This window comes from Ranitomeya imitator, chromosome 5 (assembly GCF_032444005.1).
Source record: "Ranitomeya imitator isolate aRanImi1 chromosome 5, aRanImi1.pri, whole genome shotgun sequence".
NCBI classification, from domain to species: Eukaryota; Metazoa; Chordata; class Amphibia; order Anura; family Dendrobatidae; genus Ranitomeya; species Ranitomeya imitator.
The window spans coordinates 321,763,640-321,907,818 of NC_091286.1; the positions used below are offsets into that span (position 1 = coordinate 321,763,640).

A 144,179-nucleotide genomic window follows, 5' to 3' on the forward strand; every position below is an offset into this window, starting at 1 on the left:
ATTGAGCTGTTGTGGGAGCAACTTGAACGTATGGTATGCAAAAGATGCCCATCAAGCCAAACAAACTTGAGGGAGGTTCTTATTGAAGCATGGGGTGAAATTTATCCAGATTACCTCCGCAAATTAACTGCTAGAATGCCAAAGGTCTGCAATGCTGTAACTGCTGCAAAGGGAGCATTCTTTGACGAAAGCAAAGTTTGAAGGAGAAAATTATTATTTCAAATAAAAATCCTTTTTTTCAATTCATTTGGCAACTCATTTGATTAATAATAGTATGAATTTTCATGGAAAACACAAAATTGTCTGGGTGACCCTAAACTTTTGAATGGTAGTGTATATACTGTATATATCAGGATGAGAGACATATATGCCAGGATGGAGAATGTACAAGTGCTTCTCACTAAATTAAAATATCATCAAAAAGTTAATTTATTTCAGTTCTTCAATACTAAAAGTGAAACTCATATTATATAGAGTCATTACACACAGAGTGATCTATTTCAAGTGTTTATTTCTGTTAATGCTAGTGATTATGGCTTACAGCCAATGAAAACCCATAAGTCATTATCTCAGTAAATTAGAATAATTAGCAAAAAACATCTGCAAAGGCATCTTAAGCATTTAAAAAGGTCCCTTAGTCTCTTTCAGTAGGTTCCACATTCATGGGGAGTCGGGATAACAGCAGCCTTAAAAGGATTGTTGAGAAAAGGCCATTCAAAAATTTGGGTGAGATTCACAAAGAGTGGATTGCTTTAAGAGCCACCACACACACACGTATCCAGAACATGGATTACAAGTGTCGCATTCGTTGTGTCAAGCTATTCATGACCAATAGACAACGCCAGAAGTGTCTTACCTGGGCCAAGGAGAAAAAGAACTGGACTGTTGCTCAGTGGTCCAATGTGTTGTTTTCAGATGAAAGAGCAGGCCGGAGCGAGCCGTCCCCTCCCCCCAGACGGCGTACGTGCAGGCCGTCATGACAGGGGTTTTGGAGAGGGAGGATAGAAGGGGTGGGAACATATTTAGGGGAGGGGGATAGTATGCATTAGGGGGGGTTTATAGGGCTAGGTAGGGGGTGGGGTTGGCCAGTTCCCGCTCTGGAGGCCAATAGTGAGTTCCCGCCCGCCCGCCCTGTTTTTCTTTCCGTTTTCTCTTTGAAATGTTTTTGGGGCTAAGTTGCTCCGGGTCATGGTGGCTGGTAGCGGTGGGAGGGGTCCTTGGAGTTGGTACTAAATTGGCCTGGGGGATCCGTCGGGATACGGATTCTTCAGTTGGTGTAAAGTTGGTTTCGGGTCTGGTGGTTTGGGGGGATCTTGGCAACGGTGGGCCGGATTCCCAGATGTTAGGTGGACAATGGTAGCCCTTCGGGGTATTTTGGTGCTCCCGAGCCAGGTGGTTGCGGCTGGGAGTAAATTATGGTCTGGTTTTTCTGTCCACTCTATATATTATGTTTTACCACCAGTTTGGAGCTTCAAGGACCTCCCCACGTTACTTTACCGTTAATGTTTGTATGTTTATAATAAAGGGCCACTGTGGCCAATTATTATCCAAGTTTTGAATCCTGTCTTTATTGGGGTTTATTTGGGTACTTGGGAGGGGGCCTGAAGATGGGAGGATCCGACGGAGCTATCGAACAATACCAATGTCAAGTAAATTTTGCATTTCATTTGGAAATCAAGGTCCCAAAGCCTGGAGGAACAGTGGAGAGGCACAAAGTCCAAGCTGCTTGAGGTCTAGTGTGAAGTTTCCACAATCAGTGATGGTTTGGGGAGCCATGTAATTTGCTGGTGTAGGTCCACTGTGTTTTATCAAGACCAAAGTCAGAACAGCCGTCTACCAGGAAATTTTAGAGCACTTCATGCTTCCCTCTTTTTACAAGCTTTTTGGAGATGGAAATTTCATTCTCCAGCAGGACGTGGCACCTGTCCACACTGCCAAAAGTACCAATACCTGGTTTAAAAACAATAGTATCACTGTGCTTTATTTGGCAAACAAACTTGCCTGACCTTAACCCCATAGAGAATCTATGGGATATTGTCAAGAGGAAGATGAGATTCACCAGACCCAACAATGCAGATGAGCTGAAGGTTGCTATCAATGCAGCCTGGGCTTCCATAACACCTCAGCAGTGCCACAGGCTGATCACCTCCATGCCACGCCGCATTGATGCAGTAATTGATGTAAAAGGAGCCCCAACCATGTATTGTGTGCATTTACTGAATATACAGTACTTATCAGTAGGCCAACATTTCGGATTTTAAAATCATTTTTCAAGCTGGTGTTATAAAGTATTCTAATTTACTGAGATAATGACTTTTGGGTTTTCATTGGCTGTAAGTCATAATCATCAACATAAACAGAAATAAATACTTGAAATAGATAACTCAGTTAGTGATGACTTTATGTAATATATGAGCTTAACGTTTTGCATTGAAGAACTGCAATAAATTAACTATTTGATGATATTCTAATTTAGTAAGAAGCCCTCATATATTTATACTAGATGGTGGCCCGATTCTAACGCATCGGGTATTCTAGAATATGCATGTCCACCTAGTATATTGCCCAGCGACATAGTATATTGCCCAGCCACGTAGTATATTGCCCAGTGACATAGGATATTGCCCAGCCACGTAGTATATTGCCCAGTGACGTAGTATATTGCCCAGCCACGTAGTATATTGCCCAGTCACATAGTATATTGCCCAGCGACATAGTATATTACCCAGCCTCGTAGTATATTGCCCAGTGACGTAGTATATTACCCAGCCACGTAGTATATTGCCCAGTCACGTAGTATATTGCCCAGCGACATAGTATATTGCCCAGCGACATAGTATATTACCCAACCTCGTAGTATATTGCCCAGTCACGTAGTATATTGCCCAGCCATGTAGTATATTGCCCAGTCACGTAGTATATTGCCCAGCCACGTAGTATATTGCAGTCACATAGTATATTGCCCAGCGACGTATATTGCCCAGCCACGTAGTATATTGCCCAGCTACGTAGTATATTGCCCAGTCACGTAGTATATTGCTCAGCCACGTAGTATATTGCCCAGCCACGTAGTATATTGCCCAGTCACGTAGTATATTGCCCAGCGATGTAGTATATTGCCCAGCCACGTAGTATATTGCCCAGTGACATAGTATATTGCCCAGCCACGTAGTATATTGCCCAGTGACGTAGTATATTGCCCAGCCACGTAGTATATTGCCCAGTCACATAGTATATTGCCCAATGACATAGTATATTACCCAGCCTCGTAGTATATTGCCCAGTGACGTAGTATATTGCCCAGCCACATAGTATATTGCCCAGTCACGTAGTATATTGCCCAGCGACATAGTATATTACCCAGCCTCGTAGTATATTGCCCAGTCACGTAGTATATTGCCCAGCCACGTAGTATATTGCCCAGTCACGTAGTATATTGTCCAGCCATGTAGTATATTGCACAGTCACATAGTATATTGCCCAGCGACGTAGTATATTGCCCAGCCACGTAGTATATTGCCCAGCTACGTAGTATATTGCCCAGTCACGTAGTATATTGCTCAGCCACGTAGTATATTGCCCAGCCACGTAGTATATTGCCCAGTCACGTAGTATATTGCCCAGCGACGTAGTATATTGCCCAGCCACGTAGTATATTGCCCAGTCACCTAGTATATTGCCCAGCTACGTAGTATATTACCCAGTCACGTAGTATATTGCCCAGCCACGTAGTATATTGCCCAGCCACGTAGTATATTGCCCAGTCACGTATTTCCCAGCCACATAGTATATAGCAGAGCCACGTAGTACAGTATATTGCCCAGTCACGTAGTATATTGCCCAGCTACATAGTATATAGCAGAGCCACGTAGTATATTGCCCAGCCACGTAGTATATTGCCCAGCGACGGAGTATATTGTCCAGCCACATAGTATATTGCCCAGCCACGTAGTATATTGCCCAGCCACGTAGTATATTGCCCAGTCACATAGTATATAGCAGAGCCACGTAGTATATTGTCCAGCCACATAGTATATTGCCCAGCCACGTAGTATATTGCCCAGCCATGTAGTATATTGCCCAGTCACATAGTATATAGCAGAGCCACGTAGTATATTGCCCAGTCACGTAGTATATTGCCCAGCACAGAGCCACGTAGTATAATGACTTAAAAAAAAAAAAACATATACTCACCTTCCAAAGGGCCGTTGGAAGTCCTGCTATACTTACCATCCGCCGCCTTTCCCGCTCCTCGCCACGCTCCCGGGACCGCTCCATTGCAAGCGGCAGCTTCCGGTCCCAGGGCTGGTGTGAGCAGGACCTAAGATGACGTCGCGGTCACATGACCGTGACGTCACGGCAGGTCCTTGTCACACACCAGCCCTGGGACGGGACTGTAATCTGCCGCTTGCAATGGAGCAGTCCCGGGAGCGTGGCGAGGAGCGTAAAGGCGGCGGAGGGTGAGTATAGCAGGTTTTTTTGTTTTTTTTATTATTTGTAACATGACATATTTTTACTATTGATGCTGCATAGGCAGCATCAATAGTAAATAGTTGGGGACACACAGGGTTAATAGCGGTAACGGAGTGCGTTACACCGCGGGCCGTTACCGCTGCCATTAACCCTGTGTGAGCGGTGAGTGGAGGGGATTACGGAGCGGGCGCCGGGCATTGAGTGCAGGGGAGGAGGGGAGGGACTAATCGGACTGTGGCCGTCGCTGATTGGTCGCGGCAGCCATGACAGGCAGCTGCCGAGACCAATCAGCGAATGAATAACCGTGACAGAAGGACAGACAGGCAGACGGAAGTGACCCTTAGACAATTATATAGTAGATATATGGATGGGAAGGGCCAGTCCACATCTTGCACTGGGACCCATCAGACTAGGTCCAGGAGAAAGGCAACTGCTGTATCACAAAGCTGGGTCCAAGAGGTCAGTGAAAACCCTCATTGCAGTACACAAAAATAAAGTCTGAGGTGGGTGCCCCCTATTAATTTCAGTAGAGTGAATCCCTGTGATGCTGTCAGTCTATACTTTGTATGGGCAGACAGCCTCCTGCCCAGTCAAGCATATTAGGCTATGTGCCCTTGATCAGGAAGTAGCAGGGCTTTGGATGCAGTGTATTTTTGCTGTTTCTAAAACTCTGCATTCTAATCACGCAGATAAATCTGTATGTGTTCACCAAACATTACGGATTTACTGCATCTAATACATTTCCATTGTGGAAATTTCTAGTGTACTTTCAGTGTATGGTAGTGTATTGCATTATGGCACCCGTTCGGTAGCCCCGTCGAGGCTTACATCTCAACCCCCTGCAAAACGGGATATATTCTATGGCCCCATCGGCACATGCATCCTAATTCCGTTTTGTGGGGGTTCAGATGTAAGCCTCAACGGGAACACCGAATGGGTGCCGGAACGCAATGTGAGAGTGCCCTTACAAATAACAAAGAGGTTTACTCACCAGGCCTTACTTCAGTGCTGGCTCTCCGCTGCTGCTCCCAGTGATTGTTTATAGTATAACTCCCAACTGTCCCGGATCCAGCGGGGTAGTCCTGATTTTGACAGTCTGCCCCGCGGTCATGGGCGGGACCTTAGTTTTCACGCATTGCAATGTGAGCCTCATCCTCATCCCTCCACCCGCAGAGCAGCACACCACATATATGGCTGCTCTGTGCGCACAGGACCTGTGATGAGGTCACTGGAGGGGAGGATTGAAGGGGTCACATGATCGGGGCCTCCATGTTTGCATACAGGACTCTGCTGATTGTCATGGTGCTGGATGAGGGTAAGCTTATATGTGGGGTCAGGAGGGGTTTACAGTGTGGATGTAGCAGAGCCGTGTGTGTACGAGGTTTATGGAGCGGAGCCGTGTGTGTACGGAGCGGAGCCATGTGTGTACAAGATGTACGGAGCAGAGCCGCGTGTGTACGAGGTGTACGGAGCGGAGCTGCGTGTGTACGAAGTGTGCGGAGTGCATGTGTATGAGGTGTATGGAGCAGAGCCACGTGTGCAAGTGTATGGAGCGGAGTCGTGTGTGTGTATGAGGTGTACGGAGCGGAGCCGCATGTGTTCGAGGTGTACGGAGCGCAGCCGCATGTGTACGAAGTGTACGGAGCGCAGCCGCGTGTGTAAGAGGTGTACAAAGTGGAGCAGCATGTGTACAAGGTGTACGGAGCGGAGGCGTTTGTGCAAGGTGTACGGAGCAGAGTTGTGTGTGTGTTCAAAGTGTACGAAGCGGAGCCACGTGTGTACGAGGTGTACGGAGCAGAGCCACGTGTGTACAAGGTGTATGGAGCGCAAACGCGTGTGTACGAGGTGTATGAAGGGAAGCCGTGTGTGCAAGGTGTATGGAGCGGAGTCGTGTGTGTGTACGAAGCGGAGCCACGTGTGTACGAGGTGTATGGAGCGGACGCTAGCTGTGTCGGATCGGAGCAGATATTGCTCCTCACTCTAACATTGACTGGCACAGGAGACACGGAGAGGTCTTTATCAGTGGCGTACAAGAGCTGCAGCAACGTGAGCAATCAGGGGCGCGGCTGGATGACATCATTCAGGGCCACGGGAGTGGAGGCTGCTGCGAGGGAGCGCGGTGAGAGGTGTGTGTGGTGATGGAGAAGGCAATGATGGGGGTGTGAGAGCAATGATGGGGGTGGGGTAAATATGTGTGGCCATTATACTGTACGCAGTATCATGTGGGGCCATTATACTGTACCCAGCATCATGTGGGGTCGTTATACAATATGGAGCATCATGTGGAGCCATTATACAGTACCCAGCATCATGTGGGGCCATTATACAGTATGCAGCATCATGTGGGCCCATTATACTGTATGGAGCATCATGTGAGGTCATTATACTGTACCCAGCATCATGTGGGGCCATTATACTGTACAAATCATCATGTGAGGTAATTCTACAGTATGCAGCATCATGTGGGCCCATTATACTGTATGGAGCATCACGTGGGGCCAATATACTGTACATAACATCATGTGGGACCATTATACTGTACGCAGCATCATGTGGGCCCATTATACTGTATGGAGCATCACGTGGGGCCAGTATACTGTGCGCAGCATCATGTGGGGCCATTATACTGTACGCAGCTTCATGTGGGGCCATTATATAGTATTGAGCATCATGTGTGGCCATTATACAGTATGGAGCATCATGTGTTGCCATTATACAGTATGGCGCATCATGTGTGGCCATTATACTAATATATCATCATGTGTGGCCATTATACAGTATGGAGCACTATGTGTAACCATTATACAGTATAGAGCATAATGGATGGCCATTATACAGTATGGAGCACTATGTGGCCATTATACACTAAGGAGCATCTGTGTGGCCTCTGCTCCCTATCTAACCTCTCTAACTCACCTCTTCCTCTTTCTGACCACAATCTACTCACATTCTCTATCCCTCTCCACTCCTTGTGTACAATCCCCACCCCATAAACTTGCACACCCTCGCATAAATCTTAAACACCTTGATCTACACTCACTCTCCGAATCCCTCCTCCCTCTCACAGACATAAGTTTCCTACACAATGTGGATGATGCTGCCGCTCTATATAATACCACAATAGCTGTAGCTTTTCTCTTGCCCCTTTCACACATACCAAAGCTTGCAAAATCAACAGAAAGCCCTGGTACATCAGCCTGACCAAAGAACTGAGGCGAGCTTCCAGGGCTGCTGAGCAGAGATGGAAAAGATCCCACTCCAACAGGCACTTCATCGCATTCAAACAGTCCCTCACTACTTTCAAGACCACACTCGCCACAGCAAAACAAACCTACTTCTCATCTCTCATATTTTCCCTGTCTCACAATCTTAAACAGTTATTCAACACCTTCAATTCTCTCCTCCATCCCCCAGCACCTCCTCCCTCCCCACTTATCTCAGCTGAAGATTTTGCCTAATTTTTCAAGCAGAAGATTGAGAACATCAGAGACAGTTTTAGTGGACAACCCCCAGAGCCCTTCCTCCCAACTACCCAGCCCTCTACCTCCAAAATCAACTTCTCCACCATTACAGAAGATCGACTGTCCACTCTACTCTCAAGATCGCATCTCACCACCTGTGCACTTGACCCGATCCCTTCCCACTTCATCCCAAACCTCGCCACAGTCTTCATCCCAACCCTAACCCATCTCTTCAACCTATCACTAACAACTGGTGTTTTCCCCTCAAGCTTTAACCATGCCTCAATCACACATATCCTCAAAAAGCCCTCTCTTCACCTATCCTCTGTATCTAGCTATCACCCTATATCACTTCTCCCCTATGCCTCAAAACTACTAGAACAACACGTCCATCTTGAACTGTCCTTCCATCTATCTTCCTGCTCCCTCTTTGACCACTTACAATCAGGCTTCCGGTCACACCACTCCACTGAAACTGCCCTAACTAAGATCACCAATGACCTATTAATCGCCAAGAGCAAGCGACACTACTCTATCCTCCTCCTGGACTTGTCCTCTGCCTTTGACACAGTGGACCATTCCCTGTTGCTGTGGACCCTCTCATCCCTTGCATCACAGACTTCACCCTATCCTGGATCTCATCATACATAACTGACCGGACATTCGGCGTCTCCCACTCACACACCACTGCCTCACCTCGCCCCTATCTGTCAGAGTCCCGCAAGGTTCAGTTATAGGGCCCCTGCTCTTCTCCATTTACACTTTTGGCCTGGGACAGCTCATAGAATCTCACAGTTTTCAGTATCATCTCTATACTGATGACACACAGATCTACATCTCTGGACCAGATATCACCACCCTACTAAACAGAATCCCTCAATGTCTTTCCGCTATTTCATCCTTCTTCTCCGCTAGATTTCTAAAACTTAACATGGACAAAACAGAATTCATCGTCTTTCCCCCATCTCACGCGACCCCCCCAATGAACCTATCCATTACAGTAAACGGCTGCCTACTCTCCCCAGTCCCACAAGCTCGCTGCCTCGGGGTAATCCTTGACACTGATCTCTCCTTCAAACCACATATCCAAGCCCTTTCCACTTCCTGCCGCCTTCAGCTCAAAAATATTTCACGGATCCGTACATTCCTAAACCAAGAATCGGCAAAAAGCCTAGTCCATGCCCTCATCATCTCCCGCCTTGACTACTGTAACCTCCGGCTCTGTGGCCTCCCCTCTAACATTTTCGCACCCTTCCAATCTATTCTAAACTCAGCTGCCCGACTAATCCACGTGTCAACCCGCTATTCCCCGGCATCTCCCCTCTGTCAATCCCTTCACTGGCTCCCCATTACCCAGAGACCCCAGTACAAAAGCCTAACCATGACATACAAAGCCATCCACAACCTGTCTCCTCCATACATCTGTGACCTCGTCTCCCAGTACTTTCCTGCATGCAACCTTCGATCCTCACAAGATCTCCTTCTCTACTCCCCTCTTATCTCCTCTTCCCACAATTCCATACAAGATTTCTCTTGCACATCACCCCTACTCTGGAACTCTCTACCACAACATATCAGACTCTCACCTACCATCAAAACCTTCAAAAAGAACCTGAAGACCCACCTCTTCAGACAAGCCTACAACCTGCAGTAACCACCGATCGACCAAATTACTGCACGACCAACTTTATCCTCACCTACTGTATCCTCACCCATCCCTTGTAGATTGTGAGCCCTCGCGGACAGGGTCCTCTGTCCTCCTGTACCAGTTGTGACTTGTATTGTTCAAGATTATTGTACTTGTTTTTATTATGTATACCCCTCCTCACATGTAAAGCGCCATGGAATAAATGGCGCTATAATAATAAATAATAATAATAATAATTATAAAGTATGGATCACTGTGTGTGGTCATTATACAGTATGGAGCATCATGTGTGGCCATTATACAGTATGGAGCATCATGTGTGGCCATTATACAGTATTGAGCATCATGTGTGGCCATTATAAAGTATGGAGCACTGTGTCTCCATTATACAGTATGGAGCACTATGTGTGGCCATTATACAGTATGGAGCATCATGTGTTGCCATTATACAGTATGGAGCACTGTGTGGCCATTATACAGTATGGAGCACTATGTGTGGCCATTATACAGTATGTAGCATCATGTGTGGCCATTATACAGCATGGAGCGCTATGTGTGGCCATTATACAGCATGGAGCATCATGTAGGGCTATTATACAGTATGGAGCATCATGTGTAGCCATTATACAGTATGGAGCACTGTGTGGCCATTGTACAGTATGGAGCACTGTGTGGCCATATTTTTTTGTTTCTAATTATTGTTTATGAAACCGTATGATCAGCAGTGCTAAATGGGTGTGGTTGGGGCGTGGGTATGGGTGTGACTAGTTGTGAAATGGGTGTGGTCAGAGGCATGGCCTAAAATTTGCCATTTTCCCTTTGTCCCTCTTTCCTTTCTTCAAAAGTTGGGAGGTATGTTATAGTCTGCAGCCGTGATGTCATTATCTTACCTCATATCATGATGGAATTGAATGTGAAAGCACCCTAACACTTAGGATAAAAAAAGATTGAGGCCACATTCACAGGTTCAATGGCCCTGCTTTTGAATTTGGTTATATGCCATGAACCCAGAGTGTCCCTCATAGCATTACAGGAATGACTATCACCAATAGATCACTCTATAGCCACCGTCACATGTTCAGCATTTGGTCAGCATCTTACTTCACTGTTTGTAAGCCGAAATCAGGAGTGAAACAATCAGAGGAAAGCTGTAATAGAAACACATGCACAATTTCTGCATATTTCACATACTCCTGGTTTTACTGAGATAAAATACTGTGTAATGGGGGTGTTGGACCCACTGTGCCGTAGTCCGAGGAGATCCTGGAGGGGCGTGACTAGGCGAGCACCTGACTTTTCACTAGAGCCCCTAATGGTGAGGTTAAGCTTGGCTCCCGATGAACAATAGTTGCTACCCCAGGACAGACCTCGGGAGCACAGCAACTGACTCCCAAGGGACATGAAGCTAGACCGGCCTAGGAAGAGGGTATAGCTGATACAGGCTGGAACAAAGGGAGCATGGATGGTGATGGGTATGGATGGTATACAGATAGGCACAAGCAGGTGCACTCTGATATGGCTGGTACAGCTGATTTACAGATGAGCACTGGCAGATGCAGATTGGACTTGCTTGTATACAGATGAGCACTAGCGGGTGTGGAGTGGGCCAGCTGATATAAAACTGAGCTCTGGCAGGTGTGGATTGGACCAGCTGGTGTAGAGATGAGCACTGGCAGGTGCAAGTAGGACCGGCTGGTACTGTATACAGATGAGCACTGGCAGGTGCAGAGTGGACCGGCTGATATACAGATGAGCAGTAGCAGGTGCAGAGTGGACAAGCTGGTTTACAGATGAGCACTGGCAGGTGCAGCGTGGACCGGCTGATATACAGATGAGCGCTAGCAGGTGCAGAGTGGACTGGCTGATATACAGATGACCACTGACAGGTGCAGCGTGGACCGGCTGATATACAGATGAGCACTAGCAGGTGCAGAGTGGACTGCCTAATATAAAAATGAGCACTGACAGGTGTGGAGTGGACCAGCTGGTATACAGATGAGCACTGGCAGCTGCAGGTAAAACCGGCTGGTATACAGATTAGCACTGGCAGGTGCAGAGGGGACCGGCTGATATACAAATTAGCACAAGCAGGTGAAGAGTGGACCGCCTAAAATAAAAATGAGCACTGGCAGGTGTGGAGTGGACCAGCTGGTATACAGATAAGCACTGGCAGATGCAGGTAGAACCGTCTACTATACAGATAAGCACTGGCAGGTGCAGAGTGGAGTGGCTGATATAAGATGAGCACTAGCATCTTACTTTTTGTAAACCAAAATCAGAAGTGGAACAATCAGAGGAAAACTATAATAGAAACACATGAACCATTTCTGCATATTTCACCCACTCTTGGTTTTACTAAGGTAAAATACTGTGTAGCGGCGATGTTGGACCCACTGTGCCGTGGTTCGAGGAGAGCCTGGAGGAGCGTGATTAGGTGAGCACCTGAATTTTCACTAGAGCCCCTGAGAGTGAGGTTAGGCTTGGCTCCCGATGAACACTAGTTGCTATTCCAGGACAGACCTCAGGCGCATGGCAACTGAATTCCAAGGGACAGGAAGCTGGAACGGCCCAGTAAGAGAGTACAGCTGATACAGGCAGGAACATGGGGCTACGGATGCTGATGGGTATGGCTGGTATACAGATAGGCACAAGCAGGTGCCCACTGGTATGGCTGATATACAGATGAGCACTGACAGGTGTAGATTGGACCTGTTTGTATACAGATGAGCACTGGCAGGTGCAGGTAAGACAGACTGGTATACAGATGAGCACAGGCAGGTGCAGATAGGACCGGCTAGTATACAGATGAGCACTGGCAGGTGCAGAGTGGACCAGCTGGTATACAGATGAGCACTGGCAGGTGCAGAGTGGACCAGCTGATATACAGATGAGCACTAGCAGGTGCAGAGTGGACAAGCTGGTTTACAGATTACCACTGGCAAGTGCAGAGTGGACCGGCTGATATACAGATGAGCAGTAGCAGGTGCAGAGTGGACCGCCTAATATAAAAATGAGCTCTGACAGGTGTGGACTGGACCAGCTGCTATACAGATGAGCACTGGCAGGTGCAGAGTGGACCTGGTGATATACAGATAAGCACTAGCAGGTGCAGAGTGGACAAGCTGGTTTACAGATGAGCACTGGCAGGTGCAGAGTGGACCGGCTGATATACAGATGAGCACTAGCAGGTGCAGAGTGGACCGCCTAATATAAAAAGCGCTGACAGATGTGGAGTGTACCAGCTGGTATACAGATAAGCACTAGCAGGTGCAGAGTGGACCGCCTAATATAAAAATCAGCACTGGCAGGTGCAGTGTGGATCGGCTGGTTTACAGATGAGCGCTAGCAGGTGCAGAGGGGATAAGCTGGTATACAGATGAGCCCTAGCAGGTGTGGAGTGGGCTGGCGGATATATAAATGAGCACTAGCAGGTGTGGAGTGCACCAGCTGGTATACAGATGAGCACTGGCAGGTGCAGGTAGGATCGGCTGGTATACAGATGAGCACTGGCAGGTGCAGAGTGGACAGGCTGAAATACAGATGAGCACTAGCAGGTGCAGGTGCAGAGCGCCTACTATAAAAATGAGAACTGGCAGGTGTTGAGTGCACCGGCTGGTATACAGGTGAGCACTGACAGATGCAGGTAGAACCATCTGGTATTCAGATGAGCATTGGCAGGTGCAGAGTGGATCATCTAATATACAGATGAGCACTAGCAGGTGCAGAGTGGACAAGCTAGTATACAGATGGGCACTAGCAGGTGCAGTGGACCAGCTGGTATACATATGAGCACTGATGAGCAAGTGCAGGCTGGAACTGCTGAAATATAGGTAGGCAAGCAAGTAGACTGACTGGCAGGTACTGGGAACCTGACAACTAGCCAGATTGCTAAGGACAAACTAACCGTGTTGCTCAGGTACCTCCATACTGGAGGAGGTGCCTTAAATATAATGTGTCCACCGGCAATTGGCTGGGGACACTTTAGGATGGTGAGTATGGCCCCTTTAAAAGGGAGGAGCGTGCACGCCCTAAGCACAGTGCCCGGGGATCTGTGTACCTTTCGCGTACCCCGGGCACTCTCTAACATGGAAGGAAGAAGTGCTGGACGGGGGCTGTTACAGTGAGTGAGCCGCTGTCCCTGCCAGGGAGGTGCTGACCAAATACTGAAGTGTGAATGTGGTCTAACAGAAAAATCCTTTACTGCCTGCCAAAGGCACACATCTGTGTAAAAGAAAAAAATTACTCCGATGTTGATCCTGAAAAGTATGATGAGTGTCATGCTAGTAGAATGCCTTTTTCTCAGCTAGGATCATATTTTTAATAACCAGCTAAGGTTAGGCAGGCAGCTGTGAGCTGGAATTAATAGTCTGGGAAGGGGCCAATAGCCATGGAGCTTCCCAGCCTATTATTATTATTATTTATTGTTATAGCGCCATTTGTTCCATGGCGCTTTACATGTGAGGAGGGGTATAGATAATAAACACAAGTACAATAATCTTGAACAATACAAGTCATAACTGGTACAGGAGGAGAGAGGACCCTCCCCACGAAGGCTCACAATCTACAAGGGATAGGTGAGGATACAGTAGGCGAGGGTAGAGCTGGTCATGCAGTGGTTTGGTCGATCGGTGGTTACTGCAGGTTGTAGGCTTGCCGGAAGAGGTGGGTCTTCAGGTTCTTTTTGAAGGTTTCGATGGTAGGCGAGAGTCTGATGTGTTGTGGTAGAGGGTTCCAGAGTAGGGGTGATACACGAGAGAAATCTTGTATACGATTGTGGGAAGAGGAGATAAGAGGGGAGTAGAGAAGGAGGTCTTGTGAGGATCGGAGGTTGCGTGTAGGTAAGTACCGGGAGACGAGGTCGCAGATGTATGGAGGAGACAGGTTGTGGATGGCTTTGTATGTCATGGTTAGGGTTTTGTAGTGATATCAGCTCACAGCTGTCTGCTTAGCCTTTACTGGTTATTAAAAAGGGGGACCCCAAAAAAATGACATGGGGTCCCCTTACTTTTAATAACAAGCAAAGGCTAAGCAGACAGCTGCAGGCTGGGTAATAAATAGGTAAAATAAGGAATTTGTAGAAGACTGCTTTTTACAAATAAAGAACTTGTGTGTGTGTGTGTGCTTTTCTTCCTTTTGACTACGGGGTTAGTAATGGTAGTGTTTGATAGAAACCTCCCAATTACAAACCCTTGGGCTTGATGTCAGCGGACAATACACATCTGACATCAACACCAAAACTTTTGCCCTGATCTCCAAACACACCAGGGCAATCGGGAAGAGCTGAAGCTAAGCACCAGAATTGGTGCATCTAATGGATGCATCATTTTTAGAGTGCCTGGTCATTTTAGGCTAGGCTGGGAAGGGGCCAATATCCATAGACCTTCCTAGATTATTAATATCAGCCTGCAGATGTCTGCTTAACCTTTGTTGGTTATTGAAAATAGTGGGGACCCAACATCATTCTTTTTTTTTAGGTCAAAGGGAACCTGTCACCTCGTTTTTAGGTATTAAACTGGTCCCAGTGTGTTGTTAGTGATGCAATGTTCATCACTAATATGTTTTTGTCAAAGAAAAGCTCCAAGTATTAGGATATATCATTATAAGATTCCCTCACACACCTTTTCTTTCAGTCATACGGGGGCTGACTTTATCTTTTCAGTCAAGGATCATTCAGTGTACTTTTGAAATTAGGCACGCCCACAGCATTGCATTTGATTGCTGTGACTGGCCCGAAGTCATGACAACCATGTATCAAATCCCGCTCCCCGGGCATGTGCATTGATTCATGTCATATGTGCGCATGCGCTGGAATGCAGAGTGAAGGGGGACACAGTAACACGCATAGTGGGTGTGCTCACACATCATATGGCCACTGACTCAGAGCGGCTCCGGCGCATGCGCCCATCTGACATGAAGCTGGGGCTATACACCCAGAATCAGTACGCATGCCTGGGGAGCGGATGGGCAGCGTGCACGCGAGGGATTTGATGCGTGGTTGCTGTGACTCAGGGTCAGTTACAGCTATCAAATGCAATGCTGTGGGCGTGCTTATGATAAAGTCTCAAATTTGCATACCGAGACTTCCGGGGCACAGAGGTTACAGTAAAAAACCGGCGCATGCTCAATGATGTATTGTGTGCTTTGCCCACTGTTGGGCAATACATACTGTGCATGCGCTAGCGGCAAATGCACTGCGCAAAAAATGAGTGCGATCTGTGCTATTCACAGATCGAGTTACGTCTGACACGCCGAGGAGCGGGGGAAGAGACAGTGATTAGGCCACGCCCATCGGACCGGACCGGGGTGATTGACAGCAGAAAACGATGAGATTACTACGGTATTTTCTCTGCAAAGGTGGGGAATCAGGGGATAATAAAGGCACTCTTGTAAAGCAGAGCTCAGGCCCTATTGAACGATATTTTTTATCTCATATCGCAAAAACAGGGTGACAGGTTCCCTTTAAAAATAAGGGAGATCCCATGCCATTTTTTTCATTTTGTTTTTTTATTAATTAGATAAATATATGTACAGTAAACTACACACACAAAGCACTGATTATGTATCTCACTGACATATTTCTATCTATTATATCTATATATCTATTCTATCTATTCTATTGTGACAGTCCAGGCTGTGAATTTACTGTTCTTGGCTGATGAAATGTAGGGTTTCCTTTCAGATGTGTGGTTAAAAATCGGATACAAAATCGGTACACGCATGGTCCGTGATTTTTTTTAGCGCACCCTTTGAGTTGCATTGACGAGTCTCGTCCAATATAGGAGGCCACTAGCAGCATGCTGCTGCAATTTTTTTAAATTCAGATTCAAGATGAGAACAGCACAAAATCATTGAATAACATTAGTCAGAGTGCAGTTCGATTTTTTTATCGGATTGCACTCGTCCGATTTATACGCCTATGAGAACGAGTCCTAAGGAAATCTGTCAGAATGATTTCATCCCGAAATTATTTATACATGCATGTAGCTCTTTCAAAGACAAGTGCAACAATAACTTTACATGACCAGTCTGTTTCTATTTTACTTATTAACCAGCATTTGAATCGATATGCAAATGAGGCTGAAGATCTATAGTAGACGTGAAGCCTGTCACTCCAGCTCTATTACCTGCCTCCTCCAGATTGACTGATAGCTTCTTTACCTGAAGTCCTGCAGCATAGAGGCTGTCAGTCAAGCAGAAGGAGGCCATGCTGGGCCGGGAATAGAGCTGGAGTGACAGAGGCTTCAGATCTTCAGACTCATTTGCATATCAATTTAATCGCTGATTTCTCAGTAACAATGAAACAGACTGGCCATATAAAGGTATTGCAGGACTTGTCTTTAAAAGCGTTACATGTATAGTACAGACCAAAAGTTTGGACACACCTTCTCATTTAAACATTTTTCTGTATTTTCATGACTATGAAAATTGTACATTTACAATGAAGGCATCAAAACTAATAATTAACACATGTGGAATGATATACTTAACAAAAAAGTGTGAAACAACTGAAATTATGTCTTATATTCTAGGTTCTTCAAAGTAGCCACCTTTTGCTTTTGTGACTGCTTTGCACACTCTTGGCATTCTCTTGATGAGCTTCAAGAGGTAGTCACCAGGAATGGTTTTCACTTCACAGGTGTGCCCTGTCATGTTTAATAAGTGGGATTTCTTGCCTTACAAATGGGGTTGGGACCATCAGTTGTGTTGAGCAGAAGTCTGGTGGATACACAGCTGATAGTCCTACTGAATTCACTGTTAGAATTTGTATTATGGCAAAAAAAAAGCAGTTAAGTAAAGAAAAACGAGTGGCCATCATTACTTTAAGAAATGAAGGTCAGTCAGTCCGAAAAATTGGTAAAACTTTGAAAGTGTCCCCAAGTGCAGTGGCAAAAACCATCAAGCGCTACAAAGAAACTGGCTCACATGAGGACCGCCCCAGGAAAGGAAGACCAAGAGTCACCTCTGCTTCTGAGGATAAGTTTATCCGAGTCACCAGCCTCAGAAATCGCAGGTTAACAGCAGCTCAGATTAGAGACAGGTCAATGCCACACAGAGTTCTAGCAGCAGACACATCTCTACAACTATTAAAGGGAACCTGTCACCCCCAAAATCGACGGTCAGCTAAGCCCACCGGCATCAGGGGCTTATCGACAGCATTCTGGAATGCTGTAGATAAGCCCCCGATGTATCCTAAAAGATGAGAAAAAGAGGTTATATTATACTCACCTGGGCAGGCGGTCCGATCCGATGGGCATTGCGGTCCGGTCCTGGGCCTCCCATCTTCATAGAATGACGTCTTCTTCTGGTCTTCACGCTGCAGCTCTGTCGCAGGCGTACTTTGTCTGCCCTGTTGAGGGCAGAGGAAAGTACTGCAGTGCGCAGGTGCCGGGAAAGGTCAGAGAGGCCCGGCGCCTGCGCACTTTGCTCTGCCCTCAATAGGGCACACAAAGTACGCCTGCGCTGGAGCCGCAGCGTGAAGACCAGAAGAGGGGGTCATTTGATGAAGATAGGAGGCGCCGGACCGGACCGCAACACCCATCGGACCGGACCGGGACCGCCCAGAATGCTGTAGATAAGCTCCTGATGCCGGTGGGCTTACCTCACCCTCGATTTTGGGGGTGACAGGTTCCCTTTAAGAGGAGACTTTGTGCAGCAGGCCTTCATGGTAAAATAGCTGCTAGGAAACCACTGCTAAGGACAGGGAACAAGCAGAAGAGACTTGTTTGGCCTAAAGAACACAAGGAATGGACATTAGACCAGTGGAAATCTGTGCTTTGGTCTGATGAGTCCAAATTTGAGATCTTTGGTTCCAATCACCGTGTCTTTGTGCGATGTAGAAAAGGTGAACTGATGGACTCTACATGCCTGGTTCCCACCGTGAAGCATGGAGGATGAGGTGTGATGGTGTGCGGGTGCTTTGCTGGTGACACTGTTGGGGATTTATTCAAAATTGAAGGCATACTGAACCAGCATGGCTACCACAGCATCTTGCAGCTGCATGCTATTCCATCCGGTTTGCGTTTAGTTGGACCATCATTTAGTTTTCAACAGGACATTGACCCCAAACACACCTCCAGGCTGTGTAAGGGCTATTTGACCAAGAAGGAGAGTGATGGGGTGCTATGCCAGATGACCTGGCCTCCACAGTCACCAGACCTGAACCCAATCGAGATGGTTTGGGGTGAGCTGGACCGCAGAGTGAAGGCAAAAGGGCCAACAAGTACTAAGCATCTCTGGGAGCTCCTTCAAGATTGTCGGAAGACCATTCCCGGTGACTACCTCTTGAAGCTCATCAAGAGAATGCCAAGAGTGTGCAAAGCAGTCATCAAAGCAAAAGGTGGCTACTTTGAAGAACCTAGAATATAAGACATAATTTCCGTTGTTTCACACTTTTCTGTTAAGTATATAATTCCACATGTGTTAATTTATAGTTTTGATGCCTTCAGTGTGAATATACAATTTTCATAGTCATGAAAACAGAGAAAAATCTTTAAATGAGAAGGTGTGTCCAAACTTTTGGTCTGTACTGTATATAGGGTGAATAGCTACTGACAGAATAGCTAAACTGTGACCATGTCAGAAGTGTCCAGTTCTTGCTCTTGTGTTATTCCCACTGCACCATTAAGTATTCAGTTTCTTTCTTTTTTAAATGAAGCTATATGGTTCCTGAGTAGTGTTGAGCATTCCGATACCGCAAGTATCGGGTATCGGCCGATACTTGCGGTATCGGAATTCCGATACCGAGATCCGATACTTTTGTGGTATCGGGTATCGGATACATAGAGATGTGTAAAATAAAGAATTAAAATAAAAAATATTGATATATTCACCTCTCCGGCGGCCCCTGGACTCAGCGCGGGTAACCGGCAGGCTTCGTTGTTCAAAATCAGCGCTTTTAGGACCTGAGAATCACGTCCCGGCTTCTGATTGGTCGCGGGCCGCCCATGTGACCGCCACGCGACCAATCACAAGCCGCGACGTCACCGCAAGCTATTAACGCGCTCATTTTTAAAAATGAGCGCGTTAATGACTTTCAAAGACGTAGCGGCTTGTGATTGGTCGCGTGGCCGCGACCAATCACAAGCCGCGACGTCACCGCAAGCTATTAACGCGCTCATTTTTAAAAATGAGCGCGTTAATGGCTTTCAAAGACGTCGCGGCTTGTGATTGGTCGCGTGGCGGTCACATGGGCGGCCCGCGACCAATCAGAAGCCGGGACGTGATTCTCAGGTCCTAAAAGCGCTGATTTTGAACAAAGAAGCCTGCCGGTTACCCGCGCTGAGTTCAGGGGCCGCCGGAGAGGTAAATATATCAATATTTTTTATTTTAATTCTTTATTTTACACCTCCCTATGGATCCCAGGGCCTGAAGGAGAGTTTCCTCTCCTTCAGACCCTGGGAACCATGAGGATACCTTCCGATACTTGATGTCCCATTGACTTGTATTGGTATCGGATATCGGTATCGGCGATATCCGATATTTTTCGGGTATCGGCCGATACTATCCGATACCGATACTTTCAAGTATCGGACGGTATCGCTCAACACTATTCCTGAGATGTGGCCTTTTTCTTCGGTGCTAATATTCATGGTCTTCAATGTCGTCCACAGGATTTTATTGGGTTGTGTCTTTAGCAGTGGTGGAACTTGAAGCTTATGGACCCCAAAGCAAAATCTCCAATTGGGCCCCCAACTGAAACACGTCTTTAGTAGTAAAAGTCTTTTCATATGGGGCAAAATTCTTTTGGGGCCCCTCGTGTCCAGGGCCACGGTGCGCTTGTAACCCTGGCACCTAGTTACACCCTTGGTCTTTAGGCTGATCTGTATTATCACCCTGCGAATCATGCCCTGTGTAAAGACCATAAAAATTCGATCTAACTATAAAAGCCCATATCTTTTAAAATCTGAATAATATGAGAGCATCGGGAATAAAAATAAATTCAAAACCTGGCAACTTGAGTCCTGGTGACGGTGACGGGACATTTTTAATGGGGGATGCTACACAATAGCAGATTTAATCAGCCCCATTAATAAACAAAAAATAAACACATTGTTCTCCAGATATCACATAACAATACATTTGGTCTCATTCATTATCATATTCTCCTGCAGCATAAAGCTATGATGTCATTGTGGACGCGATGAAAGCGATCCGGGAATAACGGCAAAGCTGCTTTTCTTGTCATTTTCTAAACATTATATGGTAAACTAATCAGCGCCATTTACGTGACAGCTCGGGCCGCACACGTGGCTGTCATAGGGGTTAATAATCGACAAACCTCCCCCCCCCCCTAAACTGTCCCAGCTGTGAAGGGTTAATCTAGCGGCTTCCGGCCGCACTGTCTGACCCTAGGTGACAAACATGGCCGCGCTGCTAGCTGTTTACATGACGAGTCATGTGACCACGGGTTGTTCTTGGCACGCCATCTTTACTTTGGGCAAAGTCTGGGTTTTTAACTGAAGATAACTGTTCGCCATAAACTACCGCTAGGACAGATACTAGCTAAGTCAGAAAGACGTATCACAGATGTAAAGCCGTGGTCACCAGTTATCCCAAGCATCCCCAGCCCAATAAGCGCCCACAATAAACATGGCGGCCGTACTGTAGCGAGAGACTCCCACCTTGTGGAAACAAGTCTCTGGTGCTCCCCTGCTAACAATGGCGCGGTTATGTGTAGTGGCGGCGTTGCTCTTCTGCTTGTCTGTTGTCACACAGGCAGACAGGTTATTAGGTGCTCGGAAAAAAGTGGATGTTGACTCTCCAGCAGTGCAGCAAGCTCTGGATTTCGCCCTGTACGAGTACAACAAAGCCAGCAATGACCGGTACCAGGCCCGGGTAGTGAAGGTCCGCAACGCGGAGCAGCAGGTCAGTGCGGACCGGGCAGTGCATGGATGCACTCTATGTGTTAAATCATGTGTATCTATGCAGTGTATATGTGAGGTATGTGTGTAGTGTATGTGTGTAGTGTATATGAGATGTGTGTAGTGTATATGTGAGGTATGTAGTATATAGGTGAGGTATGTATGTGTGTAGTATATAGGTGAGGTATGTATGTAGTATATAGGTGAGGTATGTATGTATTGTATATGTGAGGTATGTAGTATATAGGTGAGGTATGTATGTGTGTAGTATATAGGTGAGGTATGTGTGTAGTGTATAGGTGAGGTATGTATGTAGTATATAGGTGAGGTATGTATGTATTGTATATGTGTGTGTAGTATATAGGTGAGGTATGTGTGTAGTATATAGGTGAGGTATGTATGTATTGTATATGTGAGGTATGTAGTATATAGGTGAGGTATGTATGTGTGTAGTATATAGGTGAGGTATGTGTGTAGTGTATAGGTGAGGTATGTATGTAGTATATAGGTGAGGTATGTATGTATTGTATATGTGTGTGTAGTATATAGGTGAGGTATGTGTGTAGTATATAGGTGAGGTATGTATGTGTGTAGTATATAGGTGAGGTATGTATGTAGTATATAGGTGAGGTATGTGTGTAGTGTATGTGTGTAGTGTATATGAGATGTGTGTAGTGTATATGTGAGGTATGTAGTATATAGGTGAGGTATGTATGTGTGTAGTATATAGGTGAGGTATGTGTGTAGTATATAGGTGAGGTATGTATGTATTGTATATGTGTGTGTGTAGTATATAGGTGAGGTATGTGTGTAGTATATAGGTGAGGTATGTGTGTAGTGTATGTGTGTAGTGTATATGAGATGTGTGTAGTGTATATGTGAGGTATGTAGTATATAGGTGAGGTATGTGTGTAGTATATAGGTGAGGTATGTATGTAGTGTATATGTGAGGTATGTAGTATATAGGTGAGGTATGTGTGTAGTATATAGGTGAGGTATGTGTGTAGTGTATATGTGAGGTATGTAGTATATAGGTGAGGTATGTATGTGTGTAGTATATAGGTGAGGTATGTATGTAGTATATAGGTGAGGTATGTATGTATTGTATATGTGAGGTATGTAGTATATAGGTGAGGTATGTATGTGTGTAGTATATAGGTGAGGTATGTATGTATTGTATATGTGTGTGTGTAGTATATAGGTGAGGTATGTGTGTAGTATATAGGTGAGGTATGTGTGTAGTGTATGTGTGTAGTGTATATGAGATGTGTGTAGTGTATATGTGAGGTATGTAGTATATAGGTGAGGTATGTGTGTAGTATATAGGTGAGGTATGTATGTAGTGTATATGTGAGGTATGTAGTATATAGGTGAGGTATGTGTGTAGTGTATATGTGAGGTATGTAGTATATAGGTGAGGTATGTGTGTAGTATATAGGTGAGGTATGTGTGTAGTGTATATGTGAGGTATGTAGTATATAGGTGAGGTATGTATGTGTGTAGTATATAGGTGAGGTATGTATGTAGTATATAGGTGAGGTATGTATGTATTGTATATGTGAGGTATGTAGTATATAGGTGAGGTATGTATGTGTGTAGTATATAGGTGAGGTATGTGTGTAGTGTATAGGTGAGGTATGTATGTAGTATATAGGTGAGGTATGTATGTATTGTATATGTGTGTGTGTAGTATATAGGTGAGGTATGTGTGTAGTATATAGGTGAGGTATGTATGTGTGTAGTATATAGGTGAGGTATGTATGTAGTATATAGGTGAGGTATGTGTGTAGTGTATGTGTGTAGTGTATATGAGATGTGTGTAGTGTATATGTGAGGTATGTAGTATATAGGTGAGGTATGTATGTGTGTAGTATATAGGTGAGGTATGTGTGTAGTATATAGGTGAGGTATGTATGTAGTATATAGGTGAGGTATGTATGTATTGTATATGTGTGTGTGTAGTATATAGGTGAGGTATGTGTGTAGTATATAGGTGAGGTATGTGTGTAGTGTATGTGTGTAGTGTATATGAGATGTGTGTAGTGTATATGTGAGGTATGTAGTATATAGGTGAGGTATGTGTGTAGTATATAGGTGAGGTATGTATGTAGTGTATATGTGAGGTATGTAGTATATAGGTGAGGTATGTGTGTAGTATATAGGTGAGGTATGTGTGTAGTATATAGGTGAGGTATGTATGTAGTGTATATGTGAGGTATGTGTGTAGTATATAGGTGAGGTATGTATGTAGTGTATATGTGAGGTATGTAGTATATAGGTGAGGTATGTGTGTAGTATATAGGTGAGGTATGTATGTAGTGTATATGTGAGGTATGTAGTATATAGGTGAGGTATGTATGTAGTGTATATGTGAGGTATGTAGTATATAGGTGAGGTATGTATGTAGTGTATATGTGAGGTATGTGTGTAGTATATAGGTGAGGTATGTGTGTAGTATATAGGTGAGGTATGTGTGTAGTATATAGGTGAGGGAGGTATGTAGTATATAGGTGAGGTATGTGTGTAGTATATAGGTGAGGGAGGTATGTAGTATATAGGTGAGGTATGTATGTGTAGTATATAGGTGAGGTATGTGTGTAGTGTATATGTGAGGTATGTAGTATATAGGTGAGGTATGTGTGTAGTATATAGGTGAGGTATGTATGTAGTGTATATGTGAGGTATGTAGTATATAGGTGAGGTATGTAGTATATAGGTGAGGTATGTATGTGTGTAGTGTATATGTGAGGTATGTAGTATATAGGTGAGGTATGTATGTGTGTAGTATATAGGTGAGGTATGTATGTAGTGTATATGTGAGGTATGTAGTATATAGGTGAGGTATGTGTGTAGTATATAGGTGAGGTATGTATGTAGTGTATATGTGAGGTATGTAGTATATAGGTGAGGTATGTATGTGTGTAGTATATAGGTGAGGTATGTATGTAGTGTATATGTGAGGTATGTAGTATATAGGTGAGGTATGTGTGTAGTATATAGGTGAGGTATGTATGTAGTGTATATGTGAGGTATGTAGTGTATATGTGAGGTATGTAGTATATAGGTGAGGTATGTATGTAGTGTATATGTGAGGTATGTAGTATATAGGTGAGGTATGTATGTGTGTAGTGTATATGTGAGGTATGTAGTATATAGGTGAGGTATGTATGTGTGTAGTATATAGGTGAGGTATGTATGTGTGTAGTATATAGGTGAGGTATGTGTGTAGTATATAGGTGAGGTATGTGTGTAGTGTATAGGTGAGGTATGTGTGTAGTGTATAGGTGAGGTATGTATGTAGTGTATATGTGAGGTATGTGTGTAGTATATAGGTGAGGGAGGTATGTAGTATATAGGTGAGGTATGTATGTGTGTAGTATATAGGTGAGGTATGTGTGTAGTGTATATGTGAGGTATGTAGTATATAGGTGAGGTATGTGTGTAGTATATAGGTGAGGTATGTATGTAGTGTATATGTGAGGTATGTAGTATATAGGTGAGGTATGTATGTAGTGTATATGTGAGGTATGTAGTATGTAGGTGAGGTATGTATGTGTGTAGTGTATATGTGAGGTATGTAGTATATAGGTGAGGTATGTGTGTAGTATATAGGTGAGGTATGTATGTAGTGTATCTGTGAGGTATGTAGTATATAGGTGAGGTATGTATGTGTGTAGTATATAGATGAGGTATGTATGTAGTGTATATGTGAGGTATGTAGTATATAGGTGAGGTATGTGTGTAGTATATAGGTGAGGTATGTATGTAGTGTATATGTGAGGTATGTAGTATATAGGTGAGGTATGTATGTAGTGTATATGTGAGGTATGTAGTATGTAGGTGAGGTATGTATGTGTGTAGTATATAGGTGAGGTATGTGTGTAGTGTATATGTGAGGTATGTAGTATATAGGTGAGGTATGTATGTGTGTAGTATATAGGTGAGGTATGTGTGTAGTATATAGGTGAGGTATGTGTGTAGTGTATATGTGAGGTATGTAGTATATAGGTGAGGTATGTGTGTAGTATATAGGTGAGGTATGTGTGTAGTATATAGGTGAGGTATGTGTGTAGTATATAGGTGAGGTATGTATGTAGTGTATATGTGAGGTATGTAGTATATAGGTGAGGTATGTATGTGTGTAGTATATAGGTGAGGTATGTAGTATATAGGTGAGGTATGTATGTGTGTAGTGTATATGTGAGGTATGTAGTATATAGGTGAGGTATGTATGTGTGTAGTGTATATGTGAGGTATGTATGTAGTGTATATGTGAGGTATGTAGTATATAGGTGAGGTATGTGTGTAGTATATAGGTGAGGTATGTATGTAGTGTATATGTGAGGTATGTAGTATATAGGTGAGGTATGTATGTGTGTAGTGTATATAGGTGAGGTGTGTGTAGTGTATATGTGAGGTATGTAGTATATAGGTGAGGTATGTGTGTAGTATATAGGTGAGGTATGTATGTAGTGTATATGTGAGGTATGTAGTATATAGGTGAGGTATGTATGTGTGTAGTATATAGGTGAGGTATGTGTGTAGTATATAGGTGAGGTATGTGTGTAGTGTATATGTGAGGTATGTAGTATATAGGTGAGGTATGTATGTGTAGTATATAGGTGAGGTATGTGTGTAGTATATAGGTGAGGTATGTATGTGTGTAGTATATAGGTGAGGTATGTAGTATATAGGTGAGGTATGTATGTGTGTAGTGTATATGTGAGGTATGTAGTATATAGGTGAGGTATGTATGTGTGTAGTATATAGGTGAGGTATGTATGTAGTGTATATGTGAGGTATGTAGTATATAGGTGAGGTATGTGTGTAGTGTATATGTGAGGTATGTAGTATATAGGTGAGGTATGTATGTGTGTAGTATATAGGTGAGGTATGTGTGTAGTATATAGGTGAGGTATGTATGTAGTGTATATGTGAGGTATGTAGTATATAGGTGAGGTATGTATGTGTGTATTATATAGGTGAGGTATGTGTGTAGTATATAGGTGAGGTATGTATGTAGTGTATATGTGAGGTATGTAGTATATAGGTGAGGTATGTATGTGTGTAGTATATAGGTGAGGTATGTGTGTAGTATATAGGTGAGGTATGTATGTAGTGTATATGTGAGGTATGTAGTATATAGGTGAGGTATGTGTGTGTGTAGTATATAGGTGAGGTATGTATGTGTGTAGTATATAGGTGAGGTATGTATGTAGTGTATATGTGAGGTATGTAGTATATAGGTGAGGTATGTGTGTAGTATATAGGTGAGGTATGTATGTAGTGTATATGTGAGGTATGTAGTATATAGGTGAGGTATGTGTGTAGTGTATATGTGAGGTATGTAGTATATAGGTGAGGTATGTGTGTAGTATATAGGTGAGGTATGTATGTAGTGTATATGTGAGGTATGTAGTATATAGGTGAGGTATGTGTGTAGTATATAGGTGAGGTATGTATGTATTGTATATGTGAGGTATGTAGTATAGGTGAGGTATGTATGTAGTGTATATGTGAGGTATGTAGTATATAGGTGAGGTATGTATGTGTGTAGTATATAGGTGAGGTATGTGTGTAGTGTATATGTGAGGTATGTAGTATATAGGTGAGGTATGTGTGTAGTATATAGGTGAGGTATGTGTGTAGTATATAGGTGAGGTATGTATGTAGTGTATATGTGAGGTATGTAGTATATAGGTGAGGTATGTATGTGTGTAGTATATAGGTGAGGTATGTATGTGTGTAGTATATAGGTGAGGTATGTATGTGTGTAGTATATAGGTGAGGTATGTGTGTAGTATATAGGTGAGGTATGTATGTGTGTAGTATATAGGTGAGGTATGTATGTGTGTAGTATATAGGTGAGGTATGTATGTAGTGTATATGTGAGGTATGTAGTATATAGGTGAGGTATGTAGATTCAAGATTCAAAGAAGCTTTATTGGCAGGACCAAATACACATCAGTTTTGCCAAAGCAAGTGTATAGAGGCAATAGGGATAGGGACTGTGGGGATGTTGGGTAGGAGCTGTAGGGGAGGTGGATGGGGCAGATCTAGGGTGGGGGCTATAATCCATGGCATAGGGGAGGTGGATGGGGCAGGTCCATTGTGGGGGCTATAGTCCATGGCATAGGGGAGGTGGATGGGGCAGGTCCAGGTTGGGGGCTATAGTCCATGGCATCATAGTTCTCTTTCTCGCAGTCTATGACATTCGCTCACATACCGCGCTGCTATCTCCACTGCTCTCTCTTCTTCTCCCAGCAGGATATATGTTTTCTCTTCCTCCTTCATGGTGATGAAGTCTGGGAAGAGATGTGAGAGTCTCCTGAAGTGAGTGTCCCTCACTGCTGAGTATTTGGAGCAGTGTAGCAGGAAGTGGGTTTCGTCCTCTATGGCCTCCTGGTCACAGTGTTGGCACAGTCTTTCCTCCCTGGGCTTGTAGCTCTGCCTGTGTCGGCCACATTCGATGGCCAGACTGTGGGCGCTGAGTCTATATCGGCTCAGGATCTGGCGGTCTCTGGGGTCCGGGAGTTTCTCCAGATATGGGGCCAGTCTGTAGTCTCTCTGTAGGCTCCGGTACATGGTCAGTTTCTGTGAGCTGATGATATCATTCTTCCAGTCACTGACATACCTCTCCTGGCCTTCATCTGCCATCTTCCTAATTCCTGCTTTTGTCAGGTTGTTGTGATTGGTGTTCTGCTCCGGTTGGGTTTGGCTGGGCTGTTCCGGGGGTTCTGGTTTTTCTGTTTCACCTTCATGTATCAGGGCTTTATGGTGATGGGAGCTTGGATTGCTCCTATGCAGGTGAGCCCGGAATGACAGCGCCCTCTTTAGAACTGTTAGGTGTAGAGGGAATCTGCCCAGCTCGGCCCGACAAGCACTGTTGGAGGTGCTCCGATGGACCTGGAGAAGGTGCTTGCAGAATTCCAGGTGGAATATTTCTGTTGGACTGGAATCCCACTTTGACCAGTCTGGGTAGGTGTGAGGACCCCAGACTTCGCTGCCATACAGGAGGATTGGGGCGATGATGGAGTCGAAGATTTTTAGCCAGACCCTCACTGGTGGCTTCAGATGGTAGAGTTTCCTTCGGATGGCATAGAAGGTTTTGCAGGCCTTGTCTTTCAGGGTCTCTATGGCTTGTTTGAAGTTCCCTGACCGGTGAATCTCTAGGCCCAGGTAGGTATATTTGTCCGTTCCTGTGAGGTCGCAGTTGTTGAGGATAAATGATGGGTGTTGGTCTGATCTTCTCTTTCTCCTCTGGAACACATAGTAACATAGTAACATAGTTAGTAAGGCCGAAAAAAGACATTTGTCCATCCAGTTCAGCCTATATTCCATCATAATAAATACCCAGATCTACGTCCTTCTACAGAACCTAATAATTGTATGATACAATATTGTTCTGCTCCAGGAAGACATCCAGGCCTCTCTTGAACCCCTCGACTGAGTTCGCCATCACCACCTCCTCAGGCAAGCAATTCCAGATTCTCACTGCCCTAACAGTAAAGAATCCTCTTCTATGTTGGTGGAAAAACCTTCTCTCCTCCAGACGCAAAGAATGCCCCCTTGTGCCCGTCACCTTCCTTGGTATAAACAGATCCTCAGCGAGATATTTGTATTGTCCCCTTATATACTTATACATGGTTATTAGATCGCCCCTCAGTCGTCTTTTTTCTAGACTAAATAATCCTAATTTCGCTAATCTATCTGGGTATTGTAGTTCTCCCATCCCCTTTATTAATTTTGTTGCCCTCCTTTGTACTCTCTCTAGTTCCATTATATCCTTCCTGAGCACCGGTGCCCAAAACTGGACACAGTACTCCATGTGCGGTCTAACTAGGGATTTGTACAGAGGCAGTATAATGCTCTCATCATGTGTATCCAGACCTCTTTTAATGCACCCCATGATCCTGTTTGCCTTGGCAGCTGCTGCCTGGCACTGGCTGCTCCAGGTAAGTTTATCATTAACTAGGATCCCCAAGTCCTTCTCCCTGTCAGATTTACCCAGTGGTTTCCCGTTCAGTGTGTAATGGTGATATTGATTCCCTTTTCCCATGTGTATAACCTTACATTTATCATTGTTAAACCTCATCTGCCACCTTTCAGCCCAAGTTTCCAACTTATCCAGATCCATCTGTAGCAGAATACTATCTTCTCTTGTATTAACTGCTTTACATAGTTTTGTATCATCTGCAAATATCGATATTTTACTGTGTAAACCTTCTACCAGATCATTAATGAATATGTTGAAGAGAACAGGTCCCAATACTGACCCCTGCGGTACCCCACTGGTCACAGCGACCCAGTTAGAGACTATACCATTTATAACCACCCTCTGCTTTCTATCACTAAGCCAGTTACTAACCCATTTACACACATTTTCCCCCAGACCAAGCATTCTCATTTTGTGTACCAACCTCTTGTGCGGCACGGTATCAAACGCTTTGGAAAAATCGAGATATACCACGTCCAATGACTCACCGTGGTCCAGCCTATGGCTTACCTCTTCATAAAAACTGATTAGATTGGTTTGACAGGAGCGATTTCTCATAAACCCATGCTGATATGGAGTTAAACAGTTATTCTCATTGAGATAATCCAGAATAACATCCCTCAGAAACCCTTCAAATATTTTACCAACAATAGAGGTTAGACTTACTGGCCTATAATTTCCAGGTTCACTTTTAGAGCCCTTTTTGAATATTGGCACCACATTTGCTATGCGCCAGTCCTGCGGAACAGACCCTGTCGCTATAGAGTCACTAAAAATAAGAAATAATGGTTTATCTATTACATTACTTAGTTCTCTTAGTACTCGTGGGTGTATGCCATCCGGACCCGGAGATTTATCTATTTTAATCTTATTTAGCCGGTTTCGCACCTCTTCTTGGGTTAGATTGGTGACCCTTAATATAGGGTTTTCATTGTTTCTTGGGATTTCACCTAGCATTTCATTTTCCACCGTGAATACCGTGGAGAAGAAGGTGTTTAATATGTTAGCTTTTTCCTCGTCATCTACAACCATTCTTTCCTCACTATTTTTTAAGGGGCCTACATTTTCAGTTTTTATTCTTTTACTATTGATATAGTTGAAGAACAGTTTGGGATTAGTTTTACTCTCCTTAGCAATGTGCTTCTCTGTTTCCTTTTTGGCAGCTTTAATTAGTTTTTTAGATAAAGTATTTTTCTCCCTATAGTTTTTTAGAGCTTCAATGGTGCCATCCTGCTTTAGTAGTGCAAATGCTTTCTTTTTACTGTTAATTGCCTGTCTTACTTCTTTGTTTAGCCACATTGGGTTTTTCCTATTTCTAGTCCTTTTATTCCCACAAGGTATAAACCGCTTACACTGCCTATTTAGGATGTTCTTAAACATTTCCCATTTATTATCTGTATTCTCATTTCTGAGGATATTGTCCCAGTCTACCAGATTAAGGGCATCTCTAAGCTGTTCAAACTTTGCCTTCCTAAAGTTCAATGTTTTTGTGACTCCCTGACAAGTCCCCCTAGTGAAAGACAGGTGAAACTGCACAATATTGTGGTCGCTATTTCCTAAATGCCCAACCACCTGCAGATTTGTTATTCTGTCAGGTCTATTAGATAGTATTAGGTCTAAAAGTGCTGCTCCTCTGGTTGGATTCTGCACCAATTGTGAAAGATAATTTTTCTTGGTTATTAGCAGAAACCTGTTGCCTTTATGGGTTTCACAGGTTTCTGTTTCCCAGTTAATATCCGGGTAGTTAAAGTCCCCCATAACCAGGACCTCATTATGGGTTGCAGCTTCATCTATCTGCTTTAGAAGTAGACTTTCCATGCTTTCTGTTATATTTGGGGGTTTGTAACAGACCCCAATGAGAATTTTGTTACCATTTTTCCCTCCATGAATTTCAACCCATATGGACTCGACATCCTCATTCCCTTCGCTAATATCCTCCCTTAAAGTGGACTTTAGACAAGACTTTACATAGAGACAAACCCCTCCTCCTCTCCGATTTTTACGATCCTTTCTAAACAGACTGTAACCCTGTAAGTTAACTGCCCAGTCATAGCTTTCATCTAACCATGTCTCGGTTATTCCCACTATGTCAAAGTTACCTGTAGATATTTCTGCTTCTAGTTCTTCCATCTTGTTTGTCAGGCTTCTGGCGTTTGCGAGCATGCAGTTTAGAGGATTTTGTTTTGTTCCAATCTCCTCACTGTGGATTGTTTTAGAAATGTTCTTACCTCCCTTCTGAGTATGTTTTCCTGGGTCGTCTTTGTTCGAGTCTAATGTTTTTCTTCCCGTCCCCTCTTCTTCTAGTTTAACGCCCTCCTGATGAGTGTAGCGAGTCTTCTGGCGAATGTGTGTTTCCCAGGTTTGTTGAGGTGTAGTCCGTCTCTGGCGAGGAGTCCATCATACCAGTAATTCACACCGTGGTCCAGGAATCCAAATCCTTGTTGTCTGCACCATCGTCTTAGCCAGTTGTTTGCATCAAGGATCCTGTTCCATCTCCTGGTGCCATGCCCGTCTACTGGAAGGATAGAAGAAAAAACTACCTGTGCATCCAGTTCCTTTACTTTCTTCCCCAACTCTTCAAAGTCCTTGCAGATTGTCGGTAGGTCCTTCCTTGCCGTGTCATTGGTGCCAACATGTATCAGAAGAAATGGGTGGACGTCCTTGGAGCTGAAGAGCTTTGGTATCCTATCGGTCACATCCTTGATCATCGCACCTGGAAGGCAGCATACTTCTCTTGCAGTTATGTCCGGTCTGCAGATGGCTGCTTCGGTGCCTCTCAGTAGTGAGTCTCCCACCACCACCACTCTTCGTTGCTTCTTGGCTGTACTTTTTGCTGTCACTTGTTGCTGTGTGCCCTTTTCTTTTTTGCTTGCTGGTATTGCTTCATTCTTAGGTGTGCCATCTTCATCCTCTACAAAGATTTGATATCGGTTCTTCAGTTGTGTGGTTGGTGATTTCTCCATGGTCTTCTTGCTTCTTTTGGTCACATGCTTCCACTCATCTGCTTTTGGAGGTTCTCTGACACTTTTTGCACCTTCTGTGACCAGTAGAGATGCTTCTGTTCTGTCTAGAAAGTCTTCATTCTCTTTGATGAGTTTCAAAGTTGCTATTCTTTCTTCCAGACCCCGCACCTTTTCTTCTAAAAGGGCCACTAGTCTACACTTCTGACAGGTGAAATTGGATTCTTCTTCTGGTCGATCTGTGAACATGTAGCACATGCTGCAGCTCACCATGTAGGTTGTCACATCTGCCATGTTGCTCCTAGATCCTGCTGACTTGCTGTGTGTTTTCCTTCTTGTGTAATCTACTCAGCCAAGCTCTCTTGCAATAATGTCCTACAGGCAAAAATTTGGCGCGCGGTTTTCTTTAGTGTTGATGGTGTTGGTTTTCTTTAGGTTGACCGGTAGGGCCCAGGTGGAGCTGAATTTCTCTAGGATTTTCAGGTTGTCCTGGAGGCCTTTCTCGGTTGGTGACAGCAGCAGCAGGTCATCTGCATACAGCAGGAATTTCACCTGGGCGTCGTGGAGGGTGAGACCTGGTGCTGAGGAGGATTCCAGGGCGGTAGCCAGCTCGTTGATGTAGATGTTGAAGAGCGTTGGGCTTAGGCTACAGCCTTGTCTTACTCCACGGCTCTGCTGGAAAAAAGCCGTTCTTTTGCCGCTCACACTCACGCTGCAGCTGTTCTCGGTGTAGGAGCTTTTGATGACATCGTAGGTCTTTCCTCCTATTCCACTCTCCAGCAGTTTCAGGAATAAGCCCGGGTGCCACACTGAATCAAAGGCCTTTTTAAAGTCCACAAAGCAGGCGTATATCTTCCCATTCTTTGTATTGTAGACGTGTCTCTGAATGAGGCTGTGCAGAGTATAGATGTGGTCAGTGGTGCGGTGGTTCGGCATGAACCCTGCTTGGCTCTTGCTGAGGACGTTGTGCTCGGTGAGGAAGGTGAGGATCCTCTTGTTCAGGATACTGTTGAACAGTTTTCCCAGGTTGCTGCTGACGCATATGCCTCTGTAGTTGGCTGGGTCATACCTGTCCCCACTCTTGTGGATGGGTGTGATGAGGCCTTGGTTCCAGGTACGAGGGAAGTAGCCGGCACTCAGTACAGTATTGAAGAGTTTAACCATTGCAGCCTGTATTTCTGGTGGGCTGTACTTCAGCATTTCTGGTAGGATTCCATCCAGGCCACCGGCTTTTCTACATCTTATGGAGGAGAGTCTCTCGGTTACTTCCTGTAGTGTTATAGGTGTATCCACCGGGTTTTGGAAGTTTTTGATTTTTTCCTCCATTGCTTTTAGTTTCGCCATTATGTTTTCCTGTTCTTGGCTTAGTCCTTCCTTTGGAATGTCTTTATAGAGGTCTCTGAAGTATTGGAGCCAGAGGTTGCCATTTTGGATATGGTTGTTGTTTTTCTTGTCTTTGGTGCCCATGTGGTTCCATAGATCCCAGAAGGAGTTGTCTTGGAGGGCGTCTTGGAGTTGATTGAGCTTGGTAGAGATGTAACTCTGCTTCTTCCTCCTGAGGATGGTTTTGTACTGCTTTTGTATGGAGTCATAGGCTTCCCTCAGACCCAGGTGGTTGGGGTCTCTGTGTTTCTTGTTGGAGGCTGTTCTCAGGGTCTTCCGTACAGCTTTACATTCTCTGTCAAACCAGCCATTGACCTGTGTTTCTTTTGGTCTCTTGTAGTCGACTTTTTTAAGGTCGGACAGTCTGGCCATTGCGTAGAATATATTGTTGAGGTCCTTTGCTGCTTGGCTCACTCCCTCTGGGTTTGGCATGTACTCAAGGTTGTAGAAGTGGTGGAGCATCTGCTGTATTTCAGGTCTGCTGGAAGCTTCTTTATATCTTAGTGCCGACATTTTGGACCATTTATAGGATGGAGGCCGGGTGAAGAGGCCGCTCTGCTGTGGCTTCTGAGTGGATGGTTTCTCTGTAGATTTCATGTACAGAAGAAGTTGGCTGTGGTCTGACAGGTGCGTTTGTGGGGTGACTATGAAGGCGCTGACATCTGCCAGGTTCAGGTCTGTAATGGCGTAATCAACTACACTCCTCCCTACATGGGAGTTTAGTGTATACCTTCCTAAGGAGTCACCCTTGCTTCGTCCATTAAGGATATGAAGTCCTAAACTTTTACATACGTTCAGGAGCTTTCTGCCACTTTTGTTGACTGTACTGTCATAGCTGTTTCTCTCAGTGTGTACAGGGTCTTGGCCGTCATTCTCTGCTCCAAGTATGTAGATGTTTCCATCCGTGGTCAGGAAGTCTCTCTCTCTCCCTGTTCTTGCATTGAGGTCTCCAAAGATGAGAACTTTGCCCAGGGCCTGATAATGGGCGGCTTCTCTTTGTAAGATCTCGAAGCAGTCTGGATTGAAGTAGGGGGACTCTGGCGGTGGTATATAGGTGGCACAGAGGTGGACATCAGACTGACAGGTGAGGATGGAGCTGCTGATTCTGATCCATATGTGGCTGTCTCCTTTCTTCACCGGTTTGATGTACTGGTGGAGCTCCTCTTTATACCAGATCGCTACTCCTCCTGAGCCCCGGCCCTGTTTGATGTTTTTATTTTTCTGGGCATGGACCAAGAATTCCTTGTATCCAATAGGCACCAGGGATTCGTTTTCGGCTCTGGTCTATGTTTCCAGGAGGATCTGAATGTCTATATTTTTCATACTTTGTATAAAATCAGGGTCCTTTGTTTTAGATCCAAAGGTTGAGGTGTTGAGACCCTGGATATTCCAGCTGCTGATTGTAAGTGAAGACATTCTTCTGTGTGGTTTGTGTGTATATACCTTGTAATGAGTATGGCTGTGTGGGACAAACTGGATTTCTGACCGTTTTATAGCGGTGCTTGGTTCCATCCAATCACATTATTATTCTGCGCAGTTCATTGAGCAGGTTTATTATCTCATCCCTATCTCTGCTCTGCATGTATCTGTGTGGGCTTGGTGGTCTCCTCGGTGGAGGTCTCCACCTCCGATGGTCTGACACTGGGTGAAGAGCTTTGTTTCCAGCTTCAGGAGGTAGCCTTGGGGTTTTCTGCTTTATCGTTCTCGGGGGTCTTTCAGTGTGATTATGGCCACTGTTGAATCCAGGCCCGGGGTCTCTGTTTAGCACGATGTCCTTCAGCTCTTTGGCCAGGAGGCTGACCCCTTGTTTGTTGAGGTGTTTATCATCGTGCAGGTGACTGTTGTTTATGGAGAGGTGTTGTGCCAGGGTCACGTTTGGCACAGTCTTGATCTTTTCAGTCAGTTCTGCATTGATGGCTTGGGTGGTTTGCCTGGGTATGTCCTTTCTTGGAAGCAGCGATGACAGAATGATTTTACTGTCCGGGAATTTTAGGTTTGTCATCTTTGCCAGGTTGATCAGTTGTTCTGCGATCTGCTGGTCTGGCCGATTGTTTGTACCCGTGTGTATAATAATGTGCTTTGGGTTGGTAAACCGTGGTCTACTGATGACCTCTGTCACCTGTTCAATACTTGCACAGCGGATTGTACGGACCTGTTTTCCTGGGAATAGCCGCTGTGTATTTAGGTACTTCCCATTTGAGTCCATTATTAGGACAATATCGGGACTTTGCGATGTCTTGGGTGGGCTACGGTGCTGCTGATGGGGGTCTGTGATGCTGGCTTTGCTGGTGGCTGGTTCTCTTCTCTCATCCATCTCTGTGGTTTCAGGATTTGAGTCCATTATTAGGACAGTATCAGGACTTTGCGATGTCTTGGGTGGGCTAAGGTGCTGCTGATGGGGGTCTGTGGTGCTGGCTTTGCTGGTGGCTGGTTCTGTTCTCTCTTCCATCTCTCTGGTTTCAGGATTTGAGTCCATTATTAGGACAGTATCAGGACTTTGTGATGTTTTGGGTGGGCTACGGTGCTGCTGATGGGGTTCAGTGCTGGCCATATTGTCTGCTCTCTGGCTTGTTTTCGTTGCCCCCTGCTGGTTCAGATGACCAGGGCTATGGGCTTTTAATTCTCTAATCTCCTTTCGGAGTTGATCATTGTCTTTTTTCAGCTCCCCCATTTCCTGTAGTGCTGCCTTGTATTTACATTTCATTTCACATATTTCCTCCCTTATTTTCTGTGTGGCTGTGTCATTTGCTGCTTGGTAATTTGCATTGCTTTGTGAGTTTGTTTCACATTCAAATTTCAGTTGGACTTAGGGTACCGTCACACAGTGAAATTTTGATCGCTACGACGGCACGATTCGTGACGTTCGAGCGATATATCTGTGACGTTCGAGCGATATCGCAATGTCTGACACGCTCCTGCGATCAGGGACCCCGCTGAGAATCGTACGTCGTAGCAGATCGTTTGAAACTTTCTTTCGTCGTCTAGTGTCCCGCTGTGGCGGCATGATTGCATGGTGTAACATATATCGTATACGATGTGCGCATAGTAACCAACGGCTTCTACATCGCACATACGTCATGAAATTATCGCTCCAGCGTCGTAGATTGCAAAGTGTGACAGCAGTCTACGACGCTGGAGCGATATTGTTACGACGCTGGAGCGTCACGGATCGTACCGTCGTAGCGATGAAAATTGCACTGTGTGACGGTACCCCAAGTCTCTTTCTAGTTGAGATAAGAAGTCTCTGATGTTATCAGGCGAGAGGTGTGAAGTGTCGGGGGTTAGGCAGCTCTGTCTGGGAATCCCTATGTGAGCATTAGAGGTAGCTGCTGGGGCTTGTAGTCCTTTATAGGTTTGTGCCTGCTCTTTGATATCAGAGAAACAATTTTCAAATTGCTGCAGAATCTCCTCCGTCCCCTGCGCCATGACTGTGCCATTTTTGTATAGGAGTATGGTGAGCGCATTGGTGTCCTCATCTGCTTGGCTGGTAATTTTGATCTGCTGGACACCTTTATCGTTGGATTTAGTTACATGTTTATATCGTTTGCACAGCGCAGTGTGCCAAGCTGAGGGTTGGTCTGTATAGAATAATACATTGGTTTTTCTTCTTTTTTTTGTGAAATCTGCATAAAGAGTCTCTGGATTCTTTCTAACGTAGTCCATCTTGGATTTATTGCCCCCCTGTGTTATCTCCAGATCTGGCCCACAGCATTCCTGTGTCTCTGGCTCTGGGCTTTGTTCATTTACTTGTACTAAATTTGTGTTTTCCATTTTGTAGTTATATGTTAATTATAATCCTTGTTTCTAAGAAGATTAATTTGTAGCAAGTCTATAGGTTGTGTTGTAGTTAAAGGGAACCTGTCACCCCGAAAATCGCGGGTGAGGTAATCCCACCGGCATCAGGGGCTTATCTGCAGCATTCTATAATGCTGTAGATAAGCCCCCGATGTTACCTGAAAAAGGAGAAAAAGACGTTAGATTATACTCACCCAGGGGCGGTCCCGCTGCTGGTCTGGTCAGATGGGCGTCTCCGGTCCGCTGCGGCGCCTCCTATCTTCTTTCCATGACGTCCTCTTCTGATCTTCGGCCACGGCTCCGGCGCAGGCGTACTTTGCTCTGCCCTGTTGAGGGCAGACAAAGTACTGCAGTGCGCAGGCGCCGAGCCTCTGACCTTTCCGGCGCCTGCGCACTGCTGTACTATCCTCTGCCCTCAACAGGGCAGAGCAAAGTACGCCTGCGCCGGAGCCGTGGCTGAAGATCAGAAGAGGACGTCATGGAAAGAAGATGGGAGGCGACGCAGCGGACCGGAGACGCCCATCTGACCAGACCAGCAGCGGGACCGCCCCTGGGTGAGTATAATCTAACGTCTTTTTCTCCTTTTTCAGGTAACATCGGGGGCTTATCTACAGCATTATAGAATGCTGCAGATAAGCCCCTGATGCCGGTGGGATTACCTCACCCCCGATTTTCGGGGTGACAGGTTCCCTTTAAAGAATTCTCCTACCTTCTATAGGTCCAGGTATCAGGATGTCAGATGTATGATGTCGGCTGCTTCCAGTCTGTATCCTCCAGGAGATTCTTGTTTTGTCATTTAAATCCTCCAATTCTTCCTTTTTTCATAAAATGTAAAGTCCAGTTCAGTCCAGATCACTTTTATGTTCCACGGAGTTGAGTTTTTCCAGGTTTTGTCTTACAGTTGACTCATTACAAGGTATAAAGTGATGGAAATTCAGGAGCTCATGCTCAGTGCTTCTTACTCCTAGGAATGGTACACTCTCTATCTATGTATGTGTGTAGTATATAGGTGAGGTATGTATGTGTGTAGTATATAGGTGAGGTATGTATGTGGTGAGGTATGTGTGTAGTATATAGGTGAGGTATGTATGTAGTGTATATGTGAGGTATGTAGTATATAGGTGAGGTATGTGTGTAGTGTATATGTGAGGTATGTAGTATATAGGTGAGGTATGTGTGTAGTATATAGGTGAGGTATGTATGTAGTGTATATGTGAGGTATGTAGTATATAGGTGAGGTATGTATGTGTGTAGTATATAGGTGAGGTATGTGTGTAGTGTATATGTGAGGTATGTAGTATATAGGTGAGGTATGTGTGTAGTATATAGGTGAGGTATGTGTGTAGTATATAGGTGAGGTATGTATGTAGTGTATATGTGAGGTATGTAGTATATAGGTGAGGTATGTATGTGTGTAGTATATAGGTGAGGTATGTGTGTAGTATATAGGTGAGGTATGTATGTATGTATTGTATATGTGAGGTATGTAGTATAGGTGAGGTATGTATGTAGTGTATATGTGAGGTATGTAGTATATAGGTGAGGTATGTATGTGTGTAGTATATAGGTGAGGTATGTGTGTAGTGTATATGTGAGGTATGTAGTATATAGGTGAGGTATGTGTGTAGTATATAGGTGAGGTATGTGTGTAGTATATAGGTGAGGTATGTATGTAGTGTATATGTGAGGTATGTAGTATATAGGTGAGGTATGTATGTGTGTAGTATATAGGTGAGGTATGTGTGTAGTATATAGGTGAGGTATGTATGTATTGTATATGTGAGGTATGTAGTATAGGTGAGGTATATATGTGTGTAGTATATAGGTGAGGTATGTGTGTAGTGTATATGTGAGGTATGTAGTATATAGGTGAGGTATGTATGTGTGTAGTATATAGGTGAGGTATGTGTGTAGTGTATATGTGAGGTATGTAGTATATAGGTGAGGTATGTGTGTAGTATATAGGTGAGGTATGTGTGTAGTATATAGGTGAGGTATGTGTGTAGTATATAGGTGAGGTATGTATGTGTGTAGTATATAGGTGAGGTATGTAGTATATAGGTATCCCCCCACAGCTCCTACCCAACATCCCCTCAGTCCCTATCCCTATTGCCTCTATACACTTGCTTTGGCAAAACTGATGTGTATTTGGTCCTGCCAATAAAGCTTCTTTGAATCTTGAATCTTGAATCTTTGAATCTTTGTATATAGGTGAGGTATGTATGTGTGTAGTGTATATGTGAGGTATGTAGTATATAGGTGAGGTATGTATGTGTGTAGTGTATATGTGAGGTATGTATGTAGTGTATATGTGAGGTATGTAGTATATAGGTGAGGTATGTGTGTAGTATATAGGTGAGGTATGTATGTAGTGTATATGTGAGGTATGTAGTATATAGGTGAGGTATGTGTGTAGTATATAGGTGAGGTATGTATGTAGTGTATATGTGAGGTATGTAGTATATAGGTGAGGTATGTATGTGTGTAGTGTATATAGGTGAGGTGTGTGTAGTGTATATGTGAGGTATGTAGTATATAGGTGAGGTATGTATGTGTGTAGTATATAGGTGAGGTATGTGTGTAGTATATAGGTGAGGTATGTGTGTAGTGTATATGTGAGGTATGTAGTATATAGGTGAGGTATGTATGTGTAGTATATAGGTGAGGTATGTGTGTAGTATATAGGTGAGGTATGTGTGTAGTATATAGGTGAGGTATGTATGTGTGTAGTATATAGGTGAGGTATGTATGTGTGTAGTGTATATGTGAGGTATGTAGTATATAGGTGAGGTATGTATGTGTGTAGTGTATATGTGAGGTATGTAGTATATAGGTGAGGTATGTATGTGTGTAGTATATAGGTGAGGTATGTGTGTAGTATATAGGTGAGGTATGTATGTAGTGTATATGTGAGGTATGTAGTATATAGGTGAGGTATGTGTGTAGTGTATATGTGAGGTATGTATGTAGTGTATATGTGAGGTATGTAGTATATAGGTGAGGTATGTATGTGTGTAGTATATAGGTGAGGTATGTGTGTAGTATATAGGTGAGGTATGTATGTAGTGTATATGTGAGGTATGTAGTATATAGGTGAGGTATGTGTGTAGTATATAGGTGAGGTATGTATGTAGTGTATATGTGAGGTATGTAGTATATAGGTGAGGTATGTATGTGTGTATTATATAGGTGAGGTATGTGTGTAGTATATAGGTGAGGTATGTATGTAGTGTATATGTGAGGTATGTAGTATATAGGTGAGGTATGTATGTGTGTAGTATATAGGTGAGGTATGTGTGTAGTATATAGGTGAGGTATGTATGTAGTGTATATGTGAGGTATGTAGTATATAGGTGAGGTATGTATGTGTGTAGTATATAGGTGAGGTATGTATGTGTGTAGTATATAGGTGAGGTATGTGTGTAGTATATAAGTGAGGTATGTATGTAGTGTATATGTGAGGTATGTAGTATATAGGTGAGGTATGTATGTGTGTAGTATATAGGTGAGGTATGTATGTGTGTAGTATATAGGTGAGGTATGTATGTAGTGTATATGTGAGGTATGTAGTATATAGGTGAGGTATGTGTGTAGTATATAGGTGAGGTATGTATGTAGTGTATATGTGAGGTATGTAGTATATAGGTGAGGTATGTGTGTAGTGTATATGTGAGGTATGTAGTATATAGGTGAGGTATGTGTGTAGTATATAGGTGAGGTATGTATGTAGTGTATATGTGAGGTATGTAGTATATAGGTGAGGTATGTATGTGTGTAGTATATAGGTGAGGTATGTGTGTAGTATATAGGTGAGGTATGTATGTATTGTATATGTGAGGTATGTAGTATAGGTGAGGTATGTATGTAGTGTATATGTGAGGTATGTAGTATATAGGTGAGGTATGTATGTGTGTAGTATATAGGTGAGGTATGTGTGTAGTGTATATGTGAGGTATGTAGTATATAGGTGAGGTATGTATGTGTGTAGTATATAGGTGAGGTATGTGTAGTATGTAGTTGAGGTATGTATGTAGTGTATATGTGAGGTATGTAGTATATAGGTGAGGTATGTATGTGTGTAGTATATAGGTGAGGTATGTGCATACCTCCCAACTTTTGAAGCTGGGAAAGGGGGACAAGCGACAAGGCAAATTTTAGGCCACGCCTCTGACCACACTCATTCACTAGTCACACCCATATCCACGTCCCAACCACACCCATTTAGCACTGCTGATAACACTGTTCATAAAGAATAATTATAAACAAAAAAATATGGTCACACAGTGCTCCATACTGTATAATGACCGCACATGATGCTCCATACTGTATAATGACCGCACATGATGCTCCATACTGTATAATGACCGCACACGATGCTCCATACTGTATATTGGCCACACACGATGCTCCATACTGTATATTGGCCGCACATGATGCTCCATACTGTATAATGGCCGCACACGATGCTCCATACTGTATAATGGCCGCACAAGATGCTCCATACTGTATAATGGCCACACATGATGCTCCATACTGTATAATGGCCACACATGATGCTCTATACTGTATAATGACTTCACTTGATGCTCCATACTGTATAATGGCCGCACATGATGCTCCATACTGTATAATGGCCACACATGATGCTCTATACTGTATAGTGACCGCACATGTTGCTCAATACTGTATAATGACTGCACGTGATGCTCCATACTGTATAATGGCTCCACGTGATGCTCCATACTGTATAATGGCTCCACATGATGCTCCATACTGAATAATAATTGCAAGTGATGCTCCATACTGTATAATGACTGCACATGATGCTCCATACTGTATAATGGCCGCACATGATGCTCCATACTGTATAATGGCCCAACATGATGCTCCATACTGTATAATGGCCCCACATGATGCTCCATACTGTATAATGACTGCACACGATGCTCCATACTGTATGACTGCACAAGATGCTCCATACTGTATAATGACTGCACACGATGCTCCATACTGTATAATAACCGCACATGATGCTCCATACTGTATATTGGCCGCACATGATACTTCGTACCGTATAATGGCCACACATAGCTACTCCTACAGATGCGGCTGCGTTCCGTACACTTTGCACTCGGCTCCGCTCCGTACACACAGCTCCACTCCATACATCTCATACACACGGCTCCGCTCCGTACACCTCGTACACACACGGCTCTGCTCCATACACCTCGTACACACACGGCTCCTGTTGTGAATTCTGCTCTTGGGCTCCCTCCGGTGGTTGTAAGTGGCACTTTTGTGAGTTCTGCTCTTGGGCTCCCTCCGGTGGTTTTAAGTGGAATGGCTGCTCCTTGGATTTAGCAGTCTGCAGCTGCTTCCACTGATTGTCTTTCTGCTCGGCTATTTATACCTGGCTCTTCCCTTCAGCCAGTGCCACTTGTCAATGGTTCCTGGTTGGATTCACATCTCTCTTGGATTTCCCTGATATCCTGTCCAGTTCAGCAAAGATAAGTCCTTTCTTTGCTCTTTTCTGTCCACATGTTGTGGACTTATTCGTTCTGTGCATTCTATGTTTTGTCCAGCTTGGATTAATTCAGTTAAGCTGGAAGCTCTGGGAAGCAGATTTACCCTCCACACCTTTAGTCAGGTGTGGAGATTTTTGTAGTTTTTTATACTGACCGCACAGTATTCCGTCCTGTCCTATCTATCTAGCTAGACTGGCCTCCTGTGCTACATCCTGGTTTCATTCTACATATGTCTTTTCCCTCTCCACTCACAGTCATTACTTGTGGGGGGCTATCTATCCTTTGGGGATTTTCTCTGAGGCAAGATAGTTTTCCTGTTTCTATCTTTAGGGGTAGTTAGTTTTCAGGCTGTGACGAGGTGCCTAGGGAGTGACAGGAGCATCCCACGGCTACTTCTAGTGTTGTGTTGAGCTTAGGGACTGCGGTCAGTACAGGTACCACCTCCTTCAGAGCTCGTCCCATGTTGCTCCTAAACCACCAGTTCATAACAGGCTCCGCTCCGTACACCTCGTATAAACACGGCTCCTCTCCATACACCTCATACACACACGGCTCCGCTCCATACACATTGCACACGCTGCTCCGCTCTGTATACCTTGCACACACACGGCTCCGCTGCGTACACCTCATACACATACAGCTCCTCTCCATACACCTCGTACACACACGGCTCCGCTCTATACACATTGCACACGCTGCTCCGCTCCATATACCTTGTACACGCATGGCTCTGCTCCGCACACCTCGTACACACGTGGCTCCGCTCCGTACACCTCGTACACACATAACTCTGCTCCATACACCTTTCACACTCTGCTCTGATCCGCACACCTCTTACACACATGGCTCCGCTTCGTACACCTTTCACACGCGGCTGTGCTCCGTACACATGGCTCCATACACCTCTTACACAAGACTCCGCTCCGTACACCTTTTACATGCTGCTCCGCTCCGTACACCTCGTACACACACGGCTGCGCTCCGTACACCTCATGCACACGGCTCCGTACACCTCTTACACACACACGGCTCCGCTCCGTACACCTCGTACACACACGGCTGCGCTCCGTACACCTCATGCACACGGCTCCGTACACCTCTTACACACACGGCTCCGCTCCGTACACGTCTTACACACACGACTCCGCTCCGTACAACTCGTACACCCACGGCTGTGCTCTGTACACCTCATGCACACAGCTCCGTACATCTCTTACACACATGGCTCCGCTCCGTACACATCTTATACACACGACTCATCTCTATACACCTTTAACACGCTGCTCTGATCCATACACCTCGTACACACACGGCTCTGCTACATCCACACTCTAAACACCTCCTGGCCTCACACATACACTTACCATCCTCTGGCGCCATGGCAACCAGCAGAGTCCTGTACACGGAGGTCCTCCTGATCTATCATGTGATCCCTGACTCCTCCGATCCTGTGACCTCATCACAGGTCCTGTTCGCACAGAGCAGCCATTGCGTGGTGTGTTGCTCTGCGGTAGCAGCCTGTGCAGGGACTCAGGGAGCTCTCAGCTGACCGGGTGATATCACATACCTCCCAACCAGTGCGGGACAATTAATGCCCCGCTCGGGATCGCGGGGCTGACTGTCAAAATCAGGACAGTCCCGCTGGATCCGGGACGGTTGGGAGGTATGGGTATGTGTGTAGTGTATAGGTGAAGTATGTGTGTAGTGTATAGGTGAGGTATGTGTGTAGTGTAAATGAGATGTGTGTAGTGTATAGGTGATGTATGTGTGTAGTGTATAGGTGAGGTATTTGTGTAGTGTATAGGTGAGGTACAGGTCCTTCTCAAAAAATTAGCATATAGTGTTAAATTTCATTATTTACCATAATGTAATGATTACAATTAAACTTTCATATATTATAGATTCATTATCCACCAACTGAAATTTGTCACGTCTTTTATTGTTTTAATACTGATTATTTTGGCATACAACTCCTGATAACCCAAAAAACCTGTCTCAATAAATTAGCATATTTCACCCATCCAATCAAATAAAAGTGTTTTTTAATAACAAACAAAAAAACCATCAAATAATAATGTTCAGTTATGCACTCAATACTTGGTCGGGAATCCTTTGGCAGAAATGACTGCTTCAATGCGGCGTGGCATGGAGGCAATCAGCTTGTGACACTGCTGAGATGTTATGGAGGCCCAGGATGCTTCAATAGCGGCCTTAAGCTCATCCAGAGTGTTGGGTCTTGCGTCTCTCAACTTTCTCTTCACAATATCCCACAGATTCTCTATGGGGTTCAGGTCAGGAGAGTTGGCAGGCCAATTGAGCACAGTAATACCATGGTCAGTAAACCATTTACCAGTGGTTTTGGCACTGTGAGCAGGTGCCAGGTCGTGCTGAAAAATGAAATCTTCATCTCCATAAAGCATTTCAGCCTATGGAAGCATGAAGTGCTCCAAAATCTCCTGATAGCTAGCTGCATTGACCCTGCCCTTGATGAAACACAGTGGACCAACACCAGCAGCTGACATGGCACCCCACACCATCACTGACTGTGGGTACTTGACACTGGACTTCAGGCATTTTGGCATTTCCTTCTCCCCAGTCTTCCTCCAGACTCTGGCACCTTGATTTCCGAATGACATGCAAAATTTGCTTTCATCAGAAAAAAGTACTTGGGGCCACTTAGCAACAGTCCAGTGCTGCTTCTCTGTAGCCCATTTCGGCACCTGTAGCCCATTTCCTGCACACGCCTGTGCACGGTGGCTCTGGATGTTTCCACACCAGACTCAGTCCACTGCTTCCTCAGGTTCCCCAAGGTCTGGAATCGGTCCTTCTCCACAATCTTCCTCAGGGTCCGGTCTCCTCTTCTCGTTGTACAGCGTTTTCTGCCACATTGTTTCCTTCCAACAGACTTACCATTGAGGTGCCTTGATACAGCACTCTGGGAACAGCCTATTTGTTGAGAAATTTCTTTCTAGGTCTTACCCTCTTGCTTGAGGGTGTCAATGATGGCCTTCTTGACATCTGTCAGGTCGCTAGTCTTACCCATGATGGGGGTTTTGAGTAATGAACCAGGCAGGGAGTTTATAAAAGCCTCAGGTATCTTTTGCATGTGTTTAGAGTTAATTAGTTGATTCAGAAGATTAGGGTAATAGGTCGTTTAGAGAACCTTTTCTTGATATGCTAATTTATTGAGACAGGTTTTTTGGGTTATCAGGAGTTGTATGCCAAAATCATCAGTATTAAAACAATAAAAGACCTGACAAATTTCAGTTGGTGGATAATGAATCTATAATATATGAAAGTTTAATTGTAATCATTACATTATGGTAAATAATGAAATTTAACACTATATGCTAATTTTTTGAGAAGGACCTGTATGTGTGTAGTGTATAGGTGAGGTATGTGTGTAGTGTATAGGAGAGGTATGTGTATAGTGTATAGGTGAGGTATGTGTGTAGTGTATAGGTGAGGTATGTGTGTAGTGTATAGGTGAGGTATGTGTGTAGTGTATAGGAGAGGTATGTGTGTAGTGTATAGGAGAGGTATGTGTGTAGTGTATAGGTGAGGTATGTGTGTAGTGTATAGGTGAGGTATGTGTAGTGTATAGGTGAGGTATGTGTAGTGTATATGAGATGTGTGTAGTATATAGATGTGGTATGTGTGTAGTGTATAGGTGAGGTATTTGTGTAGTGTATAGGTGAGGTATGTGTGTAGTGTATAGGTGAGGTATGTGTGTAGTGTATAGGAGAGGTATGTGTGTAGTGTATAGGTGAGGTATGTGTGTAGTGTATGTGAAGTATGTGTGTAGTGTATAGGTGAGGTATGTGTAGTGTATATGAGATATGTGTAGTATATAGATGTGGTATGTGTGTAGTGTATAGGTGAGGTATTTGTGTAGTGTATAGGTGAGGTATGTGTGTAGTGTATAGGTGAGGTATTTGTGTAGTGTAGGTAAGGTACAGTTAAGTCCATATATATATTTGGACAGAGACAACATTTTTCTAATTTTGGTTATAGACATTATCACAATGAATGTTAAACAAAACAATTCAGATGCATTTGAAGTTCAGACTTTCAGCTTTCATTTGAGGGTATCCACATTAAAATTGGATGAAGGGTTTAGGAGTTTCAGCTCCTTAACATGTGCCACCCTGTTTTTAAAGGGACCAAAAGTAATTGGACAGATTAAATAATTTTAAATAAAATGTTCATTTCTAGTACTTGGTTGAAAACCCTTTGTTGGCAATGACTGCCTGAAGTTTTGAACTCATGGACATCACCAGACGCTGTGTTTCCTCCTTTTTGATGCTCTGCCAGGCCTTCACTGCGGTGGTTTTCAGTTGCTGTTTGTTTGTGGGCCTTTCTGTCTGAAGTTTAGTCTTTAACAAGTGAAATGCATGCTCAATTGGGTTGAGATCAGGTGACTGACTTGGCCATTCAAGAATATTCCACTTCTTTGCTTTAATAAACTTCTGGGTTGCTTTGGCTTTATGTTTTGGGTCATTGTCCATCTGTAGTATGAAACCACGACCAATCAGTTTGGCTGCATTTGGCCGGATCTGAGTGCACAGTATGTCTCTGAATACCTCAGAATTCATTCGGCTGCTTCTGTCCTGTGTCACATCATCAATAAACACTAGTGACCCAGTGTCACTGGCTGCCATGCATGCCCAAGCCATCACACTGCCTCCGCGTGTTTTACCGATGATGTGGTATGCTATGGATCATGAGCTGTACCACGCCTTCACCATACTTTTCTCTTTCCATCATTCTGGTCGAGGTTGATCTTGGTTTCATCTGTCCAAAGAATGTTCTTCCAGAACTGTGCTGGCTTTTTTAGATGTTTTTTAGCAAAGTCTAGTCTAGCCTTTATATTCTTGATGCTTATGAGTGGCTTGCACCGTGCAGTGAACCCTCTGTATTTACTTTCATGCAGTCTTCTCTTTATGGTAGATTTGGATTTTGATACGCCTACCTCCTGGAGAGTGTTGGTCACTTGGTTGGCTGTTGTGAAGGGGTTTCTCTTCACCATGGAGATTATTCTGCGATCATCCACCACTGTTGTCTTCCGTGGGCGCCCAGGTCTTTTTGCATTGATGAGTTCACCTGTGCTTTCTTTCTTTCTCAGGATGTACCAAATTGTAGATTTTGACACTCCTAATATTGTAGCAATTTCTCGGATGGTTTTTTTTTTGTTTTCGTAGCTTAAGGATGGCTTGTTTCACCTTCATGGAGAGCTCCTTTGACCACATGTTTACTTCACAGCAAAACCTTCCAAATGCAAGCACTAGGGTTGAGCGAAACGGATCGTTCATTTTCAAAAGTCGCCGACTTTTGGAACAGTCGGGTTTCATGAAACCCGACCCGATCCCTGTGTGGGGTCAGCCATGCGGTACGCGACTTTCGCGCCAAAGTCGCGTTTCAATGACGCGAAAAGCGCCATTTCTCAGCCAATGAAGGTGGACGCAGAGTGTGGGCAGCGTGATGACACAGGTCCTTGTCCCCACCATCTTACAGAAGGGCATTGCAGTGATTGGCTTGCTGTCTGCAGCGTCACAGGGACTATAAAGGGGCATTCCCGCCGACCTCCATCTTACTGCTGCTGATCTGAGCATAGGGAGAGGTTGCTGCCGCTTCGTCAGAAGCAGGGATAGCGTTAGGCAGGGTCCATTAACCCCCAAACCGCTTGTGCTGTAGCGATTTCCACTGTCCAACACCACCTTTTGTTTGCAGGGACAGTGGAAGCTACATTTTTTTTCCTCAGCGCTGTAGCTCATTGGGCTGCCCTAGAAGGCTTCCTGATAGCTGCATTGCTGTGTGTACGCCGCTGTGCAAACCAACTGCTTTTTTCAAAGCACAAATCCTGTTGTTCCTTCCTTTCTGCACAGCTATCTTTTTTGTTTGTCCACACTTTTGATTTAATTTGCGCAGCAGTCCACTCCTTGTTATTGCTGCCTGCCATACCTGGCTGAGATTACTGCAGGGAGATAGTAATTGTAGGACAGTCCCTGTTTTTTTTTTTTTTTTTTTTAATTCTCCCTGAAAAAAAAAATCAATAGTGGGAGATTAATATTGGCCTTTGTGCTTGTGTGCCAGTCCTGTGTGCCATCTCTCTCAAATAGTGGGCCACAGAAAGCTTAGTGTCTGTTTTTGGTTTTTAAATTCTCCCTTAAAAAAAATAAACAGTGCGAGATTAATATTGGCCTTTGTGCTTGTGTGCCAGTCCTGTGTGTGCCATCTCTCTCAAATAGTGGGTCACAGAAAGCCTAGTGTCTGTTTTTGGTTTTTAAATTCTCCCTGAAAAAAAATAAATAAACAGTGGGAGATTAATATTGGCATTTGTGCTTGAGTGACAGTCCTGCGTGTGTGGCATCTCTCTCATTTGGTGCCACAGAAAACCGAGTGTGTAACATTGTGCCTGATTTTCCTTGCAGTCTCACCCACCTATAAAGGGATATCTAAATCCTACAGAAGTTTGAGTTCACCTTGTAAGTTGTTTTACAGTAACAAATACCGTTACTTTGGTTACGTTTTAAAACAATGAGGAAGTCTGGTGGAAGAGGTCGTGGCTGTGGGCTTTTATTGCCAGCTGGTAATGATGGTAGTGGTGGTGGAGCATCAGGTGGTCGTGGGAAAAACAATATAGCACCTAAGTCTCGAGCTGTGGAGCCAGGTTCGTCATCTGGCTACACAAGGCCTCGAACGCTCCCTTTTCTGGGAGTAGGAAAACCGCTTTTAAAGCCGGAGCAGCAAGAGCAAGTTTTGGCTTACCTTGCTGACTCAGCCTCTAGCTCTTTTGCCTCCTCTTCTGAAACTGGTAAATGTAAAAGCAGCGCGTCGTTAGTGGATGTTCACGGTCAGGGACAAGTCGCTTCCTTGTCCTCTTTTGCAAAAACAACAACAGAGAAGGATGTGACAGGCGACACAACGGGTTACTCCATAGAGCTCTTTACACATACCGTCCCTGGCTTAGAAAGTGAAACAGTTAACAGGCCATGCCCATTACAAGTTGAATCGGACATGGAGTGCACTGATGCACAGCCACAGCCAGATTACTATGCTGTTCCTTTGACTCAGACCACAACATTGCCCTCGCAGTGTACTGATCCAGAATCAGACCCTGATGAGACTGTGGTGCCCCATCACGAACGCTATACCACCGACTTACACAGTGATACAGACGAAGTTGCACACGAGATAGAAGAGGAGGTTATAGATGACCCAGTTGTTGACCCTGATTGGCAGCCATTGGGGGAACAGGTTGCAGGCGGCAGTAGTTCTGAAGCGGAGGAGGAGGGGCCGCAGCAGGCATCAACATCGCAACAGGTTCCATCTGCCGGGCCCGTATCTGGCCCAAAACGCGTGGCAAAGCCAAAACCTGTTGGAGGACAGCGTGGCCATCCGGTTAAAGCTCAGTCTGCAATGCCTGAAAAGGTATCCGATGCTAGAAAGAGTGCAGTCTGGCATTTTTTTAAACAACATCCAATTGATCAGCGCAAAGTCATCTGTCAAAAATGTTCAACTACCTTAAGCAGAGGTCAGAATCTGAAAAGTCTAAATACAAGTTGCATGCATAGACATTTAACCACAATGCATTTGCAATCCTGGACTAACTACCAAACGTCCCTTAAGGTTGTAGCACCCTCGGCCAATGAAGCTAGTCAGCAACGCAACATCCCTTCCGTCACTGTAAGGCCACCATTTTCCGCACCACCTGCAGTATCTGTGCAGGTTTCGTTGCCAGGCCAAAGCAGTCAGGGTCAGGGAATCACCAGTTTCGTAGTAGGAAACACTGCATCTAGGGCACCGGCGGCAACAATACCGTCTCCAACCGTCTCTCAGTCTGCCATGTCCACCGGCACCCCCGCTAGTTCCACGATCTCCAGCTCTCCAGTCCAGCTCACCCTACATGAGACTCTCGTTAGAAAAAGGAAGTACTTAGCCTCGCATCCGCGTACACAGGGTTTGAATGCCCACATAGCTAGACTAATCTCGTTAGAGATGATGCCCTACCGGTTAGTTGAAAGCGAAGCTTTCAAAGCCCTGATGGACTACGCTGTACCACGCTACGAGCTACCCAGTCGACACTTCTTTTCCAGAAAAGCCATCCCAGCCCTCCACCAGCATGTTAAAGAGCGCATCGTCCATGCACTCAGGCAATCTGTGAGTACAAAGGTGCACCTGACAACAGATGCATGGACCAGTAGGCATGGCCAGGGACGTTACGTGTCCATCACGGCACACTGGGTGAATGTGGTGGATGCAGGGTCCACAGGGGACAGCAATTTTGGGACAGTTCTGCCTAGCCCACGGTCTAGGAAACAGTTGGCTGTAGCCGTTCGCACCCCCTCCTCCTCCTCCTCCTCCTGCAGAAGCGAGAGCTCGTCCACAGACCGCAGTCGCACAACCACTCCATCCGCAGCTGCCACTGTTGCACACCAGGTGTCCCATTATGGGGCAGCTACTGCCAAGCGTCAGCAGGCTGTATTGGCTATGAAGTGTTTGGGCGACAACAGACACACCGCGGAAGTTCTGTCCGAGTTCTTGCAGAAAGAAACGCAGTCGTGGCTGGGCACTGTAGATCTTGAGGCAGGCAAGGTAGTGAGTGATAACGGAAGGAATTTCATGGCTGCCATCTCCCTTTCCCAACTGAAACACATTCCTTGCCTGGCTCACACCTTAAACCTGGTGGTGCAGTGCTTCCTGAAAAGTTATCCGGGGTTTTCCGACCTGCTCCTCAAAGTGCGCGGACTTTGCTCGCATATCCGCCGTTCGCCCGTACACTCCAGCCGTATGCAGACCTATCAGCGGTCTTTGAACCTTCCCCAGCATCGCCTAATCATAGAAGTTGCAACAAGGTGGAACTCAACACTGCACATGCTTCAGAGACTGTGTGAACAGAGGCGGGCTGTTATGTTTTTGTGGGAGGATACACATACACGGGCAGGCAGTAGGATGGCAGACATGGAGTTGTCAGGTGTGCAGTGGTCGAAGATACAAAACATGTGTCAAGTCCTTCAGTGTTTTGAGGAATGCACACGGCTGGTTAGTGCAGACAACGCCATAATAAGCATGAGCATCCCCCTAATGTGTCTGCTGATGCAAAGTTTGACGCACATAAAGGAGCAGGCGTCTGCAGCAGAGGAAGAGGAAAGCCTTGATGACAGTCAGCCATTGTCTGGTCAGGGCAGTGTACAGGACGAGGTAGCGGGCGAACAGGAGGACGAGGAGGATGATGGGGATGATTATTTTTGTAATGAGGAGGCTTCTCCGGGGCCAATAGCAACTGGTGGCGTTGCAAGGCCGGGGTCAGGTTTTTTTAGGGAGACAAGTGACTTAGATGTGCCTGAAACTGCCCCTCAACCCAGCACCACCGCAGATTTGACAACTGGAACTTTGGCCCACATGGCGGATTATGCCTTACGTATCCTCAAAAGGGACACACGTATTTGTAAAATGATGGCCGATGACGATTACTGGTTGGCCTGCCTCCTTGATCCTCGCTATAAAGGCAAATTGCAAAATATTATGCCACATGAAAACCTGGAACAAATATTAGCAACCAAACAATCAACTCTTGTTGACCGTTTGATTCAGGCATTCCAAGCACACAGCACCGGTGATCGTTATCACACGAGCTGCAGGGGGCAGCAGACCAGAGGTGTTAGAGGGGCAGAAATCAGAAGTGGCGTTGGACAGAGGGGTTTTCTGACCAGGTTGTGGAGTGATTTTGCTATGACCGCAGACAGGACAGGTACTGCAGCATCAATTCAAAGTGACAGGAGACAACATTTGTCCAGTATGGTTACTAACTATTTTTCATCCCTTATCGATGTTCTCCCTCAACCGTCATTCCCATTTGATTACTGGGCATCCAAATTAGACATCTGGCCAGAATTAGCAGAATATGCATTGCAGGAGCTTGCTTGCCCGGCAGCTAGTGTCCTATCAGAAAGAGTATTCAGTGCTGCAGGTTCAATATTAACCAAAAAAAGGACTTGTCTGGCTACCCAAAATGTTGATGATCTAACCTTCATTAACCCCTTCCCGACCTTTGAGGCATACGCTGCGTCATGAAAGTCGGTGCCATTCCGACCCATGACGCAGCGAATGCGTCATGGCGGAATCGCGTTACTGCAGATCGGGTGAAAGGGTTAACTGTAATTTCACTCAGCCTGCAGGGACAGGAGGAGTTGTACTTTAGCCAAGGAGGGGTGGCTTCACCCCCCCCGTGGCTACGATCACTCTGATTGGCTGTTGAAAGTGAAACTGCCAATCAGAGCGATTTGTAATATTCCACCTAAAAAACTGGTGAAATATTACAATCCAGCCATGGCCGATGCTGCAATATCATCGGCCATGGCTGGAAACACTAATGTGCCCCCACCCCACCCCACCGATCGCCCCCCCAGCCCTCCGATCAGTGGTCCGATCCCCTCCGTCCTGTGCTCCGCTCCCCCCGTCCTCCTGTCCGCTCCCCCCGTGCTCCAATCCCACCCCCCCTGCTCCAATCCCAACCCCCTGCACTCCGATCCACCCCCCCGCACTGCGATCCAACCCCCCGCACAGCAATCCCCCACCCCGTGCTCCAATCCACCCCCGTGTTACGATCTCCCCCCCCATGCTCCGATCCACCCCCCCCATGCTCCGACGCCCCCCCCCCCCGTGCCCTGATCTCTCCCCCCCCCCCCCCCCTTATACTTACCTAGCCTCCCGGGGTCCGTCCGTCTTCTTTCCTGGGCGCCGCCATCTTCCAAAATGGCGGGCGCATGCGCAGTGCGCTCACCGAATCTGCCGGCCGGCAGATTAGTTCCAGAGTGAATTTTGATCGCTGTGATAAAACCTCACAGTGATCAAAATAAAAAAATAAAAAAACAGTAAATGACCCCCCTCCCCTTTGTCACCCCCATAGGTAGGGACAATAATAAAATAAAGAATTTTTTTTTTTTTCCCCACTAAGGTTGGAGTTAGGGGTAGGGTTAGGGTTAGGAATGTGCACATGTATTCTGGTCCTCTGCGGATTTTTCCGCAGCAGAATTCATAAATCCGCAGTGCTAAACCGCTGTGGATTTATCGCGGATTTACCGCGGTTTTTCTGCGCATTTCACTGCGGTTTTACAACTGCGATTTTCTATTGGAGCAGTTGTAAAACCGCTGCGGAATCCGCAGAAAGAAGTGACATGCTGCGGAATGTAAACCCCTGCGTTTCCGTGCAGTTTTTCTGCAGCATGTGCACAGCGATTTTTGTTTCCCATAGGTTTACATTGAACTGTAAACTCATGGGAAACTGCTGCGGATCCGCAGCGTTTTCCGCAGCGTGTGCACATACCTTTAGAATTAGGCTATGTGCACACGGTGCGGATTTGGCTGCGGATCCGCAGCAGTGTTCCATCAGGTTTACAGTACCATGTAAACATATGGAAAACCAAATCCGCTGTGCCCATGGTGCGGAAAATACCACGCGGAAACGCTGCGTTGTATTTTCCGCAGCATGTCAATTCTTTGTGCGGATTCCGCAGCGTTTTACACCTGTTCCTCAACAGGAATCCGCAGGTGAAATCCGCACAAAAAACACTGGCTATCCGTGGTAAATCCGCAGGTAAAACGCAGTGCCTTTTACCCTCGGATTTTTCAAAAATGGTGCTGAAAAATCAAACACAAATCCGCAACGTGGGCACATAGCCTTAGGGTTAGGGTTGGGTTGGAATTAGGGTTGTGGTTAGGGGTGTGTTGGGTTTAGGGTTGTGGTTAGGGGTGTGTTGGGGTTAGGGTTGTGATTAGGGTTACGGCTACAGTTGGGATAAGGGTTAGGGGTGTGTTGGGGTTAGTGTTGGAGTTAGAATTGAGGGGTTTCCACTGTTTAGGCACATCAGGGGGTCTCCAAACGCAACATGGCGCCACCATTGATTCCAGCCAATCTTGTATTCAAAAAGTCAAATGGTGCTCCCTCACTCCCGAGCCCCGGCGTGTGCCCAAACAGTGGTTTACCCCCACATATGGGGTACCAGCATACTCAGGACAAACTGCGCAACAATTACTGGGGTCCAATTTCTCCTGTTACCCTTAAGAAAATAAAAAATTGCTTTCTAAAACATCATTTTTGAGGAAAGAAAAATGATTTTTAATTTTCACGGCTCTGCGTTGTAAACGTCTGTGAAGCACTTGGGGGTTCTAAGTGCTCACAACATATCTAGATAAGTTCCTTGGGGGGGTCTAGTTTACAAAATGGGGTCACTTGTGGGGAGTTTCTACTGTTTAGGCACCCCAGGGGCTCTGCAAACGCAACGTGATGTCTGCAGACCATTCCATCAAAGTCTGCATTTCAAAAGTCACTACTTCCCTTCTGAGCCCCGACGTGTGCCCAAACAGTGGTTTACCCCCACACATGGGGTATCAGCGTACTCAGGAGAAACTAGACAACAACTTTTGGGGTCCAATTTCTCCTGTAACCCTTGGGAAAATAAAAAATTCTGGGCTAAAAAATTATTTTTGAGGAAAGAAAACGTATTTATTATTTTCACTGCTCTGTTATAAATTTCTGTGAAACACTTGGGGGTTCAAAGTGCTCACCTCACATCTAGATAAGTTCCTTTCGGGGTCTAGTTTCCAAAATGGGGTCACTTGTGGGGGGTTTCTACTGTTCAGCCACATCAGGGGCTCTGCAAACACAACGTGACGCCCGCAGAGCATTCCATCAAAGTCTGCATTTCAAAACGTCACTACTTCCCTTCCGAGCCCCAGCATGTGCCCAAACAGTGGTTTACCCCCACATATGGGGTATCAGCGTACTCAGGAGAAACTGGACAACAACGTTTGGGGTCAAATTTCTCCTGTTACCCTTGGGAAAATAAAAAATTGCGGGCTAAAAAATCATTTTTGAGAAAATAAATTTTTTTTTTTATTTTCATGGCTCTGCGTTATAAACTTCTGTGAAGCACCTGGGGGTTTAAAGTGCTCACTAGGCATCTAGATAAGTTCCTTGGGGGGTCCAGTTTCCAAAATGGGGTCACTTGTGGGGGAGCTCCAATGTTTAGGCACACAGGGTCTCTCCAAACGCGACATGGTGTCCGCTAACGATGGAGATAATTTTTCATTCAAAAAGTCAAATGGCGCTCCTTCCCTCCCGAGCCTTACCATGTGCCCAAACAGTGGTTTACCCCCATATGTGAGGTATCGGTGTACTCAGGAGAAATTGCCTAACAAATTTTAGGATCCATTTTATCCTGTTGCTCATGTGAAAATGAAAAAATTGAGGCTAAAAGAATTTTTTTGTGAAAAAAAAGTACTTTTTAATTTTTACGGATCAATTTGTGAAGCACCTGGGGGTTCAAAGTGCTCACTATGCATCTAGATAAGTTCCTTGGGGCGTCTAGTTTCCAAAATGGGGTCACTTGTGGGGGAGCTCCAATTTTTAGGCACACGGGGGCTCTCCAAATGTGACATGGTGTCCGCTAAAGAGTGCAGCCAATTTTTCATTCAAAAAGTCAAATGGCGCTCCTTCCAAACCAAACAGTGGTTTACCCCCACATATGAGATATCAGCGTACTCAGGACAAATTGCACAACAACTTTCGTGGTTCAGTTTCTCCTTTTACCATTGGGAAAATAAAAAAATTGTTGCTGAAAGATAATTTTTGTGACTAAAAAGTTAAATGTTCATTTTTTTCCTTCCATGTTGCTTCTGCTGCTGTGAAGCACCTGAAGGGTTAATAAACTTCTGGAATGTGGTTTTGTGCACCTTGAGGGGTGCAGTTTTTAGAATGGTGTCACTTTTGGGTATTTTCAGCCATATAGATCCCTCAAACTGACTTCAAATGTGAGTTGGTCCCTAAAAAAAATGGTTTTGTAAATTTCGTTGTAAAAATGAGAAATCGCTGGTCAAATTTTAACCCTTATAACTTCCTAGCAAAAAAAAATTTTGTTTCCAAAATTGTGCTGATGTAAAGTATACATGTGGGAAATGTTGTTTATTAACTATTTTGTGTCACATAACTCTCTGGTTTAACAGAATAAAAATTAATAATGTGAAAATAGCAAAATTTTCGCCAAATTTCCATTTTTATCACAAATAAACACAGAATTTATTGTCCTAAATTTACCACTAACATGAAGCCCAATATGTCACGAGAAAACAATCTCAGAATTGCTAGGATCCGTTGAAGCGTTCCCGAGTTATTACCTCATAAAGGGACACTGGTCAGAATTGCAAAAAATGGCAAGGTCTTTAAGGTCAAAATAGGCTGGGTCATGAAGGGGTTAAAATGAACCACAACTGGATTTTGAATTCTTTTGCCCCACCATGCCCGGCTTACACCTAGCTTTCCTATGAAAAGGTCTTGCTTGTGGACTGCTCTGACTGACTTTTCCAATCTCGTAATTTGCAGCAGCTGTTTGTCCAGCATACGACATGTTTACACCTCCCTAAATGGCCAAACTCCCCCCCACGGGGCCGTGGTATCGCCACTTGGCGGAAGCACCCGTGAGAGTGCCGTTTGTCTGAAGAGGTGGGTGTGCACGCTTTTGGTCGACGGCACTGCCACTGGGTCCCTCATAGTACAATAAAGTGTCTCTGGCGGTGGTGGTGCGCACCCAACGTCAGACACACTGTTGTAACATGAGGGGCCCTGGGCCTGTACCGCTGGCCACAAGAGAGTCCCCCCCCCCCCCCAGCTCAAACAGTGCTCTACCGCTTGCAAAATTATCTCTCACAGTTCCACCAATGTTTAGTCTATGCGCTGACATCCTTCAATGCCTGGCACTGACAATACTAATGTGTTGACATGTATGATGGTACTTTAAATAGTCAGGGGCAGTGTCCTATATTTATACCAGTAAATACTTTGCGCCAAATTACTAGGTCTGAAACTCAGCAGAGGAGCCCGCCCCTGTACCTTATTATTCCACCCTTTTGTGTTTTGGTTTTGTTGTATTGCGAGACATTAACATCTATTTATTTTTTGTGAGTACTAACTGTCAGACACTCATTACAATCGGCCTCAGCTGACCACACCAATGCTGCCTGTGTACCCCTGCAAGAGAATTCCAAGTGTCTACAGCCCACTTTTGTTATGTTAGGCCTACTAAGCCTGTCTGCGGTCCCTCCTTCCAGTAGTCCTCCACTGACCAGACCACTGCTGCCCGTGTACCCCTGGAACCTATTTTAAATTGCATAGAGCATCCTTTTTTTAATAGTAGGTGTACAAACTGTCTGCGGTCCATAATTGAAATTGTCCTCCACTGAACAGACCAATGCTGCCTGTGTACCCCTGTAACCTTTTTTAAACTGCATTGAGCCAAATTTTGTGTTTAAGGCCTACTACCTGTGTCTGTCTGCGCCACTCAATACAGCTGTCCTACTTTTAAAAAAGCTGAGCGTCAATAGTCTGGTTTTCAGCCTATAGGAATTTGAAAACTGCATTGGGGCTACTACTACTACTTCGGTAGGGCCTACTAACGGTGTCTGCCGCTCCAAGGTGTTCCCCAGGTTTCCTCTCCATAGCTTCGAGCTTCTAGCTCTCGTTTAGTAGTTGTTGAAAACAACACTGCATTAGGCCTACAAGTTGGGTCTGGGTTGTAGAGACTGTGTCTTCCGCTCCAAGGTGTTCCCCAGGTTTCCTCTCCATAGCTTCGAGCTTCAAGCTCTCGTTTAGTAGTTGTTGAAAACAACACTGCATTAGGCCTACAAGTTGGGTCTGGGTTGTAGAGACGGTGTCTTCCGCTCCAAGGTGTTCTCCAGGTTTCCTCTCCATTGCTTCAATCTTCATGCTCGTCTTAAGTAGTTGTTGAAAACAACACTGCATTAGGCCTACAAGTTGGGTCTGGGTTGTAGAGACGGTGTCTTCCACTCCAAGGTGTTCCCCAGGTTTCCTCTCCATAGCTTCGAGCTTCAAGCTCTCGTTTAGTAGTTGTTGAAAACAACACTGCATTAGGCCTACAAGTTGGGTCTGGGTTGTAGAGACGGTGTCTTCCGCTCCAAGGTGTTCTCCAGGTTTCCTCTCCATTGCTTCAATCTTCATGCTCGTCTTAAGTAGTTGTTGAAAACAACACTGCATTAGGCCTACAAGTTGGGTCTGGGTTGTAGAGACGGTGTCTTCCACTCCAAGGTGTTCCCCAGGTTTCCTCTCCATAGCTTCGAGCTTCAAGCTCTCGTTTAGTAGTTGTTGAAAACAACACTGCATTAGGCCTACAAGTTGGGTCTGGGTTGTAGAGACGGTGTCTTCCACTCCAAGGTGTTCCCCAGGTTTCCTCTCCATAGCTTCGAGCTTCAAGCTCTCGTTTAGTAGTTGTTGAAAACAACACTGCATTAGGCCTACAAGTTGGGTCTGGGTTGTAGAGACGGTGTCTTCCGCTACAAGGTGTTCTCCAGGTTGCCACATAATCGAAGCTGCATAGAGCCTATTTTGTAATTTTACACCTACAAAGTCTTTCTGCGGTCCCTCCTTCCAATTGTCCTCCACTGAGCACACCAATGTAGACCGTGTACCCATGTAACCTTTTTCGAACCTGCGTCGAGCCAACTTTGTGGTTTAAGGCCTACTTGTAGTGTTTGGCTGCGCCACTCAATACAGCTGTCCTCTTTACAAAAAATGACCTACAATTATCTGGTTTTCAGCCTATCGGAATTTTAAAAATGCAGTGGGCCTACTAGTTGGGTTGGGGCCTTCTATCGGTGTCTGCCGCTCCTTGCTGTTCTCCTCCAGAGAACAAAGCTGTGCCGCCTGTTTACTACTGTTGCCAATTTTGAACTGCATTTAGACTACTTACTGATTTGGGCCTACTCTCTGTCAGCCTCTCATTCCAGTTGTCCTCCACTGAACAAAGCAATGCCCCCTGGTTAGTCCTGTTACCAATTTTGAACTGCATTTAGCCCACTTTATTCTTTGGGCCCATATCTGTTTCCCCCTAATCCTGCCCATTGCCCAGCCAGTGATAGATGAGTCTGCTGGTACATTGACCCATAACGCAACATTCCCCGTGCATGCTACACTGCAAGATTGTGACCCTGCTGAAAATCAGGTTCCCCTTCCCGCATACCATACCACCTTACACGGGGACAAAGAGGAAGGTGCAGGTTCCTTCATCAGGTGGGGGGAGGAATACTCGTTGGTGACGTCACTGGCACAGGGCCCCCATAGTACGCAAAAGTGTTGCTGCCGGTGGGAGGCGCCCCCGCCGTGCAAACACACCGCTGTACTTTGAGGGGCCCTGTGCCAGTGCCAATGCCAACGAGTGGGCCCCCCTGCTTGCTCAGGATCACAGCACTTGCAAAGTTGAAATACTTACCTCTCCCTGCTCCACTGCCGTGACGTGGTCCAGATTTCCTGGGCCCACTAATTACTTGAACCAGCCCTACCCCCCACAACTTTAGCCAAATGACCCCCAATTTCTAATGCCTTACTAATATTATAAGGTAAATTAAGATTGACAAGCTTCAGTAACAAGAATGGATGTTTTTGCCATTAAAATGGGCTCTGTACATGTTTTCCTGGCCTCCACTCACTGCCGACTATGCTCCCCCATTGACTTGCATTGGGTTTCGTGTTTCGGTCGATCCCCGACTTTTCGCGATAATCGGCCGATTCCACTCGACTCGACTTTTGAGATAGTCGGGTTTCGCGAAACCCGACTCGACTCTAAAAAAGTCAAGGTCGCTCAACCCTAGCAAGCACCACATCTCAAATCAACTCCAGGCTTTTTATCTGCTTAATTGAGAATGACATAACAAAGGGATTGCCCACATCTGTCCATGAAATAGCCTTGGAGTCAATTGTCCAATTACTTTTGGTCCGTTTAAAAACAGGGTGGCACATGTTAAGGAGCTGAAACTCCTAAACCCTTCATCCAATTTTAATGTGGATACCCCCAAATGAAAGCTGAAAGTCTGAACTTCAACTGCATCTGAATTGTTTAAAATTCATTGTGGTAATGTCTATAACCAAAATTAGAAAAATGTTGTGTCTGTCCAAATATATATGGACTTAACTGTATGTGTGTAGTGTATAGGTGAGGTATGTGTGTAGTGTATAGGAGAGGTATGTGTGTAGTGTATAGGTGAGGTATGTGTATACTGTGCTTGCCAGTAAGGGTTTTGCCAAGTATTACCGTATATACTCTAGTATAAGCCGAGATTTTCAGCCCACTTTTTTGGGCTGAAAGTAAACCTCACGGCTTATACTCGAGTCATACCGAGGGGTCGGCAGGGGAAGGGGAGCGGAGCTGTGTAATAATACTCACCTGCTCCTGGCGCGGTCCCAGCACGTCTTTTCCCCGGAGCCGGCAGCTTCTTCCTGTAGTGAGCGGTCACATGGTACCGCTCATTACAGTAATGAATATGGGCGCCACTCCCATAGGGGTGGAGCCGCATATTCATTACTGTAATGAGCGGTACCATGTGACCGCTCACTACAGGAAGAAGCTGCCGGCATCGGGGAACAGACGTCCAGGGACCGCGCCAGGAGCAGGTGAGTATAACTCAGTGCGCGATATTCACCTGCTCCCCGTTCTACCGTCTGCGCCGCTGCGTCTTCCGCGTCCTCTGCAGTGACGCTCAGGTCAGAGGGCGCGATGACGCGATTAGTGCGCGCCGCTCTCTGCCTGAACGTCGGTGCAGAGGACAGGAAGACACAGCGGCGGTCGGTGGTGGAATGGGAAAGGTGAGTATAGCAAGTGCTGGGGGCCTGAGAGGGGAGTATGGGATTTTTTTAGTTTTTTTAATCGCAGCAACAGCATATGGGGCAAATGTCAGTATGGAGCATCTTATGTGGCTATGTGCAGCATTATATGGGGCAAATATCTGTATGGAGCATCTTATGGGGCCATGTGCAGCATTATATGGGGCAAATATTTGTATGGAGCATCTTATGGGGCCATGTGCAGCATTATATGGGGCAAATATCTCTATGGAGCATCTTACGGTGCCATAATCCACATTTGTGGAGCATTATACGGGGCAAATGTGTCTATGGAGCATCTTATGGGGCCATAATCAGCATTTGTGCAGCATTGTATGGGGCAAATGTCTGTATGGGGCATATTTTAATATGGAGCATCTTATGGAGCCCATCATAAACTGTATGAAGCATTATATGGGACATACTTTAATATGGAGAATCTTATGGAGCCCATCATGAACTGTATGTAGCATTATATGGGGCTCCTGATTCAATATGGATATTCAAAAACACTTAACCTACTGATGTCTCAATTAATTTTACTTTTATTGGTATCTATTTTTATTTTTGAAATTTACCGGTAGCTGCTGCATTTCCCACCCTAGGCTTATACTCGAGTCATTAAGTTTTCCCATTTTTTTGTGATTTTATTTTTGATATTCTATCTCTCAATGTTACAAAATAACCTACCCTTAAAATTATAGACTGTTCATATCTTTGTCATTGGGCAAACTTACCAAATCAGCAAGAGATCAAATAATTATTTCCTTCACTGTATGTATAAAAGTATGTAAGAAAGGATGCAACAGTAGATGGTGTGAGCAAACTAGTGCTTTTCTACCAAATATAGAGCTGCATGCGCATTGGCAAACAGATATGAACAGGGTCACATAAAATAACATACCATATTTTTCTCTAGTCATCTTCCACAACAGCATAGGAGGTTGTCTCCATACCCTAATGGGGAACAGGAAGCACAAAAAGGTTAAAGGCCCCTCCTACTCGCTAGTGTCTTTCCTGTCCCCCATGGGGCATGGAGAGGTTATCGGGTACGCTGCGTGGCCGGCGACTGCAGCTTACCTTGCAATGTAGCTGGGCATGTCACTTCTGGGCCTTGTGTTCCACGGTGTAACGAATGAACTTCCAGTTTCAGCCCTCTGCGACCTCCGGATCGCTGAATGGCTAGTGGAAGCCTGCTCAGGACCCAGGGAGGAGGAGGGGAAAAGTTTGTTAGCGCTTCTTTTATTTCTATATAAACCTGCCGGAAGACCCCTCCAGGTAAGACTGATCCCCTCAGTATGGATGGTGCTTCCTGCACTGCTCCTGCAGAGCCCAGCGCTGCCCCAGCCTCAGTAAGTTTGTGTGTGGGGTAGGTCCTAGCCTAGGGTTCTGGGCATTGATTTTTAGATGGTCCCTCTGCTTACACTTCTCTCCCTTTCTTTTAGGGAGACAAGTCTGCACATAAAGCCCCTGCTAAAAAAAAAAAAACCTCCTAAATGTGCCATCTGTAATATGAAGCTTCCCTCGCTATGGGAGAAAAAGCTCTGTCAAGCGTGCACGGATAAAGTGGTTAGAGCTGAACACCCCTCTCTCCTCGATGAAATCCGTACCCTTTTTTAAGCAGGAGGTTCAGTTCTCCTTAGGCTACTTTCACACTAACGTTTTTCTGCGGACGTCTCAAAGCGTCGGCACGACGCATCGACGGATGCGTAAAAAATAGTGAAAAACGGATGCAACGCATACAGTATTTCAACGGATCCGTCGATAATCCGCTAGACGGTTCCGTCGAAACTCTGGATCTGTTGCATCCATTGTGTGCGTTTTTACCTTCCGTTTCATCTGTTTTTATGACGGATCCGTTTTTTTCCCCCCCTGCCTAAAAATGGGAGTCTCCTATGTGATTGGCTACTGGAAAATAGGGAAAACAATATACTGACTGTTTTTACAGCCCATCTTTGAAAGGGTTTAGAGAAAGTGGCAGAGATGGAAGGAGTGCTTGGGAGGATTGCGAACGTAGTTACTGATGTGATTTTTGAGACCAATCGGCTGGATATAATGGTCCGGGAGAAGGAGGCCGCAGCAGCAACACGGAGGATGCTTCCACCTCGACGTCGCAGACCAAGGATTCATCCCATGGATTCATTCCATTGACGATGAGGACTCCGAGACCACCTTGTGGGACCACAGCAGCTCTGTACGTTCCGCCGGTTCTTTTTCCAGATGAGGGACCACTTTGCAGAATATTTTGTTTCACCTGTGGGCAGGGTGCCCTGGCAAGAGAACATTGTGACATCTTTTTCTTTCATGTCTTGGTGATTAATGTTTGTGTACTAAGTGTTTTTATTGACACCAACTTTTAATAATTAGTTTACAAAACTTTGGGTACCGTATATACTCGAGTATAAGCCGAGATTTTCAGCCCAAATTTTTGGGCTGAAAGTGCCCCTCTCGGCTTATACTCGTCATGATCGGCGGTGGGGTCGGCGGGTGAGGGGCAGAGAGGACTGTCATATAGTCACCTAGTCCCGGCGCTGTCCCCTGCCTGTCCCACGGTCTTCGGTGCTGCAGCTCTTCCCCTGTTCAGCGGTCACGTGGGACCGCTCATTAAAGTAATGAATATGGACTCCACTCCCATAGGGGTGGAGCCGCATATTCATTTCTGTAATGAGCGGTCCCACGTGACCGCTTAGTACAGGAAGAAGCTGTGGGCGCCGGGGACCATCTGTCCGGGAGCAGGTGAGTATTACATATTTACCTGTCCACGTTCCACCCACCAGGCGCCGCTCAGTGTCCCGCGTCCTCTTGCTCTGACTGTTCAGGTCAGAGGGCGCGATGACGTACTAGTGTGCGCGCCGCCCTCTGCCTGAACAGTCAGTGCGGAGAGACGCCGAGACGGGACGCTGAGGAGCTGCAAGCAAGAGAGGTGAGTATGTGATTTTTTTATTTTTTTTTTTTTTATTTTTTTTTTTTATTGCAGCAGCAGCAGCATTCTATATCACACAGCTTTCTATGGATCATTAATGGGGCGATAATCAACGGTGCAGAGCATTCTATATAGCACAGCTTTCTATGGAGCATCTATGGGGCCATAATGAATGGTGCAGAGCATTCTATATGGCACAGCTTTATATGGAGCATCTGTGGGGCAATAATGAACGGTATGGAGCCTTATATGTGGCACAGCTTTATATGGAGCATCTATGGGGCAATAATGAACGGTATGGAGCATCTATTTTTATTTTTGAAATTCACCGGTAGCTGCTGCGTTTCCTACCCTAGGCTTATACTCGAGTCAATAAGTTTTCCCAGTTTTTTGTGGCAAAATAAGGGGGGGTCGGCTTATACTCGAGTATATACTGTAATTTTGGGTAATAAACCAAATCTTATACCTTCTAATGTGTGGTGTGTGATGTTTTTTATATTAATTTTCATACTTAAATGAAGGCACTACACAAAAAAAATTGATTTTAAACCTTACAAAATTTTATTTTACATATTACAACAAACTTTTGTAATACTTTTTTTTAATAAATATTGTTGATAAAACTTTTTATAAAATTTTTTTTGGGTTGGTAAACCATTTTTTGGTCAACCTTTTTTTTAAAAAAAAAAAAATTTTGCGTAAACTTTTTTTGGTTGGTAAACCATTTTTTGGTCAACCCTTTTTTTTTTTTGCTAACTTTTTTTTTTTTAACAACAATGTAACAGTATGAAACAAACAAAACATCAAAACATTTTACAAATCTGTAAAGTTTGAGGTGGAGATACCAACGGAGGGGCTGGAAGGTTGGACCACGTCGATAGAGGGGGAAAGTCTACTGGGTTGTGGTGTACTGGAAGGAAAGGGGGGGAGGAAACAGGAGGCTGACCAGGGGAGGGTGTTGTTGAAATACCAAATGGGGAAGGTAAGCTGGGCAAGGAAGAAAACATTGGGGAAGACACTGGGATTTGTGGTCGGGATGGGAATTGGGACTGGGTTGGTATTGCGCCTGTGTTTGGTATTGGGCCTGGGGTGGGAATTGGGGCTGTGGTGGGAAAGTTGTAGTGGCTGTGTGGGGAGGTGTGGGAGTTTGGGCTTGGGACATGGCCCGCAGTAGAGCAGCATGGCAGTCGTGCATTACCTGCATCTGCTGGTCAAGACCAAGCTTTTCCATGCTCCTGGGCATGGATTGAAAGAAAAGGTTTGGTGGAGATTGACTTGCATCTGAATGCAGCCTATCCAAGCGACTGTTGGTTTGAAACCAGCAGTCACTTGCTCTCCCAAAATTTTGAAAGAGCTTTGGAAAGATGCATTCAGATGCAGGAATTCAGGGGCATAGCTCCTTTCCCGACCCCTCTGTCGCTGCCGCCAAGAACCTAATGGTGGTCTTGAGGTGGCAGGATCAGAGGGGTGTGGCAAAGGGAACGCCAAGTCTTGACCAGCAGCTTCAAGTAATGAAGGCTGCGATGCTGCTCCAGTGCTGTCGGCGGTGGAAGTGGATGGGGCAGAGGTACCATGCTTCATCTGCACTAGCGCAGTGCCAAAGTCGGCACTTGCTTAGTGCAGTCCGTTTAACGGATTTGTTGAACGGACTGCACAACGCAAGTGTGAACCTAGCCTTAAATGGCGCCACTGTGAGACTTCAGTAGCCACTTGGCTGTCATGACAATCTGCATCCCATTTTTTACCTCATAAATGCCTCTGTTCCATGGTATTTTCATCGGCGGCTTTGGATGATGTTAGTCTAATGCGTATGGAAGCCTTAAGGGGTTGAAATAGCTAGCTCTGTTTGAAGCAGATAATCTCTGGTGTCAGCTATGCAACACAGCCAGCACCCACAATGTATGGAACAGGCGCCTCCCCTGAGCCCACAACACACATACGTTATACAAATATAAAATGGATTACTGTATAATATACTCTCTCCCTTTCCATTTCCCCTAACAGATTGTTTCTGGGACTATATTTTATTTGGATGTGGATGTTGGACGCACACAGTGTAGGAAGCCAACCATAGATGTAAAGAAATGTGAGCTCCATACAGATGCCAATCTCGCTAAGGTATTGTCTAGCGTCAAAGTAGGAAACTGCATTTAAAATTTGATGGATGTGTATATGTTAACGGGGCTTGTCAGTAATCAATATGGGAGTGATGAGCGTCACCAATAAGGTTGTGCAATAGATCATGAAAAGACTGAATACAAAAACAGCGCATAGGTATATGGAGATAATACTTGTCACTAATCTAATGCATGCATGTAAATGAATAGGGCTAATCTTCACAGGATAATAGATCTCACAATCCTAACTGCATCTCTTATATGGCTGTTACATGAGTTTTCAGCTCTGATTTGCTTGTAAGTGTTCAACAACATCTGTTTCCCACTTGATGTAATAACTATTGTGAGGGGTTGACTCACTTGGCTGCTTGCAAAGGCAAACTTGGGAACGCCTCTTGAGGTATCTCACCCTCTAGTTTATTAAAACACAGCATAAACCTTAGTGGGGATGAATAAAGTAAACATGGCCTTTCTGGCCTAACTGAAAAACAATGCAAGGGTAAAGTGCAAGAGAGTCCTTTACCTGCAGGATTCACACGCAGATACCACACAATGTCCTCCGCTCCTTCTGGAGCCACGTGGGAGTTCCTCCTCTCCCAGATCACTACACAGACTGACTGTCTAGACCAGCCATTTAAGCAAAACCATGTGATAAACACTTGAGCATGACATCATCCTAGGTCCTGTCAGTACACATGCAAGTGGAGACAAGGTGAGCACCCTCCCTCCCACTCTATGGGTGTCCACATAAAACCAGCCCATGTATGCAACTGTAAATTTAACCTTCTTAACACTTGGTGTGCTAGAGGAAAAATATCCTGGTTTGACATCACGGACGCCAATATGCACAGTGACACATATCTCACCTCAGTGACCCTGTCACACTATATATAGATGCATATATTACAATTTATTCTACCTCTGAAGAAGCTATCCGTATACAGCGAAACTCATAGGGCTCCATGGTAAGTACCTCATTGTGCCTGAATTATGTATAGCTTTTCTTGTATATATGTCTCTCTATACTCATAGGCAGCACTCTAGTTATTATGGTATGCCATGTGATCCTGCCTAGTTTTACAGCACAACTGTGCAGAATGAGCTGTTAAAGTTTCCGGGCATGCTTACAGGCACAGCTTACAGTACAGTGAGAGCCGTGACTGTAGCCCCCATGACTGAATGCCAGCGGTTCTTTGGGAGGAAATAAATTAATTTTCTCGAGGTAGCCCAGTTACAGTAAGACGGCTGGTCAACATTGTTATGCTATTTACTAGTGATGAGCGAAGATACTCGTTACTCGAGATTTCCCGAGCATGCTCAGGGGTCCTCCGAGTATTTTTTAGTGCTCGGAGATTGTTTTTCTTGCCGCAGCTGAATGATTTACATCTGTTAGCCAGCATAACTACATGTGGGGGCTGCCTGGTTGCTAGGGAATCCCCACATGTAATCAAGCTGGATAACAGATGTAAATCATTCAGCTGAGGTGAGGAAAACTAAATCTCCGAGTACTTACAAATACTCGGAGGACACCCGAGCCTGCACGGGAAATCTCGAGTAACAAGAATATTCGCTCATCACTACTATTTACCTGAAGATTAACCCTACATTTTCAGGTAAATAGGATTATCCAAGATGACAAGTTCCCTTTAAGGAGCTAAATGTTTTAGCTTGCTTAAATGAACTATAGGCTCATGAGTCATGCATGAGCAGCCCTAGTGTTCAGATACATTGAGTACTAGAGCCGAATCAGTGACAAACAATTTAATAATATAGAGCAGTGTTCCCCAACTCCGGTCCTCAAGAGCCACCAACAGGTCATGTTTTCTGGATTTCCTTAGTATTGCACAGTTAATAATTGCATCACCTGGACAGGCAAGCATTGAATCACCTTTGCAATACTAAGGAAATCCTGAAAACATAACCTGTTGGTGGCTCTTGAGGACCGGAGTTGGGGGAACACTGATATAGAGATATCTGCTGTAGCATTTCCTAGGTTATTCCCAAATTACTGGTATTTTAACCCACTAAACTGGCAGTTTTCCATTAGGTCACAGACAGACACATGAAATATTCCAGATCAATCTGTCATCAAAGCAAAATGTGGCTACTTTGAAGAACCTAGAATATAAGACATAATTTCAGTTGTTTCACACTTTTTTGTTAAGTATATCATTCCACATGTGCTAATTTATAGTTTTGATGCCTTCAGTGTGAATGTACAATTTTCATAGTCATGAAAACACAGAAAAATCTTTAAATGACAAGGTGTGTCCAAATTTTAGGTCTGTACTCTATCTATCTATCTATCAGTCCAAAAATCAGAGGCAGCACACCATTCTGGATAAGGTTATGAAGGTATTGAAATTTAATAGCCCATCACGGCAACATTTCGGCCCATGGAGAGCCTTTCTCAAGCCTGACTTTCCTTATCTTGGGGGTAGCCTTGAAGGTAGGGAGGCCCAAGTCACTGACCGGTCCCTATCTCCTGTTAAACCCTAAGCTAAACCCCCACCCCAAGAGGTGAACAATGTAAACAGCACCAAAAAGCAAATAAACAGGACAACACTCTATGACAGTGAGGGGAACACAATATCAAAAGGGGAATGCACAAACAACAAAGGAACAAGGTAACAAAAACTCAGCACTTAGCTTGTGCACACCGCTGCTTAACTCCACACCACAGATAGTACAGCAACAGGACTCCAAACACCAGACTTGTCTGACACCAGGGAGCTGCTCCTGCTAGGTTGGTCTTCAGAAAGGACCTGTATCACCAACAGTCAGCTGATGCATCAGGTGACCTTTTAAAAGATGTGGGAGTGGTCACCAGTAACATCAGCTGACCCAGCAACACTGCAGTAACACCAGGTTGCCAGCGGGGAAAAGCCGCATTTAACTCCCAATGGTCTGCAAGGAAAAAAGTTTTAGGCTAAGTGCACACGTTGCAGAATTGCCGCGGAAATTTTTGCGGCAATTCTGCGCCTCCTGCCGCGGGTATATCGCATGCGGAATTGGCATGCATATTCCCGCAGAAAACTAGCATTTTGCAAGCATAATTAGCTTGCAGAATGCTAGCGTTTTCCAAGCGATCTGTAGCATCGCTTGGAAAACTGATTGACAGGTTGGTCACACTTATCAAACAGCGTTTGACAAGTGTTGCCAACTTTTTACTATTGATGCAGCGTATGCCGCATCAATAGTAAAAGATAGAATGTTAAAAATAATAAAAAAAAAAAAAATGGTTATACTCACCTACCGCAAACAGCCGATCTCCTCAACGGCTTCCGTTCCTATAGATGGTGTGTGTGCAGGACCTTAGATGACGTCGCGGTCACGTGACCACGACGTCATCGCGGTCATGTGACCGCGACGTCATCGCAGGTCCTTCACACACCATCTACAGGAACGGAAGCGGCCGCGTGCAGCGCTGAGGGGCAGGAAGACTCTGGGGGCCATCGAAGGTGGTGAGTATAACACGATTTTTTTATTTTAATTCTTTTTTTTTAACAATTATATGGTGCCCAGTCCGTGGAGGAGAGTCTCCTCTCCTCCACCCTGGGTACCAACCGCATAGCCCCATGCGGGAAGTAAGCAGATCAATGCATTCCTAGGTATGCGGAATCCCCGCGATTCCGCAAATTTAATGAATATGCTGCATTTTTTTCTGGAATGCGAATCAGCTCAGAAAAAAAATGCAGCATGTGCACAAAAAATGCAGATTGCATTCTATTAAATAGGATGCTTAATGTGAGCGTTTTTTTCGCGGTTTTATAGCGTTTTTATAGTGAAAAACCACGAAAAATCTGCTACGTGTGCACACAGCCTAAATGTGTGTGGAACCAGAGCTGTCAAAAATCCAAAAATGGATCGTGACAGGTACGCAAAAAGTGCCCATCAAGCCAAAGCAACTTGTAAGAGGGCCTTCTGGAAGCATGGGGTGACATTTCTCCAGATTACCTCTGCAAATTAACTTGCTAGATTGCCAAAGGTCTGCAATACTGTAATTGCTGCAAAGGGAGCATTCTTCGACGAAAGCAAAGTTTGAAGGAGAAAATTATTATTTCAAATAAAAATCTTTTTTTCGAACCTTGTCAATGTCGTTACTAGAATTTCAATTCATTTGGCAACTCATTTGATTAATAAAAGCATGACTTTTTCATGGAAAACACAAAATTGTCTGGGTCACCCTAAACTTTGAACCGTAGTGTGTGTGTGTGTGTGTATATATAATGTATACACATGTATATTCCAGTGATTTGTCGCTTACTAACCTGCTTTCTGCAGTTTTGATGAAATCACTGTTTTATCCTCTGTAGAGTTAGGCTACTTTCACACTAGCGTCGGAATCTCCAGGTCGCAATGCGTCGGGCAGAGATTCCGACGCTAGCGTTTAACGCACTGCACAACGGAGGCAGCGGATGCATTTCTCCGGCGCATCCGCTGCCCCATTGTGAGGTGCGGGGAGGTGGGGGCGGAGTTCCGGCCGCGCATGCGCGGTCGGAAAAAGCGGTCCGTCAGGAGCAAAAAACGTTACATGTAGCGTTTTTTGCTCCCGACGGTCCGCCAAAGCAGGACGGATACGACGTGTGGCAATCCGTCGCAATGTGTCGTCAATACAAGTCTATGGGGAAAAAACGCATTCTGCAAGCACTTTTGCAGGATGCGTTTTTTTCTGCAAAACGACGCATTGTGACGGATTGCAGTTAACGCTAGTGTGACAGTAGCCTTATGGCTTTTCTGAATGCTGGGCTGTTTTTTGCCTGCACACAGTGTACACAGAAAGCTGCCAAACACTAGAGGTGGAAGAGTAATACAGGGCTCCTGAATGTGAAGGACTACATAGTAGCAGGTTTACTAATCCTCCTGCAGATGAAACAGAAATTGTATCAAAGTTACAGCAAGCAGCCCAGCGAGTGACACCGCTGAAATTATCCAGGTCTCTGTCGCTACTTTATGCTGCCCTTAGATTAGGTGGGAAAACCTGATGACAAATTCCCTTTAATAAGCACGTGAAATAGAAATCTATAAATCTCTTACTAATGATTATTTGTGAAGTTTCATCATCTGTGTCTTCTCCTGTGGTTGTGAAAACTTGCTTTTTTTTTTGTAGTAGAACTTTGCGAGATGCATGCACATACCCATGAGCTGTGATGAAATTGCGTTAATCTGCTAATTCTGACTTGTTCTGTTTTTTTTTTCCTTGTAGACTACTACTTGCAGCTTTCAAGTATACACCGTTCCTTGGCGTCCTAAGACTGAGTTGCAGGCATTTAAATGCGCCTAGTATATGCTAATCCAGCATATTGATGCTTTTACCATGGCTTTTTATTCATGTGTCACAGCACAGAGTGTGATAGAAGTTGGTAACCTGTAGTATTCGCTCCTGAGATATTCACAAAGAATAACAGCAATAAGTAAAATGTATTCTTTTTAAGCATAATAAACAAGTTTCATTTCAGAGAAGCGTGTTGTCTTCATTTTTTTTTCGTTTCATTGTGGTGTACATGGATTGTAGCCTGAGAAAACAGCAAGTAATTACGCAGAGCAGGTTTTTTATATACTTTGGCGTCCTGTTTCATGATGTCATTGGTGCAGCGTTGGATATCAGTGGAGTTCTGAGAACTTGGAGATAGTGAAATTAATCACGTGACAAATTTTTCCAATAGATTATAGTATTGTAATGATGAACCATATAGTGAACAGAATATCTGAATGTAAATATAGCAGAATAAACAATTCCATGGTTGCTTAACCCTGCTGTTGTCTTCGGGCTGGGGAGACCTATTTTGAACTTTGGTATTTTTGGGGGTGTTCAAGATGCGGTTCTGAAACTTGTGGTTGATTGACTTAAATGAGGATGGGTCGGTCGGCCACGGGTTTCAGAGCCGCATCTTGAATATTTTAAAGAATATTGAAGTTCAAGTTCGGTCGTTTTTGACCGAAGACAACAGCAGAGTTAAAATAAACCCTGCACACAAATATTTTGTGTGGCCATTGCAACGTTTCAATCCTATACCTGGCTTTAAAAAAAAATAAAAAAAACACATTAGTGCCACAAACAAACTCTTAATTTGTCTGTCTCATGGTCTTCAGTTAGCGTGGCACCACACATGCTGCTTGTGATTAAGGGGGCCCGCAATTATCAGCGTAGGTGAATAAATGGGTTATCCGCAGATTGCAACTTAAAGAGTAACTAAACCTTACCTTAATTTGCTTCCTTCTGTATCAAACTCCGTGCTGACAGTTCTTTTTTAACTGCCCAGTTCATGCTCTTTTGCTGCTGCTTTGAACTGCAGTTCTAGCAATAATCCATACTCAAACATTATTTACAAACTGTCCCTATGTGTACTTCACTGCTCCCCTCCTCAATGCTCAGGGAGTGCATGCAAATAGTATTTGAGTACGGTTTCTTTGTAGAACAAAGCAGCTTGCAGAATAGCAAGAATTAGGCAGTTAAAAGGAGTCAGTCACCCCCAAAATACTAATTAAATAACTAATACAGGTATCTGGGAGACTTAACCCTTACAAAAACCATGCTTGTAGTATGTAGTTTAGTGGTGTAATTGCCATGTAAAAGGATGAGTGGGCATCGGTACACCCTTCGTGTGGCCAAGGCCTCAGTCTAAAATTACGCCCACTCAGTTTGCGCACTGCGCAATTAGAATCCTGCCTGAACTCCACGGCTTTGCACTGACAGTGTACGTGCGCTCACATAGTGTCATTGCGGGTTCTTATGGCAGGTCCTGTCTGCAGTACAGTTCCAAGCGGCAGCCACTTACAGGAGCCAGTGATGAGCACCCGCAATGACACTGAGCCTGGCAGCAGTGTCCATACTTGGGTGCAGAGCCGCTGATTTGAGTTCCGCACTGTCAATCAAGTTATGACATTCAGCGGCTCTGCATGGACACCACAGCTACTTTAACATTGTGTCATGGCGGACTTTCATCCCTGTCTGTCACCACCACACTGTATTATACTGAAAAACGGTTCGAACCACTAGAACCAGCAATGACACTATGAGCATGGCTGTAAAGTCCGTTTTTAGCTGCAGATCAAGCTCAGGCAAGCTGTCGATCATGATATGACTAACTCAGTATGCAAATTGAGGGACGGTATGCACTCGGTGGCCCTCCTCATTCATCACGTGGCCCTCACTCATTATTTTTAGTGTCATCGGGCGAGCGGCTCTTGCTTATAATTTTTAGATGGGTAAATGTTTTTCATCCCTTGCACTTAGTGTGAAGGATTTACCAGTCTAGGAGTCCCACTACCTAACAATTTTAACAAAATGTGTATGAAGCCCTCCTTTATGTCTAATACAGAGGGTATCGGAGTCGAGCTTCTTTCTGACTTTTGACAGTTCTTGCATTGTCAGAGTCTTCCCTTCATAAATTAAACAGGATATGTCTGACCTTGTCTCACACACACCACATGATCAGATAAGGTAGTAAAAGATTAAAATAACATTTACCGGTGAATATCAGTGGGTGTAGTTTTATTTCCCCCTCTACTATGTCATTTATTGTAGTCATAGGTGATGGGGAAATACGGTGAGAGCTATTAAGAGGAGGAGACATTTATTTTTTTTCTCCTTTTATTTTTACCTTATCTACAAGTCATTATACAGGAAACAATGTTTCTTAACATTTTTTCCTGTAAAATCCATTTCATCTTCGGTTTTGTATGTTTTATTGTCAATCCATAAAAGTGGAGTAATACTCTGACAACATTGTTTTTAGCAGTTACCTGGGATTCAGAGGTACGACCAGGTCTTCTCCATGCCGTTCCCATTCTATTTGAGCTCTGTTTCAATCCATTTCAGCAATTTTCCTGCACCCCCTGCCGCCCTGTTGGGGTTTTCTTGAAAAATTCTTCCCATAAACTTCCATTATACTTAATTAGTCTAGTTGAGCCTGTCCGAGTGTCCGACTTGCTTGATTCAAGTGCTGAGCGCTCCAGCATTTTAGTGCTCGCGCATCACTAATAATAATGAACCTTTTCATATGCAAAAAACCTGAAAGCGGTTCTCCCACGAACAAAGTACATTTCAATTAATAGATCTTAAGAGGCAGATGACATTGATTCTCGCAGGCAGGGGCGTATATACGAGAAATCATAGAATCGTAGAAATCATGTGGCCCCATAGCAGAAGTTCTAATTGCCCCCTAAAAAAAGCTTTAATATTTGATATGGTCACAGAAGAGCATATCTCAAAACTTTGCAGCCCTTACAAAATTTTCCTCCTATTGAAGCCTCTAGATTGCCCTTTCATTGCCCCCATGAAGTATGATTCCAACAAAAGTGCCCCCAAACAGTATGATACCCCCACAGTGAATTCCCCCTGTACCGTCCGCATGCATTGTATGATGACGCTTCTGTACCCCCACCTCAAGTGCCCATGCAAAATATGGTGACCTCCAACACAGTGTGATGCTCCAACTGTGATCACACAATATAATGAGCCTCACATAGTTCTCCATATAGTGTAATGGGCCCCACATAGTCCTCCATACAGAATAATGACCACACATAGTTCTCCATACAGAATCATTGCTTTTAATGAAAGTGCGATGCCGGGCAGGTGTGTTCGGGGCGGCGATGCTGGAGTCGTGGGCCAAATATAACCAGAGCTTAGCAATAGGGCAGCAGACAATTGCCGCTCGTTCCCTGTTGTATCACTCACTACAGAGTTCTGGAAGTGACATTAGTATAAGAACTGTCAGGTGCTTCATGAAGTGGGAATTCACCTGGTTTCCAATATATCAAGTTGCAGTCCTAAAATACGTTTTAGTAACACATTGCATACATAGCATCACAGATGTATTGCAGTGCAAAGTACAGAAGTTTCTGTGGGTTAATATTTAATCATATTTTATGCGTTTTCCTGCAGTGATTCTAACGCTGACGTTCAGAGTTTAGTCATCCATGTGGATCCAACGTGCGAATAAGCTTGTATTAGAGCTGTGAAAGATCTGAGATTTACTTTAGTATTAATACACAACAAATTATTTATTCATAGCTTCTTTAAATGGTATTGTAACTGCCAGAGGTTATTGTAAAAAATGGCAGAAGTTAATAGCCTGTGTGATTTGTATGCTTATTACCGGCAGAGTATATATATGCAGATTGACATAATATGAAATGCAGCCTTGTACTGCAGCTTGATTTTGTTGCTTCTCTTCAGTGATTATAAAACCAATTAAAATCAGGACGTTTCCACTAGTTATCATGCAGTATATTTTATCTATGGGGGTGTTTCAAGAAAATGCCGGTAACAATGCATCGACACAAATAGCATAATGCTTTGTGAACACTCAAGTCAGACGTCAAGGGTATACTTTGTGGTTTACTACATCTGGATACCATTAGGACCAGGAGAGAAGTGTGAAATGGCCCCATACATGTCTAATTGACAGGACTGGCTGATTAAATAATTTGTATGGTGGCCTTAAGACTCCCATGGTATAATCTGTTGCCAAAGATGTCGTTTAGTGGCTTGCTCCTCTCGTCCTACTAAGAACGCATGCATGCTTGGCTATGCGGAATGTTGATGTGCATGGGGAAGATAGAGTTCAACTGACTGTTAATGCAGTTTTTAGTTTGGCTTCTTATTCTAAGTCGTATGGCAAGGTTTGTTAAATGGTCGATATGGATTTTTAAGATTTCTAATAAATGGTCGATATGGATTTTTAAGATTGCTAAATCCAATAGGGGACTCTAGTGTTCAAGTCCTATCCCTCTCTGAAGTCGCTATTTGCATGTTATTTAAAGTATATGGGAATTTTTTTGGTTGCTACATTCTTTCAATAGCAGCTCACAGCTATTCCTAACTGCCCCATACAAACACACTTCTCAAAGAAGATTAGCTATGACTTGAGGAGTTTGGTAGTAGCATCTTAACTACTTTGAGGTCAAAGGATGGGGCATGTTGAAATCCAACATTTTTGAATGTTGCTTTACCTTTAAAGAAATTGGTGTCAGCAAGTCATCACCTATCCAAATGATGGCTTTTCTTCAGTGGGGGTCAGACCACTGGGAACCACACGGATTGGCAGAATGGTTAAGCTTTATCTCCAGTAGAATGGATAGGCAATGGGCGTGCTCAACTTGCACTATCATTTATTCATTGGGCTGCCAAACGCTGAACTCATCTTTTTTCTGGCATTTTCCTTATAGAATGATTGGTGCAGCAGCTGGGAGTCCGACCTCCTGTGCAATTTTGTAACGTGACTAAAAATTTTCCAGTCGGAGATGAAAATTCATTGATCTACTGATCAGTGTGAGGAAAAAATGGCAAATTGGACATAATTTCACACAAAACCGCAAAAATGGACTAGAGAAAATTGTAAGCACCCTCAACTTAATATTTGGTTGCAAACCCTTGGGAATAAATAACTGTAGACAGTCGCTTCCTATAACCATCAACAAGCTTCTTACACCTCTCAACTTGAATTTTGGACCACTCTACTCTTGCAAATTGCTCCAGGTCTCTCATATTTGAAGGGTGCCTTCTCCCAACAGGAATTTTAAGATCTCTCCACAGGTGTTCAATGGGATTTAGATCCGGGACTCACTGATGGCCACTTCAGAGCTCTCCAGCAATTTGTTTCCATCCATTTCCGAGTGCTTCATGAAGTATTTGGGCTCATTGTCCTGCTGGAACACCCATGACTTATGACACAAACCCAGCTTTCTGACACTGGTCACTACATTGCTCCCCAAAAGCCTTTGATAATCTTCAGATTTCATGATGCCTTGCACACATTCTATGGGAAGAAAAGCACGACACTTCTGGATGCAGAGGTGCACCATTAGGATACAAATCTTTTAGTAAACTCGCAAAAGATTCTTGGCATTCATTTGATACATGGAAACAGGAATATTTTATTGAATATGGTATATTCAGAAAAGATTAAAGATATTTCTGTCAACTCAAAGACCTTCATCAGTCATCTGGATGGGGGCATGGCCTGCATGCAGACTAGAGAGGAAGCATAACTCACAGGCTCCTGCTACTCCGGACTTAAACCGGCTAATATCAGCACTTTTTATTATCTCTTCTCCTCTCTGTGCACTGTTACGGCTCCTGGAAGATCTTGGGCACATGATGACTCGAGGGAGATCGCAGAGACGCAGTTCCCCGCCGAAGCTCCCGGATTTCTTCCCCCAGAGACAGTCTGCACATGCGGCAGGTAAAATGGCAGCGGCTTCCCCCTCGGCTTCCTCCAACTCGTCTGGTGGCTCCAGAGGGAGGGAGACATCTGAGACTCTCAGCAACTTATCTCCTATTACTAAAGGAGACATGAAAGAATTTTTAGCCTCAATCCGTGCTTCTCTAAAGGAATGCATGTAAAGAAGCTGCGGAGACACCATCACGTGTTTCTCGACGCAAGCAGTGAATAGCCAGGCCTTTCCCCGGGAAGGAACAACCACGGGAAGGGCAGCATCCTATGAAGGAAAGCCACCTATGCCAAGCATGGTATCCATCCACAGACAGCTGTTTCGGGGTTTTGCCCCTCATCAGTGTGGAGTAGGAATCTGGCTATTAGGAGCAGTGCCTAGTAAAAAGGCTATAAAGGCACAGATGATTGGCCTCGAGGAGACCAAAACATCCAACACTGCGGAGACACCATCACGTGTTTCTCAACGCAGTGATTCCAGAACACTGCCCCCATCCCTTATGGGAAATATGCAGATGCATGTAAAGAAGCTGCGGAGACACCATCACGTGTTTCTCGACGCAAGCAGTGAATAGCCAGGCCTTTCCCCGGGAAGGAACAACCACGGGAAGGGCAGCATCCTATGAAGGAAAGCCACCTATGCCAAGCATGGTATCCATCCACAGACAGCTGTTTTGGGGTTTTGCCCCTCATCAGTGTGGAGTAGGAATCTGGCTATTAGGAGCAGTGCCTAGTAAAAAGGCTATAAAGGCACAGATGATTGGCCTCGAGGAGACCAAAACATCCAACACTGCGGAGACACCATCACGTGTTTCTCAACGCAGTGATTCCAGAACACTGCCCCCATCCCTTATGGGAAATATGCAGATGCATGTAAAGAAGCTGCGGAGACACCATCACGTGTTTCTCGACGCAAGCAGTGAATAGCCAGGCCTTTCCCCGGGAAGGGCAGCATCCTATGAAGGAAAGCCACCTATGCCAAGCATGGTATCCATCCACAGACAGCTGTTTCGGGGTTTTGCCCCTCATCAGTGTGGAGTAGGAATCTGGCTACTAGGAGCAGTGCCTAGTAAAAAGGCTATAAAGGCACAGATGATTGGCCTCGAGGAGACCAAAACATCCAACACTGCGGAGACACCATCACGTGTTTCTCAACGCAGTGATTCCAGAACACTGCCCCCATCCCTTATGGGAAATATGCAGATGCATGTAAAGAAGCTGCGGAGACACCATCACGTGTTTCTCGACGCAAGCAGTGAATAGCCAGGCCTTTCCCCGGGAAGGAACAACCACGGGAAGGGCAGCATCCTATGAAGGAAAGCCACCTATGCCAAGCATGGTATCCATCCACAGACAGCTGTTTCGGGGTTTTGCCCCTCATCAGTGTGGAGTAGGAATCTGGCTATTAGGAGCAGTGCCTAGTAAAAAGCCTATAAAGGCACAGATGATTGGCCTCGAGGAGACCAAAACATCCAACACTGCGGAGACACCATCACGTGTTTCTCAACGCAGTGATTCCAGAACACTGCCCCCATCCCTTATGGGAAATATGCAGATGCATGTAAAGAAGCTGCGGAGACACCATCACGTGTTTCTCGACGCAAGCAGTGAATAGCCAGGCCTTTCCCCGGGAAGGAACAACCACGGGAAGGGCAGCATCCTATGAAGGAAAGCCACCTATGCCAAGCATGGTATCCATCCACAGACAGCTGTTTCGGGGTTTTGCCCCTCATCAGTGTGGAGTAGGAATCTGGCTATTAGGAGCAGTGCCTAGTAAAAAGGCTATAAAGGCACAGATGATTGGCCTCGAGGAGACCAAAACATCCAACACTGCGGAGACACCATCACGTGTTTCTCAACGCAGTGATTCCAGAACACTGCCCCCATCCCTTATGGGAAATATGCAGATGCACTGCTCCTAATAGCCAGATTCCTACTCCACACTGATGAGGGGCAAAACCCCGAAACAGCTGTCTGTGGATGGATACCATGCTTGGCATAGGTGGCTTTCCTTCATAGGATGCTGCCCTTCCCGTGGTTGTTCCTTCCCGGGGAAAGGCCTGGCTATTCACTGCTTGCGTCGAGAAACACGTGATGGTGTCTCCGCAGCTTCTTTACATGCATCTGCATATTTCCCATAAGGGATGGGGGCAGTGTTCTGGAATCACTGCGTTGAGAAACACGTGATGGTGTCTCCGCAGTGTTGGATGTTTTGGTCTCCTCGAGGCCAATCATCTGTGCCTTTATAGCCTTTTTACTAGGCACTGCTCCTAATAGCCAGATTCCTACTCCACACTGATGAGGGGCAAAACCCCGAAACAGCTGTCTGTGGATGGATACCATGCTTGGCATAGGTGGCTTTCCTTCATAGGATGCTGCCCTTCCCGTGGTTGTTCCTTCCCGGGGAAAGGCCTGGCTATTCACTGCTTGCGTCGAGAAACACGTGATGGTGTCTCCGCAGCTTCTTTACATGCATCTGCATATTTCCCATAAGGGATGGGGGCAGTGTTCTGGAATCACTGCGTTGAGAAACACGTGATGGTGTCTCCGCAGTGTTGGATGTTTTGGTCTCCTCGAGGCCAATCATCTGTGCCTTTATAGCCTTCTCTAAAGGAAGACATGCAGTCTATGCTGCAGGAGACTAGGGGGGAAGTCTCGTCCTTGGGGGAGAGGACTGCACATGTTGAGAGCAAGATGGCCGAATATGCCAAAGCTATAAATGCTTTAGTGGATGAAAATAAAGCTTTGAGGGAGGATATGGATATGGTTCAAGATAAGATGCATGACTTGGAAGATAGATCACGGAGAAATAATGTGCGTGTCAGGGGTATACCGGAGGACATTCCAGACAAAGATCTAGCTGAATTTTTACTTAAATTCATGCAATCTGTGCTCCCTTCCTTGTTCCCCAGGGATTTCCTAATTGATAGAATACATAGACTCCCTAAGCCACGGCATGTGAACCCAGCCTTGCCCAGAGACACTTTGGCCCGCATACACTTCTATTCTACCAAAGACGCCTTCATGCAGAAGATGAGAAAAACCCCTGAGCTCCCTGCTGAATACCATGGCTTACAAGTGTTCCCGGACTTATCAGCGCCCACGCTGGCAAAGAGGCGAGAATTTGCTCATGTCTGTAAAGCACTACGTGATGTTCATATCCGATACAAATGGGGTTTTAACCCTGTCAAGCTGATAATTTCCTATGAAGGTCGTGGTGTAGTCTGTCAATCTCCCAAGCAGGCTGAGATCATGCTAACTGAATGGAAGATTTCCTTCGCTCCCCATCAAAATCCGACAGGAAAGAAAATCGTCCAGGACTGGTTTCAAACTTGAAGAGGAGAATGAGATGATGTCCGGATGCAGGACTATGCTGTGAGGGTGGTACGGATTTTATACCCTGTTTTTCTATTTTTGTTGTTTTTTCTTTCTCCACCTTTTTTCTCTCTGCTCCAGCACCCCGTCCAAGATAACTCCCGGTTATTTTCATCTGTTTGGGAGTAACTCTTGGAATTGCCCTGAGCTGGCATCCACCTACGGTCTAGGACTGACCTTTTAGGTGTTTGCCTGACCAGCCTGGCCATTGGCCTAGTGGCTACATGACTTTGTGTTTAGAAGTTCTTCTAGTTTTCTTTGTGTATTGTTCCCCTTGTCTTCCTTTCTTTAGGTACTCCTTCGATATGGGTCTTTTTAATGTGGTTCCTGTGATCTTTTATGTGGCTAACACAGGTGCACTGATGCGGGTGATGTGGGTTAATGAAGATATATGTGTGATAGCAAGGTTTAGAATGTTCAATTATGAGTGTTACCATTATGTCTCTAAATGTTAGGGGGTTGAACTCCCCCTGTAAGAGGTCCATCCTATGGAAAGAAGTGAAAAAATCAGGTGCGGAGATCATCTGCCTGCAGGAGACACATCTGATAGAAGCTGATAATTTTAGGCTTTGTCACCCGCAATTCTCTAATATCTACTTCGCTAATAATAACACTAAAATAGCTGGGGTGTGCATCATCTTTAAAAATACCTTAGCCTTTAAGTGTATTCAGAGGGTGGCGGATCCTGCGGGCAGATTTCTGATCCTCATATGCACATTGAATGGCGAGTTGCACACTATCACAGTCCTGTATGCCCCAAATCACTCGCAGCAATCATTTATCCGCATGGTATTACAAAGAGTGGATGATTTGGCACAGGGTAAAAAGTTATATTGCGGAGACTTTAATCTCCCCATGGATAGAGATCTAGACTGCTCACGAGGTGGTATTCGGCCTAGGGGGGAGTTGAAAGGTTTAACCAAAGAATATCTACATGATTTCTGGAGATACTCCCATGCGAACGAAAAAGATTATACCTTCTATTCTTTCCGACACCGTACATACTCTCAGATAGACCACATTTTGGTAGATACTACGATTCTTTCCAGATGCATCTCCTCCAACATAGGACTAATTACTTGGTCTGATCATGCCCCCATTGTGTTACAGTTAGCATTAAAACATCATGTGAACCCTGCCTTTAGATGGCATCTGAACCCTTCTCTCTTGCTAAATGAGAGGGTGACGTGTGGTATCTCTAATGAGCTGACCCACTATTTCCACGTTAACGATAATGGGGAAGTTTCAGATGAAACGTTATGGGCTGCACATAAAGTGGTTATTCGGGGATATCTCATCCAACAAGCCTCCATACTGAAGCGCAATAGGGGGTTACGTGATGACCTCTTAACTAGACTTGATCAATTGGAATCACTGAACAAAACCTCACCCTCTCAGGCAGTATCAGATGAGATATACGGGGTTTGCTTTAAATTGCGGGAGAATTTGCTCTCTACCTATGCCCATAATTTACGTAAATTCAAAACTCACTTTTATGCCACTGGAGACAGGGCGGGAAATATACTGGCCCGAAGGGTACGCAAACGAGAGGCTAAATCCAGATTGGATGGTTTGCTAGGTCAGAATGGGTGTTTGGTTAGGAATCCGATTGAAATCGCAGAGACTTTTGCAAAGTATTACTCCCATTTATATAACTTACATTCTGACCAGCAGACCCGTCAACCCACCCAGGTAACAATAGACTCATACCTACAGTCAGTTAATTTACCATGCGTATCCCAAGAACAATTACTCTTGTTAAATGCCCCATTTACAGAGGGGGAGATTAAAAAAACCATTAAAAGTAGTAAGCTGCACGCCACACCTGGTTCGGATGGGCTATCAAATGAATATTATCGCACTTTCCAAGATATTCTGGCCCCATATCTATTGAGGTTGTTTTCAAGTTGGCGGGATTCAGGCAAAGTTGCTGTCTCCAATCTGGAAGCTATTATTACCACTCTCCCTAAGCCAGGTAAGACCCCTGATAGTCCTGGAAATTTTAGGCCCATTGCTTTATTGAATTGTGATTTAAAGATATATACCAAATTGTTAGCCTCCCGCCTTCATTTGATAATCCCCTCTCTTGTCTCTCCCGACGAGGTCGGTTTTGTGGCTGGCCGAGAAACTAAGGATGGTACCCGCCGAATGTTGAATCTCATCAGGGTGGCGGAACTGTCAGGCCTTCCCAGTGCCTTTCTGTCTTTGGATGCTGAGAAGGCTTTTGATAGGGTACATTGGGGTTATTTGGGAAGTGTTCTTCGGAAGTTCGGTTTGGAGGGCCCCATCCTATCAGCGATTTCAGCCATATACAGTATTCCACTCCATCTGCCAGAGTTCTCGCCTCTGGAGTAGTGTCTGCTCCCTTTCTGATCACCAATGGGACGCGGCAGGGATGTCCACTATCCCCCATTATATTTGCATTATGCATGGAGCCTTTGGCGGAGAAAATCCGTGTTAGCTCTGATATTTCAGGTTTGATGGTTGGCCCTGCTGCTCATAAGATTGGTCTTTACGCGGATGACGTTATCATAACCTGTGTGGATCTGGAGCGGTCGTTCTCGGCCGTCATGGCTGAACTAGAGGAGTTTGCACCAGTATCCTATTATAAACTGAACGCATCCAAATCTTTGGTATTCCCTGTCGCGGTCCCTTTGGTCGTCAGAACTGAATTAGAGAATAAGTTTCCCTTTCGTTGGACTGATCAGGGTATCCCTTTTCTTGGTATAAAGCTTACATGTTCTCAACATATTATAGAGGTGAATTATTCTGCTCTATTCAGGGAGATTAAGACTGAGTTAGACTCCTTGCATATGTTCATGACATCCTGGGTGGCCAGAATCAACATTTTCAAAATGAAAATTCTCCCCAAGATATTATATTATTTTAGATGTCTCCCTTTGAGGGTTCCAAGCAAAATTATAACAAACCTTCAACGCTTAACAAATAGATACATATGGGCCCACAAAACTCCTAGAGTGGCTAAATCTCTTATGTACTACCCTTATGATTTGGGGGGAATGGGATTACCAAACTTGATGGCGTACTATAAGGCTTCGGTGGTGGCAGGGTTGCGGGACTGGTGGCAGCTTGATAAGGATCATAGATGGTTGCAAATTGAAAATTTCTATGCAACTAGAGGTTCCACCCGATTCATGTTAGAGGTTGAAGCTTTGGGGCCACGGACAGGTAGGCTCCCTCTACCCACCATGTCTACTGCACTGCATTTTTGGAGACAGACGGTCCCGACCCTTATTAAAATTCCATTAACTGAAGTGTCACTGAAGGCGCTAGAATTACATACAGTGGGGCAAAAAAGTATTTAGTCAGTCAGCAATAGTGCAAGTTCCACCACTTAGAAAGATGAGAGGCGTCTGTAATTTACATCATAGGTAGACCTCAACTATGGGAGACAAACTGAGGAAAAAAAATCCAGAAAATCACATTATCTGTTTTTTTTAACATTTTATTTGCATATTATGGTGGAAAATAAGTATTTGGTCAGAAACAATCAAGATTTCTGGCTCTCACAGACCTGTAACTTCTTCATTAAGAGTCTCCTCTTTCCTCCACTCATTACCTGTAGTAATGGCACCTGTTTAAACTTGTCATCAGTATAAAAAGACACCTGTACACACCCTCAAACAGTCTGACTCCAAACTCCACTATGGTGAAGACCAAAGAGCTGTCAAAGGACACCAGAAACAAAATTGTAGCCCTGCACCAGGCTGGGAAGACTGAATCTGCAATAGCCAACCAGCTTAGAGTGAAGAAATCAACAGTGGGAGAAATAATTAGAAAATGGAAGACATACAAGACCACTGATAATCTCCCTCGATCTGGGGCTCCACGCAAAATCCCACCCCGTGGGGTCAGAATGATCACAAGAACGGTGAGCAAAAATCCCAGAACCACGCGGGGGGACCTAGTGAATGAACTGCAGAGAGCTGGGACCAATGTAACAAGGCCTACCATAAGTAACACACTACGCCACCATGGACTCAGATCCTGCAGTGCCAGACGTGTCCCACTGCTTAAGCCAGTACATGTCCGGGCCCGTCTGAAGTTTGCTAGAGAGCATTTGGATGATCCAGAGGAGTTTTGGGAGAATGTCCTATGGTCTGATGAAACCAAACTGGAACTGTTTGGTAGAAACACAACTTGTCGTGTTTGGAGGAAAAAGAATACTGAGTTGCATCCATCAAACACCATACCTACTGTAAAGCATGGTGGTGGAAACATCATGCTTTGGGGCTGTTTCTCTGCAAAGGGGCCAGGACGACTGATCCGCGTACATGAAAGAATGAATGGGGCCATGTATCATGAGATTTTCCATCAGCAAGGGCATTGAAGATGAAACGTGGCTGGGTCTTTCAACATGACAATGATCCAAAGCACACCGCCAGGGCAACGAAGGAGTGACTCCAAAAGAAGTCTCCAGATCTCAACCCTATAAAAAACATTTGGAGGGAGTTGAAAGTCCGTGTTGCCAAGCGAAAAGCCAAAAACATCACTGCTCTAGAGGAGATCTGCATGGAGGAATGGGCCAACATACCAACAACAGTGTGTGGCAACCTTGTGAAGACTTACAGAAAACGATTGACCTCTGTCATTGCCAACAAAGGATATATTACAAAGTATTGAGATGAAATTTTGTTTCTGACCAAATACTTATTTTCCACCATAATATGCAAATAAAATGTTAAAAAAACAGACAATGTGATTTTCTGGATTTTTTTTTCTCAGTTTGTCTCCCATAGTTGAGGTCTACCTATGGCCCTGCGACCTAGTATGGTTTTATTGCATATTGGTTTGGATGAGATCCCACATGAACTGAGAGGTGTGTTCTCACATTTGTTTATAGCCACTAGACTGGCAATAGCTTCCAAGTGGAGAGTGACTAGCGCACCGACCATACAATCTGTGATTGATAGGATGAACCTTCATTGCCAATACGAACGGGCGCTGGTGTTATCTGCGTCATCAAAAACAAAAAAGTCTCAGATCTGGAAGCCGTGGCTTGATAGCCGGTTTTCCTTTATCCCTTCGTGAAGAGGATTGTGCTGTGGTGATCCGGGATCTGATCTCTCGGCCCGTGACAAATTCTTGCTTTGTGCCTAGCTGTTTAGTTTATATGGAGCTTTGACTTTCAGGAACCGGTATTTTGGTAGATTAGCTAATGTTTAGACCTTCGATCTAAATAATCTACAGTTGCATACCTATGTGTACCTACCCTCTTCCCCCCCCTTTTGCGTTGGATTGTCTGTTTTCTTATTGTATTATTATTCTACTCTGCTCTGTTTGCAGAATTGTTGTGTTTATCTGTTTAATCTGAAAAAAAAAATTGTTTTAATAAATATGATTCAGCAAAAAAAATCAGTTATCTGGATGGTGGGAGACTTGAGTGCTGCAGCGCTACGAATGTCTGTGGCATCCACCTCTTATAGTGGATGCCACAGACTTTCCTAGCGCTGCAGCACTCAGTCTCCCAGCATCCAGATGACTGATGAAGGTCTCGTGTTGACCAAATTGTCTTTATTCTTTTTTAGGTATTCCACATTCAATAAAATATTCTTATTTGAATGCATCAAATGAGTGCCAAGTATGTTTTGCGAGTTTGCACACATTCAAGGCACCCAGTGCCAGAGGCCGTAAAACAACCCCAAATCATCTTTGAACCTACACAATATTTGACAGTAGGTACTGTGTTCTTTTCTTTGTAGGCCTCATTCCGCTTTCAGTAAACAGTAGAATGATCTGCTTTACGAAAAAGCTCTATCTTGGTCTCATCTGTCAACAAGATGCTTTCCCAGGAGGATTTTGGCTTACTAATGTACATTTTAACAAACTCCAGCTTAGCTTTTTTATGTCTCTAAGGGTACCGTCACACTATACGATTTACCTACGATCACGACCAGCGATATGACCTGGCCGTGATCGTAGGTAAATCGTAGTGTGGTCGCTGGGGAGCTGTCACACAGACAGCTCTCCAGCGACCAACTATGCCGAGGTCCCTGGGTAACCAGGGTAAACATCGGGTAACTAAGCGCAGGACCGCGCTTAGTTACCCGATGTTTACCCTGGTTACAAGCGTTAAACTAAAAAAAAACAAACAGCACATACTTACATCTGGTGTCCGTCAGGTCCCTTGCAGTCTGCTTCCCGCACTCAGTGACTGCCGGCCGTAAAGTGAAAGTGAAAGCACAGCCGCTGTGCTTTTACTTTCACTTTACGGCCGGCAGTCACAGTGCGGGAAGCAGAGACGGCAAGGGACCTGACGGACACCAGAATGTAAGTATGTGCTGTTTTTTTTTTTTTAGTTTAACGCTTGTAACCAGGGTAAACATCGGGTAACTAAGCGCGGTCCTGCGCTTAGTTACCCGATGTTTACCCTGGTTACAAGCGAACGCATCGCTGGATCGCATCGCTAGATTGCTAGATCGGTGTCACACACACCGATCTAGCGATGACAGCGGGAGATCCAGCGATGAAAGAAAGTTCCATACGATCTGCTATGACGTACGATTCTCAGCAGGATCCCTGATCGCTGCTGCGTGTCAGACACAGCGATAACGTAACGATATCGCTGGAACGTCACGAATCGTACCGTCGTAGCGATCAAAATGTTATAGTGTGACGGTACCCTTAGTCAGTAATTGGGTCCCCCTGGGTCTCCTGCCATAGCATTTCATTTAATTCAGATGTCGACGGTAGTTTGCGTTGACACTGATGCTCTCTGAGCCTGCAGGATAGCTTGAATTTCTTCGTAACTTGATTGGGGCTGCTTATCCGTTACACAGACTATTGTGTTGCAACCTTTCATCAATTTTTTTTCTGCTGTCCACATCCAGTGAGTCTAGCTACAGTGCCATGGGTTGTAAACTTTTTGATTATGTTGCGCATGATGGACAGAGGAACATCAAGATCTCTGAAGATGGGCATGTAGCCTTGAGATTGTTGATATTTTTCAAAAATTTGGGATCTCAAGTCCTCAGATAGTTCTCTTGTATGCTTTCTGTTCTCTTAGTGTGGCACATACAGACATACAATGCCAAGATTGTCAACTTATCCCCTTTTCTCAGTTTCAGGTGTGATGTTCATATTGCCCACAGTTGTTACTTGCCACAGGTGAGTTTGAACGAGCATCACATGCTTAAAACAAAGTTGTTTATCTACTTTTTTTAAAAGTGTCAACTATTTTTTTTCAGCCCATTTTTGGGGTTTATTGTGAAATTATGTCCAATTTGCCCTTTTTTCTCATTTTTTTTCCTGTTGTTTCAATACACACAAAGGAAATAAGGCTGAGGCTTGAAAAAGGTTCTATGTGGAAGCGAAACTTAGCATTTTGTTATGTGAGAATAAGCTATAAGTAAATTTATGGAGCTGGTTCCTTGGAGTACTGCAGTTTTTTTGCTGATTATGTACTAATTATCTATTCATACATAGAGATGTATATTGAGCTGTCTCTCTACGTACCAGTATAATGTGTCTATGAAGAAAAATAATTGCATGTAGAGATGGAGCCAAAGAGAATTCACCTATCAATGGCAATACAGCCTGTGGTTCATAGCTAAGAGCTAAAGCTGCTACCCACTATGCTAAAGGGTGTGATTGCAAATTCTGGAGAAGACCAGATATCAGAATGCAAAGAGTTAATATATGAATGTACAGAACACACCAAGGTCCCTTCCCCAAGGATCGTAATTCAAAAACACCAATAGTAGTTTATCCACAGCACACTAGAGCCACACAATCCAAATGTGTCTGAGAAAAAGACCTTTGCGTCTGAAGTATTGCTGTATTTTATTACATTTATTGAGCAATAAACAATTTTTTTCCACATTCTTCCTGGTGAGTGTTGTCATCAAAAATCGCATTCCCCTAGTTTTGTGTCAGAGGAGGAACTGAAAAATCACTGCGGCATCTGAGCCAACACGTTGGAGACATTACATTACTGAAGTTGGGACATTACCGTGTACTTTCAAGAAAGCGGGACGTTTCTCCCAATTCAGTACATTCCTGCTGGATCCGAGACAGATGGGATGTATGGAAACGTGTGAAACAAACCAGAATGTGTGTTAAATCTTAGATTCCTCAAAATAACCACTTTTAAGCTGGGGTCACACTTGCGAGTGTAATGCGAGAAACTTGCGCGAAGCATGTATTTCTATGCAGCCGCACACTCTGATCCCAAGTGCCGGCGGCAGTGCCGGGCGTTGCGATGCGAGAAGCTCACGTATCACTTGTGTGATCCCGGCCTTACTCTGATAAACGTTTCACACTTTTTTTTGGCCTAAGCAGCTTTTAACCTCTTTACCCTCAAAGGTGGTTTGCACGTTAATGACCGGGACAATTTTTACAATTCTGACCACAGTCACTTTGCGGTAATAACTCTGGAATGCTTCAATGGATCCTGGTAATTCTAAGAATGTTTTTTCGTGACATATTGTACTTCATAATAGTGGTAAAATTTAGTTAGTAAAAATCATGTGTTTTTATCATAAAACATTAGGAGTAATTTTCATCAAAAATTGAAAATATCTCGAAATCATGATGTGATAGCCAAAAACGAAGTTCATATTCGTAATCAGCAGCCAAAATTGACTTAAAATATGTTTTAAAACCTTTTGCCAGAAAAATTGCGTTGACCAGTGTAATTTAACCTGTTTTTCTCATCTTTCAGGATACATTGGGGCTTATCTACAGCATTACAGAATGCTGTAGATAAGCCCCTGATGCCAGTGGGCTTAAGGTACCTTCACACATAACGATTTTGTTAACGATATCGTTGCAACGTCACGCTTTTTGTGATGTAGCAACGATATTGTTAAATAAGTCATTATGTATGACAGCGACCAACGATCAGGCCCCTACTGGGAGATCGTTGGTCGCTGGGGAATGATCAGGACCTTTTTTTTGGTCGCTGATCACCCGCTGTCATCGCTGGATCGGCGTGTGTGACACCGATCCAGCGATGTGTTCACTGGTAACCAAGGTAAACATCGGGTTACTAAGTGCAGGGCCGCGCTTAGTAACCCGATATTTACCTTGGTTACCATTGTAAAAGTAAAAAAAAAAAACAGTACATACTCATATTCCGATGTCTGTCACATCCCTCGGCGTCAGCTTCCCTGCACTGACTGTCAGCGTCGGCCGTAAAGCAGAGCACAGCGGTGACGTCACCGCTGTGCTCTGCTTTACGGCCGGCGCTGACACAGTCAGTGCAGGGAAGCTGACGGTGGGGGACGTGACAGACATCGGAATGTGAGTATGTACTGTTTTTTTTTTTTACTTTTACAATGGTAACCAGGGTAAATATCGGGTTACTAAGCGCGGCCCTGCGCTTAGTAACCCGATGTTTACCCTGGTTACCAGTGAACACATCGCTGGATCGGCGTCACACACGCCGATCCAGCGATGACAGCGGGTGATCAGCGCGGCCCTGCGCTTAGTAACCCGATGTTTACCCTGGTTTCCCGGGGACTTCGGCATCGTTGAAGACAGTTTCAACGATGCCGAAGTCTTTCCCCTGATCGTTGGTCGCTGGAGAGATCTGTCTGTGTGATAGCTCCCCAGCGACCACACAACGACTTACCAACGATCACGGCCAGGTCGTATCACTGGTCGTGATCATTGGTAAGTCGTTTAATGTAACGGTACCTTTAGCTCATTTTCGATTTTGGGGGTGACAGGTTCCCTTTAAGAGTTAAGTTAAGAGACTTAAGAGAGGGAAGGCTAATTAGATTTGATTCTAATCCAGTTTTAATCATCATTTTTGCTTTGGGTCATATTTTCCTCCAAGAACCTGCTAGAGAAAAAATATGTCCATCATCTTACTGAACATCATTCAAGCATACTATACATACATCACACAAATATGATATATCCATAATTCAGGGAGATATGTCGCTCCTGTGGATTGCCAGCTAACAAAACTTTTGCAGTTTTACCCATCAATGCAAATAGGCTCCCCAATCATGGACATATCCATGTATTCGGTAAAAATTGAATTATAATTTTAAAAACCTTAAAATATTCTTTTACATTTTCTTGTCTATGGAGCACAGATGGAATGACTAAACAAGGTGAAAACATTGACGCCCTGTTGTGTAGAGGCATACAGAGACACATCTGCTGGCAGCTACCTGTTAATTCCTAGGTATACACACTCCATGTCTGCTCTTCATCAGATAACCTGCTTCAATTACCTGTTCCCAGTGAAGGTATGAGGGGAGGTGTAGTCACTGATCCAATGCCCCCAGTCTTTGATCTGAAAAACTCATAACCCCATTTATGACAATTTGCTAAATAAATTATAAAATAACAAAATATTCCAAAGGTATAGAAACACAGTTTTGAAAGCGTAATAACAACCTTATTTTTAGATTGTTTGTCAACTGAAATACTAATGCAAAAATACTGTGTTGCAGATAAAAATTATAGTGGTAGCGAGACTTTCATTCCCACAGTGGATGGCATTCAACAAGATTTGATTCATGCTTGTAAGAACTAGCAGACATGTCATCACTGTGACAAATAACCTCATCAAATTGCCAGATTGCTATTGTTCAGATAGCTTTTTTTTCCTGAATTCATCTATTTATCTCAACAATCTCAACAAAGATAAGTCTGTATTCTCACCAGAAAAGGATATAATAAAGGTCGTATACTTTGTCTCTTCTGTAAATGAAAACGTGTGCTGAGTGATCATGAATAGGTTAGCCGAGCAGTTCACAAGATAGCTGTCAGGTTTTTCCTCTGCTAAAAGAGGATCACAGATTGCAGCTTTCCAGATTTCTGAAAATTGACTTCCAAGCTTAGAAATTGCATGCGTAGTTTATATAAGTAAAGACTGAAAGACTGAAAACATGCAGTGACAAATCGGAACAAACCCATTTGATAGTGTCCTTTCATAGTTTTCATAGATTAATACATAAGCTGTTATTCATTATTTAAAACATACTCACGTTTAGTTTGAAGTTAGATCTTAAGGCTATGTGCACATGTTGCAGATTTGCCTGCGGATTTTTCTGCACTAAATCCGCAGCTCTTGGCAGAAAACGCAGATGCGTTTTTTGTGCGGTTTTGATGTGTTTTTTTGCGCGGTTTTCGATGCAGTTTTTTTTATATACTTTTTTGTATGCGTTTTTAAAAGCTAAATAAAGATGTATTATTGAACAAAAAAAAAGATTTGTGATGTCATGTCTTGTCCAACCTCCTTTTTTACATTTGTCCAACCTACACTCCATTACACTCAATTATTTTCATTTTGCGGTATATTTCCTTCCTATATTTAAGTAATGATATTGTACCTCTATGATTATATTTGTACAGATTCCTCAGCAACAATTTGGTTTTAATATTTATTTTGCTTATCGCCTTGTGTGTCTTGTGTTTATATGTGTTGCACTTGTCACTATTACAGCTATTGTATTTTGTCAGTTGTCTGTGATTGGAGGCGTGAGGAGAGGGTGTGTTTACTCACCCATTATCTTGCCCACGTCATTTCCAGACACCTGAGACCCGTTGAAGCGCTACAGTCGGCGCGAAACGGCTGTCGTCTTTCCCTGCTCACCTCCTTGTCTTTCCTGCTCCCCCGTGCCGTCAGCATGCTACTTGCACTGTAAGTGTTCTCAATAAAGGACTTGGACCACGCAATCTTCGGTGAGTGCTGCCGCATTCTTTCTTCTATATGGTACAGACTTTCACTTGTCTTCATGCGAGCACCGCTGCTGTGAGGATCAGGCTCTCCTATTCAACCACGAGGGGATTGCAGTTGGTATACACAGCGGCTGTGCAACTTTACTTTTTTTCTTGGACTGATATCTATAGATATATCCATAGATATATAATAGCGAGGCCTATTTCTTACTGAATGTTTAATTTAAAAAACAAAAAGGGAAAAAAATGGCGTGGGCTCCCATGCATTTTTCTGCACCAGAGGGGGAAAGCTGACGGCCGGGGGCCAACATTTGTAACCTGGGAAGGGGGTAATACCCATGGCCCCCTCCCAGGCTATGAATATCAGCCCGCAGCTGTCTGCGTAGCCTTTACTGGCTATTAAAATAGGGGGACCCCCCAAAAAATGACATGGGGTCCCCCTATATTTTATAGCCAGAAAGGCTACACAGACAGCTGCGGGCTAATATTCATAGCCTAGAGAGGGGCCATGGATATTGGCCCCCCGGCTACAAATACCAGCCCGCAGCCACCCCAGAAATGGCGCATCTGTGAGAAATGCGCCAACAGAAATGGCGCATCTGTGAGATGTGCCAATTCCGCCACTTAGCCCCTCTCTTCCCACTCCCGAGTAGCGGTGAGATATGGGGTAATAAGGGGTTAATGTCACCTTGCTATTGTAAGGTAACATTAAGCCGGGTTAATAATGGAGAGGCGTCAATAAGATGCCTATCCATTATTAATCCTAGAGTAGTGAAAGAGTTAAAAAAAAAAGACAGCCAGAAAAAAGTATTTTATTATTCTTAATTTAACCATACTTACCATACTCGATTGCCTGTAAAAAAATAAAAATAATAAACTGTATACTCCCTGTCCGACACAGTCCAATTAATAACGAGTGTCCCAAGACAATCTCCAAAATAGAACAGTGACATCGGGTGATGTCACTGCTCTATAGGGCCTTCAGTGACACAGTGACAGGAGATAACGGCTCCTGCAGTGTATCACTGAGGTTGCGTTAGCCCAGGGTCTCACTTTATGGCATTGCTGTGTGGGAACTTTCTCACACAGCAGTGCCACAAGTGAGACTAGGGACTATTTTTCACAGGGGTGGAGGAGTACGGTGCGGAAGGTTACCTTCTGTCATTGTATTCCTGAAGCCCCTGGAGAGCGGTCACATCAGCTGATGCTGCTGCTCTCCACGGGAGATCATCGTGGGACACTCATTTTAATTGGATTTCTGTGGATCAGGGAGTATCGTGTTTGTTTATTATTTTAATATTTTTTACAGGTGACACTGGCTTCGGGGATCAAAGTGACAATTGATGGTAAGTATGAACTCTGTTATGTTATATGTACTATATGTGTATATGTTGTATGTATGTACTATGTTGTATGTATGTAGTATGTTGTATGTATGTTGTATGTAGTATGTTGTATGTAGGTTGTATGTCGTATGTATGTAGTATGTTGTATATAGTATGTTGTATGTAATATGTTGTGTGTATGTAGTATGTAGTATGGTGTATGTATGTAGTATGTTAAATGTTGTATGTATGTAGTATGCTGCATGTATGTAGTATGCTGCATGTTGTATGTAGCATGTTGCATGTATGTAGTATGTTGTATGTATGTAACACGTATGTATGTAGTATGTTGCATGTATGTAATATGTTGTATGTTGTATGTATGTTGTATGTATGTAGTATGTTGTATGCATGTAGTATGTTGCATGTATGTAGCATGTTGTATGCATGTAGTATGTTGCATGTTGTATGTATGTTGCATGTATGTAGTATGTAGCAAGTTGTATGTATGTAGTGTGTTGTATGTATGTAACATGTTGTATGTATGTAGTATGTTGCATGTATGTAATATGTTGTATGTATGTTGTATGTTTGTGTTTTTTTATACATTCAACACATTGGCCGGATGATGGGACTACTACTGTCCCATCATTGGCTAATGTGTCACTCACTGTCACTGTAGCAGGCATAGCCCGATGGGACTTGTAGTCCCATTGGACGATGCCTGCACACACACATGCACACACACACAGTGCCACACACACCCGGACAGGCCAGCAAGACCCCCCGGACAGGCCGCAGACCCCCCGGACAGGCCGCAGACCCCCCGGACAGGCTGCAGACCACCCGGACAGGCCGCAGACCTCCCAGACAGGCCACAGACCACCCGGACAGCCCACAGAGCTGGCACGGAGAGCCCGCAGACCACCCGGACAGCCCGCATACCACCCAGACAGCCCGCAGACCACCCGGACAGCCCGCAGACCACCCAGACAGCCCGCAGACCCGGCACAGAGAGGCCGCAGACCCCTAGACAGCCCGCAGACCACCCGGACAGCCCGCAGATCCGGCACGGAGAGCTCGCAGACCTCGCCCACACATAGTCACTGCCCACACTCCGCCCACACTCTTCCCCCCTTCCAAACTGCAGCGTTTCCTCAGCTAAACCGCAGATCTTTTTTACATCTGTGGTTTTGCTGCAGAAGTGCCCGACTCAATGCAAGTCAATGGGTGCAGAAACACTGCAGTTTCGCACAAAGAATTGACATGCTGCGGAAAAAACATCGCTGCGTTTCCGCGCATTTTTTTCCGCAGCATGTGCACAGCGGATTTGGTTTTCCATAGGTTTACATGGTACTGTAGACCACATGGAAAGCTCCTGCAGATCCGCAGCATCAAAAACGCTGCGGATCCGCGGTAAAAACCGCAACGTGTGAACATGGCCTTAATATCATCATGTACATGTTACATGTTACATCAACCTTTTCAATCCTAGTACCCACTAGTGACAAAACAAAAAGTTCCAACTAAGGCTGGACTGGGATTGAGTTCAGCCCTGACATTTCGAAGCAAATACGCCCATACTTGTCACTAGTGGGTACTTTAAAAAAATATATATATTTTTTTAATATTATAAAAGGAAAATATATAAAGTACTTGTTAAACCAATAATTCATAATACGAAAAAAGTCACAAATCTAAGGCTTACAAGATGGAAGGATCAATACACAATATTGTCAAAACTTGCAGCATTATTCAAATCACATAATTTTATTATTGCAACATAAAAAGTCTGATTTATAAGATCCTTGAAACTCATGTAATGATGTCTATCTATAAATAAAAATAAAAAAGGAAAATCAAGACTAAAGAAAGAGATTGTAAAGGAAGAAAAATTGGAGGGAATGGAGAAGGGATTTGCAGGACTGAAAATAGCTCCACCTAAAAGCTAGCAAAATCAACTGAGGACTAGGGACTAGTGTTGTGCGATACCGTCCGATACTTGAAAGTATCGGTATCGGATAGTATCGGCCGATACCCGAAAAATATCGGATATCGCCGATACCGATATCCGATACCAATACAAGTCAATGGGACATCAAGTATCGGAATGTATCCTCATGGATCCCAGGGTCTGAAGGAAAGGAAACTCTCCTTCAGGCCCTGGGATCCATATTAAAGTGTAAAATAAAGAATTAAAATAAAAAATATTGTTATATTCACCTCTCCGGCGGCCCCTGGACATCAGCGGGAGGATCCGGCGTCCGGCACGGCTTCTTTCTTCAAAATGCGCGCCTTTAGGACCTGTGGAATGACGTCCCGGCTTCTGATTGGTCGCGTGCCGCCCATGTGACCGCCACGCGACCAATCAGAAGCCGCGACGTCATTCCTCAGGTCCTAAAAGGCGCTCATTCTAGGACTTTAGCTGAGGAATGACGTCGCGGCTTCTGATTGGTCGCGTGGCGGTCACATGGGCGGCACGCGACCAATCAGAAGCCGGGACGTCATACCACAGGTCCTAAAGGCGCGCATTTTGAAGAAAGAAGCCGTGCCGGACGCCGGATCCTCCCGCTGATGTCCAGGGGCCGCCGGAGAGGTGAATATAACAATATTTTTTATTTTAATTCTTTATTTTACACTTCCGATACCGATACCCGATATCACAAAAATATCGGATCTCGGTATCGGAATTCCGATACCGCAAGTATCGGCTGATACCCGATACTTGCGGTATCGGAATGCTCAACACTACTAGGGACATATCTTCATCAGAATCCCTAAAAACATCCAAATCTGCCAAAACTCTGAAAAATCTGCCAGACTTAGCCACACTTTTTCATCCGACACAGGAAATCTATTTCTGAGGCCCAGTCAAGGATAGAGGCAGTTACACTGGAGCATCAGAGTCTTATAATAATAGAGCAAGTAGCTGTTAGGCAATATTTCAATAAAACTTTTTTAATGGATTTAAAAGAACCACATATTATAGAAAGAAGTCCAATCTGAGATGATCTACGGATTTCCTAATCATAAAAATATCTACACACATCAAAAACGTTTTCCAAAAATCAATGGATTGGAACACCTTCCCACCAAATAGCATAGTGCCACGTGCATTTTCGCATCTCAAACATTTCTTGGAAAGAGAAGGGCACATTCTATGTAAATCAAGTGGGCATTGGTACCATATAGTGATGATTTTATAGTTTGTTTCCTGTACTTGAAAAGACATAGGTAGATTGTTTATGCAGAATAATTATTTCATCACTACTCACAGAAGCATGATCTAATTTCCTTCTCCCATGGCTCAATGGATCATATGAGTCGCCCGCCAGGGCCGTGGGGTACTCGGTACCGGGTCCGGTGGTATTCACAGGGGGATGTCACGGTGGCTGCGACCCGGTCCGTGGCCCTGGGCGCCCATGTAAAAGGGAAAGGTCTTTAAAGGGAATAAAGTTTGTGTTCTTGACGCCACCTGTGGTATTCGGTCAGTGGGAACTGACGCTGCTTTAAGGGGTCCTCTGGGGTGATGTTATGGCAGCTAGATAATATAACTTTCCACAGGTGAAATATGTCCCCAGGGCTCCCAGTGTGTAGATGGAAGATGGTGAGGAGTGCAGTAGAGAATGAGGACACAGGTTTGCAGTCTCTTTACCTTGGTTTACTGAAGACTTCAGCATCCGCAGTCCAGAGCACCAGGCAGGGTCTGGCCGGCTTGAAGGCAAGTTAGGAGTCCCCTTACCTAGGTGGAAATCAAAAGCCTTCCTCTAGCGCTGCGGTGGTGTAGTCCCTTACGGCTTAAAGCTCCACATAAGGTCCTCACAGATGTTATCACTCTCTCAGTCCCCCTGGTAGGATAGAACATAACCCGTATGACTGGTGGCTTAAGGCTGTTTATAGGGACTCTAGCACGCCCCGGCCTCTGAGGGGTGCCACCGTGTCTCCTGGGTATTAGATCGGACAGGTAACTTGGAGTTCAGCTGTCCTGCCGGTCTCTGATGTAAGTCATAGAGGTCCTTACAACCTCGGTGTTCCAGCTACCGGTCTCTGCGCCTCAGAAGGAGTCAGCCTGCTCAGGGCTGGTCTCCCGCTAATGTCCTCTCCTGTGCTTTGCTCTCCTGCATGTTGACAGCAATCAATTCAGCTTTCTCAATGTCTCTCTTCGGGAACTGCTGCACTGCGGCTACACAGCTCTGTAAAACCTTCTGCTGAAGCAGACTGATCCAGTACGTATCCTGACTGGACCTTCCTGGAACTAACTGACTTTCCCTACAGACTACCAGTTATATATATATGGGGAGTCACCTAGTAAGTAGGATCAAAAGCTCCCCCTGGTGGCCTGGAGTGTGAATGTGTTGCATGTTTGTGGTACCTTGTTGCAGTTATCCCTTCTTGCCTTCAAGCGTAACGTCACTCTCCCCATGAGGAAAGCAATGCTACTGTGATGACCAGGACCCTGGGGTTCCACACTCCCCCCGATAAATCCAGTACTCCCGGACTGGGAAAAGAAGAACAACAATATAGATTAGCAAAAAGGCAACAATTTTTGGAATGCTATAAACTTATGAAACAAGTTAATATTATGTAAATTAGAGCTTCCCTTTATGGGATGTGAGAACACTTGAACGTTACAATAACTATTTACATTGTATGCATACTTTTGAGAGTAGAAAACAGTATAACTAACTAACTATGAAATGCAATTACCCACTACGGGTATACTATCTTAAGGCTTCAAAATGCAAAACAAACATTTTCTTTATTCAAGTGCAAAACTTTCAACCAGCCCCCATGGGCTCACTATATTATTTCAAAGTGCATCACGAGATATCTTCATAACTATCTGTATACAATACTATCTATGTTCAAATCTTAATTTTATCTTTATTCACTATATTAATTCTTTAATATATTAACTTTCAACATTCAGGTTTTTCAATACTGAGGTAGTGCAATTAATACTAAAGTCAATCATTAACTTTAGAACTGCACCAATGATGCGAGGGACCTGTCATTAGCCCCCAATGTTGGGCTTGGGCGAGCTACAAGGCGTGTATCTAGACCTGGAATCCTGCTGCACCAAACGGGTTTTTCGTCAGGTCTCTGGAAAACAAAACAACTTGCACTGTAAAGTTAGAGCAGTCTTTTTAAAACTTCTTTGTAAAACTAGTATGAAGCACCATTAAGAAAGGGCAAACTATTTACAATGGAGAGTTTTTGAGCCATTTGCTGTCCATGACTCGAGTGTCTTCAAGCAAAAATCCAACTTTTGTAAACATAGGATCTCTTTAAACGTGGGACCCCTTTACGTAGAAACCCTGGTCAGGTTTAATGAACTTTTGAACAGCAACAGTCATTTTAGAAACTTGGTAGCAACAATGAGTTAACCTTTAACTATTTACAGTTGGTTTCAGATTTTTACTTTAGCTGTGGCATTGTCCAAGGTAGCCCCTGCGGAGGTGGGCGGCTACCGGGTACCACATAGAACACATCCACGCTCCGGATGGGAGTCTGAGTGCCCACGGATTTTTGCTCAATAACTGTTATGGTACATCTTGGGGTCTAAGGGGTAACGTTTCTCCTTATGGAGAGTGACATACCAGCTGGCTTGTCAAGGTAAGGAGGCTTATTCGCCATGCAATGCTCCTCTGGGAAAATAAATATGCAAATTGCCTCTTCTGAGAAAAAGAGGACTTAAACTCTATAGCGCCACCTGTTGGAAGTAGCGATCCTACAAGTCACAATCAACCCTTTAACGAGTTGTGCAGTATGACTTAGGATTAAAGCCAAATCAGTATCTCAATTCGCAGACACGGTGTTTCGGGCTGTTGGCCCTCGTCAGTGTGAAGCATGAGAACTGATTTGGCTAGGTGAGAGGCTCTGGACTGGGGTCTAAGGGGTAACGTTTCTCCTTATGGAGAGTGACATACCAGCTGGCTTGTCAAGGTGAGGAGGCTTATTCGCCATGCAATGCTCCTCTGGGAAATTAAATATGCAAATTGCCTCTTCTGAGAAAAAGAGGACTTAAACTCTATAGCGCCTTGACAAGTCAAGAATGGTCACAGAGTTGTTCTGAAGCTACTCCTTTGTTATTTTAGCTATGTGCTTAGGGTCATTGTCTTGTTGGAAGGTGAACCTTCGGCCAAGTCTGATGTCCAGAGAACTCTGAAAGAGGTTTTCATCCAGGATATCTTGTGTTTTTTAGCAAACTCTATACCGTCTGTCATATGTATTGCACTGAGGAGAGGCTTCCGTCGGGCCACTCTGCCATAAAGGCATGACTGGTGGAGGGCTGCAGTGATAGCTAACTGTGGAACTTTCTCCCATCTCTCTACTGCATCTCTGGAGCCCAGCCACAGTGATCTTGGGGTTCTTCTTTACCTCTCTCACCAAGGCTCTTCTCCCATGATTGCTCAGTTTGGCTGGACGGCCAGGTCTAAGAAGACTTCTGGTGGTCCCAAACTTCTTCCATTTAAATGGAACCTGTCACCCCCAAAATCGAAGATGAGCTAAGCCCACCGGCATCAGGGGCTTATCTACAGCATTCTGGAATGCTGTAGATAAACCTCCGATGTATCCTGAAAGATGAGAAAAAGTGGTTAGATTATACGCACCTAGGGGCGGTCCCGCTGCGGTGGGCGTCGCGGTCCGGTCCGAGGCCTCCCATCTTCTTACGATGATGTCCTCTTCTTGTCTTCATGCTGCGGCTCCGGTGTAGGTGTACTTTGTCTGCCCCGTTGAGGGCAGAGCAAAGTACTTTAGTGCACAGGCGTCAGGCCTCTCTGACCTTTCCCGGCGCCTGCGCACTGCAGTACTTTGCTCTGCCCTCAACAGGGCAGACAAAGTACGCCTGCACCAGAGCCGCAGCGTGAAGACAAGAAGAGTACATCATCGTATGAAGATGGGAGGCCCCGGGCCGGACCGCGACGCCCATTGGACCAGACCGCAGCGGGACCGCCCCTGGGTGAGTATAATCTAACCTCTTTTTCTCATCTTTCAGGATACATCGGGGTCTCATCTACAGCATTACAGAATGCTGTAGATAAGCCCCTGATGCCGGTGGGCTTAGCTCATCTTCGATTTTGGGAGTGACAGGTTCCCTTTAAGGATTATGGAGGCCACTGTGCTCTTAAGAACCTTGAGTACTGCAGAAATTCTGTTGTAACCTTTGTCATATCCGTGCCTTGCCACAATTTTGTGGCTGGGCTCCTTGGTCAGTTCCATTGACCTCATGATTCTCATTTGATCTGACATGCACTGTGACCTGTGAGGTCTTATATAGACAGGTGTGTGTCTTTCCAAATCAAGCCCTATCAGTTTAATTAATTAAACACCGCTGGACTCCAATGAAGGAGTAGAACCATCCCAAGGAGGATCACTAGGAAATGGACAGCATGTGTTTGAGCAAAGGGTCTGAATACTTATGACCATGTGATATTTAATTTTTTCTTTTTTAATAAATTCAAATTTTTCTTTTCAATAAATTTGCAAACATTTCTGCATTTTTGTTTTTTCAGTCAAGATGGGGTGCAGAGTGTACATTAATGAGAAAAAAATTAACTTTTTTGAATTTACCAAATGACTGCAATGAAACAAAGAGTGAAAAATTTAAAGTGGTCTGAATACTTTCCGTACCCACTGTAAGGCTGTGTGCACACGTTCAGGATTGGATAAAACCACCAAAAAAGCATACATTAAGCATCCTATTATTAGAATGCAATCCAAAATTTTTGTGTACATGTTGCGTTTTTTTCCGCGGAAGAATCGCATTCCGGAAAAAAGCATGTTCATTCTTTCTGCAGAATCGCGGGGATTCCGCACACACAGGAATGCATTGATCCTCTTACTTTCCGCATGTGGCTATGCCCACCATGCAGGAAGTAAGCAGATCATGTGCGGTTGGTACCCAGGGTGGAGAAGAGGAGACTCTACTCCAGGCCCTAGGAACCATATACCTGTAAAAAAAGAAGAATTAAAATAAAAAGTTGTGATATTCTCACCTTCCGGCAGCCCCGGCAGCCTTCCCGCTCCTCGCGATGCTGCACAGGCAGCATCAACAGTAAAAAGTTGGTCAAACTTGTCAAACACTATGTTTGACAAGTGTGACCAACCTGTCAATCAGTTTTCCAAGCGATGCTACAGATCGCTTGGAAAATGCTAGCATTCTGCAAGCTAATTACGCTTGTAAAACGCTAGTATTTAGCGGCAAAACGCATGCCAATTCCACATGCGTTTTACCCGGGGCACAGTTGCGGAATTGCCACGGAAATTTCCATGGCAATTCCGGACGTGTGCACATAGCCTAAGTCTATGAAAGACAGAAAGAGGTGAGAATGAGGCCAGAAAGAAGCTCTCATAGACATACATTGATTAGAGACCTCTGCGCTGCTCCATGCAACACTGGAGCAGCTGACAGCTCACAAACTGCAGGAGATGGATCCGAGCGGTTCTCGAAAACAGATGAAAATTGAAGAAGATGAGTATCAGACAGTTGGTAGAGGTCTTGGATTTTAAGGCGCCACTCCAGAGGTGAAATAAAAAGATGCTTGAGTGGTGCTTTAAATGGAATCTGTCACCCTGCGGGATATGTATGACTTATAAATATGGGCATACAGGTTATAGAAATATTACTCTAGTCCTACCTGTCTGCCTCAAATTAATGGTCTTTTTGCTGAGAAATGTTATATTCTTTCCTTATGCTAATGATTTCCAGGCTCCGGGGCATGCGGTGTGTGGAAGAAATCCCTGCCTTCTGTCCTCTTTGCAATTATACCCCCCTCCCATGTATATCAGTTATGATGCCAGAATTGTGCACCTGCACCTTGGAAGTCACCAGAATTTGAACCTCTTCCTCCCTTCCGTGAGGGCTGTATTCAGGAATCTTCTGCACAGGCGAGTCACTCTGACCTCCGGTGTATGCGCCAATAAGATGCTCTCCGAATTCCCTCCCTGCCCAGTCATCACTAGGAACCATGTGTACATGGTGATGACTATGCAAGGAGGAAGTGGGAAGAGCACCTTATTGGTGCGCACACCGGAGGTCACTGGAGTGGAAATCGCAAGCATCGGCGCAGGCCCCGGGAACGCCTGCACAGGAGCGCGATGCCGGAGACACTGTGTGGATGATGTAGGAACATGTCATCAACATGAAACACAGAAGCAAGACAGCATTGCAGGAAGAGAGGATGAACTGAACCAAGAAAGCCATGCCCATTGGAACCAAGTGACCCGTAAATGAGTATTATAAAAAGTGTTTATCTTATCTTTCAGGACGAATTGGGGCGTATATATATATTGCATATTAGAATGCCATATATCAGGGCTGAAGGTGGTGGACTTACCCCATATTGGCCAAACCTGGTGACAGGTTCCCTTCAAATGTATGGATTTTTTTTTTCATTTTCTTTTGCATTATTTAATACAATTATTTCTCCCCAAAAGGGACAAACAAGAAATACAAGGACTCAGTACATTAGCTTGTGACCTATAATTTCACTGACATACTTTGAGTTTAGATTTTTTTTCTTTTCCACCTATGAATTGAAAATTTCTATTAGGCCATGTTCAAACGATCAGTATCTCGTCAGTATTTTACATCAGTATTTATAAGCCAAAATTAGGAGAGGAACAATCAGAGGAAAAGTATAAGGCTGCCGTCACACTAGCAGTATTTGGTCAGCATTTTACATCAGTATTTGTATGCCAAAACCAGGAGTGGGTGATAAATGCAGAAGTGGTGCATATGTTTCTATTATACTTTTCCTCTAAATGTTCCACTCCTGGTTTTGGCTTACAAATACTGATGCAAAATACTGACCAAATACTGCTAGTGTGACGGCAGCCTAATAGAAACACGTCTCCACTTCTGTATTTATCACCCACTCCTGGTTTTGGCTTACAAATACTGAGGTGAAATACTGACTAAATACTGAGCGTGTGATTGTGGCCTTATTCTCAGAATATTACACTAATATTCTTCATTACTGCAGTTATACCACACTCACTATCTTCAGTATTTGCCCAAGGTATTTTGCCTTTCTCTCCCTATTTCTATTCCTAAGCTTTGAAATGTGACATCCTCTCAATATCCAGATTCACCCCCAAATGGCAGCACCATTCCCTGCCTTTTCTTTTATCCATGCTGTGATTGAACCTCCCGATTAGCTGTGCTATGCAAAGGTAAATCCAGATTTTCCTACACATGGGGCAAAAATTTAGATTGGAGCCTCTTCCTATACACAGGAGAATTGGTTTGTGTAGTCATGTGACTGCTCATCTGCAATTTGCATACTTACAAATAGGTTATCTTCATGATTCTTTCTATTTCAGTGAAAAACTGCCTGACTGAGCTATATCCATCACACTTTTTCCCTTCTGAATTATAATCTCCATATCCCTCTTATGAACTGTGATGGTGGGATGTAGATATCATTTTATTTGTATTTATATTTTACTGATTTTCATAGTGTTCTCTTGTTGCCCTGTATCATTCCGTGTATTCCCCATATTGTATAGAGTCTCAATTACCTTCCAAAAGGCTGATAATTGAATTAGCTCACTTGCTGTCTGCAGCCTGACTCTATCTACGCCTCTTGATGACCCCCTGTAGTGCCTTAATCCCTGAGGCACCTTTGTCAAGTCTGGGAGGCCTGAAAACCACCCCAAACTGTCTGACTACCGCTGGACAGAAGGAGGGAGCTGATTGTCAGTTCCCATGTGGTGAGGATGGTGTGAACACAGCATGTAAGAGAGAAAGGGAAGCAGGAAGCATATGGATAATTTTTATCCTCTGTCTGCTGGATTATTGGACTCTCATCTCCCAGGGCTTTTATCCTCTTACTGAACTGCATTCGTGTTCTGGACTATTGTATCCTCAGTGTGGTGGATTGTTTATGGACCTTTTAGTTTTGCCTGTAATAAAGGTCTTGGGATTGGTCACACTTCCCTCGCTCTGCTGATTGTGTGGTATCAGAGAAGGACCCCGTGACATGAACTATAACTGCCAGACTGTCTGCCCTCCTGAAGTACAACTTAAGTGCCACCCCCAACATGGCCTGCGCCCCCTCTTCAAAGTTCCTTCACTCTATACTATATCCTCACACATTGTCCCCTACTACACTGCCTATTCTCTATATTGTGCCTTCTAACCCTCCCAAATTGTCTCCTGCATGCAATGCCATCCCACTCTCCCACCCTAGTGCATCCTCTCTATACATCTCCCATCTCCCTTACTGTCCCATCACACTGTGTTTCCCCCATATTATCCAGTTTCAATACTGTGCCACTATCTCACACTTTTCCCACCATACTATGCCCATTCTGTATACAGTGCCCCCTTACACTTTCACCATTACTGCCTCCTCCCACTATTTTCCCCCTAATGAAACTTTTCTGTTTCTTCTGCTCAATTGGAGCAATTATCTTACATCCGTCGTCTACTTTTCTGCAGCGCAGGTTTGAGGTCAGCAGTGTGATCAAGTGACCTCATCATGCTGCTATATTTCACCTTGACCCCAAACTGTCGGGACTCAGAGCTTCAATTGTATTCACGTATGAAAGATGCAAGTGCAATTGTTAGCATGGAAACAGGCTGCTGCATGTGGTGGCCCAACAGTGCCTCCTGCTGGCTGTTCCTGGCAAATGGGTGCGGGTCAACCTGTAAGAGCTCAGACCATTTACACACACTGCATCAAATTGGTCTGCATGGCTGTCTTCCCTGAAGAAAGTCTCTTCTAAAGAATACGTACAAGAAAGACTGCAAACAATTTGATGAAGACAGGCAGACTAGAGACATGGATTACTGGAACCATGTTCTGTGCTCTTATGAGACTAAGATAAACTTATTTGGTGTGTGTGGTGGCAACCAAGTGAGCAGTACAAAGACAAGTATGTTTTGTCCTACAGTCAAGCATAGTGGTGAGAGCGTCATGGTTTGGGCCTGCATGAGTGCTGCCGGCTGTGGGGAGCTACAGTTCATTGAGGAAACCATGAATGCCAACATGTACTGAGACATACTGAAGCAGAGAATGATCCCCTCCCTTTGGAAACTGGGTCGCAGGGCAGTATTCCAACATGGTAACAGCCCCAAACACACCTCCAAGATGACCACTGCCATGCCAAAGAAATGTCTCCAGACATAAACCCTATTGAACATCTGTGGAGCATCCTCAAATGGAAGGTGGAGGAGCACAAAGTCTCTAACATCCACCGGTTCCATAAATTTGTCATGAAGGAGTGGAAAAGGATTACAGTGGCAACCTGTGAAGCTCTAGTGGTCTCCATGCTCAAGAGAGTTAAGGCAGTGCTTGAAAATAATGGTGGCCGCACAAAATATTGACACTTTGGGCACAATTTGGCTATCTTCACTTAGAGGTGTACAGGGCTGCCATCAAGGCATTACTGCCCTTACTGCTGTATGGGGCCAGGTGAGCAGCAGTACGAAGGGGCTTGATCCTACATAGACAAATAAGGATATATAAAGACTGAGGCTGCATATAAATACAAAGTGAAAAAACCTTTATTAATACAAAAAACCTCACATAAAAAGTATAGATTTAAATATAGGAACAAAACCAAATTACAAAAAACATGACGTAAGACATTGTGAATGGAAGGAATCCAGGCTGCACAGGTGCCACTGAACCCCAGTATTAAACAAGTAAAATGCTAGCATGATGCACTTAGCCTATACACAGTTAATGGCACAGTAAAAGAAAAAAGGAAGGGACTCACCATTACCAAAAGTGGAAGTCTTTATTTCATGGATAAAAAAGCATAGGCTCAGGAGTAATGCAGAGAGTGCAGACACAGTTAATTCATAACCCCAATAGGGCATGTGAGAAAAATCCCTCTGCTAATCTTAATAGGTAAATCCATATAATGTCATTAACCATGCTCCTAATCATCAAAGAATAAAGTGCTGCTAATAGTTCCAAAACTAGTGCTTACCCATGTGAGAAAAGATTGGGGGACAGGGCACAGACCGTGCACGCCAAGCAGAAGCCCCGATGTGCGTTTTGCGTACTATTGCCTCCTCAGGGGGGCAGTGTGGTCCACCAAGCCTGTCACAGATATATATAGGGGAAGCCTTACCCAGTATTCATAGCGCCGTGCTCATGTGAGCGCATGGGGGGCAGGACCGTGGCCGCAACCACGTCACTTCCGGCAAATAGTTTACCAAACAAATAAATATATCTATAGTCATGTATCTATCAGAGTAATCAGACCCTACAAGTGTGATGCACATCCAAAGAGTCTTCAGAAAAATGTATAATTTATTATTGAACGAAGTCACAACATTAAAATAAGGGAACAGACCACCAGGTGGCAATAGAGTGCAAGGTGCCATATAAGGGTATGGGCAATACATATATCAAGTTGATGCTAAATTTAATAGGTAAAATACAATAATTACCTCTATAATTTACTGAGCATAAAGGATCAGATACGTAGAAAAGGTTAGTATGCATAGGCTACTCAGATCTCAAATTTCATCATTTAAAAAAAATATATATATATCAAATGAACACTCAGAATAAAGTGATCGCAGTGCATAAATACTAAATTTTACTAAGCAAAAAGATGATAAGTAGTTAATATAAACATAGGGGATATCAAATCAGCAATAGCCTAATCCCTATAGTGCATACCGTATCCATGCATCAGATATAGTTATCCTGCGGTATTATGTTGCCATATTTATACAAACCCCGATGGTGAACCTGCACGGCCCGACGCGCGTTTCGCTTCAGCTTTGATGCGGGAGACCGGCAATCCAAGCAACAGTGTGGGTCAAGGAAAATGTAAAATGTGAAAAGAAATCTAAAACAAATCTAGAGGAAATTAACCTGTCAGGGCATGTTCTATCAAGTCCTCAAAGGGATGTCCTTTGAATTGGTCTGATATTCGTCCCTGCTAATAATTTAAACTTTTTCTGAGCCCTAAAAGATCTACAGTTGTTCCTACGCAAGGTGGTCCTGCGTAAGCTTCATGCGAGATCAGCAGGTGCAGATGTATAGTGAATTCTGCTCTTGGGTTCCCTCCGGTGGTTGAAGGTGGGAATGCAGTTGTCTCTGAGTCACAGACCTGGCCAGATGTATCGGATGATTACAATTCTGACTGGGATATTTAAGTGGGCAGGATCCTTTAGCTCTTGCCAGTAGTCAATGTTCCTTGTGAAGTGTTGGATCACTTTCTGGCTTCTCCTGCTCGCTGCCAATTTCAGCAAAGATAAGTGTTTGGTTTTTGTTTCTGTGGCACACTGCCAGTGTGCTTGTTTCAGTTTTATTCCTGCCCTGATTGTAGGATTCACTGGAGTTGCAGATTTACGCTCCTACATCTTTTAGTAAGATGTAGGAAGTTTTTGTATATTCTGCTGTGGATGTTTTGAAGGGTTTTTATACTGACCGCACAGAACTCCGTCCTATCCTGTCCTATCTAGCTATAGTGGCCTCCTGTGCTAATCCTGTTTTTCTGCCTGGGTATTTTTTTTCCTCTCCGACTCACCGCCAATATTTGTGGGGGGCTGTCTATCCTTTGGGGATTTTCTCTGAGGCAAGATAGTATTCCTATTTCCATCTTTAGCGGTATTTAGTTGCGGTGTTAAGTTCAGGATTGCGGTCAGTACTGTGGTCACTTTCTCCAGTGAAAGTTCTCATGCAGCTCCTAGGTCACCGGATCATCACACAGATGGCCTTGATTCCACAATGGAGCGAGAAACATTGGCTATCCTGGAGGAACTTGAAAATGAAAATTCCCCCACTCCAGGTGCTTTCCCTACATCTGTTATACCTATATCAACCATGTTCCCCCTTTCTCTCTGTGTCCACAAATTGAAATCTTTAGTAAATTGGTCATGGAGGACCTTGAAAAGATTCCAAGTAATAGGAGTGGTAATAACTTGATTTGGATTCAACAGAAGGCATTCAGGGAACTTAGGCAAATGAGGAATGTGGTCATTAAGGCAGCAGATAAGGGGGGTAATGTGGTGATCTGACCGGTAGACATGTATGAAAAGGAGGCCTTCCGCCAAGTGCATGATAGGGGGTCTTATACACCACTGCCTACAAATCCAGTCAAGAAATTTTGGAAAGGGCCTTTCAGCAGGGGATTATCCCCAAGAAAATGTATGAGGGCTTTGCTGTGAAGAATTCGGTTATCCCTACTCTCTACCTGCTACCCAAGATCCACAAGGATCCCCTGGTTCCCCCGGGGCATCCAATTGTCTCTGGCATTGGAGGGATATGTGATCCCACTTGCAAATTTATAGAATATTATCTTCACCCTTTGGTGGAGACGCTACCCTCATATGTCAGAGACACTTCGGATGCCCTGAGGAGAATTAGTGGGTTAGCAATGGATTCTGATATGACTTTTGCCACTGTGGACGTAGAATCCCTGTACACGAGCATTAGGCCGGGATCACACATGCGAGAAAAACGTCCATGTCTCGCATGTGAAATCCAAGCTCTGGCACCGGCACTGTGGAGCGGAGCGTGTGGTCGCATAGGAACACATAGAGCTGCACGCTCCGCTCTGGAGTGCCGGCGCCAGAGCTTGGATTTCACATGCGAGACACGGACGTGTTTCTCGCATGTGTGATCCCGGCCTTAGTCATTGTGATGGTCTGAGGGCATTGGGTCTTTTTCTCGAGATGAGCTATTTGGATTTCCTTCTGCGCTCCCTAATCCTGGAACTACTTGAATTTGTGTGAACACACATTTTTTTTATTTTCAAAGACCGGTTCTTTTTACAGCAACTAGGCACTGCAATGGGCATGGCCTGCGCACCTTCGTACGCAAACCTGTTTTTCAGTTACTGGGAGAGGGAGGTTTTTGGGGATGGCGCGCATGCCGCCTCCCATGCGCAGTGTTGGTACTGGTATATAGACAATATTTTTATTATTTGGCAGGGTCCTGAGCCTGGGCTCTGGGATTTCATCCAGGGACTGAATCAAAACAATTATAATATCAAATCAACCTATAAAATTGGAGTAAAAGAAATAGATTTTTTGGACATCAAAATTACGACTGATAACATGGGCACCATTCAAACCGACATTTTCCAAAAGGAGACGTCGATGAATGCAGTGCTGCATGCCTCTTTGGCACATTTCCCCTCAACTATACGAGCAGTCCTAATTGGGCAATTTTTGAGGATGAAGAAGATTTGTTCATTGGATGGAATCTTTGAGGCCCTTGCCAATGGATTCCAGGAAAGGGGATACAGTAATAGGAGTATCAAACGGGGGTATCATCGTGCAAGGAGGGCACCAAGAGACCAACTTTTCTGTAGAACACGGTCCAGTGTCACAAACGATCCACCACTTTGTTTCATTACCACCTATAATAATCAATGGGGGTCCATTCAAGAGATATTACAGAGACACTGGCCAGTGCTCAAAACAGAACCCACCCTCAGACATCTCATTCCCGATCGCCCACTTATGACAGCTAGGAGAAGTAGAAGTCTAAAGGACATGTTAGTGAGAAGCCATTATGTAGCCAACCCTCCTAATCCTTTTGGGGCTGGTAAACAAAATAGGGGATGGCATCCTTGTGGATCTTCTGTTGCCTGTCATAATATTGTCCGAGCAACTTTCTTCACCTCTGCTGACGGAAGTAGGGATTTACGGATTACTTGCTATATTTCCTGTAACACCATCCATGTGGTGTATTAAGCCATCTGCACCTGCAATTTAATCTATGTAGGGCTCACTTCGCGTGAACTGAGGGTTAGAGCGCGGGAGCATGTAAGGGATATTATGACTGCAAAAAATTCAGATGAGGATGTCGAGCTCAAAACGATTCCTAGACACTTCGCGGCATCGACAGGGTGCACTGTGGTACACGTGGAGGGGATTTGAAAAGAACCCTAGCGCAGCTGGAGTGTTGCTTGATCGTTACTTTGGGCACGATGTCCCCTCATGGCTTGAATGAAAAGCTGTCTTTTGTTCCTTTTTTATGAGGGTGCTATTAAGCGACTTTTTATGTCCATTTTCTCCCATTTTAATGCTGTTTTCTTTTTTTTTATATATTTTATTAGTGACACATTGATGAATCATCTAGGGTTTTTTCTTTCTTTTTTTTTTTTTTTACATATTTCTAACCCATTGGACCGGATGACATCTGTTATCATTGGCTGGATGGCGGATAATATGAAATATGAGAATTACCACTGCCTGACATGGATCTAGCATTGATGTCTGTTGTTCATTAGTTGATGTTTCATCTGATGCCACTGTTTTTTTGTTTGTTTTTTTTGTCAAATTTGCAGCGTGTTTAATTACCAATTTGTCCAGATTAGGGTGCCCATACGTTTTGCCACTAAGATGGCTGCCGTGCTGCGTGCATGCGCGGTATGTCCCCGGTCCGCTCGTGCCCAGGAAGGTATCCTTGCAGCTCAGTGTGGGTCAGTGATGTCACAGGAAACATTTTCCTTGACCTGCACTGTTGCCCGGATTGCCGGAAGTGAGGCGGTAGCAGCCACGGTCCTGCCCCCTATGCGCTCACATGAGCATGGCGTTATGAATACTGGGTAAGGCTTCCCCTTATATATATCTGTGACAGGCTTGGTGGATCACACAGCCCCCCGAGGAAGCAATACTATGAGAAACGCGCACCTGGGCTTCTGCTTTGGGGCTAAAAAAATCATTTTTGGGGAAAAAAAATGATTTTATTTTCACATTTTCACAGCTCTGCCTTATAAACTTTAGTGAAACACTTGGGGGTTCAAGGTTCTCACAACACATCTAGATAAGTTCCTTGGGGGGTGTAGTTTCCAATATGAGGTCACTTGTGGGGCGCTTCAACTGTTTAGGTACATCAGGGGCTCTGCAAACGCAACGTGATGCCCGCAGACCATTCCATGAAAGTCTGCATTCCAAAACAGCGCTCCTTCCCTTCCGAGCTCTGCCATGTGCCCAAACAGTGGTTCCCCCCACATATGGGGTATCAGCGTACTCAGGACAAATTGTTCAACAACTTTTGGGGTCTAATTTCTCCAGATACCCTTGGGAAAATGAAAAAATGTGGGCAAAAAATCATTATTGTGGAAAAAAATATATTTTTTTATTTTCACAGCTCTACATTATAAACTTTAGTGAAGCAATTGGGGGTTCGAAGTACTCACCACACAACTAGCTAAGATGGTCTAGTTTCCAAAATGGGGTAACTTGTGGGGGGGGTTTCTACTTTTTAGGCACATCAGGGGCTCTCCAAACGTGACATGTCGTCTGATCTCATTCCAGCCAATTCTGCGTTGAAAAAGTCAAACGGTGCTCCTTCCCTTCCGAGCTCTGCCATGCGCCCAAACAGTGGTTTACCCCCCACATATGGTGTATCAGCGTACTCAGGACAAATTGCACAACATCTTTGGGGTCCAGTTTCTCCTGTTACCCTTGGAAAAATAAAAAATTGGGGATAAAAAAATCATTTTTGTGAAAAAAATATGATTTTTTATTTTTACGGCTCTACATTATAAACTTCTGTGAAGCACTTGGGGATTCAAAATGCTCACCACACATCTAGATAAGTTCCTTAGGGGGGGTCTACTTTCCAAAATGGTGTCACTTGTTGGGGATTTCCACTGTTAAGGCACATCAGGGGCTCTCCAAACGCGACATGGCGTCCGATCTCAATTCCAGACAATTTTGCATATGGTGTATCAGCGTACTCAGGACAAATTGTATAACAACTTTTGGGATCCAATTTCTCCTGTTGCCCTTGGTAAAATAAAACAAATTGGATCTGAAGTAAAAAATTTTTGAAAAAAGTTAAATGTTCATTTATTTAAAACATTCCAAAAATTCCTGTGAAGTACCTGAAGGGTTAGTAAACTTCTTGAATGTGGTTTTGATCACCTTGAGGGGTGTAATTTTTAGAATGGTGTCACTTTTGGGTATTTTCTATCATATAGACCCCTCAAAGTGACTTCAAATGTGATGTGGTCCATAAAAATAAATGGTGTTGTAAAAATGAGAAATCGCTGATCAACTTTTAACCCTTATAACTTCCAAACCCAAAAAAATTTTGGTTCCAATATTGTGCTGATGTAAAGTAGATATGTGGGAAATGTTACTTAAGTATTTTGTGTAACATATCTGTGTGATTTAGGGGCATTAAAATTGAAGGTTGGAAAATTGCGAAATTTTCAACATTTTCGCCAAATTTCTGTTTTTTTTCACAAATAAAAGCAAGTAATATCAAAGAAATTTTACTTCTAACATGAATTACAATATGTCATGAGAAAACAATGTTAGAATTACCGGGATCCATTGAAGCGTTCCAGAGTTATGACCTCATAAAGGGACAGTGGTCAGAATTGTAAATATGGGCCTGGTCATTAACATGCAAAACACCCTTAGGGGTAAAGGGGTTAATGGCTGTGTGTTGAGTAATTTAGAGAACACACCAAATTTACCCTGTTATACAAGCTATACATTGACTACTGTACATTGTATCAAAGTGACATATTTTCACTGTTGTTCCATGAAAAGATATAATAAAATATTTAAAAAAATAGGAGGGGTGTATTCACTTTTGCGAGATACTGTAAAAGGCATTATGGGAAAGCCTACTTGGCTGCCTCCAAGGTCTTGTGAGCCTGGAGCCTGATGCAATCTTCTGCATTTTGTAAAAATGGCAGCTGGCATTTTTGGTGAATTGAAATACAAATTTTTCAAATTGATAAGGTGTAGTGAAATATCTCATCTAATCTTTTTTAAATTTATTGCTATGTGTTTTTTTTGTTCAACTACATCATCTTTATTGATCAAGATCACATACTGTATGGATACATTTAATTAAATGTGATAAAAAATACATGGAGCCTCCTTGCTTAGTCACATAACTGTTTATTGTTATTTGTGTAGTAGTTCATCTTTCTTTTCTTGATAATAAATTCAAAGGAGAACAGAGGCATTTGGATCCCGTCCACCTGCTATCCCTATATACTGAGTGGAATATAAGCAGGGTAGCGTTTTATGCATTATTCTTATGATTTTTATTTACTGAATTAAATTGTTTTCTCAGACTTTGAATAAAATATGAACAACAAAGCATCAACAGTGCCATAAAAATTAATGTACCTGGTGTAGACTACCTGTTTATATGGGCTAATTATAAACAATTATTGCATGTTTTGCATAAACTAAAACTACAGATGTAAATATATCTTGTGTGCACTGTGAGAATTTAATTGCTCATTTTATTCACAGGTGTCATTGTAAACCAACCATGAATAATAAAAGCGCACTGCAGACTTTGTAGATAAAAAAAAGAGCATGTTGAAAAACACAAAATCAGCTATATTACTATTATTATTTTTATTATTGTTAATGTTTTTGTTTTTACATTAGCAGCAACCATAACAATTCTGTGTATAGAACGTTGTGCAACGAGGCAGCAACATAAAATGTTAGAGAATTTTTTTTCCCAATACATGCAGCATACATTACAAAATAAATCTATTAGACATTATCTAAATTTGATTTAGATTCCCAATGTGATTTGAAACAGGCTGTGCATGCAAAAACCCTTTAACTAAAAGGAATCCAAAGGAAAAAGAAATGGCAGCACTCACCAGTCTTGACAGCAGTTAATACTTTATTGGTGCATATTCTTCACGGCTCGGGGGTGCATATTTACAGAGAAGTGTGCAGGTAAAACGACGGCCGTTTCGCGCTACTCGAGCGCTTCAACAGGTCTGTGAGGGAACAGACATGACGCTGGGGAGAAATACCTACCGAGGCAGGTCCTCACCCCGCCCCATGCCGCCCACTCACGGTATGAAAAAATATATAACACATAAAAACAATTTAAAAACAAATGAAGGAAAACCTTAGCGCTTATTATAATGGGATAAATTGTGATTAACATTATGATTATAATAACAACAATAATAATAATGATACTACTAGATCCAACTCCTCACAATCCTAGTGGACCTAAATGCATGATGAATGACATCAGGTCTCTACCACTTCTGAAGCACTACAAATGAACAATTGTTGTACATGAAGCGGACTGAAAGGTACCAGCAATCTTGTAATAATGAGGGTACCAGAAGCATCATAAGGACAATAGAAAATGTTTTTTCCTATATTTATATATATCTTACCAAAATTTCAGAACCTCCTAAGCATATTTATAACCCGAAATAGACTTGCAAATCATAATATAAACTTATTAACTGCTATGGCCCAATATGTTGGATATGACCACGGGACCAAATAAGGGTCATGCCACGGAGAAATGTACGTGCCTATCTAGCTGTCCTCCTGAAGGCACCGTAGCTTACTGCTTTGTATATGTTGTTAGATTAGATCTGCAGGATAAATGGCCTATAGGAAAATGAACATGTCTAATTTCTCATTTAGTCCTAAAGGACCCATTGCTCCCGTCTTCATTATCCACCTGGCCTCCTTTCTTAAAAGTTGGTTATGGAGATCCCCCCCTCTCTCAGGTTTTGACACCCTTTCTATGCCAGCAAAGGACAAAACACTAGGGTTGCCTTCATGGGCTTCCCGGATGTGATTTATGAGTCTAGGGACTCCTTTCCCTGATGTAATAGATTTAAAATGTTCCCTAAAACGCATATAGAGGGACCAGATGGTTTTACCAATGTAAAAACATCCACATGGACAAAAGAGCACATATACGACATGATCTGTTTTGCAAGATATAAAATGAGTGACCTGATGGGTAATAGGACCTATCTTTAGAGTCTGTTGCGTTATATGATATTTACAATATGGACAATATCCGCAGCGGTAATTGCCTTTCGGAATACTTTTTTGTAGCCAGTTGTCCGTTCTCTCTTGTGTAATTCGATTACGTACTAGTAAGTCTCTAATCATTGTGCTCCGCCTATTAGAGATTAGGGGGCCCTTAGCTACTATGCTAGCTAGATCCTTATCTTTCTCTAGCACATGCCAGTTCTTCCTAATGGCTGCTCGAATGTGTTGGTCCATGGGGCCGTATTGGAAACAGAATGTAAATATTTTGTCTGTTTTGTCTCGCACTACGTGACTATTTGAACTGCCTCTTTCATTTAGTCTACAAACCGCATCTTACCAAACTTTATGTGGGTAACCTCTGTTTATGAGTCTCTGGCCTAATTCGCCTGCTTGTACCTCAAAACCCTTCTGGGTATTATTGGCTCTTCGAGTTCTTAAAAGTTGGCTGTATGGAAGTGAATGTTTTGTATGAACGGGATGATAGCTGTCATAATGCAACACTGCATTCGTAGCCACTGGTTTCCGATATAAAGAGGTACATATTTCTCCTTCCTCTATATTCAAAGACACGTCTAGAAAATTAAGTTGGGATCCCCCAAAGGATGAGGTGAAAGACATACCCATGGTTTTTTGATTGAGATGGCTGATAAAATCTGCAAAGTTCTATTCTGATCCATCCCAAACAAAGAACAGGTCATCAACATATCTGAGATATAGTTTGATGTGTTTTAGGAACGGATTTTCAGTTGAATAAATATACCTTTCCTCAAAGTGCCCCAAGTAAAGGTTAGCGAATGTGCATGCTTCCGGAGTCCCCATCGCTGTACCTGCAATCTGGATATACCAGGAATCTAGAAAAGTAAACGTGTTATGTGTGAGGATAAATTTTAAACTGTCACAAACAAAGTTGATGAAATTGGGATCCCTATCGGTGGTACTCAAAATTTGCCTAACTGACCCTACTCCTTGCTCCTGTGGAATTCGTGTATACAAATTTACTACATCTGCCGAAGCCAATTTGAATTCTGGTTGCCAACTAAATTGATTTATATAAGTTAAAAATGAATGAAATGAATATTAACTCATGAACCTTACTGAGAGGGAAATTAAGCTATTCCGGACCAACAATTCTCTGAGTTCATATGTGGATAGTGGAAGAGTGCCCCGGGGATTGAGAGTGTGGAAGGAAATCTCACACTTCACTAAAGATCCAACTTTCCAGACAGAATGGGAACAAATTATGCTTAAATGTTCTCTGGAGCTCCCACTCTTAGTACTAAAGTCTAACCAACAAAATTATGAACAGGTGAATGTAGAAATGAAGAAAGCACAGACTGCATTGAAAAGCAGACTGACCGACAATCAGTGGACACAGTTCAATAAAAAATTAGACACCAAATTTATCCCGTTACAAGCGGACATTAAACAAAAGAAACGAGATAAGTTTATCCTTGTCAAAACCGACTACGATATGGAACAGATCTTTACCTGGCATAAACAGCAAAAATTAGAAAAACCTCCGAATAGGAACTATATTAATAAGAGGAATAGGAAACGCAATACATACCGGAGAAAAGACTATGTCACTACAGAGTCAGATTCTAGCCTCAGTGAGGGGGCAACAGCCTCAGGGGGTTCGGTGGAGAGACTAACAAATGACGCCACCGCAGAAACAGCATTCCCTTTAGAAGAAGGATACGCAGAGGAGGGAAGAGACAACAATTTCGGACGAAATCGCAAAAGGAAAAGTGTTTGGTGGAGACAGGGCCGTTAGAGGAACTATTAGACGACCATGTAATCAATCTAACTAACCATTCACTAAATACCGCACATTTATCATTGCTAGCAAAAGGTTTACATTTTTGTGTTCCTGTTGACTTTGACCTAACAGAGTTTAAGATTGATATGTTTAAGTCCATAAGGAAAATTCATTTATATAAATCGTTTTGCAATAATCAAACTACACAACATGTATTAGAAGGGGATCAACCCTGCACCGTAGGTCCCTTAGGCTTCATGGCGGGAGCAGACTTAGATACATTGGCTGATTGGCGGGAGGAGGCTATGTCATTACTAGACATCACAGAAGAAGAATGTAGTACAAATACACATTTATCGCAACCTATAATTCCTTTTATGGGAGGTGTACCATCTAAATATATGCTCCCCACTTCTCCAGGTAATGCCATTGACCTATTTGAGACATTAGTAATTAAAGATATAAAAGCACTCATATACAAACAAGCCCCATCTAATCTTACACCTACAGAAAAGAAAGCACTTGGGGAGTTAGTGGGGTGGAAAGATACAATAATACGCCCCGCAGACAAAGGAGGGAAAGTTGTACTCCTACCAAGAGAGATGTATATCCGAGAGGCTGTTAAACAGCTAGCAGATACTAGCACATACCTAAAACTGCAGAGTGACCCCATTAATAAACATAAGGGCGAATTGAGAACATTATTAAGACGAGCCGTCGAAATGAAGGTTATTACACAAAGGAAGGCGGAAAAATTACTGCCGGAGTTCCCCATCAAACCACACTAGTACCATGTCCCGAAGGTACATAAGGATAGAGAAAATCCACCGGGACGCCCCATTGTGTCGGGGGTAAGATCCCTCACAGAACCATTATCCAAATATATTGATTGGTTGTTACGGCCTTTACTACCCAGCATTCCTTCATATGTCAAAGATACCAACTCATTTTTAACTTACATAAATCAATTTAGTTGGCAACCAGAATTCAAATTGGCTTCGGCAGATGTAGTAAATTTGTATACACGAATTCCACAGGAGCAAGGAGTAGGGTCAGTTAGGCAATTTTTGAGTACCACCGATAGGGATCCCAATTTCATCAACTTTGTTTGTGACAGTTTAAAATTTATCCTCACACATAACACGTTTACTTTTCTAGATTCCTGGTATATCCAGATTGCAGGTACAGCGATGGGGACTCCGGCAGCATGCACATTCGCTAACCTTTACTTGGGGCACTTTGAGGAAAGGTATATTTATTCAACTGAAAATCCGTTCATAAAACTCATCAAACTATATCTCAGATATGTTGATGACCTGTTCTTTGTTTGGGATGGATCGGAAAAGAACTTTGCAGATTTTATCAGCCATCTCAATCAAAACACCATGGGTATGTCTTTCACCTCATCCTTTGGGGGATCCCAACTTAATTTTCTTGACGTGTCTTTGAATATAGAGGAAGGAGAAATATGTACCTCTTTATATCGGAAACCAGTGGCTACGAACGCAGTGTTGCATTATGACAGCTATCATCCCGTTCATACAAAGCATTCACTTCCATACAGCCAACTTTTAAGAACTCGAAGAGCCAATAATACCCAGAAGGGTTTTGAGGTACAAGCAGGCGAATTAGGCCAGAGACTCATAAACAGAGGTTACCCACATAAAGTTTGGCAAGATGCGGATTGTAGACTAAATGAAAGAGGCAGTACAAATAGTCACGTAGTACGAGACAAAACAGACAAAAAATTTACATTCTGTTTCCAATACGGCCCCATGGACCAACACATTCGAGCAGCCATTAGGAAGAATAGGAAGAACTGGCATGTGCTAGAGAAAGATAAGGATCTAGCTAGCATAGTAGCTAAGGGCCCCCTAATCTCTAATAGGCGGAGCACAATGATTAGAGACTTAAGGTACCTTCACACATAACGATATCGTTAACGATATCGTTGCTTTTTGTGACAGAGCAACGATATCGTTAAGGAAATCGTTATGTGTGACAGCGACCAACGATCAGGCCCCTGCTGGGAGATCGTTGGTCGTTGAACAAAGTCCAGAAATTTATTTCGTCGCTGGATCTCCCGTGGACATCGCTGGATCGGCGTGTGTGACACCGATCCAGCGATGTCTTCACTGGTAACCAGGGTAAACATCGGGTAACTAAGCGCAGGGCCGCGCTTAGTAACCCGATGTTTACCCTGGTTACCAGCATAAAAGTAAAAAAAAAAAAACGCTACATACTTACCTCCCGCTGTCTGTCCCCGGCACTGTGCTCTGCACTCCTCCTGTACTGGCTGTGAGCGTCGGTCAGCCGGAAAGCAGAGCGGTGACGTCACCGCTCTGCTTTCCGGCCGCTGTGCTCACAGCCAGTACAGGAGTGCAGAGAAGCTGAGCGCCGGGGACAGACAGCAGTAGGTAAGTATGTAGTGTTTTTTTTTTTTTACTTTTACGCTGGTAACCAGGGTAAACATCGGGTTACTAAGCGCGGCCCTGCGCTTAGTTACCCGATGTTTACCCTGGTTACCGGGGACCTCGGGATCGTTGGTCGCTGGAGAGCTGTCTGTGTGACAGCTCTCCAGCGACCAAACAGCGGACGCTGCAGCGATCCGGATCGTTGTCGGTATCGCTGCAGCGTCGCTTAATGTGAAGGGGCCTTTACTAGTACGTAATCGAATTACACAAGAGAGAACGGACAACTGGCTACAAAAAAGTATTCCGAAAGGCAATTACCGCTGCGGACATTGTCCATATTGTAAATATCATATAACGCAACAGACTCTAAAGATAGGTCCTATTACCCATCAGGTCACTCATTTTATATCTTGCAAAACAGATTATGTCATATATGTGCTCTTTTGTCCATGTGGATGTTTTTACATTGGTAAAACCATCCGGTCCCTCTATATGCGTTTTAGGGAACATTTTAAATCTATTACATCAGGGAAAGGAGTCCCTAGACTCATAAATCACATCCGGGAAGCCCATGAAGGCAACCCTAGTGTTTTGTCCTTTGCTGGCATAGAAAGGGTGTCAAAACCTGAGAGAGAAGGGGATCTCCATAACCAACTTTTAAGAAAGGAGGCCAGGTTGATAATGAAGATGGGAGCAATGGGTCCTTTAGGACAAAATGAGAAATTAGACATGTCCATTTTCCTATAGGCCATTTATCCTGCAGATCTAATCTAACAACAAATACAAAGGAGTAAGCTACGGTGCCTTCAGGAGGACAGCTTGATAGGCACGTACATTTCTCCGTGGCATGACCCTTATTTGGTCCCGTGGTCATATCCAACATATTGGGCCATAGCATTTAATAAGTTTATATTATGATTTGCAAGTCTATTTCGGGTTATAAATATGCTTAGGAGGTTCTGAAATTTTGGTAAGATATAAATAAATATAGGAAAAAACGTTTTCTATTGTCCTTATGATGTTTCTAGTACCCTCATTATTACAAGATTGCTGGTACCTTTCAGTCCGCTTCATGTACAACATTTGTTCGTTTGTAGTGCTTCAGAAGTGGTAGAGACCTGATGTCATTCATCATGCATTTAGGTCCACTAGGATTGCGAGGAGTTGGATCTAGTAGTATCATTATTATTATTATTATTGTTATTATAATCATAATGTTAATCACAATTTATCCCGTTATAATAAGCGCTAAGGTTTTCCTTCATTTGTTTTTAAATTGTTTTTATGTGTTATATATTTTTTCATACCGTGGGTGGGCGGCATGGGGCGGGGTGAGGACCTGCCTCGGTAGGTATTTCTCCCCAGCGTCATGTCCGTTCCCTCACAGACCTGTTGAAGCGCTCGAGTAGCGCGAAACAGCCGTCGTTTTACCTGCACACTTCTCTTTAAATATGCACCCCCGAGCCGTGAAGAATATGCACTGTTGTGAATTCCGCTCTTGGGCTCCCTCCGGTGGTTGTAAGTGGCAATTTTGTGAGTTCTGCTCTTGGGCTCCCTCTTGTGGTTTCAAGTGGTATGGCTGCTCCTTGGAGTTAGCTTTCATCAGCTGCCTCCACTTATCGTCTCTTCTGCTCGGCTATTTAGGCCTGGCTCTTTCTTCAGCCAGTGCCACTTGTAAATGGTTCCTGGTTGGATTCACATCTCTTTGGATTTCCCTGTTTTCCTGACTAGTTCAGCAAAGCTAAGTTTTTGCTTGCACTTTTCTGTTCACAGATTGTGGACTTATCCATTCAGTGCTTTCTATGTTTGTCCAGCGTTATCAGTATGAATTAATTCTGTCTTGCTGGAAGCTCTGGGAAGCAGATTTACCCTCCACACCTTTAGTCAGGTGTGGAGATTTTTTTGTAAACTCTCCGTGGATTTTTGTAGTGTTTTATACTGACCGCACAGTATTCCATCCTGTCCTATCTATCAAGCTAGACTGGCCTCCTGTGCTCATCCTGGTTTCATTCTGTGTATGTCTTTTCCCTCTCCACTCACAGTCATTATTTGTGGGGGGCTAATCTATCCTTTGGGGATTTTCTCTGAGGCAACATAGTTTTCCTGCTTCTGTCTTTAGGGGTAGTTAGCTCTTAGGCTGTGACGAGATGCCTAGGGAGAGTTAGGAGCATTCCACGGCTACTTCTAGTGTTGTGTTGAGCTTAGGGACTGCGGTCAGTACAGTTACCACTTCCTTCAGAGCTCGTTCCATGTTGCTCCTAGACCACCGCATCATAACAGTGCAAGTGGCCAAAAATGAATTAAATGCATCTCAAAAGAAGGAAAAGAAAGTTCTGAACCATTTTTTTTTCTGTGCTTTGGTTTGTCTTTTTTTTCCCTCTTGATATCTGGGTGGTTCAGGATATATGCTTTGGCATGGATGTTCAGGGTTTGTTTTCTCGTGTGGATCAACTTGCTGCAAGAGTACAGAGTATCCAGGACTATGTTGTCCAGACTCCGGCTTTAGAGCCTAGAATTCCTACTCCTGATTTGTTTTTTGGGGACAGATCCAAGTTTTTGAACTTTAAAAATAAATGCAGATTGTTTTTTGCTTTGAAACCCCGTTCTTCTGGTGATCCCATTCAGCAAGTAAAAATCATCATATCCTTGCTGCGTGGTGACCCTCAAGACTGGGCTTTTTCTCTTGAAACAGGGGATCCGGCATTATTGAATGTTGATGCATTTTTTCAAGCGCTCGGATTATTGTATGACGAACCTAATTCTGTGGATCATGCAGAAAAAACCCTGTTGGCCTTGTGTCAAGGTCAGGAAGCGGCAGAGTTATACTGCCAGAAATTTAGAAAATGGTCTGTGCTCACTAAATGGAATGAAGAGGCTCTGGCTGCTATTTTCAGAAAAGGTCTTTCTGAAGCCCTTAAAGAAGTTATGGTGGGCTTTCCTACGCCTGCCGATTTGAGCGAATCTATGTCTCTAGCCATTCAGATTGATCGGCGTCTGCGCGAGCGCAAAGCTGTGCACCATATGGCAGTATCCTCTGAGCAGAGTCCAGAACCTATGCAATGTGATAGGATTTTGACTAGAACAGAACGACAGGAATTCAGACGTCAGAATAGGCTGTGTTTTTACTGTGGTGATTCTGCTCATGTTATCTCTGATTGCCCTAAGCGTACTAAGAGAGTCACTAGGTCTGTTACCATTAGTACTATACAGCCTAAATTTCTCTTATCTGTGACCCTGATTTGCTCATTGTCGTCCTTTTCTGTCATGGCATTTGTGGATTCAGGTGCTGCCCTGAACTTAATGGACTTAGAATTCGCCAGGCGCTGTGGTTTTTCCTTGCAGCCTTTGCAGAGCCCTATTCCTTTGAGGGGTATTGATGCTACACCCTTGGCCAAGGATAAACCTCAGTACTGGACACAGATGACTATGTACATGGCTCCAGCACATCAGGAAGATTGCCGTTTTCTGGTGTTGCATAACCTGCATGATGTTGTTGTACTGGGTTTTCCATGGTTACAGGAACATAATCCGGTGCTGGATTGGAAAACTATGTCGGTGACTAGTTGGGGTTGTCAAGGGGTACATAGTGACGTTCCTGTGATGTCAATTTCCTCTTCCCCCTCTTCTGAGGTCCCTGAGTTTTTGTCGTATTTCCAGGATGTATTTGATGAGCCCAAGTCCAGTTCCCTTCCTCCGCACAGGGACTGTGATTGTTCTATTAACTTGATTCCTGGTTGCAAGTTCCCTAAGGGCCGACTTTTCAATCTGTCTGTGCCAGAGCATGCCGCCATGCGGAGTTATGTCAAGGAGTCTTTGGAGAAGGGGCATATTCGGCCCTCTTCGTCACCATTGGGAGCGGGTCTCTTTTTTGTTGCTAAGAAGGATGGCTCCTTGAGACCCTGTATTGATTATCGTCTTCTTAATAAGATCACGATCAAATTCCAATACCCCTTGCCTTTGCTTACTGATTTGTTTGCTCAGATTAAGGGGGCTAGTTGGTTTACTAAGATTGACTTCCGAGGGGCATATAATCTTGTTCGTATTAAACAGTGTGACGAATGGAAAACTGCATTTAATACGCCCGAAGGCCATTTTGAATACCTTGTGATGCCATTTGGGCTCTCTAATGCTCCATCTGTGTTCCAGTCTTTCATGCATGATATTTTCCGCAATTATCTTGATAAATTCATGGTCGTATATTTGGATGATATTTTGATTTTTTCTGATGATTGGGAGTCTCATGTGAAGCAGGTCAGGATGGTGTTCCAGATCCTTCGTGATAATGCTTTGTTTGTGAAGGGGTCTAAGTGCCTATTCGGAGTTCAGAAGGTCTCTTTTTTGGGTTTTAATTTTTCTCCCTCATCTATAGAAATGGATCCTGTTAAGGTCCAAGCTATTCATGACTGGATCCAACCCACATCTGTGAAGGGCCTTCAAAAATTTTTGGGCTTTGCTAATTTCTATCGCCGTTTCATTGCCAACTTTTCCAGTGTGGTTAAGCCCCTTACTGATTTGACGAAGAAAGGCGCTGATGTGACGAGTTGGTCCTCTGAGGCTGTTGAGGCCTTTCAGGAGCTTAAACGCCGATTTACTTCTGCCCCTGTGTTGCGTCAGCCGGATGTTTCTCTTCCTTTTCAGGTTGAGGTCGACGCTTCTGAGATTGGGGCAGGGGCCGTTTTGTCTCAGAGGGAGTCTGATGGTTCTTTGATGAAACCGTGTGCTTTTTTTTCCAGAAAGTTTTCGCCTGCAGAACGCAATTATGATGTCGGCAATCGGGAGTTGTTGGCTATGAAGTGGGCGTTTGAGGAGTGGCGACATTGGCTTGAGGCAGCTAAAAACCGCGTTGTGGTCCTGACCGATCATAAGAATCTGATTTACCTCGAGTCGGCCAAGCGGCTGAATCCTAGACAGGCTCAATGGTCCCTGTTTTTCTCCCGTTTTGATTTTGTGGTCTCATATCTTCCGGGATCTAAGAATGTTAAGGCTGATGTCCTCTCTAGGAGTTTTTCGCCTGAATCTCCTGGAGTCCTTGAGCCGGTTGGAATTCTTAAGGAGGGGGTCATTCTTTCTGCTATCTCCCCTGATTTGCGGCGGGTGCTTCAGGAATTTCCGGCTGATAGGCCTGACCGCTGTCCAGTGGGGAAGCTGTTTGTTCCTGATAGATGGACAAGTAAGGTAATTTCTGAGGTTCATTGTTCAGTGTTGGCTGGTCATCCTGGGATTTTTGGTACCAGAGATTTGGTTGCTAGGTCCTTTTGGTGGCCTTCCTTGTCGCACGATGTGCAGTCCTGTAGGACTTGCGCCCGGGCCAAGCCTTGCTGTTCCCGTGCTAGTGGGTTGCTTTTGCCTTTGCCGGTCCCTGAGAGGCCCTGGACGCATATTTCCATGGATTTTATTTCGGATCTTCCTGTTTCCCAGAAGATGTCTGTTATCTGGGTTGTTTGTGACCGGTTCTCTAAAATGGTCCATCTGGTACCTTTGCCTAAGTTGCCTTCCTCCTCAGATCTGGTTCCATTATTTTTTCAGCATGTGGTTCATTTGCATGGCATTCCGGAGAATATTGTGTCTGACAGAGGTTCTCAGTTTGTCTCTAGATTTTGGCGGGCCTTTTGTGCTAGGATGGGCATTGATTTGTCTTTTTCTTCGGCGTTTCATCCTCAGACTAATGGCCAAACTGAGCGAACTAATCAGACCTTGGAGACCTATTTGAGATGCTTTGTGTCTGCTGATCAAGATGATTGGGTGTCTTTCTTGGCTGAGTTTGCCCTTAATAAATGGGCTAGTTCGGCTACTTTGGTTTCACCTTTCTTTTGTAATTTTGGTTTTCATCCTCGTTTTTCTTCTAGGCAGGTTGAGCCTTCTGATTGTCCTGGTGTTGATTCTGTGGTGGACAGGCTGCAGCAGATTTGGACTCATGTGGTGGACAATTTGACGTTGTCTCAGGAAAGGGCTCAACGTTTTGCTAACCGCCGTCAGTGTGTTGGTCCCCGGCTTCGTGTGGGGGATTTGGTTTGGTTGTCTTCTCGTCATGTTTCTATGAAGGTTTCTTCCCCTAAGTTTAAGCCTCGGTTTATTGGTCCTTATAAAATTTCTGAAATTATTAATCTGGTGTCTTTTCGTTTGGCTCTTCCAGCCTCTTTTGCCATTCATAATGTTTTCCATAGATCTTTGTTGCGGAGATATGTGGTGCTCGTTGTTCCCTCGGTTGACCCTCCTGCCCCGGTGTTGGTTGAGGGAGAGTTGGAATATGAGGTTGAGAAGATTTTGGATTCTCATTTTTCGAGGCGGAGGCTTCAGTATCTTGTCAAGTGGAAGGGTTATGGCCAGGAGGATAATTCTTGGGTTGTTGCCTCCGATGTCCATGCCACTGATTTGGTTCGTGCTTTTCATTTGGCTCATCCTGATCGGCCTGGGGGCTCTGGTGAGGGTTCGGTGACCCCTCCTCAAGGGGGGGTACTGTTGTGAATTCCGCTCTTGAGCTCCCTCCAGTGGTTGTAAGTGGCACTTTTGTGAGTTCTGCTCTTGGGCTCCCTCTTGTGGTTTCAAGTGGTATGGCTGCTCCTTGAAGTTAGCTGTCATCAGCTGCCTCCACTTATCGTCTCTTCTGCTCGGCTATTTAGGCCTGGCTCTTTCTTCAGCCAGTGCCACTTGTAAATGGTTCCTGGTTGGATTCACATCTCTTTGGATTTCCCTGTTATCCTGACCAGTTCAGCAAAGCTAAGTTTTTGCTTGCGCTTTTCTGTTCACAGATTGTGGACTTATCCGTTCAGTGCTTTCTATGTTTGTCCAGCGTTATCAGTATGAATTAATTCTGTCTTGCTGGAAGCTCTGGGAAGCAGATTTAACCTCCACACCTTTAGTCAGGTGTGGAGATTTTTTTGTAAACTCTGCGTGGATTTTTGTAGTGTTTTATACTGACCGCACAGTATTCCATCCTGTCCTATCTATCAAGCTAGACTGGCCTCCTGTGCTCATCCTGGTTTCATTCTGTGTATGTCTTTTCCCTCTCCACTCACAGTCATTATTTGTGGGGGGCTAATCTATCCTTTGGGGATTTTCTCTGAGGCAAGATAGTTTTCCTGCTTCTGTCTTTAGGGATAGTTAGCTCTTAGGCTGTGACGAGATGCCTAGGGAGAGTTAGGAGCATTCCACGGCTACTTCTAGTGTGTTGAGCTTAGGGACTGCGGTCAGTACAGTTACCACTTCCTTCAGATCTCGTTCCATGTTGCTCCTAGGCCACCTCATCAAAGCAATGCAACAATAAAGTATTACCTGCCGTCAAGACTGGTGAGTGCTGCCGTTTCTTTTTCCTTTGGATTCCTGCATGTTGGACTTTCTCGGCAACAGCACCCAAAGTCTTGTCTGTTCGGCCGCAATCCATGCTTGTTAGGTCCGGTGTGTCGGCTAGCTGGCGTCCTGGAGGTGCGGTCAGCTGTATCTCGATTGTATGCCTTTAACTAAAAGCTTATTTCTTATCTCCCTAGATATTGCACTTCAATGGTCATCCTACACTTGAGCAAACCTTATTCCTCCTGGGCCATACTTCTAGCCTTCAGGCAACCAGGCCTTGGCAACAGTAGATCGTTTCCAAGCCCTGATCGAATTCTGCTATAGTCTCCCCCATGTTTGAGCTCAGCACAAACTTACACTTACACTTGCTTGGTTCTCTTGAGGCTTGTATTATCTCCCCATTCACAGTAGATTTCCCCAGTGCTAATCACACTGCAAGAGCAGGCCTGGAGGGGGGGGTCTTTATGTGGTGCTCTGACTAGGTATTCATAATGCAGACTGCTGACAGGTCACTGATCCCTCACTGACCTTCCCCCTAGTTTGCATAATGAATACCTGTACATCTGTACATTGAAAAAAAAACACTTCTGCAAGCAGAAGGCTCGCCCTGGGGCACAGGCATATCATTAACTGAAAACTGAAAATAAAGATTAAACAACAACCACAAGACCGATTTCATCAACCAAGGTATCATTTTAATCAGTATAACGACTCTGACCTGACACGGTGTGTAGGCTACTGTGCACAATCCTGCTGACAGGTTCCCTTTAAGGGTTACTGTAAGCTTATCTAAATTCAGTAATTTTAGGGCTCTTTTTTAAAACATAAATATTATATGATATTATTTGTTAGGTGCCCCACAATATAAACCTTTCTTTTTCTGACAGGCCTACTTGTTAATTTAAGGTCTAAAAGAACCTTTTCTCTAGTTGGGTCATTCATCAATTGGAATGGTAATTATCTTTAATTATTGACAAAAAACTATTACCTTTATTAGATCCACAGGTTTCAGTTTTCCAATTTTTAACTGTTTACTTGTAATCCTATTAATGACTAACTCCTTAACTAATGACTAATTAACGACTACCTGGCTTAGCCCTCCTTCACACGTCCTGGTGATTCCTGTATAGAAAAAGCCAGCATTGGTGAGATCGATGGTCTGTATCCGTGTGACATCCGTATGTGTGTGATATCCATATATCCGTGTTCTGTCCATGTGACACATCCGTGTGCCATCCATCTGTTTGTGTGACACGTACAGGCTCCTCTATAAATTCAAACCAACAAAGGCTGAACACACAGCTGTGGGCTGATATTAATATCCTGGGAATTGGCCGTAAATATTGTTTCCCCCCCCTAGGCTACCAACATCAGCCCTCAGCCGTCCCAGAAATGGAGCATCCATAAGATGAGCCAAATTTGATGCTTAGCTTAGACATTTCCACTTGCCCTGTGGCGGTAGCAAGTGGGGTAATAGGGTTGGTGTTGATGTCAGCCTTGTATTGTCAGCTGACATCAAGCACGTGGGTTAGTAACATAGAGGTATCTATAAGATGCCCAATTACTAACCCCATAGTAAGTTTTGAAATAAGCACACAGCAAGAATAAAATTATTTAATTGAAATCAAACTCAACACCCTGTTTTACAGATTTATAAAAAAATTAAATGTATACTCTCCTTTATGTCTAATATCCATTGAATGAAACAGCTGCAGCTAGAAGTACCAAGCTGTTGCACAACTCTTTGGGCAAATAGCAGGAAAACAGCCAGAAGAGCATAACCCAATAATAAAACGTAACTTTTACTAATAATGTTAAAAAGTGGAAAAAACAATACAACAAATACACAAAGTGCTCATGCCGAAAACTGTGCTCAATTAAAAAACTGGTATGGTCTCACCAATTATGGACGTAGGGTACCCAAATCGATGCACAAGGGTCCCAGGGAGGGTCCAGTAGTTGTGGGGTAAGAGTGTAGGGACGGGGGACCTCTGCCTATATCCCCTGTCGTGCCCCAGCAATGACTCCCGTCCTGACAAGGACAGGCCCGAATAAGCCCCACTACGGACACCCCTCCAAGATGCAAGATGTAATATGACGCCTCCCTACGCGTTTCCTCTCCAATCCCGGAGATTCATCAGGGGAGTTTAGATGGCCAACAGGCCTACATGTAACTCAAAAGTCCATAAACGGAGTTGTTAGTCCATAAAACGGAGCTATATGCAGTGGCTATACGGCATCCGGGTACCGGCAGACTTGTGTGGTGTCTGCCACAGAAAGTGAGTCAGCACAGAGTGACGCTCACTCCCCCCTAATATACCGTTGGGGGGCCCCTCCCCCAGGCACATGACATAATAACATAATAAATATAAACACCTACCGGCCTACAATGTCACCATGAGACCGATCAAGTCCATGCTGCGTTCCAATCCTGGAACGCACGCCGAGGTCCCCCATGCCGCCAGGTAATAACACGCTGATATCCGTAAAACCGGAAGTGCCGGCGCCATATTGGGAACGCCACTTCCGGTGCGCTCATAATGCGATGCGCTCCAGCAGTGGAGCGCATCCAAAAGGCGTATAAAGGTGACACAGGAAACGCCACCTCCGGTGCGCAGATGATGCCATGCGCTCCAGAGGTGGACCGCATCCAAAGGGCGCATAGTGATGATGAAGGTCTAACTCTCCGGAAGTATCAGCGCCGCAATAGATACGTCTCCAGAGCAACGCCAAAATAGTGATGCGGTCCAAATGTGGAACGCATCACCAAAACCATGGAAAGAAATACCCATGGTACAAAATTAGTGTGGTGCGCTCCAAAAGTGGGACGCACCACAACAGAAAATACAGAAGCATATGATAAGTACTACTTAACAGCGGTGCAATATCATTTCACTACCGCATGCTTATACATAGTGCCTCACCTATAAAGGAGGCGACCCATATGGATACCTATATCTACCTATGTATGCTCAAATAGTAATAAGGTACAATGTATACGTGATCAACATAGGTAAACGTAATATATGTATACCGCCAATATTCACACCATACCAAATAGAATATACCAAAGCCTAATATATAAGAATGTGTCAGACTACCATGTGACATATATGAATATATGTGGTTGATGTATCCAACAACATAATATACTGCCTACATATGCTAATGACAGCTGGAAATGTCCAGACTAGGGCGGATATTAGTAATACCAATGGTGGTTGTGGTTGATGTATCCACTACACGTAATGTACTGCCTACATATGCTAATGACAGCTGGAAGTGTCCAGACTAGATCGCATTTGGGTAGTACCAGTGATGATTGTGGTTAACGTATCCACTAACATAATATACTGCCTACATATGCTAATGGTAGCTGGAAGTTTCCAGACTAGGGCGCATCTAAATAGTACCAATGATGGGGAAAGGTATATGTATCATACAACATAATATACTGCCCACATATGCTAATGGCAGCTGGAAATGTCCAGACTAAGGCGGATGTAAGTAGTACCAATGGTGGTTGTGGTTGATGTATCCACTAATGTAATATACTGCCCACATATGCTAATGACAGCTGGAAGTATCCAGACTAAAGCGCATTTTAGTAGTACCAGTGATGATTGTGGTTGATGTATACACTAACATAATATACTGCCTACATATGATAATGACAGCTGGAAGTGTCCAGACTAAGGCGCATCTTAGTAGTACCAGTGATGGGGAAAGGGGGAAAGGGCCTGGTAGGGAGAACGTAACATGCCTGGGGAGAGAGAAAGCAATTCTGATACACCAAAAACAAAAAGTGTTAGTGTACCAAAAGCAGAAAGTGCCATCATGATTAATTGATAACACAGGAACGTCACCATAGGAAAGAGACTGTAAAAATGTATCCACTAAAAACAAATACCCCCCTCATTCCTGGTGGTTCGTCCATAAAGCCAAGCTGAAGCCAGGAAAAGTCGCAAGAGGGGAAAAGGGACAGAGTAATGACCCCGTACCATAATATTGCAATTGTTTTGTTTATCAAGGCTGGCCCAGAGACAAAAGACACCAAACACAAAAAAAAGGCAAAATAATATCTAGGTAATAATAAAAAAGACAAAACGAGTAGACATATACAGGTCCTTCTCAAAAAATTAGCATATAGTGTTAAATTTCATTATTTACCATAATGTAATGATTACAATTAAACTTTCATATATTATAGATTCATTATCCACCAACTGAAATTTGTCAGGTCTTTTATTGTTTTAATACTGATGATTTTGGCATACAACTCCTGATAACCCAAAAAACCTGTCTCAATAAATTAGCATATTTCACCCATCCAATCAAATAAAAGTGTTTTTTAATAACAAACAAAAAAACCATCAAATAATAATGTTCAGTTATGCACTCAATACTTGGTCGGGAATCCTTTGGCAGAAATGACTGCTTCAATGCGGCGTGGCATGGAGGCAATCGGCCTGTGACACTGCTGAGATGTTATGGAGGCCCAGGATGCTTCAATAGCGGCCTTAAGCTCATCCAGAGTGTTGGGTCTTGCATCTCTCAACTTTCTCTTCACAATATCCCACAGATTCTCTATGGGGTTCAGGTCAGGAGAGTTGGCAGGCCAATTGAGCACAGTAATAACATGGTCAGTAAACCATTTACCAGTGGTTTTGGCACTTCATCTTCATCTCCATAAAGCATTTCAGCCGATGGAAGCATGAAGTGCTCCAAAATCTCCTGATAGCTAGCTGCATTGACCCTGCCCTTGATGAAACACAGTGGACCAACACCAGCAGCTGACATGGCACCCCACACCATCACTGACTGTGGGTACTTGACACTGGACTTCAGGCATTTTGGCATTTCCTTCTCCCCAGTCTTCCTCCAGACTCTGGCACCTTGATTTCCGAATGACATGCAAAATTTGCTTTCATCAGAAAAAAGTACTTGGGACCACTTAGCAACAGTCCAGTGCTGCTTCTCTGTAGCCCAGGTCAGGCGCCTCTGCCGCTGTTTATGGTTCAAAAGTGGCTTTACCTGGGGAATGCGGCACCTGTAGCCCATTTCCTGCACACGCCTGTGCACGGTGGCTCTGGATGTTTCCACACCAGACTCAGTCCACTGCTTCCTCAGGTTCCCCAAGGTCTGGAATCGGTCCTTCTCCACAATCTTCCTCAGGGTCCGGTCTCCTCTTCTCGTTGTACAGCGTTTTCTGCCACATTGTTTCCTTCCAACAGACTTACCATTGAGGTGCCTTGATACAGCACTCTGGGAACAGCCTATTTGTTGAGAAATTTCTTTCTGGGTCTTACCCTCTTGCTTGAGGGTGTCAATGATGGCCTTCTTGACATCTGTCAGGTCGCTAGTCTTACCCATGATGGGGGTTTTGAGTAATGAACCAGGCAGGGAGTTTATAAAAGCCTCAGGTATCTTTTGCATGTGTTTAGAGTTAATTAGTTGATTCAGAAGATTAGGGTAATAGGTCGTTTAGAGAACCTTTTCTTGATATGCTAATTTATTGAGACAGGTTTTTTGGGTTATCAGGAGTTGTATGCCAAAATCATCAGTATTAAAACAATAAAAGACCTGACAAATTTCAGTTGGTGGATAATGAATCTATAATATATGAAAGTTTAATTGTAATCATTACATTATGGTAAATAATGAAATTTAACACTATATGCTAATTTTTTGAGAAGGACCTGTACAAGTGAAATATATATGTCCATACTGAAATAGACCCAGGATGCTCCAGTAGATCTAGAGAAAACAACCGAAATTGAGCTGGTCATTGAGTCCACGAGGGTGGCAAGTGTCTAACAAAAAGATCCACCTTGTTTCCTTCTGCAGCAGGATCTTATCGAAATCGCCTCCCCTCACTGGTGGGGTAACGTTATCAATCCCCATGAAACTCATGACCTGAATGTCGCCATTATGACAGATGTTGACGTGTCTGGCAATAGGGGTGTCTCTATGATTTCAGATATCCCCCAAATGTTCGCCCACCCTTCTTCGGAGTTCCCTAGTGGTTTTACCGATATACGCGAGCCCACATGTGCAGACAGCTCTGTATATGACACCTTTAGATTTACAATTGATAAAATCCCTTATAGTATAGGTCTTCTGCGTATGAATATTATGGAACTCTTTGCCAGTCTGTATAGATGCGCACGCTACATATGTGCCACATCTATAACAACCAATGGGTTTATTTGGTAGCCAAGTCGCCTTATTGGGTGTAGTTAGATGACTATGCACTAGCCGGTCCTACATTTTCTGTATGTGATCTGTGGCTGTGTGCCCACAACATCCCTAAGGTCATCATCCATCATAAGTATGTCCCAGTGCTTCCTAAGGATGGCCCTGACTGATGGAGCCCCATTGTCAAAGGCACAAATCATTCTGATGGTCTTAAGGTCCTCTCTCCCCCTCTCCCGTGGTGTGAGCAGACTACTTCTAGCCTGTCCTCTAGCATGATGATATGCCTCCCTCAACACCCGGTCCGGGTAACCTCTATCAAGAAACCTAGATCTTAGATCCCTTGCCTGGATCTTAAAATCCGCATCATTGGAACAGTTCCTCCTTAGGCGGAGATATTGGCCCTTGGGGATACCTTTTTTAAGGGAGTATGGGTGATGGCTATCCCACCTCAATACAGAGTTAGTCGAGGTGGGTTTTCTAAAAATGGTGGTATCCAGACCATCACCACCACAGGTTTTAGAGATCAAAATATCAAGAAAGGGTAGACTGTTCTCCTTCATTTCAAAAGTAAACCTCAAACCTATATGGTTCTGATTTAGTGAAGACATAAATCTCTGAAAATGTTTCTCTGGTGCCTTTCCATAGGATAAAAACATCGTCTATGTAACGAACCCATAGGTCGACATAGGCAGAGGTGGCGTTTCCTGTGTCATCTTTATACGCCTTTTGGATGCACTCCACTGCTGGAGCGCATCGCATTATGAGCGCACCGGAAGTGGCGTTCCCAATATGGCGCCGGCACTTCCGGTTTTACGGATATCAGCGTGTTATTACCTGGCGGCATGGGGGACCTCTGCGTGCGTTCCAGGATTGGAACGCAGCATGGACTTGATTGGTCTCATGGTGACATTGTAGGCCGGTAGGTGTTTATATTTATTATGTTATTATGTCATGTGCCTGGGGGAGGGGCCCCCCAACGGTATATTAGGGGGGAGTGAGCGTCACTCTGTGCTGACTCACTTTCTGTGGCAGACACCACACAAGTCTGCCGGTACCCGGATGCCATATAGCCACTGCATATAGCTCCGTTTTATAGACTAACAACTCCGTTTATGGACTTTTGAGTTACATGTAGGCCTGTTGGCCATCTAAACTCCCCTGATGAATCTCCGGGATTGGAGAGGAAACGCGTAGGGAGGCATCATATTACATCTTGCATCTTGGAGGGGTGTCCGTAGTGGGGCTTATTCGGGCCTGTCCTTGTCAGGACGGGAGTCATTGCTGGGGCACGACAGGGGATATAGGCAGAGGTCCCCCGTCCCTACACTCTTACCCCACAACTACTGGACCCTCCCTGGGACCCTTGTGCATCGATTTGGGTACCCTACGTCCATAATTGGTGAGACCATACCAGTTTTTTAATTGAGCAAAGTTTTCGGCGTGAGCACTTTGTGTATTTGTTGTATTGTTTTTTCCACTTTTTAACATTATTAGTAAAAGTTACTTTTTATTATTGGGTTATGCTCTTCTGGCTGTTTTCCTAATATCCATTGAAGTAAAAAACAAAAATAATAAAGAACGATATCCCTCACCTGTCTGATGTGAAGATAATCCTCTGATACCCATGTCCCCTGCAAAAAAAAATAAAAAAATAAACAACTATATCCCTCATCTGTCCGACGTGAAGATAATCCATACTGTCCCACACCACAATACATCTCTGCTACATGTGATTTTCAATCTGGACGGGGGCAGGTGCGAATGTTCAGGATAAAAACCAGGAATTAATGAGCTACTGTGATCGCAGCTTCAGTGACCAGTGGTTTCATCATAGAGGTTAACAACAGTCACTGAAGCTGCGTTCACACGCTCAATTCACTGTGAGATGGATTTCAGGTGTAAGGCTAATGTGGTCAAACGCTACCAGAGTGGGTTGGGGAACACTCGCTTGGCACGGGATTTAAGCACTCAGGCATGGTTTCTCCACGTAAACAGTCTTATTCCAGTTTATTAAACATCATAAACCACATAACATGCTGTCTATTACAGAGATAAACGGAACATGTTTACCATCGACAGTCTGTTCCAATGGCAGATCCGTGTCTGCCTGTAACTCCTTGTTACCTGGAGTTACCTTACAGGAGCTCTTGCTCCACACACTGACTCCTGCCAGTACTGGTTCACAGGAGAAAGCTGCCTCACTGGGATCACCGTACTTGTGACCAGGGCGCCTCGGATAGTCCAGACCCACAGTAGGAACTGTTGCTTCCCCAACACAGAAACCGTCTCAGGCTCTGTAGATGCAGCCTCTCCATGCGCTTCCAGTAAGTCCAATCACAGGCACTTCCAACACATAGGCCATCAGTCCATTGTCTCACCAGGTGCTTGCAGGACTCCAGTCCATCCCAGGACAATCCAACACCCTGAGCGTTCAGGACTTACACTCTCACCAGGTGCTTGCAGGACTCCAGTCCATCCCAGGACAATACAACACCCTGAGCATTCAGGTCCACAGTCTCTCTAGGTGCTTCCAGGACATCTTCACTCACAGGAGCTTCCAACACCAACTGTCCAGGATCTTGCACATGGACCAAGCAGATCCATACACTCTGACCATGTGACCAGACCTCAGTCACATTATATGGCTGTAACCACTCCCCTAGATGGGAGTGTGTGGTTAGCCAGTCCCGCCCAGCTCACCAGCTAACCCTATAAGCCTGCCCTTATAAGTAAACACAACAAACTCTTGTGGAACTATAAGTCCCAGCATAACCATATCATTTTGGGCTTACAGCACAGAGTACCTCTGCGACACATACCTGCCATTTACAATCCTGCCGGACTTTGTCTCATCACCATAATTATGCCTCCAATCGCATCCTGAAGCACACACACAGTGCCCCCTGGCTGTAACATGGGTTACCACACCATACAACGTTCCCACCATCAGTACTTGGTCAGTATTTTTCCTCAGCATTTGTAAGCCAAAATCAGAAGAAAAGTAGAATAGAAACAAGTGCAACAACTCTGCATTTTTCATACATCCAATAGTGGAACTTACTTTTATTCCAAGATTAGATACATGGCATCAAAGTCAGCATCACAAAGGATAGGATTAGATTACCTCTCCCCCTCCCCCGCTGATATTACTTCACTGCTGCCAGCGCTGCTGAGTCCTTTCTCCCTCCTGTGCCATCCTTGGTCTCCTCCTCCTAAGGCTCCTATAACCGCAGGGCTCCTGCGATTATGCTGGGAAACTGGACCTCACAGACACACAGAGATCCAGAAAGATGGTGCCGATCTCCTGCCTCTGCTGTGATGTGAATGACTCAGGGGGCGTGGCCAGATTACAGCAGGTTAGCAGCTCAATGTAAAGTATAGGGTCGGATGCCGACCGCAGATCTCTATGCCCAGGGCTGCCATATTTTCAGAGTGTAAGTGTCGTGCAGCTACACTTACACTCCTGCAGAGCAAAATGGCAGCGCCCAGTGGCTGAAAAAATAATTAATAATAAAAAAGATGTTAAAGTTAAAAAATGTAAATTTGTATTAAAAATAATTGTTTATATAAACAATTATTTTTAATACAAAAAATAAAATGCGGCACCTTCCCTTTAACTTTTTTATGAGGCCCTCCAGTTGGTGTCTGTAATGCCGCTGGGTTTATACCTTGTTTCTTCGGCATTACTCAGCATGTCTCTGCTTTAACTCTTGCTCCTCTCCCCCTAATGTGCAGGGATACTGTTGTCTGTTACCTGTATGGATGCTGCTCAGTTCCCTGCCACCCTGCATAGCTGTATATGTGCTGTGATGTCTTTGCTCTGCTGCATGGCCACTCGCATGTGCGGTCCCTGGCTGCCGCTGTGGAAGCTAGCCATGGCTTGCGAGGTCCTCTGCAGCTGGTGCATGACTTTCCACGTGTGTCCAGGCTAGTAGTCGCTGCCAGGTGCCCTAAGCCACAGTTCCTGTGCTGACTGTACTGTAATGGTTTCTGTTTGTGCTTAGGGTGCGCGCGGCCACACCTACCCTGCTTTTATCAGGGTTTGAGTGTGCACCTGTGTTGCTTCCTCAGCCTATTGCTCAGGAGCAGCTCCTATATAAACACCCTCTTTCCTGTTGGGCGTGGCCAGAGCATTGCATTGTGTTTCTGTGTCTTGCCTAGTGAGTTAGGTATGCAGCTCCCATTCTGTCTGCAGTCTGTTCATGTAGCGCTGATACCTGTCTACCGCCTGTTCTGGGGGCAGAGTACCCAGAGCCCACCTGCTCTGGGGGCAGAATACCCAGATCCATTTGTATCTTATTTTTCCACCTGTCCTGGGGGCAGAGTACCCAGATCTGCCTATCCTGGAGGCTGCATATCCAGTCCATTTGTGTTTTGTGTTTTCCGCCTGTTCTGGGGGCAGAGTACCCAGATCCGCCTGTCCTGGAGGCTGCATATCCAGTACCTGATCCTGACTGAACTGTGTCCTTTGTGTTATGTTCCTGATGTCCTGCCTTTGACCTGATGTCCTGCTTTTGTCCTGATGTCCTTCCTGTGTCCAATGTCCTGATGCCCTGGGTTGCCATGCCAGTGTCCCAACCGATGACCTGGGCTGCCATGCCAGTGTCCCAGATGTCTATATGTGTCCTATGACCTGATGTTCTGCCTGTGTCCTGATGTCCTGCCTGTGTTCTGATGTCTTCAACACATAAATAGAAAAACGGCTAACAAAGTCATAGCCAGTTCACCAACCAGACCAGCAGGTATGGAGCACGGGAGTTCGTCCTGACCAGGATGTCCAGCAGCTGCAAATCCAATTGAAAATAGGTACTCCAGCTCCGATAAAAAGGTAAAGTCTTTATTTATCCAAAATGGTTAAAACATAATCCTTACAGTCGGCGGACCAAACAGGTGTTTGTAGTAGTTATGGCAACGCGTTTCGACCTATATCGGTCTTACTCATGCCTATGTCACAATACAAATGAGAGCTACACATATAGTGTTCGTAGGTTAAAGTTCCGCCCCTTCACATCACATGATTTCATACAGAAGGTCCTGCAAGCATATATACAATGATGACATACAAATTAAAATGATAACACTAAGAAATTTAGCAGTAGTGATACAATATTTCATTTCTTTTATTTAAGCCTATGGGAAAGCGAGTGTTTAGATTGTAAATCCAGAACGCCTCTCTTGTGAGTAGGCGTCTCTTTGTATCTCCTCCTCGATTTGGAGGATAGATTTTCTCAATGCCATGCACTTTAAATGATGAAATATCCCCATTATGCACCGCAAAGAAATGTTTTGCAGCCATTGATACATTTCTATTAGTAGTGTTACACATATTAACATCTCTAAGGTGCTCCGTTATGCGTGTTTTTAATTTACGCGACATGCAGCCTACATAGGATATTTGGCATATGGTACAGTCTATTTTATAAACCACATTTTTTGTGTGGCAATTGATGAAACTATTTATGTTATAAGTAACTTTTAGTTTTTTCAGAGTTCCAAAATTTATTCCCCAGCTGCGCATGGGCACATGTACTGCAAGCTGCGGTACCGCATCTATAGAAACCTTTAAAGTCTAGCCAGGTATTAGACTTAGATCCAGTTCTGGGCTGAAGTGAATTAGGGGCAATTATGTCACCAATGGTTTGTGCCCTCCTTGCTACTACATTAACTCCATCTTTTAGTAAATGTAGCAATGTATCATCTTCATAAAGAATAGGTAATCTTTTATTAATGTTTTTGTTTAATCAAATTAAATTGAGGGGAAAATTGTAGACATAGATGTAAATTATTGCCATGTTTTTTATTTTTATTTTTATTGTCATTTACGAAATTGCCAGTTTTCATAGGGGCCAATACATCCTCTCTTTGTTTTCTGCCCACTATATTAATAGCCCTATCTAATGTCCAATTCGGATAATTTCTGGCTTTAAATTTATTTTTTAATTCATGAAATTCTTTTAATTTATCCTCTTCTTTGCTGCAGTTGCGTTTCAACCGGGTAAACTCCCCTACTGGTATAGATTTTATAGTGTGGGCTGGGTGACTGCTATCTGCGTTTAAGATTGTATTTCCACTAATTGGTTTTGTATGAGTTCGACTAATAATTTCTTCACCAGCAATGCCACTCAATTCTAGATCTAAAAAAGAAATGGTTCTCTGATCCTGAACATATGTAAATTTTAGGCCAAAATTATTGGAATTAATGTATTCTACAAATCCCGGTATGGCAGACACATCGCCCCCCCCCCCCCCAAATAATGAGGGTATCGTCTATGTATCTGCCATACCAGGAGATGTGGTCAACATAAGGATTTTCGACAGAATAAATAAATTCCTGTTCCCAGTATGCCATTGTTAAATTCGCTAAAGACGGTGAGCATTTCGCCCCCATTGGGACTCCCGACTTCTGTGCATACACTTCACCATCAAATGAGAAAATATTATGTTTCATGAGAAAAAATGTCACTTTTAATACGAAATCTATCAAATCTTGAGAGTATTGGCCATAGACCTTTAAAGTGATATTCTAACGCTTTTATAGCTATGTCATGGGGTATACTTGTATATAGTGAGAATACACAACTAAGCCAAGTGTAGTTCTCTTTCCATTTCCGATTTTTAAATGTTTTTAAAATTTCTCTAGAGTCCTTTACATATCCTGGCATTTTTCTTACCATGGGTTGTAGTAACGAGTCTACCCATTCACATAAGTCTACTGACATAGAACCTATACCTGATACTATCGGTCGCATGGCTGGCAAGCCTGTGCTTTTGTGCACCTTAGGGAGACCATACATGATGGGCAATTTTGGGGTTTCTACATATAGATATTCAGCTTGTTTTTTATTAATTAAATAAATAAGGCAGCACACTGCAGCGCTAGAACATACAAACTTGAAATACGAAATTTGAACTGCATTACTGCACTAGAAATATGAAAAATGAGAGCGTTTAGCGCATAAAAATGGCCAATTTTATGTGTACCTGGTAGCCACTTTACGGCATCTCTCTTATACCAGGTCCTACGCTTGCCTTACCTCGCTGAGAATAAACGTCTCCATCTGAATGGGTACATGTGAAACCTCTTCCTAGACTAAAATTCTCTCTCTCTATGGAGGGGTATTGGACCTGCTGTAATTAAAACACCTGTGGCTAGAAGGCGGAGTGCACGATCAGAAGGCTAGAGAATACATTTCAAAAACCTGACCTGCACATCCAAACATAGACTAAGTGTGAACAGGTGCTGAACCTAGAGTCGCCAACTCGTATATAGTTAAATAAATAAGGCAGCACACTGCAGCGCTAGAACATACAAACTTGAAATACGAAATTTGAACTGCACTACTGCACTAGAAATATGAAAAATGAGAGCGTTTAGCGCATAAAAATGGCCAATTTTATGTGTACCTGGTTGCCACTTTACGGCATCTCTCTTATACCAGGTCCTACGCTTGCCTTACCTCGCTGAGAATAAACGTCTCCATCTGAATGGGTACATGTGAAACCTCTTCCTAGACTAAAATTCTCTCTCTCTATGGAGGGGTATTGGACCTGCTGTAATTAAAACACCTGTGGCTAGAAGGCGGAGTGCACGATCAGAAGGCTAGAGAATACATTTCAAAAACCTGACCTGCACATCCAAACATAGACTAAGTGTGAACAGGTGCTGAACCTAGAGTCGCCAACTCGTATATAGTTAAATAAATAAGGCAGCACACTGCAGCGCTAGAACATACAAACTTGAAATACGAAATTTGAACTGCATTACTGCACTAGAAATATGAAAAATGAGAGCGTTTAGCGCATAAAAATGGCCAATTTTATGTGTACCTGGTTGCCACTTTACGGCATCTCTCTTATACCAGGTCCTACGCTTGCCTTACCTCGCTGAGAATAAACGTCTCCATCTGAATGGGTACATGTGAAACCTCTTCCTAGACCAAAATTCTCTCTCTCTATGGAGGGGTATTGGACCTGCTGTAATTAAAACACCTGTGGCTAGAAGGCAGGGAGTGCACGATCAGAAGGCTAGAGAATACATTTCAAAAACCTGACCTGCACATCCAAACATAGAGTAAGTGTGAACAGGTGCTGAACCTAGAGTCGCCAACTCGTATATAGTTAAATAAATAAGGCAGCACACTGCAGCGCTAGAACATACAAACTTGAAATACGAAATTTGAACTGCATTACTGCACTAGAAATATGAAAAATGAGAGCGTTTAGCGCATAAAAATGGCCAATTTTATGTGTACCTGGTAGCCACTTTACGGCATCTCTCTTATACCAGGTCCTACGCTTGCCTTACCTCGCTGAGAATAAACGTCTCCATCTGAATGGGTACATGTGAAACCTCTTCCTAGACTAAAATTCGCTCTCTCTATGGAGGGGTATTGGACCTGCTGTAATTAAAACACCTGTGGCTAGAAGGCGGAGTGCACGATCAGAAGGCTAGAGAATACATTTCAAAAACCTGACCTGCACATCCAAACATAGACTAAGTGTGAACAGGTGCTGAACCTAGAGTCGCCAACTCGTATACAGTTAAATAAATAAGGCAGCACACTGCAGCGCTAGAACATACAAACTTGAAATACGAAATTTGAACTGCATTACTGCACTAGAAATATGAAAAATGAGAGCGTTTAGCGCATAAAAATGGCCAATTTTATGTGTACCTGGTAGCCACTTTACGGCATCTCTCTTATACCAGGTCCTACGCTTGCCTTACCTCGCTGAGAATAAACGTCTCCATCTGAATGGGTACATGTGAAACCTCTTCCTAGACTAAAATTCTCTCTCTATGGAGGGGTATTGGACCTGCTGTAATTAAAACACCTGTGGCTAGAAGGCGGAGTGCACGATCAGAAGGCTAGAGAATACATTTCAAAAACCTGACCTGCACATCCAAACATAGACTAAGTGTGAACAGGTGCTGAACCTAGAGTCGCCAACTCGTATATAGTTAAATAAATAAGGCAGCACACTGCAGCACTAGAACATACAAACTTGAAATACGAAATTTGAACTGCATTACTGCACTAGAAATATGAAAAATGAGAGCGTTTAGCGCATAAAAATGACCAATTTTATGTGTACCTGGTAGCCACTTTACGGCATCTCTCTTATACCAGGTCCTACGCTTGCCTTACCTCGCTGAGAATAAACGTCTCCATCTGAATGGGTACATGTGAAACCTCTTCCTAGACTAAAATTCTCTCTCTCTATGGAGGGGTATTGGACCTGCTGTAATTAAAACACCTGTGGCTAGAAGGCGGAGTGCACGATCAGAAGGCTAGAGAATACATTTCAAAAACCTGACCTGCACATCCAAACATAGACTAAGTGTGAACAGGTGCTGAACCTAGAGTCGCCAACTCGTATATAGTTAAATAAATAAGGCAGCACACTGCAGCGCTAGAACATACAAACTTGAAATACGAAATTTGAACTGCACTACTGCACTAGAAATATGAAAAATGAGAGCGTTTAGCGCATAAAAATGGCCAATTTTATGTGTACCTGGTTGCCACTTTACGGCATCTCTCTTATACCAGGTCCTACGCTTGCCTTACCTCGCTGAGAATAAACGTCTCCATCTGAATGGGTACATGTGAAACCTCTTCCTAGACTAAAATTCTCTCTCTCTATGGAGGGGTATTTGACCTGCTGTAATTAAAACACCTGTGGCTAGAAGGCGGAGTGCACGATCAGAAGGCTAGAGAATACATTTCAAAAACCTGACCTGCACATCCAAACATAGACTAAGTGTGAACAGGTGCTGAACCTAGAGTCGCCAACTCGTATATAGTTAAATAAATAAGGCAGCACACTGCAGCGCTAGAACATACAAACTTGAAATACGAAATTTGAACTGCATTACTGCACTAGAAATATGAAAAATGAGAGCGTTTAGCGCATAAAAATGGCCAATTTTATGTGTACCTGGTAGCCACTTTACAGCATCTCTCTTATACCAGGTCCTACGCTTGCCTTACCTCGCTGAGAATAAATGTCTCCATCTGAATGGGTACATGTAAAACCTCTTCCTAGACTAAAATTCTCTCTCTCTATGGAGGGGTATTGGACCTGCTGTAATTAAAACACCTGTGGCTAGAAGGCGGAGTGCACGATCAGAAGGCTAGAGAATACATTTCAAAAACCTGACCTGCACATCCAAACATAGACTAAGTGTGAACAGGTGCTGAACCTAGAGTCGCCAACTCGTATACAGTTAAATAAATAAGGCAGCACACTGCAGCGCTAGAACATACAAACTTGAAATACGAAATTTGAACTGCATTACTGCACTAGAAATATGAAAAATGAGAGCGTTTAGCGCATAAAAATGGCCAATTTTATGTGTACCTGGTAGCCACTTTACGGCATCTCTCTTATACCAGGTCCTACGCTTGCCTTACCTCGCTGAGAATAA

The 144,179-nt window shown here is 44.1% G+C and overlaps 1 protein-coding gene across 1 annotated transcript; it reads left to right on the plus strand.

Annotated features, from left to right (window-relative positions):
• Positions 1-21,006: 21,006 nt before the first annotated feature.
• On the plus strand, positions 21,007-72,272 carry LOC138637558 (cystatin-like). The gene is made up of 3 exons (XM_069726346.1): positions 21,007-21,447; positions 66,697-66,810; positions 72,016-72,272. The coding sequence occupies exons 1-3, from the start codon at positions 21,241-21,243 to the stop codon at positions 72,091-72,093; spliced, it is 399 nt and encodes a 132-aa protein (XP_069582447.1). The 5' UTR covers positions 21,007-21,240; the 3' UTR covers positions 72,094-72,272.
• The last annotated feature ends 71,907 nt before the right edge of the window (positions 72,273-144,179 follow it).

What these genes read in the sequence shown, in the direction of transcription:
- LOC138637558 (XM_069726346.1), top strand. Translation starts at nt 21,241, where the DNA reads ATGGCGCGGTTATGTGTAGTGGCGGCGTTGCTCTTCTGCTTGTCTGTT. An exon ending in TCCGCAACGCGGAGCAGCAG is followed by an intron (nt 21,448 to 66,696) that starts GTCAGTGCGGAC and finishes TTCCCCTAACAG; the next exon opens with ATTGTTTCTGGGACTATATT. An exon ending in CAGATGCCAATCTCGCTAAG is followed by an intron (nt 66,811 to 72,015) that starts GTATTGTCTAGC and finishes TTTTCCTTGTAG; the next exon opens with ACTACTACTTGCAGCTTTCA.